This window comes from Macaca mulatta, chromosome 7, assembly GCF_049350105.2.
Source record: "Macaca mulatta isolate MMU2019108-1 chromosome 7, T2T-MMU8v2.0, whole genome shotgun sequence".
In the NCBI taxonomy this organism is placed as follows: Eukaryota; Metazoa; Chordata; class Mammalia; order Primates; family Cercopithecidae; genus Macaca; species Macaca mulatta.
In genome coordinates, this window is record NC_133412.1 from 30,677,464 (window position 1) to 30,799,359 (window position 121,896).

Below are 121,896 nucleotides of genomic sequence, written 5' to 3' on the forward strand. Positions count from 1 at the left end.
AACGACCTGTAAAAGCATTGGAAGCCAGTTAATTTTGAGGCTGCCTGGCCTCCACTGGCGGTGTTCTTTGCTGCTCTCTTTCTTTACCATGTTATCAAGCCTGTGATTTGGAGGCACACAAGGAAATGGTTTTTGAAACATCACAGTCTGCTTAAGAAGACCCATCCCTTCTTCCTCTTGGCCACATCTTCAAGAAGACTTTGCAGAGACCAACTGTAGAGTGTTCAAAAGAAACCCCTGAACAGATCCTGTCCCTGGGGCTGCTGTCTTAGTTTTACAACATCAGCCAGCCAGTTTAGCAGGGCAGCACCAAACCATGAGCACTGAGGCAGGAGATTCCGTGGGAGAAGTTGGTTTCTTCACCTTCCCTTCTCTCCTTCCTCTCTCTGTCCCTTCTTTCATCTCTTCCACCTCCCTCTCCCCTTCCTCCCTTACTTCGTTACCTTCTTTTTTCACCCATCTCTTATTTTATTCAAAAAACATTTATTTAGGATTCAATGTTGCCAAGTATACCATTAGGCTCTGGGAATACAAAAGCGAAAGCCCTCAGGGAGCCTCCGGTTTAGTGACAACAGGTCTTCATGTACTAAACAGTCACAGCAATGGGATTTTCTGTAAGGGGCACTTTGCTGGCTCCGAGGTGGAGGTGATCACATCTGCTTACGTGGGTCAGGGAAGGAGTGACTTTGGAGTGGCTTGTTAAGGAGCATTTATGGGCTTCCCAGGCTGATGTGGAGGAGAGGATATTAAAGACAGGAGGTGATAGGACCAGGGCGTGGCAGCCTGGCAGCCTAGCAACCTGCAGGTGGCGCTGTGCACTTGGGCCACTCTAAGTGGGTGGTATAGGGGGAACCTGCGCATGCAGACAGGAGAAGTTAAAGCTGGATAGGTAAGCCAGAGAGAATGCTGCGTGGAGCCACATCAGGGAAAAGTACCCAAACAGATTGGACAGATGGGTTAGAGGCCTTACTATGGGCCATACTCTTCTTGGTGCTCAGGATACAGTCCATACTCTCATGACGCTCATGTTATTTGGTGAAAAGACAGACAATAAAGAAGTAAACAAATATTCTAATCTGTCAGGTACTGAAACATGGTAATAAGGAAACAAAACAAAGAAATAACATTGAATAAAATAGAGGGCACTGGGGACTCTCCTTCAGATGGAACAAGCAGGGTAGATCTCTCTAAGGAAGTGACATGCAAAAGAATATGTGCTTTTCAGATTTAGTGCTTTTGAGGTGAGACCTAGACATACATGCTTTTAAAAAGCTTCCCGAGATTCTGATGAGCAGCTGGGTGAAGCGGGCTTACCTGAGGCAGTGGGGTAAGAATGTTCACAGGAACGTTCAGCATGGGGCAGGGTGACCTGGCTGGGTGTATGTCCTGGAGAGTTAGTACATAAAGAGGCATGCAGGAAGCTGGAGGCAACTTGGAGGCTTTAGACTGGAGACAGAGAGGCTGTTAGAAGACTACTACATAGTGGTGGAGCACTGGCAGGTGGAATCATATTTGTGAGCTTCTGCCTGCAGAGTTAAAAAGACTTGGAATGAACTGGCATCAAAGGAACTCATAAATTAGGAAGAAAAGATGTGAAGATAAGGATGACAACCAGCTGTGGCCACAAACTCCAAGGCCAACCAGCCGCCACCTTGGATAAGTTTCACAGAATTCCCTTACACAGGAGGTAGAATCCATTTTGGCTCTGCATAAAGCTACAATGAATACAAGTTCCACGAACATCTTCCGTAAAAGGCCAGAGATAAAATATTTTAGATTTTGCAGTTACACAGTCTCTGTCACAACTGCCCAACACCACCATTGTAGCTCAAGAGCAACCAGAGACAGTATAGCAGCAAGTGGGCATGACTGTGCTCCAAGGAGATTTTATTTACAAAAACAGGCAGCTGGCTGGTTTGGCTTATGGACAGTAGTTTGTCAACCCTCTTTAATGTGTCAAGAGGTTCTTTAGATGGTGACCCTAGGCTCTAATGGAAGGAAGCCAAGGAGTATCTACCTAGGTATGGATACATATTATACAAAATTTTACTTTCTTATTTTTCCTAAGCAGCAAGTTTAGACTATTTGTTCCAGCTCTGTGGGTCCTGGTTTTGTGCTTTGTTGGCTGGCACGATTGTGGTAGGTTATACTCACATAGGACAACAGAGCAATATGAGAGTCCCCCTGTGGGGATCAGAAGGTCTGCCTTTAAAGCTCATCCCCCTTCCTATGTGGCTTTACCTCTCAGAGCCTCAGTTTCCTCTTTAATAAATAAAAAGTGTTGGACTAGATGAGTTTCAAGGCCCTGCCTGCTACTAATATTCCAGTTCTCTGTGCTTTGTACGTTTGCTAGAAGGGTGGTGATATTTGATGAATGCAGGCCCAAAGAGAAAAAGGGAAGAGGCAGAAGTCAACCAGATGAGAAGTAATCTGGGTCTAGATGAGGGGTTTGGCAGTGTGGTTGGAGACGACAGCACACAGATGATAGGTGTTCATCATATGATGTTAAGCACAGTGTTAAAATTAAATGAATTAGCAAGACTGTCTATGTAAACGGCAATCAGATAGATATGGCTACCGTGGGATAAGAAACAGTGGAAGATGATATTGAAATCTCAAGTCTGAAAGACAGAGGCCATTGCCATGTTCAGTTTGGATGAAGGGAGGGGAGTAGATAAATGCAGACCCCCCAAGTGGTAGCGTGGAAGTAAATTGTAAATTCGGGGATGAAGGAGTCTGGCTGGAGATCTTTTAAATATGGCCACATTTACTACCTCAGGTTGACGTCCACCACCCCCACCCAATTCCATCTGATGTATGGCTTTCAGATAAATATTCTCCAACACATAGCTTTCACCCTGTGTTCGACAGCCCAGGAAACTCTGCCTCCATCACTTAACTCCTTGCAGCAGCATTCTAGATCAGTGATTATTTGGCCCACCTGAAATTTTAGGTCCTGTGCTTGCCTTAAATCTCTGCAAAGAAGACTCTTGACATTGCTGAGTGCTGGTCACTTTGCAATCTAAGGCTAGATATGTCTTCTTGGACACAGGGAGGGCTTCTAACATCCTGCAAGGCTACCACTTCACCCTTCTTCCCACCGTATTCCATCTCATCCCTTGGTCTTAACCTTGGAGGTATTGGAAGCTTTCTTGATCCTTCTTACCATTCCTCAGATAGCGTCAGACCAAACCAAAGTTAGGTCACATGTCCTGATTTCAGATAACAGAGGTGTCAGGATGGCAAACGCTACTATTTGTGAGACAATTCAGTGTGTTAAGGGAGAAGCAGGCTGGGTATGTGAAATGGGGACCTGATAGCCACAGGTTGGAAGCAGCCAGTGCACTGCCTTGTCTAGGCTTTCAGTGCGAAACTCTGCCCTTGTTCTCCTAAGCCTGGTAAGTCAGGCTTTTCTAGACAGGCAACCACAGACCCTCAGTAAGGCATTGCACCAAACTCACCCCTTGTCCCAGACCATGAGAGACATTAACTTCCGTTAGTCGAGAAGAAAATGTCATAAAATATGTGCTTTGAAAACATTAAACGTGCTAAAATGTATACTAATAAAAACCTCCTTGACCACCTATTTAGTTCTTGGCAATGCAAAGAGAATATGAAAGAGTCCAAGCAATATAAGAAAAATTTGGTTAAATGTTCTCATTACTTAGCACACAAAGATTTTAATTGAAAAGTTTAGCAGCATTAAATGTTAACAACAACAAAAACACATATCAGTTTGCATGTTTAGAATTTTCCGCAGCATTAGCAGTTTTGTTTTGGGTTTTTTGTTTTGTTTTTGTTTTTGTTTTTGCATTGATGTATGCTGAGGTTTTATTGTGAGGTTTTTATAGGATTGATGCAGGCTGAGTTTTTTATTTTTTACTTATTGTACATAACATAACATTTGCTATTTTCATCATTTTTAAGTGTGTAGTTCAGTGTGCATTAGACAGATATTTTTATCTCTTTTATGTTTTGTGCATTATCTTGCCTGTGTTATCCTTGGTAATGTTTATTGATTTGAATAGGTATTCAAAGATATTCAAACATTCAGACGGCTGTGTAATCATACTGACCAAATGACAATTGTGACTCTTCTAGCTACTAGTTAGCCTCTTGGACCTCAATTTTCTAGTCTGTACAATGGGGGTAAGGGTAGTATATACCTGTTTAGATGAACTTAACTTCTTGGTACACTGCTATATTCTAAATAGTGACTAGTCATTTATTCAGCAAATATTTATTGAGTTTGTCCTGTATACCAGGCATAAGGCTGACTTGGCATAGATGATTAAAGTACAGTCTCAGTCCTTTGTACTTTCAAAAGGGTAGACATAGATGAAAAACAAATTCTAGTAAGGAGGCTATTATAATGGTGTCTATGAAGTGTCACAGAAGAACAAAGGAGAGGAGAGGGAGTAGGTGGGGACAGGGGGCAGAGAAGGCTTCAAAGTCTTGCTCTTGGCTAATGGCTACTGCACTTCCATGCTGGGAAAAACAAACTGTGCTGAATATTGTGTCCAATGCCTTTTAGTCTCCTTAACTAAATTGTAAACAAACAGAACTTTCCTCCAGAAAAAGAGAGTGAACAAAGCCTTCTGAAGACCAGAAAATGAGGTTACACAGAATCCCCCTGCCCTTGGTGGTGTTCCTGTGCTGCAGGGAACTCACGATTCTCTGTGGGGCCTAGACAGCGGTAGGGTATGAACTTCATCTGACATTCTGAGCTAGTTTCCTAAGTCAATATTCCCATTGAATGGAAGCCATTGATCAACCAAGGGAAGCTGCTAAAAATGGATTCCAGCCTGGGAAAAATTCCCTGGGGAGGCTGTAGATGTCCTGGCCTGGCCTGGCAGGGCTGAGTCCTTTGTGACTCAACTGGGTGAGAGCTGAGGGCTGTTCTACTGTCAAAACCCCAGCCACAATAACCTGGCTCTTGGGTCTCAGATACCCAGCACCTACTGGAGGCAGAGGAAAGAGCTGAAGGAAGAAGCAGGCCCCCCGAGGGTGGACTGGGCTGAGATCGGGTCATCTGCTGGACTCAGCGGCCACACACACCCTAGATAATTCCAGCCTCTCAAGAAGCGTGACTGTAATGAGGGGCTGATGGTGGTCTTGCCGCGTCTCTGCCCTCCTTTCTTGCTTAGTGGCTCATCACACTTTGATGGAGATGAACAATGAGGGGAGGGGCTCGGGGGCCAGTGGGTTAGACAAAGAAGGAAACTGTGCCTTGGCCAGATCCACGCCAATTATGTCTGAATAAATGAATCCACAGTGTGAGCTAAAGAGCCTTCCTTCCCTCACCCCACTCCGTTTTATTTATTTTTATCTTGGTCTGGAAAGTTGGACATATTCCCTGTACCGTCCTGGTACCCAGATGGCCTGTTTGAGTAAGCAGTGGGGAAGAAGGTCAATAATACATCAGCATGCAGAGTCTCCGCTAAGGTCAGTCCTGCATAAAATATGCCATGACAACCTGAGGGCAAGTTTAAAATGGTGCTCCACAGTGGGAGTGGGGGGTGGGAGTGCTGGGGGGATGTACAGATGCTGCCTTTGAGCAATTGCTGCGAAAATGACTTCTGCCCCCCAACCTCGCCCCCCCAAAAGTGCACTTTACTGGGTTTGTATAGTGGGGATATTGGAAAAGTTTTCTTCAAGACAGAAGAGCTCAGGATCCAAGGGAAGACGTTTTTAAGAGAGTCCATCTTTACATATAAATGCCTGCTGTGTTAGGGACTTTTTCAAAAAGAATCAAATCCAGTTGTCCCAAACAGGAACACAATGGCTGGCTACTGGGGTATCTCATATTCCAATCGTTGAATTTCTTTTTGTCTCCAGATAAATAGGATTTGAGTGCTGAACTAGGCAGTACCTATGAATTGTTAGCTGTTTTACCATTCATATTCTTAACAGGCCTTTCTGGATTATATTTGGCTTATGCCCATTTAACTAATAAGGATTAACACAGATAAACGTGCATAGTGTCACTGGAAATTTTATAAAGGTTCTGCTTTTCTCATCCTTTTTTAAGATTGAGGGAAAACTCAACAGCACCCTTTTAATGTAAAAATAGAAGAAAAGTCCATTTCAATTTGGGAATTTGTGAATAGTGACACGAATATTCTTGAAGATTGATCCAGTTTGAAGCATGTTGTGCATGGGTTTACTGTTCAACTTGCAAGTAATTTGTAAAGCCAGAGTCAGTCTTGACTATGAAACATTGTATCACTGTGATTGGAATCAATAGTTCTTGCACTGTCATTTGTCACATATTTACAAGCTTGAAAAATAGTTCATTTTGTCCTCATCCCATAACTCAAAAGATTGAATCAGAGCCCTGGAGGGATCTGCCAACAGGACACATTCATTACTGATCACCCGCCTTGGTGAGGCTATAATCACAACCACAGCAAAAATAGAATATAAATAAAAATTAAAGCACTAGTTATTTGGTACGCCCTTAAATATTTTCAGTTTCAAGTATTTAAAAGTCTGCTGGGAGACTTCAATCACCTTCAAGACCTACCTCAGTGACCACAAAGAGAAAATTCACTGAAGCTGATTTTCCCATCATACTATTAAAACATTCAAAGGTATCATTTTTTTTAAATGAAGAAAAATAAAAATCTAGAGTTAATGGTCCAAAAACTTCATAAAATATACTTCGTCCAGTCCCCTCACATATAGTGCATAAATGACCTTCTGAAATTCCCATGAAAGATTTGTAGAACACATTTAAAATAAATGCTTTCAATTTTAAGATAAAAGATTGATGAATGATAGAACTTGTGTCTATGAAATCGCTAATACCAACTCTCTAATATTTCACATGAAAAGCTCCATAAAACGAAAAGACTGCCCATAAAGTTGGACTACATCTGCTGTCAGAGACAATCAGTAACGAAATTGCAAAGCGAATATTGAAAAGGATGTGAGACGTGCCTTTTGGGTTACAGTAACATGTCTTAAGTCCTCTCTATTCCACTTCTATATTGATAAAGTATTAATGGTTCACGTGCTAGAGGCTAATTCAGTGTCTTTATATAAATCTCCGGATATTAACAGATGACCACGTTGTTCATCAAATGTAGTTGCTAAAATAACCCCAAATCCTAGCTTGGTAGCTAGACTTTTTCAAGCATTTTCTTTACGGAATTCAACCTATGAGCGATCAATTCATTTATCAAGTCTCAAGCTGAGCCAAACTAAAAACTCCAAATTGTTCTCCAAATGCTCAGTTGAGTGACTCTGTGTAGATTATGGCCTGAAATTCCTTTTGCCAGAACAAGGCTGAAACTAATGTCATGTAACAGTCATTGCCTCTCAAACAATCTCTTTAATTTGTACCTTTACATTTAGGTTCCATGACTACCATTTATTATATGAAGTGACCCCATTTCCTCTATCAACATCCTCACTGAGAATGGCTGAAATTTAATTAGAAGTCAGACTGAGGTCGAGGACCTAATCTCTCTTTGTGCTTTGGAAAAAAGATGGGAAGGCAAACCTCATGAAGATAGAGACCTGAAATTGAATATATGAGCATTCAACAAAGTTCTTGATATCTGCTCATCAGCATATCTCCTTTTAGAAAGAGTAGGTGGTGAACTAGGAGATCTGCATCCCTCCCCCTGCAGTGCATTGGACTGTGGGTACCGCTAACCTAGAGATGCCCATCCATAAACTAGTCAGCGACCTAGGACTGTGTGTCCATGCATGAAAAGATGAGCTGGGTAAATCAGATTTTCTTCCATAAATAGAATGAAAAGTTGCCAGTTGTGGGGGTGGGAGGTTGCTAGAAGTAAAAGCTTTTATAGGAATCTGGCTGGGGCAACAATTACTGGCTATGTGTAAGATGAGGCAGCTTATCATCAGAAAAAGAAGAAAGTGTAGCAACCAGGGAGGAGATGTTATGAGAGAAAGAGAGAGAAGCGGGTCTTGGGAGCAGCCCCAGCTCTGTGCTTTCCAGAAGCACAGTTGTACAGCTTTACTGAGTCCCATGAAACCGCTCTGAAAATGCATAAATCTCCCTCTTTGTTTGGAAGTGGTTTCAGTGAACTTTTGCTTTTTGAAACCTCAAAAAACAGAATGAGATGTATTTAATGTTGTGTCCAAATCAGAGCTAACCTCTCAAGTTTAGGGGACACTGTGCCATTCATTCCATGCATTACTGACATGGTTCTTTGAGGTTCAGTGGGTGCTGGAGGTTAGTTACGGTGCATATCTTTATAACTCTTAGCCCTAATAGAGAAAACAGGATATTCAAGCACAAACAGTAGAAAAATACCTGCAAAATGAATCAGTAGATGTGCTGAGATAGGCTAAGAGTTATACTAATAACCTAAAAAACTAACTGGAAGCCTCAAAGATTGTACTGATAGAAATACCTTACTTATATTTTCGGGACAGGAGTGTGGGAAGATGGCCAAAAGGAACATGCATTTTGGGCAGATTCTAGGAAGAGAAAACTTTGTCCTTTTGGGAAAAAAAGTATAAGGTAGAGTCAATAAAATATGGGTTTGAATTTTGACTCTGCCATGTACTGGCTGTGTGACCTTGAACAAGTTATTTGATGTCTCTGAGTCTTAATTGTATTTGTAAAATTATAATAATTATAACTTTTCTTACAGACTAGTAAGGATTAAATAAGATAATTTGTACAACGAGGGCATGGAACAATGGAATCCTTTTGTCCTTTATTGAGACTTAAGGAAAGGGTTTAGTGTCTTCATAACTGATGCTTATTTTCCTGTCAAAAAATCTATCAAGAAGCTGACCACATATGCTACTTAAATAGAATTTTCATAATACAAGGAAACTCAAAGAATTTTGTAAGAATCCTCTCTGGCTAATTTCTGAGAGCTGATTTGGTGACAAATGTTAATACATCCATTTTCCTGATGAGGAAGCAGTTTCTCGAGATAAATAAAACTCAAAACCCAAATAACAGTGTCACATTGGAAAATGAGACTATAGAGAATTTGAGGCAAAATGCCAGACTTGTTTAAGTTTATTGGAAGGACCTGTGATTGTTGCAATGACAACTGATAGATTATTTAATAGTGTGACTGTGAGATCTGATAAAGTATTTGTTCTTTTTGTTTTAGCAGTAAGCTCAAATGTTCAAGCAACAAACTTCCTGTGAGGATATCCATAAATGGCCTTTATTATGCCAATTTCAAAAGTGTATTTGTGTTTATCTACTTAAAAATGGCATTAGGCAGTGATAATTAATAACACTTTAAGCTTATTATGTCCATTTCTGATATTAATCTATGTATGTGCTAATTCCTCATCTGCCACTCTTAGCAATTGAATCCCTTGTTAAGTCCTCACCCACTTCATTTGTGAAGACAGGTGGAAGATAATTGCTGAATATGTATTTCTTTGTCCTCTGTATCCTAAATTTCATTGTCATGCTTCAAGATCCCAATTGCCCTTGACATTCATCTCTGTGCACAAGAAAACATTTTTATTAATAGTGAAATAATATATATGAGGGGAGACTCATTATTTATTGTGCCTGCTGCCTTTCTAATTTACTTCATTCTGTTTCTATAATCTGACTAATTTTTCCTGGTACCAGAAGTCATGGGGCATTAACAAGAACAAATTCAAAGAAATACAAACTAAAGAGGGAAATAAAGGAGGGCACTCAGCAATAACATATTTGTCATTGCCAGATGTGTTCTGATTTGTGGCAGTTATGTGGAAAAACTTAAGAATACTTCCCCAAAGTATGAAGGCAATGTGTCGTTGTGAGACATCAACATATAATAAATGGGATCAGCTATGCATGGAGATAAGCAACCCTACAAAATAATTGGGAAAAAAAACTGCGTGATAAAGAATTAAGTTTAGTCCAAGGAAATACGTTCATCTCAAGAAGGCCTAGCCAGGATGTAATTGGACAAAGAAAGGTAGAAAGAGATCAGCTGAATGTTACTGGGTCTGGAGAAAAGAATGTGTGGTTTGAAGGAAGTAGATCACCTTTCTGTAGGTAAGAGAGGAGAACCCCGGAATGAAAGTCTTGTAGAATGGCCAAAGAGTGCTCTGAGTGAATTCTCCTTCTTAAATTCATTTGCCAAAAGAGATTGAGCATTTCTCTGGATCATATAGTATGCTAGGCCCGCAGCGAGTATGGGAGAAGATGGATGAGCTCCCTGACCAGTCCCTTTCCTTGATTTGTATAAGCGAAGCCTTATTCTCCTGGGCATCTGATATTATCTAACATACCATTTGGCTTATTTTTTACTTTCCTTATTCTGTGTCTTCCCCTGCAACATAATGCAAGTGTCATGAAGATAGGGATTGTTATCCAGTGTTGTCCGTTTACCGTTGTGTCAAGGGTCTAGAACAGTATCTGGTATGCAATAGGTACTCAGTAAATTTGGTGAATGAATGAGTCAGAAATAAACAAACAAGGAACCAAACCTGCACGATAAAGAAAGCTACAAAGAAGAGAAAGAAAACATTCATAGACCCTCTCCCTCTGCCCACACGAGCCACTTATGACCATGCTCATTGTGGTGGATATCCTTTCAGTCACAAAAATTTGCAAGTCTGTTATCCGATGCCTTCTGTTTCACAAACAGCTTTTTTCTTTTTTTACTTAACAATACATTGCATATCCATTCTATAATATAGCTTCGTATTTATGGTTACATAGCATACTATTGTTTGGCTCATACCATAAATTATTTAAGCAATTCTTATTGATAAACGGTTAAGTTGTTTGCATTGTTTTGTACTATAGACAGTGTTATGTTGAGCCCTTGTATACAAGTGTCTTTACATATGTATCTCATTTTATCTTGGGTATTATTTTTTGAAGATAAACTCACTAGGTTAGACAACATGCACATTTATATTTTGATAAATATTTTCAAATCACCTCCAGGAGCAAACAATTTGTACTAACACCAGAGAAAGAAAAATATGCACTTCCTCCTATACCTACCGACTCTTAGTATTATCATTCTTTCTTATGTTTGCCAATATGATAAGGAAAAATTTGCATTTCATCATTGTCTTGATACACATTTCTTTGATTTCTATTAAGGTTAGACATCATTGTAGGTACACATTAGTGATTTGTATTTTGTGTGTGTGTATGTGCACTGCTTGTTCTTGTCTTTTGCTCATTTTTCTACTGTGGTGGAATAATATTTTTAAACATTTATTATGAAATCTACAGTTTCCCACATTGGCGCATATTGAAAAATTCAATGTAGAAGGCATACAATTGTAGAGTATTTATTTCCCAGAAATGAAAAGTACACATTTACACAGTAAAACAGCATTATATTAGTCATTTGATAGTAGCAGTATATTTTCCAAGAATTATTGCGTTCTGACTTCACAAATCCACTTCAATTCAGCCTTTTATGTTTAGCACAATCTCCACGATTCTCAGACTTGACGGCAAGGTCATAGCAGTACTGAAACAGCAGGGAGATGACACCAGCGCTATTTGGAGTGAGATTAAATAGTTCATGTAAATGGGAGCAGCTGGGATGCCATTTCTTCAAGAATGCTGTACTCAAGACACTGAGCCCTCACACTCCTGCATTCTGGATGTGCTTGGGAGTTTGCGTGTTGCCAGATATGCCTATTGACTGCCAGGGAAGAAAAGGCTCAATCTCTCTCGAACTGTGGCTTTTTGCCAATTTGGGAGCAGTGGCAGGGAAACTCATTTACGCTAGTCCCATGTGGCTCTGTGTCTGGTATAGATTGTTCAAATCTCTCGATCCCACCAGAAAACTTATAAGCCTGATGCTAAGTTGTCTCCTGTGTGTCATTTTGGCTCATATGACTTTGCTCAGCCTGTCTTCCTTCCTTTTCTGTCCTTAGAGGAACATATGAAAAGGCCCTCTCGAAGGACAAACACAATCCCTAAATATCCCAGCAACATCAAAACTCTGCCATAAAAAACATCATCCTTTATCCATATACCTCCTCTCCAACTAGAGTGAAAAGATGGGCAATAAACTATGCCTGGAAGCTCACAAGTTTCTAGTTTATCAAAAACATAAGGGAAGAAAACTTGGAGCTGAAATTATCCTCCTCTTTTCTCCTGTTACTGTATGTCTCCCCTTCCATGTGTGTCTCATCCATCCTAGGTCCAAAGTCCTGTTTCTAAATGGGCACTTGCCCCTCATCTGTACAGCTAACATTCCCTGGGATATGGCAGTAGAGGTGACTCTCACCTTCTGGAAATGACGGGCATCCTTTCCTCTAAATGCACATTTCCATACATGACTAAATTTGTTTGTAGATTTTCCAAATAGAAACTGACTTAAACACACTGAAAATCTTAAAATACTGACAACAGATGACTAACAGGATTTTTTTGGTGTCCTTAAGCAACTGGATCTGGTTAAAAATATGGGCCAAGGAGCTACATGTCACACAATTTTGTCCCAGAATTTAAAAAGCAAAATAATGTTTGGTTGCACATTTTATCATATGTGTATTAAAAGTACAGACATATTTAGGATATTATAAATATGATTTTTTTTCAAAATGAGTTATAAATTACAAAATTAGATATAAATTACACACAAAATATATGTTAGAGATACATAACGGGATAAAAAGTACACATATATTTATTTAATGTTCAATTTTTTTAACAAACTAACAAAGCCAATACAAAAGTAGGCATTCAAGTTCTCGTTCTATGTGTCTAAGGTTCATCTTCCCCAGTTTTGACTCTACCTTCCCTGAGATACTAAAGCTTTTTTGGGTTTCACTTGTCATCATTTCAAGACCACAGAGGCATCTATTCCAAAGCTATTATTAAAATTGCTGAAGACGTCCTTTAGCATCCTCTTGCAGATTCAAAGAATCATTTCCCTTTCCGTAGACTCGTGTTCCTTATTTGGAAGCACTCAATAATAAACAAAGCAGGAAGTGGCCAACGCAGGGCCCCTCTGAAATGGCTGAGCAGTATTCAATCTGGTGGCAAAAAAAAAAATAAATAAATAAATAAAATTATGCTGGTGATGAGACATCACTTACATCTATACTCAGGAAGCAGAGAAAGGCCATCCACTCTGGGACCTTATAACAAGGCACATATTAATGTCTCTTTCTGTCTAAAAGGAAGGGTTAGCTCTACTTAGTAAGCAGCCATGCAACACGGAGGTGTGGGCTGAAGAACGCCACTCGCAGCTCCTACATGAAGGTTGGATGCCTTTATGGTGGCTAGGGAAGGGGATGAGGCCCAAAACATTCTTCCTGAGACTCACAGCCAGTGTCTATGCCTTCCATGTGTGTCTCTTTCATCTTAGGCCCAAAGTTCTGTCACTAAATGGGCACTTGCCCCGCATCTGTACAGCTAACGTTCCCTGGGATATGGCGGTAGAGGTGACTCTCACCTGGAAATGACAGGCATCCTTTCCTCTAAATGCACATTTCTGTACTTGACTAAATTTGTTTGTAGATTTTCCATATAGAAACTGACTTAAACACACTGAAAATGTTAAAATACTGCTGGCAGCAGAAGACTAATGGGATTTTTTTTTTAATGCTCTCTCTTCATCTCTGCCATTGGATGTGAGCTCACGCTCTCTCTCCTCTTCCCAAAATGTCCTCTTGCTGCTTCCCTGACACTTCTGGTCCAGTTTAAGTCTCCTTTCTTCATAAAACCCTCCATGGAGGCAGCATGCTATTGAAAGAGGGTGGGATTTAGAGCCAGAGGGAACTGCCATTTCTTCTGCCATGTCGTAGCTCTGTGGCCTTAGGCAAGTAACCTAAAGTCCTCAAACCTGTCTAGCAGTGGTAAGAATGACATCTACTTCTCAGGGTTATTGTACAGTTTATAAGGCAAGATTGAATGGTCATTGTTTCAAATGATTCATGACGACCTGGGTTCCTTGTACTAGTCTTTCTGTTTTGGTGTGTGCTTGGGTATTTCCACAATAAAAATCTTTTCATAAAATATATGGTCTATAAAGCACCTAGCACATAGTAGAGAACACCCTTCTCCCCCTGCTTTCCTTCTGTACCAATCTTCACTCTCTTCTTCCTCCTCAGAGTGTGTCTGGTATTCACTCCTGCCCTTCAGTTAAGTGTGTCACAGACAGGGAGTATTTGAAGGCTCACTAGGAGCCCAGGATGCCTGCCTCCACCCTCAGCTGCTTCTTGTTGAGGCTCCCAGGGGAGATCCAGCAAGGTGAATGCCATCAGGCAAAGGAGGCCTTGTTTTCTGAGCCTCAAAGTCCAGACCACAGGGTAGGCACCCTGTGAGCCCAGCCACACTATAGGATCTGCAGGACTCCTTTGTCCAAGGTGAGAGACCCTGATTCTTTCTTTGGACTCATCCTAATTTTGCATTTGTAGATACTTCGATTCTTGTAATGAGAAAAAGTAAATGGAAGGGAAAGAGAAAATGTTTCCTCAGAGCCTAAGGCAGAGCTAGTCACAACTACTCACTACAGGATGCCACAGAGATGTCCCCTCCCCCTCAATAGGGGAAGGTGCCTGGCTCTTATTAGGGACCAGGGCTCTTAAGGAAGAAGCCAGAAAATGGCAGACCGTGAGCCCCAAAGAGGAAAAGAGAGAACTCTTCAAGAGGTTTAGTCCCTCCTTTCCTCACTCCTCTTTGTTATGGTCCAAGAAATTCTTGATACTCTCTTCCTAGGAAGAAGCAGAACACAAGCCATGGGAATGGGGTGGGGGGATAGAAGAGAGAAGAAGGAATTGGGAGTATTGGATAGAGGCATGAATTCATCCCAGAAAAAATTAATCTTAGGGTAAAACCATAGATTTGCTTTCTGTCCGGAGTCAGGGAGGGAAGATACTAGGTAGATTAAAAGGAGCGGTGATATAGAAACTGTGTTATTGTATAAGGAGGGTGCCTCCATTTCTTGATGATTGACAGATAACCCTGTTTAAACCTCACCCCTCTCTCTGCCCCTTCTGCTCCAGCCCTGGTATATTAGTCCATTCTCATGCTGCTAATAAAGACATACCCAAGACTGGGTAATTTATAAAGGAAAGAGGTTTAATTAACTCACAGTTCAGTTTGGCTGGGGAGGCCTCAGGAAACCTACAATCATGGCAGAAGAGGAAGCAAACACATCCTTCTTCACATGGCGACAGCAAGAAGAATGAGAACCAAGTGAAGAGGGATGCCTCTTATAAAACCATCAGATCTCAGGAGAACTTACTCACTATCATGAGAACAGCTAGAGGGTAACCGCTCCCATGATTAAATTATCTCCCACCCACGAGATGTGGGATTATGGAAACTACAATTCAAGATGAGATTTAGGTGGGGACACAGCCAAACCGTATACCTGGGAAGCTGATGAGAAAACCAGGGTGCTCCCTCCTTTGGCAACAGTGTAAGATTAAAATGATATACGCCCCTGCCCTCATGCAGAAGCTCTCAGTCTGCCCCACATCCTAACCCTCCTCACAGCCCCAGGTCAGTCTCCTTTCCCGGCTCTTTCAAGACATCCTCAGGCCAGTTTGGGAGGCCTTTCCTGCTCTTCCCAGAAAAACCTTAACCATGTCATAAAAAACGTTTTATACTCTGTTGGCATGTGTGTAACATGATAAGTCTTAACGCATGAACTAAATTTGGGGTGAGGGTCCTCTTTCTAAAGAGTGACTTCCATAGGAATAAAATGAGGAATGGGTAATATTAGCATTTATGATTTCTGAGCAATGTGATTATGAGAGAATGATTTTTTTCTTTTACTTATCAGTTTACTCTAATGCAAATGTCTGCAAACTTTTTCTGGAGAGGACCATATAGGGCTATGCAGTTACAACGACTCAACACTCGACTCTTAGTGTGAAAACAGCCAGAGAAAACACACAAACAAATGGACATATTCCAATAAAATTATACTTAAAAAATTAGGCAGAGGGTTAGATTTGGCCTGCAGGTAACAGTTTGCCAACTCCTGATCTAATGTTTCTGTATCACAGCCTGTTATTTGCATGATTAAGAAATATAAACATTTATAATAGTTAAAAAATTGGGACACATTGTAATCTTAATTAAGATTAAGACCTAATGGTTGACTAACACACACCTAATGTTTGGCTCTTTGGGAGATGATAAAAGGAGATGATGAGAGCTGTCTTTCTTGCTAGCTATGGTTTCCTAGCTACGGCCTACTTACTTACAGAGGGAAAGTCTTTGAGTCCTAGATTATCCTGCCCATCCACCATGAGATGCTGTGACATTGGCCCTCTGACCTTGCCAAAATTAATAACTGCTACAGTATCACAATTTATAATCTAGAATAAGAATGCACATCCTAAAAAAAAAATCAATTGATCCCAGCCCTCTAGGAGTCAGAGAATAAATCTGAATATCTTAGAGAAAGCTTCTGATAAATTCAATAGGGTATCATTGAATGACCATGACTTGGTTTTCCTTTTCCTTAGATTTAGGTTTTCCTGATTTGTTTCTGCTCACAGGGCTGGGACCTTGTAGGAGAGTGAGATGGGCTGAGCAGCTCCAGAGGAGTCTACCTTTTGCCCAGTCACTCTGGGGGAATTGCCACCGCAGTTTGTATTTCATCAAGGGAAAATGCCGACCACACTTCCAAAATGCTGCTTTGGTCCTGGCCTCATTCACAGGCTCCCGGTCATCTCTTTTAAAGTGTGTTTCTCTAATCAGCTGGCTTGCTATGAAGGAAACACCAAGTGTGGCAGAAATTGTCTTCCTGTTGGGAGAACAGTGGTAGAGCAGGTGCTTGAATGTGGGAATGTCAGAGCTCAGAGTGAAGGCAATTATTCTTCCCTATGTAGCTCAGCAGGGAAGAGAAATTAGCAAGGAAAAGGCAGGCAGCTGCTCTTCCCCGGGTGTCACAGCAGCTGCGATGAGAGGGCACCACACACACCTGGGCACACGCAGCCCGTGCTGGCCCCTGTAGGGCTCGGGGTCCAGTACCCAGAATTCTGGCATGTGCTGCAGAGGCCTGTGCCACAAAGGATCTGGAAGGAGGCTGATTACTTCTTTACTCCGTGCAAGGGCTGCAGGTGAAACCAGTAGGATGATGCTTACGCATCTTCCCAAGTGGGGACATTTTTCAAAATCAAAATTAGCGCAGAGGAATAATATTCTCTCCCCGCCACCTCTAGATGCTCATCCATTCAGGCTCAGTTTTTATCCAAATCAAGTGACAAATCTAATGGTGGCTATTCTACTTCCTATTAGATAATCCAAATGTCAGGGAACCAAACCCACTAATTTGGTGAGAATGGGATGACTTGCACCCAGCTTTCTCTCAGTGAGGGGCAGTCCCTTCAGATTTCTCAGGAGCATGCACTATCAACTTCAGCCGGACCCTGGTGATCAGGAAGGCTCCAGCTGTTCTTGGAGATTTCCTGTGTGAGGATTCCTGGTTCTTCTCTGCCCTTTGAACTGTGTAGCATGGAAGGGGTTAAAGATTTTCACAGAGGCCTGAGAGAAGGAGCACTATATTGGCCTAGAAGAAATAGAATTTTCTAATGTAAGCACCTGTCGTTTCTGTGTGGCTAGGCAGTCTTATGCTGCATTTTAAATTTCCAGAATTCTTTTGTTCATAGGTAAAAATAAGAACTATGTTGGGCCTACAATTGTTCAATTCCTAACGGTGTTAGTGACTATATTGGCTCAGCGCTATAACAAACAAACCTCCAAGTCACAGTGGCTTATCACAATATATATACACTTTTCTCATGCATGTGGAAGTCCAGTGCAGATGTTTCTGACTGGCAGGTGGCTTTCCTCCACATGGTCATTCAGGGACCCAGGCCTCTTCTACTTTGTGGCTCTTGCCTCTTTTGGAGCCACAGAGTCCTCTCCTGTCACTGAAAGACAGGGAACAAAGTAAGGAGAAGGCACATCTGCTTTTTATTCACTCAGACCCAGAGGGGACACAGATCACTTCTGGCTATGTTTCATTCATGAAAATTACTTTGCATGGTCACACCTAGATGACAGGTGACTGTGACATGTAGTCCCTGGCTGGGCAGCCACTTCCCAGCAACAAACTGATACTATGAGGAGGGAACATGGATCTGGGGTGATCAGCTGGCTGTCAGCACGCTCATAGCCCTTTCACACGCACCCCCCAGAGCGGCCCGCTGATGCTGCCGCTCACATCCAGGATGACGGTGCCCGAGATACTGCTGCATTTTGCCGTGTCCTTCATTCTCACAGGTCGTCAGGTAGCACTTTTGCTCATGCTTCATTCTGAGGTAAAGGCAGATGAGGATCTGGAGTGGGAGGAGTTCTCAGCAGGAAGGCCAGCTTGACTGTTTTAACAGAAGTCAATAATGCCTGCTGTAGGACTGGGCTTCCTTAGGGTCTGAGGGCATGAGAGGGCAGAGTTAATGGTCACCTGTGTGATAGGTGCAGCTGCAAACCTGAGGCATGAGACTGTCCTGGGAGGCAGAGCAAGATGGTCTGTGAGTAGAACTCTTCTGAGACCACTGGAGTTTCAGTTCCTTCACACCAAGCATGAGTAATAAAATAAACATTTAAACAAACAAATCCATGGCCAGGCATGGTGGCTCACACCTGTAATCCCAGCACTTCGGCAGGTTGAGGCCAGCAGATCGCTTTGAGCTCAGGAGTTCCAGACCATCCTGGGCAACATGGCAAAACCCCATCTCTATAAAATATACAAAAATTAGCCAGGCGTTGGTGGCACATGCCTATAGTCTCAGCTACACAGGAGGCTGAGGCTGGAGGATTGCTTGAGCCCGGGAGGTGGAGCTTGCAGTGAGCTGAGATCGTGCCACTGCACCCCAGCCTGGGTGACAGCGTGAGACCATGTTTCCCAAAAAAGCAAAAAGAAACAAACCCCTGTAACAATGTCATTCCAGATTTGAAGTTGACTATATATGTTTTACAAAGCCCAGGCCAGCTGTGGAATTTCCAGTTCCTTTGGATCCATTTTAACACAATTCCTATCAGTTTATCTTTCATGCTTTTCTTTTCCAAAGTCTGACCCAGGACATTTACATTTCTAGGACATAAAAAACAACAGCAACACAAAACTGTTCCAAGTCTTTTTGGATCTATTCTCTCCTTGTTCCTCAGAAAATTCCTGTGGGCTACAAAGTTCACAGAGCGTGAATGACACAGGATATCTGATGTCACATGGCTGACTCAGAACAGCAGTAGAACCCAGACGCCTCATGTCCCAAATGTTCCCAGTTGCCCTAAATGTCCTGACTTTCAGGATCTAAATTTAACTGGACCACGCTACTTTTCTCATCTCTTTCCCGATCCATCTCACCCAAGAAATTCCTGTTCAAAGGACCTTGTAAACACCGAGCAATGAACCATTTGATATAATAAGAAATATATATTCAATCTTCGTCTCCAGTTCCTGAAAGAGAACTTCTAAAACCCTTGGAATTTCTTGAGTGGTAGGAGGGATAGAAGCATCTTTTAGTATTTGTAGCAATGAGCTTTAGGCTAATGACGTGATTCTTGGTGGGCCCTAGATGGCCTCAGGAAGGGGGCTGGTTGCCAGAGGAACCAACCATGTGATTGGAGGGTTGGAACTTTCAGTCCCATCCCCTGACTTACTAGGAGGGGAGAGAGGCTGGAGATGGATTTTGATCAAGTAGAAACTGCTCATAGTAAATAAAAAGCTTTCCTGAGTTCTGTGAGCCATTCTAGTAAATTATTGAACCTGAGAACAAGGTTGAAGGGAATCCCCCCAACTTTATAGCTGGTCCATCAGAAGAACATGTGAACAAGACTTGCTGGTGGCATCTGACATGAGAGTACTCTTAGTCTGACAATGGACCTTGTTGTTCTGCTCCTGTAGACTCAGGAGGATGGGAGGCAGCAGAACTGAATGTGTGAGTGTGGACTCTGAAGCCCATTAACACATGTTCAAAACTTGGTCTTGCACATAATAGCTGTGTGATCTTAGAGAAAGTACCTTACTCTCTGTGCCTCAATTTCCTATCTGTAAAATGCAGATGATAACCTGCTTTGTAGGTTATCAACTGCATTTTAAAATAGGATTAAAAGTATTGGCAATATAAGACACCCTGAACTGTGCCTGCCACATAATTAGTACCGCAGAAGCTTTTGCTACTTTGTAATGCACATAATTTGCCAGGTCTGGCTTATCAATGAATGTTGAGAAATCAGCCAGACTGTCAGGAAAATCCTTCTCAGCCTTGCATGCTTTCTCAAATCCATATCCTTGGTTGGACTCACCTAGCTATAGTTCTCTCCAGGGAAACAGGAATAACAGGGAGTAGAAACTATGCTACCCAGTAACCTGCACCTGGTGAATGGCTGGATTGCTCTACTCCTGATACTTTGGTTCTCCTACAATTTATTGTTCAAATCCAGGCAACATTTGAGAGTCCAGTCGTATTAAACTGAGTGGGACACTCTGTCAACTGTATTCCTAAGCCTAAGTATTAAACTGAATGGGACTGTCTCCCAACAGTGTTACTAAGTGTATGTCCTGGTTTGTCTAGGGCATTCCTAAGCTAGGAATTGTCACCCTAATTATTGCTGATTTGATGTGTGACTATCCCAAGGTAATAATTATAATATTTAATTCAACAACAGCTCACAGTCTATCAGGTGCTTATATATGCTGTTGACTTCTTTCATCATACCTATGAAATAGATTTTATTATTTCCCCATCTTACAGATGAGGCAATGGAGGTATATTGATGTGCTAAAATTATACAAATAGTAAACAGCCGCACTCTATTCTACCATATTATGGTTGCCCCTATTCCCAAAGACCTCCCAGTTCCTGAACACTTTCAACAAATTTGGACAATCATTTGACTGAACTGTCTGCTCCACGTGTTTTCAAGATTCCCTCATCTTGTCTCTGACCAGTGATAGATCCAGATTTTATACTCATTCATTAAACTAATTTTAAAAGTTATTTAAATATCTAAACATTAAATATTTAATGTTTAATATTAATATTTATTTAATTTATGAAATCTAATAAATATTTAAATATTTGAGTATTTAATATTTAAATAAGATGTGTTTGTTATTTATCTTTTTCTAGGCCATAATATAGGGAACATCATTTTGGGGAGGAGAAAGTTTTAATTTGGCTCTACCAACCATTAACTGTGGGATCTGCCTTAAGGCTTTTACATTCCTTACTCTCATGAAAATCTTATTCTCATGCCTGTATATGCTCCTGCAATTGTGAGCATTTCCTTATCTGTAAAATGGGAATAATAACATTTATCTAGTTGTAGGAATTAAATGAGATGTTATAGGGAAAGCACTTAGCAAACAGTAAGTGCTAAAAATAGCAGTGAATAATTATGTTAATTACTACCCATAGACCCAGAAGAACCATCGATGAACTAATGCGTGAACAAATAATCAGAAACCAAGAGGTCCTAAAAGAAAATGCTCCATAATTCTCTGTTTAGAAACGTATTATACGCTTGCATCAATATGCAAAGATATATATGCAGGGATTTTTATCATTACATTATTTGTAAATACAGAAAACACAGTATCTTTGACTTTGGCTAATTGATGATCGTGTTTCTCATACTGAACTAGATGCACAGTCTCCTTACTTTGTGTGAATGGAAGCATTCTATGTTTGGTGACCAGAAGCCTCATTGAATCACCACAATAGAGAGTTACAAACCCACCAAGCCCCAGACCCGAGCCAGAAGAAGACCTAGAGCCCTTGGAATGGAGTGGAGTTCGTGTCCCCTCAAGGAAGGATCTTGCTACACTGTCAAAAATGTACACTGTAAATCCCCCTCCTAGATTCCTCTGTGATGAATGTCAGTGGGAAATAATGGCCACCACATGCAAGACTGTTAATGGCCCAGACACTTCAGAAATAAAGATTTAGGTTACCCCACCACCCAAGGAATGCCTCTAGGCAATATACTTGCAAAGGGTAAAGGAGTATGGAATGGGTAATAGAAGAAGGTAGTTATAAATACCACATATAATTAGGTGACAAGTTGCAGAAACAAAGATTGTAGTAGTTATCAGCATTTCTTCCATATTTTGATCTAAATAATTTACCTAATATCAGTCAGTTCTGTCTTTCCCTTTCTCATTCCACTAATGTGAGATGTGTTAATAGTTGTTACACCTAAAACTCAGTATGCAAATTGCAAGCTATCCAAAATGGAATATGACTTAGAAACAAAAATAACATCAGCCAGTATGTGTAAAATGATGTGTTCTCTTTTGTGGAGAGGGATAGCGTATTTGGATTGGAGGATGGATGCGTTATGTTTGGTGTAAATGAGATTTTATTTTTGTCTTTATTTGGAAGTTCAGTATGGTTAACAGAAGTGCATACGGAAGCCATGTGACCAGGGCTGGGCTGCGATGGCTTTGTATTTTGTCATCTTTGCTAAGCTGGAACTGTGTTTCCCAGAATTCCCTTTCCCATATGACTCTGGACTGGGTTTGGCCACAAAAGATATTAGTATAAGACTTGGGAAATGGGAGTTAAGCACCAGCCTTTTCCTGCTCTGAAGGTGGCTGTAGGCACTTGACAGGTCGTGCACATTGTTGCTGAGCTGCTGGCTCACCTGTGAGGGTGAGGCAGCACCAGCCTTGCCATTCCTCCAGCTCCCGTCAGATCCCCTTCATCTTCCTGGGCCAGTTATAAGTGCAGATCCATGGCAGAAGGTGTCAGCCTTTGCAGGTCACCTACGTCATCATGCTGAGAGTCATTGAGAGACAGTCATAGATTCCAATCTGCTATGGTCTCTCTTACTTCATATCTGGTTTTCTTTTCCAACAGTTTTTGCAGCTGATGTAGAGTGGCTTCAGCCCAACACCAGGTTCAACAGCCTTGCATGGATTTCTTCACCACATCCCACAATGGTGAAAAGTCTATTCCTATTAATGATCCTTTATTCTATATCACTCATAGTGGTCCTGCTTCTCTGAATAAATGCTCCCTAATGCACTATGATTTCTTTTTTTATTTAAAATCATATTCTGGTTCATAGCATGATGGAACAAATTATGCTTTTCACAAGCTTTGGTTCTGGAAAAGACTTGGGACAATACCCAGTTGAATGGGTTTCAAACTTTCCTCCACTGTCTTCTAGGTTTTCCTGAGATTCTTCTGGGCTCAAAGGTAGATGGTGGGTCACAGCAGGTAAGACTCCTCCACTCCGTTAAACCAGCGAAACCTCATGTTTACCTGTTTCATTTTGTGTTTCTGTTTAGCTTTCTTTTGCTTTAAAACAGGAACCTTGTCTAACCCCCTTATTTCCGTTAAGGGACTTCAGGGACAAAGAGCCCCAAAGTTAACAGCTAACTGCTGAGTGAGATCTCAGGACCGCGGGTTTCCATCCAAGGATTCAGCCCATTCACCGACTGCGCTAAGAGAGAATTGTGCTGTTTCTGCCAAGATAACTCAAATTACACTCCAAGGCCAGTGGGATGTGGGTAGATTGGCTTCAGAGCCACCCTAAAGGGGCTTCCTAAGATGCTGCTCATTTTCTCCCAGATATGCAAGGGATGCTTAAAACTCTTATTAGTCCTTCCAGGTCTCTGTAGCAGGACCTGAATGAAAAAGAAATGAGAAACATTCAGGACTTATTTATTTCCCTATTTAACTGAGGTAGTTTATTTTCTTTCTTGAAGAAGAGGCATCTTGTTCCCTTTAAATCCACTTAGACAAAAACTAGATGTTATTGACAGAAGGCCTGTGATATGCATCTCAGGTTTTATATGGGGATTTTCGTTTTGTCACATCCAGTTTAAGCCACCAGCCTAATTTAATTACAATTAATGAATCACCATTTACCCTGAGGCAAAACCAGGTTTTCTTGCTGAGGAGGTGTTCAGTGCGTAGCATTCAAATTCATGACCTAGACCTCAAATTAACGGGCTGTCCATTAAGAATGGATGAGTGGCTTTGAAGACTGCATTTATCGGTTGTCGACAGTGGTCTCCTGCAGTCCCCAGTGGTCCCTTTGGAAGAGACTATCAGGACAGGAAGATGCTGCAAGGGGAATGTCCAGGGCTACCTAGTGCCAAGTGGGGGTTCATTACAGAACAGCTTTGTCCTTGTGGGGATGGATTGTATGAAGTGGTGTTTAGTTTTGCCCGCCCTGGTTATGAGAAGAGGCTCTGTCTCAGCTGCAGGATTTTCTGTACCCAGAAAGAAATCAACCTGCTGAGAAACTGGATCCTTCCCACAGCAGGGGAAACTTCCATCCTGTATCCAACCTCTAGGGTCTTATTGTTGGGAAAAAGCTAATGGGATGTAAGAGACAGAGTGCATTGGATGACAAGGTCACCTTTTGTGATTAATGGAACCCTGGGAAACTGAAACTCTGGGCACAAAGCCTTCCCTGACTTTTAAATTAAAACAAAAGGGTTTTAATGTATTCAGTAAGAATTTGGTGAGCACCTACTTTCTGTCCAAATCTTGAGATATTTAGATAGCAATGCCAAGGAGTAGAGTACTAATTGTAACTATGAGGGGTACAGACACCCTTGGGCTGGGCTGGGAAGAAGGCCCATCTTGTAGAGTTCTTCATCATGCAATGTTTGCCAGAGTTGATTATTCAGCTGGTATCATTGGCTGGCTTCATGGCCCTTTCTTCCTTCCATTGCTCCATTGGTCAAAGAGGGTGCCATTCCATGACAGAAAAGGGACATTCCTAGGTAGAGGTTATGGGAGTTGTGCTTCCCTGCTGGAACTCCAAAGGTGCGGGACTTAGATTTTTAAGACACCTGCTTGGCACATCAGGGAAGTGTCTCAGGTGCTGTAAGCTTGACTTCCAAAGGTGAGAAGGCCCGAGGGCAGGTAGGCGTTCCTGGTACTGACTTCAGGAAGTACCCAGGCTGCAGCAGCAGGGCCCACAGAGAAGCAGGACACTGCTTTGCCTGGAGAGGTAGGATCCTGTTGGCAGTGAGCAGGAAGAATTGCTGGGCAAGCCTTCCCATTTGCAGTGTTTATCGAGTGTATGGGTGGCTGTGGTTGTTTTTAGTAGAGCACTGCTCTTCTACTGTCAGTCCTTAACTTTATTGCCACATGCTTTGCCCTTTCCTCTCTGCTTGTGTGGTGATGACTCCCCACAACTGCGTGCCCTTAAGTCTCCAGTCATAGAGTCCACATTGGCCTTCCCCAGACTGACTCCCTGGGCTCTCATCACTCCTGGATCCCTGGCCCATCCTCACTTCTCCCAAGAAGTTGCAAATTAGGTTGTGATATATTTATATTCTCTTCCAGTATCTACCTCTGTTGCTCTCATGCAGTCGAATCCTGATTTGAACAATTTCCCTCTTCAGGGTGACAAATTACCCTACTGCCTCTCTTTCAAATTATTTGTGGAAGTCCAAACTGGTGAGCTCAACCTCCCTCCAGAAACCCTCTTTTATTGCCTCCAACCAGTCCCTCTTCTAACAGCCCATGGCACACATTATGAGCTAACTCTGAATGTCATATTTTAACATTTGATACATACCCTTTCATTCAACAGGACAGAAAGGAGCTTGCAGGATCATATGGAAGTTAATAACCTGGTTCTTGCCGTCAAAAAGCTTATGATCTTATTTGGGAGACATCGTCATCATCATCAGCATCATCATCAACGCTACCATCACCACCCCCTCACACACACTCAATTATATAGCAAGACGATGATGCAAAAGTTGTACACGACAACATACCATAAATGCCAAATGAGTGCTCTCAGATCTAAGTGTGGGATGAGCAGAGTGGAGTAAGAGTCTGCAGGCTGGGTGGTCAGGACACAATTTACAAGAGTGATTGAAGCTTGTCCTAAGAGAAGAGTGAGAATTAGATAAGATTCAAGTTTGCCACAATGCTACAACATCACATTCTCTACTTATTCAATGTGTGTCGGGGTTATCTCCTCAGCTAGACTTCAACATTTTGAACATGGAAACCCTGTCTCAAGTTCTTTTTGAATCAACGTCTTCTTGGGGTGTATGCCAGAGACATGCACTGGATTGATTCAAATTGAATTAAGTCACACCCTGAGGCATTTGTGCTGGGCTTGTCCACACAGGAGAGAATGTGAGGTCTGAGGTCAGCTCAAGGAAAATGCCATCTTTGGGCAAAGATCTAGCCTTTCACAGGACACCTAGCCTTTCACAGGAAATGCAAACTTTCCTTTTTCTGAGCAACTGCAGCATGGTCAGAAATTGTTCCTTCTAGCCCACACCTATCTAGTAAGACCAAAGGTGTCTGTGCTAATTATTCTTACAATAATTACTGTCTGATTATCACTTTCCCTGAGACAGAATTGCCATGAAGCTTAAGGTGGACGGACTCTCACTTGTCTGGATACCTTCTAAGACCTTGTACCTAATAATTTTAAGTTCCTTTTTTTAAAAGAGGGCCCTCCTATTTGTACTGGCTTCATTTCCCCCACCCCCAAATTTGGATCTTTTCCTAAATGCTTTTTCCATGGAAGCTTCATAATAGTTTTATGAGGTAAATTCTACATAATTTGGACTTTATCAAGAGTCCCAGAGAGGTTAGCTGACTTGCTCAAGGTCGCACAGCAAGTTAATAAAGATACAACTTCTATAAATTAATTTCAAAGCGGAGATGAGATATTCTTATAAATTATCCAAGATTATACTTTGGAGACTTTTCATTTCCTCTCCAGACAGTGAATATGAGAACACAGCATTGAGTAATATCATGTCCTTTCAAAGCTACCTTCTGCTTGTAATGTGAGAAGCCTGGGGTTGCTATCCTAAGTTAGCAGGACTGGAGGCAGAGCAGACACCAAATGGAATCATGTGGCTATTTTGCTAGTGCTTAAAGTCTACCGCATTCTCCAAACCAAACTGCAGCATCAAAGTGTTGGAGAAATTGACTTAATTCAAAAACATGTCTAGGGCATCTCAACTTATTTTCTCTGAGTTTCAGTTTTTTTTTTGTCTTTTTTGTTCCTGGGAAGTCAATTATGTCTTATGGATTGGGACTTTGAAAAGGAAAGTGGTGTGTTAGCATGCAGTCATTTGTGAATACTTACTCACCCACTCATCAAACACTTAGTGAGCGTCTCCTTTGGGATATGCCCTGTAGATTCTGCATCCTGTCCCCCATGGGGACTATGCTAGGGGCTGCCACACAGAGTCTCTTTAGGCAACTATATCTCTTTCTGCAAACCCTTAAGCCATCAAAAGGCCAGGAACAGGGGTGGAGGGACTCCCTGAGAAGGCCATGTGGCCAAGGCCTTTAAATGTAGATTTTTAACTTTATCTTAAAATAAGATTTTAGAGATAATAATGAGATTGAGGAAAAGCATTTACGATCTATCTTGAAACATGTGTCCCATTACCAGACCATGCAACCTATAGTGCAGTATGCATTAATCAACTTTTAAAAATAAATCTTTCTATTATTTTGTAAATAGCACATTTGCATATCATTGTAATCTTAGGGTGACAAAAGAGTTAATTTGTTAAAGGTAAATATTGCAGTTTATCATGACTTATAACCCTATTCTGACATGTCATCATTGTTAAATGTCCAAAGAGCACAGGCCTCTATAGATCTCAAAGAAGTCCTCCCTTAGAGTCTATTCATCAGAAACCCCTGCTTATCCCTCCAGTTTCCTTCCATATCACACTGTCTTTTGCTCACCCCATCCTCACTCTGGTCTCTGCAAAGTTCCTCTAATACAACACATTCCTTCTGGTCCCTGAGCTATTGCTGCTACTCCTGCTGCCTGGGAGGCTTCTGTGGGGCTGGCCCTGTCTTAGCATTCACATCGTGACTCACGTGTCACCTCCTTAGGGGCTTTTCCTTCACTTCTTGCCATGTCAGCTCTCTATTTTCCTACTTTGATCACTGTGATATTTAAAGAATTAATTGCCTGAAACTCATTTATGGGGTTAGAATCCATCTTGGTTCAGGAAGACCTGGCTAAACTTGGGCTAACCCCTAATTGCACTCTTTCTCTTCTTGTGCCCTCTGCCTGTCTGTTCCCAGGCTGGAGTGTGCAGTCAAGATTCTGCATTCTGTTCCCCAGTATCTCATAACCTAGATGTAAAGATGTAAGCTGCTTCTTCTCTGGTTTCCATCAAAAGAAAATTCGCTTGCCCTCAGATAGTTCCTATGTCTAGAACCTCATTAAAGATCTGAGCATCTCACGGAAGGCAGCAGATGTCTAATGGCTCCCTGGTGCAACCCTATCATCTCTCTTCCTCCCTTCCTGCCACTCGAGTTTACAGTTAATGTCTTCCCTTTTGTGGGGGCAGACGAGATGGCAAATGGTCCTGCCAACATTCAGGTTCATTTAGTTTATACAATATACCTCTGGCAGGCAGGCATGCTATTAACTTCCTCTTGAAAAAACACAGCACTGTCTCTAAAGGGTTTGTGATATGCAATCATCTCCACCTATTTCATGGTTAGCTAATGCCTGTCTCCCCTACTTGCAGGTAAGCTCCTGAAGAGTAGGCAGTGTGACTGTCTTGTTCATTGCTAAACCTCTAGTTCTTGTCAGACATAAAGCATAAGCACTCATTAAAATATTTGTCGAATCAGTGAATGGATAAAGTGTAATCCCTAAGGGTGAAAGACATACAACATGAATGACCATGCAACCAGCTGTTATGTTAGATGCTTTACACCTATCACTTTATTTCTTAGCAAATCTATGGCTTGGATGAATAACTCTATTGTTATCTCCATTGTACAGAAGAGAATATAGAGGCCTAGTGATTTTTTTCTATAAATATTACATTATTTGTCTGTGCTAGAGTCAGCCGGCATTCAGACCCATGACTGTTTGACCTCATAGCTTGAGCCTTAACCACTTTGCTCTTTTGCTTCACTGTATGCCGGCATAGAAAACAACAACAGCAGTAGTGATAATAATGACTATTCTTACTGAATACTATGCTCTTATTACCGTGCTAACCACTTATAAAAATTATCTTGCTTCTTTCTACCGAAAACCTGTGAAATAAGTACTACTGTTGTCTCTCTCTTACATATGGAGAAACTGAGGCTTAGAGGGACTCAACTAACCACTCATGAGCTGTTTGGATAATGTTAAGTGTAAACCAAAAGGCAGTCACACAAAATCCATATAACGTAATTTTCCTTTGCCATTTTTAAATTATAATGAACACGGACCTTTCTAATAATATTCAGGGAAGCAATTTCACACCAGAAATTCCCTCAGAGGCTGGTGTCTCACAAATGAGAGCCCTTCTGTTTCGGGAGGCCTTCATGTTTTCAACAATTATTTTTCATTTCCCTCTGCTGAGCAAGCCAATAATTGGTGACTTCTCATCTGGTCACTTCCCTGGATGACAAATCACATTACTCTGAATTCCCCCATTGCTTTCTAACTCTCTCCAAGGCTGGTGGTCGAAAGCAACAAATGAAACTTTGATCACCTGTGTTCACAACAGGGAAACTGGGCTTCCAAAGGCCCCGGTTGCTTGGTGACAAGGCCCCATGGCCTCTGAAGGCCTGCGCTCCCCGGAGCTGCTGCAGTGACTCAGATCAGGCAGGGACCGACCTTGAAGGTTTGGGGCTGTGTTAGTTTTCTGTGGCTATCAAAACAGATTACCACAGACTTAGTAGCTTAAAGCAATAGAAGTTTATTCTTTATACCTGGGGCATGGTCATTCATGTTGTGTGTTATTCACCTCTGGAGATTAAGTTTCATTCATTCATTCAACAAATATTTGAATGAATGCTTATGTTTTGTGTGGGTTCTGGAGGCTAGAAGTCCAAAATCAAGGTGTTAGCAGGGCTATGTTCCCTCTGGAGGCTCTAGGGGAGAACCTTCCTTGCCTCTTTTGACCTCCAGCAGCTCCACGTCTTCCTTGGTTTGTGACTGCGTAACTCCATTCTCTGCCTCTGTCTTCACATGGCCTTCTCTTCTTCCGCCTTTTACAAGGACATTGGTTATTGGATTTAGAGCCCACCCGGTTGATCCAGGATGATCTCATCTTGAGATTCTTAATTATATTTGCAAAGACTCTTTTTCTTTTCTGTGTGGGTTGTTTTGTTTTGCTTTGTTTGGAGTCTTGCTCTGTTGCCCAGTCTGGAGTGCAGTGGCACTATCTCGGCTCACTGCAACCTCCACCTCTTGGGTTCAAGCAATTCTCCTGCCTCAGCCTCCCGAGTACCTGGGATTACAGGCACCTGCCACTACACCCAGCTAATTTTTGTATTTTTAGTAGACATGGGGTTTCACCATCTTGGCCAGGCTGATCTTGAACTCCTGACCTTCTGATCCACCTGCCTTGGCCTCCCAAAGTGCTGGGATTACAGATGTGAGCCACCACACCTGGCCTTCTTTTTTCTTTTCTTTTCTTTTCTTTCTTTCTTTTTCTTTTATTTTTTATTTTTTGAGACAGAGTCTCACTCTTGTGGCCTAGGCTAGAGTGCAATGGTGCAATCTTGGCTCACTACAACCTCTGCCCTCCCAGGTTCAAGCGATTCTGCTGCCTCAGCCTCCCGAGTAGCTGGGATTACAGGCACCTGCCACCATGCTCAGCTAATTTTCTGTATTTTTAGAGGAGACGGGGTTTCACCATTTTGGGCAGGCTGGTCTCGAACTCCTGATCTCAGGTGATCTGCCTGCCTTGGCCTCCCAAAATGCTGGGATTACAGGCATGAGCCACCGCGCCCAGCCAAAGACTCTTTTTCTAAACAAAAATACATTCATGGGGACTGGAGTCAGGACTTGGACATATCTTTTTGGGGACCACCATTTGACCCACCACAGTGTGCACTCAAAGTTCTCTCTGCCAGCTCCAGCTTTTAGCATAGGGATGGCAGGAGGTTAAGGGATATTATTAAAAGTGCACAAATGCTGCTACATTCTAAATGCTTGTGTTCCCCCAAAATCTGTATGTTAAAACCTCATGCTGAAGGTGATGGTATTTGGATGTGGGGAGTTTGGGAGGTGATTAGACATGAGGGCAGATCATTCATGATTGGGATTAGAACCTTTATAAAAGAGATCCCAGGAAACTATTATAGCTCTCCCTTTCTACCATGTGAAGACACAGTGAGAAGGTGCCCTCTATGAAACAGGAAGTGGGACCTCACCAGACACTGAATCTGCAGGTGCCTTGATCTTGAACTTCCAAGTCTCCAGAACTGAGAGAAATAAATTTCTGTCACTTATCAGTTGCCTACTTTATGGCATTTTGTTATAGCAGCCCAAATAGACTAAGACAGATACCCAGCTTTTAAATAACTTGACTGATACCCTGACTTTTATCTTATAAACAATTACTGAGCACTGGGATTTCAGAGCTAACCAAAGCTCCAACCCTAATCTCCACATTCTCAGAATCTAATCACACAGACTGACAAGGGCACAAATACTAATGATCCAGTGTGGCATGTTCTCTAAGAGAAGTATGTACAAAGAGATTGTGTAATGTGTACAGTGAACACGTGAAGACAGCAGGGCAGGCAGTCCATATTCTCTTTCACTAGCAAGGAATCAGAGGCCTAGTGAGGTCGAATGGTCTAAGACCTCACCTCACAGCTTGAACTTTACAGAACTAAGACTTACACTCAGAGCTTCTGACAATCATTTAGATGCCATATGCTTCTATCAGATGAAAACAAAGAAAACAAATAGCTTGTCCTCTCAGAGGGCAGATCCTCATGTTCTTGGTGACTTTCCTGTGAATTCTGGACACTTTTATTACATCTGTAGGGCAACTGGTAGGTAAAATTTACAGACTGGGAGTAATCTACATTTTTGCTTTGTATATCATTGATCTTTTCTTCTTTTTTTCTTTACCTCTTCCTTTTCCTTTTTTTTTTTTTTTTTTGAGTTAGGAAATGCTAGAGATGAAACCCCAAACCATCTCTTGACAAGATGTTTTCAAACAGCAATGCAATAGGGGAGCAAGATTCTAGGCCAAGAAATATGATAAAATTTAAATTCACTGTAAGCCTGCTGCAAACTGACTTCCTTCTCAGCCCTTCTCACTGAGAAAACCTCCATGAAGCCTTTGAGGTGAACCTTGCTTCAGGCTGCCCCTGTTCCCACCCTCACCTGTTTAAGTCCGTCTATCGGGTGCGGAGGCCCATCTAAGTCTACTATTAGTTTATCATAGTCCTTCTCTTGCTTCGTGATTTAGGTCACATTTTCCTTCAATGTTGTGTTTTTTATGCTCACTTTTTTTTTGCTGGGTTTGACTCTGACACCTCTGTGAAAATCTCTAATAGGTGTCCTCTGATCTGGAAATCAGCTTTGTTGCAAAACTGGGGAATCTTCTCAGTTTGGTTTAGGAAAGTAGTGGGGGTACTTTCCTATTTGCATGAATCAAGGCTTTCCCTTGATACAGTTGTAAAGTATTGGTAAAGTTTTTATTCATTCATATATTTATTCATCTCTTTCTCCTTTAATTCACTCCACAAAACTGTTGCAGGTCCCAAGCACAGGCTAGGTACTAAAACTGCTCAACGTGAATCATATATAGACATTAGCCTCATGGAGGATTTTGTCTAGAACACTGTTTCTTCAAATGTGTTCCTCACAACCTAATCTCATAGGGGTTTCTTTAAAAAAAAATGCATTGGAAAGTGAAGTACTATGTATTAATTGTCCCTCTTAAAGATTCTCATTGTACATTAGTTGTAAAGGTTCCAAAAAGTCTGATAGAAATATCTCTTTGTTTAACCCAGGCTTTGCCAAATGTACTTAGCCAAGAGAGACCCTGTCCCACCCCCTTTTGTAGTAATTCATATTAAAATCCTTCAGACTCAAGTTCTGGGGAAAAATTAAGAACACGGATATAATGAATGATTTTCCTTTGAGACCCTTCCTGGGAGACGGCCCCCAGGGATTCTGCATCTCTGGGCACTTTCTCCCTATTCAATTGTGGATCCCAGCACTGGCCAGATGGAGCTTCATTTACCATCCCTATTCAAATAATATAACTGAATCATTAAAAAATGCAGTGGTGACCACAGGATTAGGCCTTTTCTTGTAGTGGGCAGTGTGGCAACTGCCTTACATACAACATCTCCTTTGACTTTCAATGAGTCTTCTGAGATAGATTTTAGTATTTCCATTTTACAGATGAGAAACCTAGAGATTATAGTAGTTAAGTAAATTTTCAAGCACACTCAATTAATAAATTGTAAAGACAAATATTGAACTCAGTCCTGTCTCATTCCAAAGCCCAAGCCTATTGTCATTAAGCCACGGTTTCCCAAAGTGATTTACTTAAGCTGACTTTAATAGAATAATGAACATTTTAAACATATGTTCATTAGAGTGAATATTAGAAACATGTACGCTTAACTTATATTAAGACAATTTCTTTTGAAATACAATTTATTTCAGTAATAAAAATATGTAGACTTAAACAATAACAATAACAATAAAGGTCTGTTGATACATGTATTCATCCATTCTCATGATGATAATAAGACATCCTCAAGACTGGATGATTTATAAAAGAATGAGGTTTAATTGACTCACAGTTCAGCACGGCTGGGGAGACCTCAGGAAACTTATAATCACGGCAGAAGGGAAAGCAAACAAGTCCTTCTTCACATGGTGGCAGGAGAGGGAAGAATGAGACCCAAGCAAAGGGAGAAATTCCTTATAAAACCATCAGATCTCGGGAGAACTTACTCACTGTAATAGTCTGTTCTCATGCTGTTAATAAGACATCCCCAAGACTGAGTAATTTATAAAGGAAAGAGGTTTGATCAACTCACAGTTCCACATGGCTGGGGAGGCCTCTCAATCATGGCAGAAGGTGAAGGAAAACCAAAGGCACATCTTACATGGCAGCAGGCAAGAAGAATGATAGCCAAGGGGAAACCCCTTATAAAAAACATCAGATCTCATGAGACTTATTCACTACCATGAGAACGGTATGGGGGAACCACCCCCATGATTCAATTATCTTCCACTGGGTCCCTCCCACAATAGAGGAAATTATGGGAGCTACGATTCAAGATGAAATTTGGGTGGGGACACAGCCAAACCATATCAATACAACAAAAACTGTGAAGGTGATGCTACAAAGTAAAGAGGTAGAAAGAGGTGTTACTTGACTGAACGCATTTGGAAAAGACTTCGTTAAACAAAGATAAATATTTTTATAGGCCAGACTTTTAAGTTGGGAACACATTTGAAGAAACAGTGTTCTAGACCACATTCTCCATGAAGTCAAAGTCCATGATATATGTGATTCACTTCAGCAGTTTCAGAACCTAACACAGCAATTGGCAGAAATTTGGGAAGCACTAACCTAAGTCTAATTTCTTCCTAATAGTCCTGTTCTTGCTATTCCTGATATAACCCTAGGAGTCTACAGACCCAGGTCCTCTGCTGACTTCACTTCTCGGTAGTTCTCCTGGAACTGGGGATGAAGCTCCCTTAGAGTCCATATTCATGGTTCCTCTCACACTGGGAAGGCCCAGTGTGAGTTAAGGGTCCTTGGGAATCCACAGATGAGGTCCCTCAGGGTCAGGCAGTTCTCCTCACACTGTGGGGTGAGGGCCCCCAGGAGTCATAATCACAAGCCCAGGGATTCCATAACATTTTCTTACTTTTGTATATTCATTTTCAATACAATACTTAAAAGTATTTTTGTGTATTATAAATTATTTCATTTATATTACAAATAAAAATCTGTCTTTTGCATTGGCAATTAGCATTCAAAAGATTTTTTAATTGCTTTCATTTCTTTAGTTTCTCTTTAAGTGGTATTTCCCTTTATTAAACTTTAAAAGTGGAGACAATGTATAATGTACTACGTAGATATATTATTGAGTTATTATTCATTAAATTACAAAGATAGTAAGATATTTTTTCTCCAAGGATAAAGATAAAGGAAAGAATAACTATAATATAAGTTCCCTTTAGGGGAGAACTTGAAGAGGTACAAAATGGTAAGAAAGTATAGGAGAGAGAGAAAACTCAAATAAGAGCCATTTGAAAAGATCTGTTGAGTAGACACATTTCAACTTCTCTATGATCCCTAAAGTGCAGTATGAGAGAATTCCCTAGTGTAACCAATTTCAGTAGCGAGTAAAGAGGAACCTTGAGATTGAAGTCAGCTGAGACTCCCACGAGGTAAATTAGTTTACTTGAACCACGGGGAGCTCATTGAGAGGGCCCAATCTGAGACATCCTGTGTTGTAGAGAGTCAGAGCCCACAGGGGTTAAGATCGTGGTGGAGGTTTTGAGAGGATACACACCCAGGAATGAGGGGATAACTCGACACTGAGTTTCAGACTTAACTATCTAACTGTCAAATTGACTCCTCTGTTGGGTATTAATAGACATCCTTGTAGGAACCACAGCAGAAGGGCAGAAACCACCCACGTGAGGGAGCACAGTGAGTGCATTTGTCTAATTCCAGCTGCAATATAGGGGAAAGAGTTGATCATTTGCGTGACACACTACAGTGGAAGCCAGAAACAGATCTGGATGAAATGAGAGTCAGAGACTAAATTAAAATGCTTACTGCTGAACTCCATAGCAGGAGGGAAACTCAAAGTCCAGGGTAGGCAGGAAAGCAGTTAAATAGCATAGCCTCTTTTTTATTAGCTTTGATTGTTCTAGCCTTTTTGTCTCTGGTCAAGGGGCTATGACACCCTTAGTGCCTGTTGAAGAACAACAGAAACAGATGCACAGCTGAAGCATGAGCCAGCCCCTCTTTTTACATCACTTAGTAGCTGAAGAGCAAAACTATAATTTAATAAAAGGACACTGGACTCCAGCTCAAGCTCTGACATGGTTTTATACCGGGATTCAGTTAGAGGTGTATTTGTGAGCTTCTGACACCTTCCAGAAGGTCAAATCACAAAATTAAAATATTCTATTGCAAATGATGCATGGGTTACAAAACTATTAATATATTTGCAAGACAAAACAAGGCTTCAAGTAATTGCTTCTGCACTCTTTAATTTGTTGAATCCTACCTCCTCCTAAAAGCATTTACAGAAGCTTCCTTCTCTGAAGCTTGGCCCTCAGTCCCCTTCATCTTCTCCACTTTTCTCCACAGGTGCTGCCTTTACTCATTGCTCTAACTACCACCTATATGTCAATGACACCCCCATTTGTATCTCTAGCCAGACGTTTCTACTATGCTCTAGACTTGTATGTTTGACAGCCTAGTTGATTTCTCCACTTGGATAACCAGCAAACATTTCAACGTTTAAAATATGGTCGAACAGAGTTCTTAACTTTCCCTCCCAACCCTGGTTTGTTGTTCTGCCTTGAATCTTCTCATTTTCATAAATGGCACTACCATACACCCACCTCCTCAAGCTGAATACCTAAATTCACCTTTTTCCTTTATTTATACATCAAATTTATCAGCAAATCCTGTCCATCTGCAAAATATATCTCAAGTCTGTCCAATTTCTTTATTTTCACTGCCACCATGCTTGTCCTAGACTGCACCATCTGGCAACTCTGGGTAACTACAGTGGCCCTCAACAATGACCTGCTTCCTGCTTTTGCTCTCCTTTAGTACTTTCTCCATACAGCAGACAGAGGGATCTTTTAAAACTGTAAGTCCGCATCACGTTTAAAATCTTCCAGTGCCTCCCCATCTCATACAAGCCAGTAAGAAAAAGCTACATTCTACATGATCCCATATGATTCCAACTTTATGACAGGGGTCCTCAAGCCCTGAGCCAGGGACCGGTACCAGTCTGTGACCTGTTAGGAACTGGGGGAGGTGAGTGGTGGGTGAGCCAGCATTACCACCCGAGCTCCACCTCCTGTCAGATCAGTGGCAGCATTCGATTCTGTTGGAGCATGAACCCTATTGTGAACAGTGCATTTGAGGGATCTGGGTTGCATGTTCCTTATGAGAATATAATGCCTGATGATCTGAGGTGGAACAGTTTCATCCTCCACTACCCCCATCCATGAAAAAATTGTTTTCCACAAAACTGGCACCTGGTGCCAAAAAGGTAGGCAAACCTGTGGAGACAATAAAGAGATAAGTAGTTTCCAGGCATCAGGGAGAAGGGAAGGAGGGATGAATAGGCGGGACACAGAGGACTTTTTGGGCAGTGACTCTGTGTGATACCATAATGGTGGATATACGTCATCATACTGCTGTCAACATCCACAGAGTGTACAACACATAGAGTGAACCCTCGTGTAAACAAACAACTTTCATTTAATAGTAATGTAGGAATATTGGTTCATCAGTTGCAATGAATGTATCACTGTGATGCAAGATGTTCATCATGGGGAGACTGCCTGTGGGAAGAGAGGGGGTATATGAGAGCACTGTACTTTCTGTTCAATTTTTCTGTAAACTTAAAACTGCTCTAAAAGTAGTGTGTTAAATAGAAATCTGCCTTCCTAACCATGTCCCGAGAAACTCGAAATGCTCTGGCCTCTGGCTTCCTCTTTGACTTCCGCTCTCACCCTGCTCTTGCTTGCTCATACTGACCGTTGGTATCTCACAGGCTCCATGCTCATTTCCAGCTTAGGGCCTCAGCACTTACTGTGCCCTCTGCCTGGAACGTTCTGCCCCCAGATGCTTAGCGAGTGCCTCTCTCTTCTTGTTGCTCAGGTCTCTGTTTTGTGTCACCTCTACCCCGATGACCCTTCACACCAGCGTCCCTTGCTGCCTGCCCTGCCACTGATGTTGCTTCATCCTGTCTTGCTGCCTTCTCAGCACTCATTAATGTTCAAAAGTATCTTGTTTATTTATCGTTGCTTCATCTCTGGCACAGATTCTGGCATATCGTAGCTCCTTCATATTGAGGTGTTGAACTCGGGGCATTGGAAATAAAATAAAATTTTAGATATGATTTCTTGTAGGTAATCATTGTAGGTAATCATGAAAATGGCACAGGTGCATGTACTATTTATGTCTGTATCTCTGTCACATCAAATGACTCTGATCCACGTCACTGTGAGGGTAGAGACCAAACTGGTATCATCCATTCAAAATAAATCTGGGGTGTCCATCCAGCATTATGCTTGGTGCATTATAGGTGTTCAGTAATTATCTGATGAAGGAATACATGAAAAATAAATGAATGAAAGGCATACAAAACAATACTATCTCTTCTCACCCATGATTTCACTAAAGTCAGTTTTTAAATGTCAAATTTCAAAAAAGGTGAAGGCAACTTAGTTGTATTTTTAAACATTTATTTGATTCAGTAGAAGCACACTCAAGAAATTTTGTAATTAATAGTATAGACACATTTTCTCCATTGTACCCCCATCCAGTCTGTCACCCAGTCTGGTAGATCTTGCCCCCTTAATGTGTCTGTGCACAACCCTCTACTTAATCTCTTCAATCTCTGCATTAGCTCAAATACTTAGGACTTCTGTTGGGATGATTGGTAGACACAAAGGTGCACTGGTGTGAAAACGGCAGACTACTCCCTTGTATAACTATGATACACATGTTTCCTTATATAGAGAAGTCCATTTCCAATATCTAGGACTAAGTGTGAGTGGCCTGGCACATATCCAAATGCCTCCTCATCCTGAATAGTCTGACAGCATTCTGGGGATGGCAGCTATAGTGTATCTTATCTGTTTTGACTTAAACAGTTCAATACCTATCTCTGTCCCTACCAGGTGCTTCTGCAGTAGGACAAGGCTTGGACCTGGGCATTTAGCAAAATTTCTTCCACTAACTTGGATTGATATGCTTCCTTGATGTGCTTCATTCCTGTAAGAGAATGAAAGACCATTCTCTCTCTTGACTACCACGCCACCGAAAGAGTATGAAAATGTCCATGAATTTAACTAATTTAGCCCTAGTTAGCCAATCATTGAATCCTTTTGAGTGTGTATTTGCTCTCTTACTTGAATCTCTGTGCTTCAGCCTCTTGTTGTGGCCATAATCCCTCTAGGCCAGTTAGTGATTCAAAGGGCCAATCATCTTCGATGGTTCCGCAGTAAAGACTTTAAGTTTGTCTACAAGACTGGACTGAAAGAGCTCTTTTCCAGCTGACTTGGTTTTATCAGCCACAATAACAGCCAGTCAATGAGCTATCTATGAACACGCATGCATGGTTGATCCAATTCAGTTGTTAAGATGCCTGCAATAACATCAATCCCATTGATTGCTTTGACATTAATGGCAATCAGCCCTTATGATGACAGGCCAGAAAAACCTATTTGATTGGGAAATTATCAATAGAATCATAATCATGCTTTATAGATATGTCCTAGGTGGGTATTAGGGGACTTTTCCTTTCCTTAACTCCAAAAACTGATTGTTCTTAATTCAAATTATAATCAGAAAATGGCATATGTGTGAAAGGGAAAGGGGCAGAGCACGTTGTGACTATAGGATCAACAATTCTTTTCTTAGTGAGCACACATGAGGCTCCTTCTTTGATCATAACCAAAAGGGCTATCCCTAGTTTTAATCCTTGTAATTGCTGTGAACTCTATAGTCATTTCATTTTTCACACAGACCTGTTCTCCCAAATTTAGAGATGGTGGCAATGGCATTTGGGCTATTTCATAATTTTAACAACTACATTAAATTAGACACATATAAGCTGATTAATGCAAGCTAATTGTTCGCAATTTGTTTATTCTTCATTTTGCTTCAAGTAGCAATTTTGTAGTTATCTGTCTAACCATCCATCCATCCATCCATCCATCCATCCATCCATCCATCCATCCATCTATCCATCTGTTCCTCCATCCACACACACACGCGCGCACACACACACACACACACAGACATATACACATAATGTATTCAAAATATGTGTGTGTGTGTTGTATTCTTTGTATTTATCTGGTTGCATTAATTAATTTCTTGTTTGAATAGAAATGAGCAAATATGGTCCACTACCCAATCAGAGAGGGGGAAAGTATTTTATACCAGAAGTTCCAAAATATACTTCATATTATTTTTGGAAACAGGTAGGAACTAAATTATACATTTTTAAGAACAAAGGAGTTTCAAAATCTGAAATTACATTGCCACATCAAATTCATAGAAAAATATAGGAGAAAGCCATACAAAAAAAGCCATTTGTATGAAAAAGAAAATTTTTATAGAATGAGAGTTGCAGACTAAGTACAGAAAGCATGAAAATGAAAACATACGAAGTAAAAACACTTAACAGCATTGAAGTGTGAATACATAAATGATTTCCTTACTTGCAACACAGAAACTAAATTATTACATCAGTAATAAACATATTTTCAGATAATATATTTTTCCAATTTGGGTTTCGCGGTTATAGAGAATTTTAATCAGATTATATAGAGTGAAGAAAGCAAAGGAGCCCATGTATATTGTACTTAGTCTTTTTCGTTAGAGGTTGTGTCATTGATAAATCTAGGTTCAGAGCACAGCTTTTCCCATCCCTGGTGGGCTCTGCACATTTCTCTTGACCCTCTGCAAGGAAGATTATTTCTATATGAGGGATTTGATTTCTGCTTAACTAGCAGAGGTGCAGGACTTCATTTCATTGACAGCTGTCCAAGTGTGCTTCATCTTTGGCCAGGACTGAGAAAGTTTTTCTGTTTTGTTTTTTTTCAATTCTGCCGTGTGGTATTTTCTAAGACTAGATTATGTAGTATCAAGTAAACTCAATAATACTGAAGAGCAACTGTGATGCCATGAACATGATATGATCAAACTTAATGACTGAAATTACATGACAACTACTTAATGAACCAACTGAGTTAAAGTTGGCCACGGGATGAAATTCAGATGCTTGATGAAATGCTGAACATCTTATGTCATTGTGGAGGTGACAAACGCTGGTGCTGTCATCAGATAACATTTATATGGGGAAAAAGTAACTCTTTTGTTTGACTAGACCCCTTTTTCTTTCGAAAAGTCAAATTACATTTAAGTGGCAACTGATATTTATAGTCTTCAGAATATAAAATGGTGGTTAAGTAAAAGAAGGGCTCCATTTTGCTCTGTAATTGTGAATAGCAACAGGCTCTGGAACACTTAACACTGTTGAAGGAATGCTTGGGCTGCCAAGTAACTGGTTCTTACACAGAACAAGCAGTGGATCAAAGAGGCAAAAATTAAGATGGCTATGCCATTGTTGCAATAGCTTTGTTTTGCTCCAGCTAAAACCAACATCCAGACTCCTCTATTCTTTTATCTTTCCATTCAGTCTTAAATTTTTACTTACTAACTCCATGATCCTGGACTTGACAATTTACTTTCTCTGGAACTCAGTTTTCCCATCTGGATAATGAGAATTTGAGACTTGCTCAGTGAATGATCTCTAATTTAAATAAAATTTTAAAGTAAACATTACCCAACTTTGGTATCAATTTTAATTAACAACTTACTTCGTACATTCCTTATACCTGTTTAGAAGACACTAGTGTTTTGTGTCTATAATAAGAAAATGCAGTGTCTCAGCAATGATAATTAATAAATTGCTGTTACAAGTAATGGATCTCACAAACATAGTACTTCAAAAGAAAAAGAATCAGATACAAAAGAATAAATATGGCATGATTCCATTCATATAAAGTTGAAAAACAGGCAAAATTGATACACCATGAAAGAAATTCGATTCGTAGCTCCATTTATTGGGGGGATTATGACTGGGAGGGAGGCAAGAAGGGTTTCTGGTGTTCTGGTACAGTTCTGTTTCTTTATCTGGGTGGAGACCGTGTGATTTTGTACACTTTGGGAAAATTTATCATACTATACACTTATGATCTGAATACTTTGCTGTATGGTTGTGTTTACTTAAAATGGACACATAAATAAAAGGTATGCTGGGCTCAATGCCTTCACAGGGAAAGGCAGCACAGAATAACAACGTTATCTGTTGAGTGTTTACCATGTACCAGGCTCGGATAGAAGGTTTGTGGATACATTATCTCATTTAATTCTCACAACACTATTAGAATACTATTATTATCCCCAGTTCACTGATGAAAAAACTGCAATACAGTAGCGAAATTAACTTGTCCAAGGTCCACGCAGGTAGTAAGTAATAGAGACAGGTCACAAAACACAGACTTTTGAATGCACAGCACGTGCTCTGAACCACGGAGCTACAGAAAATAGTGGGCTCTGTCTGGACTAGTGTGTCTGAGTGTGAGTTCTTCATTGTCCTGGAGCCTCAGTTTCCTCTCTGCTTCCTTCAGCTCTCACATTATAGTTCAATCTGAATTGATTAACAGGTTCATGCATCTCTTTATTTCTCTTTTTCTCCCTGTGGCCTTCCCCTTAAAAAAACAAAACAAAACAAAACAAAAAAAACTCTTGTTATAGCCGAGTGAGATGTTAGCATACAAAGAGAACTTTAGTCTGAAGTCCAATTGCAGAACCATTTTTTGTTCTTCCTTTGCAGGTAGGTGGAGTGCTACCTGTGCAAGGGCTGTCTGAATCTGTTCTAGGGTTATGTTGCAGTTGCTATTGTTTAATACAATCCCATCAACTTCGAAGTCATCGTTGGTGCAGGCCCCACCCATACAGGGGCTAGTTTCTCTAAACAAGGCATTCCTGTGCTGCGGCCCTGCTCATTTGAATAAGATTTTACCTGGATAATGCAAAAGGCATTTTGAGGAATGCATCCCAGCATTTGAGGCAACTCCCAGCAGAACAACCTGCCATTTGTGATGCCTTCTTCAGGTTAAACATTTTAGATTAATCAATAAGTAAATGGCAAATAAATGGCATGAGCCCCATGTTCAATATAAATGAGATCAACTGAAGAGGCAGAAAAGGGCACTTTTGGCACCATCCAACACGCCTTAGGAAGTGCTGCCTTCTCTGCCTACTTTGGCTGAATATCCAGAGATGCTTTAGAACATCAGAGTGTCTGGCGCCTTTTGTTTTAACACATGGACTTCATTTTGGGGTGCAAAGGTTTTATTGTCCTGAACCTCTGTCACCCAGAAGAAAAGTCATGACTCTGGCAAAACGTTCTCCTTCCTCCAATATAAATCTAAGCAACCAGCCCCAGAATAATACAGTGGCACGAAAATGCCAAGACCAGAGCAGGAGCATCGCTGCCTTGGAGAATTTGCCAAACGCTACTCCAAATATGCTTTTCCTAAGGAATCCCATTTATTTCTCCCAATACTTTCTGCTAATTTACTTCAGTTACACTTTTCAGATATGTAATATCTCATTTTTGAGAAAAATATGTTGCAGCCAAAAGAGCTGACCTTGGTGCATTTTCAGACTCTCTGCTGTGTACCTGACAAATGAGGCACCAAGGCCCTTCCATATTCTGTTTGGGGGGCTATTGGCTGAGGAATCCTTGGTCATCCCACCTGCCTGGCGTCTAGGATCATGATGAATTGTCTCCAACTCTAGCCTCAGATTGTTTTTTAACATTTAATTTAGTTTCTTCCTGTGCTTGGATGAACATGGCCATGTTATGGATTTCTGCTCTAATGTACACCAGCAGGCTGGAAGAACAAGCCTCAGCAAGCTGTGGAAATTAGAGAGACTGGATCAATAGGCAAGGTCATGACCCCCCGGCTCCGATTCTGTACACTGTCCTGAAATTCTCTCCCCTGGAAATCCTCCTGCTGCTTCGAATGTGAATCCATGTGCATTCCCAGAGAGGAATTCATGTAAACAAGCCTGCCTCAGCCCCTCACATCTCAGAGAGCGACACCCATAATCACAAACACTAAAAAAATTTGTATAAACAACCACCTAGGAATATAAACATCTAGGCATTTGCTTTAGGTGCAGTTTGTGAACTCCATTGGTTAAAAGGCCCTTTCAGAGGGAGGAAAAATAGATGAGGACAAAGAGACAGACGACCTGCCAATTCCAAAGCACACCTCTAAGAGATAATCCTGTGTCATGCACACACCTCTAACAAAAGGATAGACTCTTCTGTCCCTATGTCTTGCAATTTTTATGAGACACAAAATTGGTAAAATCAACCTGATTTAAACTCTAAGAAATACCTCTGGGCTCAATAAGACAGATTTCAGAGAACATGTTTGGAAATATTTTAAAAGACAGCAGGTGACTTTTAGATCTTGTCAATATGAAGAACCTCCATTTCCAAACACAGAACAATATCCTTAACAAACCAGTTTTCTATCTGGAGATGTACAAGTTGCTGTTGTTCAGAGTTATAATTTTCCTGGGTGGCAATAACTAATGCATCAAAACTTCAAACCCACTAAAGCAAACCTGCTACTGGTAATTTATCATATTCACTAATCACTGGTTCCAAAATGACCTGACATCAAAATGATCAATTTAGGGGGGGAAAAAGCACCTTAAAGATCTGTCTTTGGGAAGAAGGTTAAGGGTGTGCAAAAAGTGGGAGAAAATGAAAGGAGATTTGGGTCGAGGGGAGGAGGAGAAGACCCCAAGAGCCCCTTTTCATCTGGAATCTGAGTGCCACCTTCATGTGCAAATCTGAAGCCACATGGCCCAGGAAAGTGGGATTTCTTTTATTTGAAAAGTAAGTTCAGTATATGATAATCCACATCTTTATCTAAACCCCTTATTCAGGAACAACAGCGAAAGAACTTTCTAGAGTCCAGTATTTCTATGATGTTTGGTAGTTTTGCTTCACAATTTAGATCACTGGGCTATATTTGAGGTTGTAGGGGGTGATTCTCTGTTGTATTTTTGACAAACCACTTAGCCAGTCCCTTGTCTTCGTATTACTGCATAACAGAGATTTGAAGTGAAACAACATCACACTTGAAATCTCCAGATGGAAAATTAGTTTGTTGAGAATATTGCTTTGTGCTTGGAAGAAGGTTGCTGCTGGCAAAGGATATTATTTGCAAGAATTCTGGGCCAGGCGTGATGGCTCATGCCTGCAATCCCAGCACTTTGGGAGGTTGAGGCGGGTGGATCACGAGGTCAGGAGCTCAAGACCAGCCCGGCCAACATGATAAAATCCCATTTCTGTAAAGATACCAAAAAAAAAAAAAAAAAAAAAATAGCCGGGTGTGGTGGCGTGCACCTGTAATTCCCAGCTACTCAGGAGGCTGAGGCAGGAGAATCACTTGAGCCTGTGAGGCGGAGGTTGCAGTGAGCCAAGATTGTGCCATTGCACTCCAGCCTGGGTGACTGGGCAAGACTCTGTCTCAAAAAAAAACAAAAAACAAAAAACAAAAACAAAAACAAAACCAAAACCAAACACACACACACACACACACACACACACACACACACAAAGGAATTCTGGAAAGTTAGGGTGCTTTTGGCAACCCAGAAACTAATTGCAAAGAAGAAGTATAAATCTTGCTCTTTGACAGTACTTTATTTTGACAGGAAAATACACACACAACCCCCTATTTTGTTTGTAGGTACTGCAAGAACCACATTTGCTCTGATCCTACAGAAATAGCCTCAGGGAAAGATCTAGATATGAACAGGGATTGGTGAGGATTGGTAAGGGAGTGATTTAGAAGATACAAAAATGTAAGTGATAAGGACTTTTCTCCTGCTGAGTGAAGGTTTTCAGTTTGGAAATACACCCCACTTTTGATCATAATGGCAAGTCACAATGAGTATCTGGATGCATAAATGGCTGTTCAGAATCATAAAGTCTAGAGCAGGAGCTAACCTATTATCCAGTGTTTTCCTCTAGATGAATAAGGTTATGATCTCAGTTTTTCAGTGTCTAAGATCCTGAGACATTTACACATCCTGTCCAAGGCCTACCTACCAGGAATACACAATTGACTGCAATTCTACATTGCTGTCTCTTGATACAGGGTTTTACCTTCATATAAGGCTACGTCCTCGTTACAGGATTCTCCTGTAATAACGACCTCCAACCCCTGATGCAGGACTCTATCCCTCATACAGAGTTTTAGCACAACGAAGGGTTCTGCTCCAATACAGGGCTTTACTCTAATACAATAGGTCTCTGTTCCTACTGTGGGGCTCTGATCTCCCATGCAGGAATTTATTTCTGTTCTTGTGATTTAATGTCGCATAACAAGTTGCCCCGAAATTTAGTGACTCAAAACACTAACAGCATGTATTTGCTCATAAATGACAGTTTGGACTAAGCTTGAGGTAGATAGCTTATCTCTGCACCATGTGGCATCAGCAGGGGCATCCTGAATCATCTGGAGGCTCCTTTATTCACAGGTCTGGTGGCTGGTGCAAGACATTGGCTGAGGCCTCGGTTCTTCTCCATGGGGGCCTCCCATGTATTCTCTCCACCTGGTGATTCAACTTCCTCACAACATGATGGTAGGCTTTCTTGGAGTAGAGCAAGCATCCCAAAAACGTCTAGCCTTGGGAGTCACATAGCATCTCTTTTGCCTTAATCTATCAGTTGATTCACAAGCCGCTGCCCAGATTCAAGGGGAGAGAACATAGACCTCACCTCTCAGTAGGAGGAGCCTCTATTTCACATTGTAGGATGGAAAGGAGATATGGTTGCATTCAAGAAAATACAATCTGCTATAATTTGCCTTCTGGCTACAGCAATTCAAATCCCTCCCATGTGCTAAATATATACATGCCTTCGCTTCAGTGCCCCAAGTCTCATCCCAATGAGCCATCAGCTTAAAGTCCAGGATCTCATCATCTAAATCAGGTCCTGATGACATGGAGGACCCTTGGCTTCAGATCCTGGAACACTGGTCTTTTTCATATGAAGCCCTGTGAACTACAGAGACGAGGATCCACACGGATAGCTCATGTCTGCTCCACTTGTTGTCAGATAGGGCAGCTCCCAGCCTGGGGGCTGGAAGCATCTGAAGTATCCCTCACTTGCACGTCTATAACTGGTGCTGGATCTTGGCTAGGAGTCCCAGTTTTTCTCTAGGTGAACCCTTCCATATGTTCTCTTTGTGTAGTTTATTTGGGCTTCCTTACAGCACAATGGCTGGCTTCCCTAGAACAAACATTCTAAAGAGTGAGCCAGCTGGAAGCTGTAGTCTTTTTGTGAGCTGGCTTCAGAAGATACACAGCATCACTCTGCTGCACTCCATTGGTTGAAGCCTTCCTAAGCTCTGTCAAGATACAAGTGGAGAAGCCCTAAGCTCTACTCTCAATGAGAAAGCCTCAAAGTCACATTGTATAAGAAGAGCAAGTGGGATGGAAAACATTGTAGTCATTTAGGAAAATGCAATCTGCTAGAATGGACTGCCTTGCAAAACAGTGAACTCCTTTCTACTGCGGTCATTCACAGTGAGGATGAATGACTAGCAGTCAGGAGGGTTGCAGAGGGGATTCCTAATATGAACAGAAATTTCGACTAAATGACCTTCAAGGTCTCTTGCATCTCTCAGATTCTATGAGGCTATAGAAACAACAGTGGAACCCAGGTACTCTGAAGATTGTAGGGAGCTGAATTGTATAGGCCTGTGGCATATAAGAAAAAGTCCAGGCTAAAAAAGGACATACGGATAAATTGAAGGTGCTAAGGATGCAGCCCTAGGATAGCCTGTGTCTGAATACTGTGACCTTGTCTGCTAACAAGAGCAGACGGCCATGACCCTGGACATTTCAGGCTGGCAAGAAAGGTGGCAGCTCATATAGAAGTTTATATTGACTTTAAACCAGGGTGAACCTGCAGCCTAAGAAGAAAAGAGGCTGTTCTTTTCTTCTACACTCTGCTGACCCAGAATGTAGACAGATACAAAAATCCATGAACCTTTGGACCAATAAGAGGGAGATGGGACTGTGTGCATGTGTGAGGGCTTTATAAGCCACAAAGTGATGTGTCAATGTTGTTCATTGTGTCAGGACTCACATTCATGCAGCAAGACTTCTGTAAACAAAACTGAACCCTCTCTTGTGCTCTGTCCCATACATGGATTGCTTACCTTTGGTCAAACCATCTTTCCATGAAGGGGCTTGTCTGTGTCCATTTCCTGTGAGACTCTTGCTTAACATTCTGAGTCAATCAATCAATTTGGTTACAATATTGGCCTTGGACCAGTGACAGGGGCTGTGTTAGTGGACACAACCTCACAGTGTGCCTCTTTAAACCTGCTGGCCATCTCTTATCATGTCTTCTTGTCATCAGTTTTTCAAAACCAGGCATTTTTTCTGCTGCCCTCCACTGGGCTGGCTTCCAACAGTACCTTGCTCTGGGGCAGAAATGTACTGGCAAATGCATAATTCAGTGGTTTGTACTTTGCATCTATTAACCATGGCACCAAATGCAGGAATGACACAATGGTGAGGCTTTTGCTTAGACAGTGTTTTTCCTGAGTGAAGCTTAACATTCAAACCAATTTATAATTCCTTTGCATAGTAGATAAGTATCATAATAGTCTTTTAATAGATGACTCGACGGAAACACATACATTATAAGGTCAATGTCACTGCAAATTATTACAAGAGGTACAATTCAAGGGTCCTAACTCTTCGTATCTAACATTTACTTCTAGATTATGCATAGTACATAGTAGGTTTTTAAAAATATCCATTGAGCTTTATTATATTATCAATAGTCAATTAAATAAAATGCAGCTTCAAGACTTTTTTAAAACCAAAGACTGACTTAAGATAGACACATTCAACTGGTTTGAAAATCTCCAGCTGAAAAATAACCATTATGTTTCTGCTAGATAAATGATAGCAGCCAGATTAAGTCTCAACTAACTAAATATCATATCTACTTGCCTTTATGCAAGTTGTGAAAGCAGAAATAGAACTGTAGCAGTACATTTTTATTTATTTTCCCTATCTTATACTTACATATCTTTTACAAAGTGCAAATATTCATAATTCTATTCATTCACAGAATAAGCCTAGGAGAATATGTTAGTATAGATAGTTATTCCTGTTTCAAAGACAGAGGTCAAAAGGTTAGAAGTGATTTATTTATTTTTGCTATTCTTTTTTTTTTTTTTAATTTTAAGTTCCAGAATACATGTGTAGAACCTGTAGGTTTGTTACATAGGTATATATGAACCACGGTGGTTTGCTGCACCTATCTACCCATAAGCTAGGCTTTAAGCCCCACATGCATTAGGTATTTGTCCTGATGCTCTCTCTTCCCTTGCCCCCCAGCCCACAATGGGTCCCCATATGTGTTGCTGCCCTCCCTGTGTCCATGGGTTCTCATTGCTCAATTCCTGCTTGTGAGTGAGAACATGCAGTGTTTGATTTTCTGTTCCTGTGTTAGTTTGCTGAGGATGATGGTTTCCAGACTCATCTGTGTCCCTGCACAGGACATGATCTCATCCCTTTTTGCAGCTGCATAATATTCCATGGTATATATGTACTACATTTTCTTTATCCAGTCTATCATTGATGGGCATTTGGGTCGGTTCCATGTCTTTGCTATTGTGAATAGTGCTGCAGTGAACATACTTGTGCATGTATCTTTATAGTAGAATGACTTATATTTGGGTATATACCCAGTAATGTGATTGCTGGATCAAATGGTATTTCTGGTTCTAGATCCTTGAGGAATAGCCACAGTGTCTTCCACAATAGTTGAACTAATTTATAGTCCCACCAACAGTGTAAAAGCGTTCCTGTTTCTCCACATCCTCACCAGCATCTGTTGTTTCTTGACATTTTAATAATTGCCATTCTGACTGGCATGAGATGGTATCTCATTGTGGTTTTGATTTGCATTTCTCTAATGATCAGTGATGTTGAGCTATTTTTCATATATTTGTTGGCCACATAAATGTCTTCTTTTGAAAAGTGTCTGTTCATATCCTTTACCCACTTTTTGATGGAGTTTTTTTTTTCTCGTAAATTTGTTTAAGTTCCTTGTAAATTCTGGATATTAGACCTTTGTCAGATGGGTAGACTGCAAAATTTTCTCCCATTCTGTAGGTTGCCTGTTAGTTCTGATGATAGTTTCTTTTGCTATGCAGAAGCTCTTTAGTTTAATTAGATCCCATTTGTCAATTTTAGCTTTTGTTGCAGTTGCTTTTGGCGATTTCGTCAAAAAATCTTTGCCCATATCTGTGTCCTGAATGGTATTGCCTAGGTTTTCCTCTAGGGTTTTTATGATTTGGGGAGTGATTTATTTTAAATAGAGCATACGTTCACTCATTCTCTGGTTCAATTTTCTTTCTATTGCATTGCGATGTTAGCTAATAAATGATTCTTATTATAATAAATAATTAGCCAGTAAAATTATTATTATTATTTATTGAACAACAATTGTATTCTATGCCCTGTGCTAAGTACTTTACCTACATTATTTCATTTAATCCTCACAACCACTTTTGAAGGAGACAGTACTATTAGTGTCATTTGATAGATGAATAACCTTAGGCTTAGAGAGCTTGGGTAACTTGTGTCAATGTGACAAAACTAAATAGTTAAGAAAAAAAAGATGGATTCTGAAACCATGCAAAAGTGCTTAACCACAATGCAGTACTGCTTTTTATGAGAGATACTATGGAGAAAGCGGGAGATGATGGGAAAGAGAATGGGTGAAAGAAATAGGTATGTGTGGACATTATTTTTTTTTCCAAAGTAACAATTTACATTTCTAAATTTATGATTTCACCATTGTATGAATGCAACTCTTGCTCCTGTAAAATTAAAGCTTTCCCCTCCTCCCCACTGCATTGTTACAGACCGGTTGGTGTTCAATTAGGAAGTAACGTGTTCTGGAGTGGATTTATATTTTATAAGATGGAATAGGCCTTTTTCATGCCCCATTCACTCAGTACTGTTCTCTGTCTGTATCCTGGTAACACCTAAGTGTTTGTCCATTCAAGGATATCATCCAACTTGGACAGGCTAGCCCGTGTAAACCACACTTTCCAGTTGCCTGGTTATCATTACTAATGTATCAAAATCTTTTCTGGGAACTTCCGTGCATCTTTCCATCCAGTGAGCCACGATTTTCTTATCCAAGGTCTCATCTGCCTGGAAATCAGGCTTCTCAGTTAATATGACTGTTCTCTCTGCCTTGTGCTAGCCATACAGGCTTCATATCCGCCCTGCTCACTGATGCCAAAGACAGTGACGGGGCTTTTGATTCAGAAAGTGTCCTTAATATCTCCTTCATGCTCATCTTCTTTAACGAGCAAAAATTGGGGGAAACATCAAATGAAATCAGGAACTTAACGCATTCTCACCCGGAGATATCAGATTATAGGTAAAATTTCTTGATCCAAGTGTCAAATTGAGCAGAGCAAAACCAGGTTTCTGAGTCTCACCATTATGACACTTGTCCTCCTGAACCTCCTAGCACAGCACTAAGGATGCTATCATGAGTTACTTCCTAAAAGGCTAAATATTATACTGGAATCAGCATTGCTGCTCGTTTGCACAACAAACCGAAGGCCAAAATATCCTTCTACATTTCCTCTCTCAACTTAAAACCAAAACCTAGGTCTAGATGCTTCCATTTGTTTTCTTCTTTCTTACATTTAAAATTTATCTCCTCTGCAAGCCATTAGGCTTTTTGACTAATGGGAAGACAGGTCGAAAATTCTTCTTGTAGCTCACCTAGACTGGAAGGTCCATGGCTTCCAACAACTTGCCATATCATACGAACAGCTTTAAGAGTGTGGACTATGGGAAACTAATACCACCATCTTCAAGAAAACTAAAGTTTTGTATTGCCTATGATGCTTAATTATATGCCATAGCAATTTTCTTCAAGGTTTCTAATGACCTCCTTCTGGCTGAATCCAGTCATTTAGCCTTTAGTCTCTGTCTCCTCTCTTTGTAGCTCTTAACCCTGAAGACCATTCATTTGAATCTTTTGATGAAACTTTCCCCAATAAATAATTGATTCCCCCATGCTTCTCTCTCCTGTTCTCCTCGATTTCCTCGATTCTTTTTCTTCTTCTAGGTCCTCAGTCCTTGACTATCAGCTCTTATTTCTCCAAAATCTCACTATACGGGTATTTAGCCTGTCATGGGTTTCAATACTATAATTATAAGGATGACTTTCGAATCTACCTCACCAGCTCAGTCCTGTATCCTTTATTCTGCCTTTTTAAAAGGTCAGCATATACTAAATCTAATCCATCATTTTCTCCAAAATACATTTTTCTGGTTTTGTTTGTTTGTTTGTTTGTTTTTTTAAGGTGTAAAGTGTAGATGGATGTGGACTAATGTGGTAGCAGGCGAAACAACGAGAAAGTAATGTACTTGCAAGAACTTCTCAAGGAATAAATATGGGATTTAATGGCTGGCAAGAGGTAAGGGATGATTCAAAGATACACTGCCATTAGCCTAAGCAGGCTCCAGATAACTTCTGACTCCATTCTTTGTTCCTGCCTTATCCTTTCCCCAACTAGCCAAAGTGTTTTAACTGCTCTTATTTTTGTTCTCAAGGCCACCGTAGCTATAGACTACATAAAGATTTGTTAAAAGAATCAATAAATGAGACGAATGAATCCCATTTTTACTTTTTTTTTTTTTTTCTTTTGAGACGGAGTCTCGCTCTGTCGCCCAGGCTGGAGTGCGGTGGCGCGATCTCGGCTCACTGCAAGCTCCGCCTCCTGGGTTCATGCCATTCTCCTGCCTCAGCCTCCCGAGTAGCTGGGACTACAGGCGCCCACAACCGCGCCCAGCTAATTTTTTGTATTTTTAGTAGAGACGGGGTTTCACCGTGGTCTCGATCTCCTGACCTTGTGATCCACCCGCCTCGGCCTCCCAAAGTGCTGGGATTACGGGCGTGAGCCACCGCGCCCGGCCCATTTTTACTCTTTTCTAAGGAGACTGATGTGACCTCCCAGTGGCTACTAGCAGCTTGAATCTTCATTGTCTCAGTTCCCTCCTGATAACTTCTGAAGGCCATTGTTGTTAACTGATTGGTAGTGAGAATCTAAAATCTACATGACGCTTTCATCCAATCTGCATCAGAACTCTGCTGGAAGCACAATTATTCCAGGATGTGGTCAATTCTGCTGCCACTTCCAGCTCTACTCTCTCCTCTACTAGGACATTTTGTGGCCCCTGTGGTAGGCAGACTAATGACCCCCAAAAGATATTCATATCCTCATCCCATAGCCTGTGAATGTGCTAGGTTACATGGCAAAAGAACTTCACAGATGTAAGTTAAAGGTGTTGAGATGGGAGAATGTCCCAGATTAACCAGGTGGGGCCAATGTAGTAAGCACAGGTGTCTTTATAAAGGAAAGTGGGAGGCAAGAAGGTCAGAGAAGGAGGTGTGATGATGGAAGCGGAATTTGGAGGGATCCATTGCCAGAAGGGGGCTACAAATCCCAAAATGAGGGCAGCCTGTAGAATCTGGAAAAGGCATGAAGCTGACTGTCCCCTAGAGCTTCCAGGAGGAAGATGTAGTCCTCTCGGCACATTGATGTTAGCCTCCTAAGTCCAGGTTTTGGACTTCTAACCTCTAGAACTGTAAGATAATAAATTTGTGTTGTTTTAAGCCTGTAAGTTTGTGGTGATTTGTTACAGCAGCTATATGAATCAGAAAATCCCCTAAATCAACCATTTCTCACCCCTTATTACCTAAAATTCACTTTCTGTTCATCAGTCTCCCCCTAGACTCTCACTGCTGGGCTGCTCTGTGCTCCCTCTGTTGCCCTAAACTCCTACTGATCCTCTTCTCTCCAAAACTTCCCACTGAGTGTTCTAGGCTTTCTCTTAAGTTGCACACAAACTCCCCTGTGTTCTCAAACTCTCCACCAAATGCTTCTCCTAAGTGCTGGCTTTAGCTGTAATATGCTCGTTCCTGAGAACACCTTGAATATCCTTGAAAGTCCCTCAAGAAGATGCCTTTATTTTTCTTACATCCCAAGTATCTGCCTCACAAAAATGTACTGCTTCCAAAACATCACACTTCTCCCCTTGTGGCTCCTTATAGACCACTCATGATATTTGGCCATATCACTCTTGATTTCTTGTCACTCTCATAGCCTCATGGTAACTCCCCTCTTATTTATTGAGGATTTTAAACCTGGATCACTTAACTGGATCACTGTGCCAAGCTCTGCTGTCATTTTGGGAGATTTGAGAATTCTTAAGAATGTTTTGTCCTAGTCATTGCATTTCTTGATCTCTTACACTGCAGTAGCCTTTGCCTCCTCTCCACTCCAGCCATTAATTCCCAAGGGCACACTCAGGGCTATTTTATCACTTAGAATTTCTCTACCTCTGAAAAATCCTACATTCAAATATTCTAGAAATGATTGGGTTAAAACATTAAAGACAAAAAAGTTAAAGACAAAAATAACCAGATTGCATTCTCTAACTTCACCACATCCCATCCCAAAGGAAACACCTGTTCTTCCTCTCCTGATGCCTAGCTCAGTAAATGACAGTACCATCCAAAAATGTGCCCAAGGCAGAGACCTGGACACTGTCTTTAACCCTTACCTCTGCCTCTCAATTTATCACCCAAACAATTGCTATGTGTTCTTGAGTTTACCTTCTAACTATCTGTAAAATCTGTCCATTTCTCTCCAGTCCCACCATTCCCAGATTAAATGATCTTTCCTCTGGATTACTGATGATCTCTAATTGTTCTTTCTCTAGTGAGTCCTCTCATACCCACCAAACCCAATTCTTATCAGGTTTAGGTTGATCATTGGAAAGACATGGTGATTGTGTTGCTTCTCTGCTTAAAATCCTTCAAGAGTTTGTAACTAAGTTCCTATCGACATATCCTTAATGACTGGCTGCTGCTTCCCCAGTAAGCTTCACCTGGCATACCTGCCATATGCTATCCCTTTTCCTTCACCACTCAAAACACAGAGCAGCCAAGGGAGTAGGAGTTTCAAGAGCACCACCTTCTACTGATTATTGAAGGCATTATATATTCATCCTCAAGTGGAAGCTGAAGCTGAATAGATGTGCATGATACTCTGAATGATTTTGAGATGTGGTCGCCCATGCAAATCACATACTCACTGAACCAAATTCAGGACATTGCAGCAATCCTGAAAAATCCATTTGACCCCCCAAATTACAGTTTAGTTGCAAATCTTTCTGTCCTGAAGACATAGCCACGCTCTGCAATTTCTCAGATGCTGACCCTTAAGAAGTGCAATTCACACAAGGAGGCTGATTCTATAACAGCGAAGAGCAGCACTGTTACTCTAAGGATGGGTGTTCTCAGTGTGGCGTGGGGAATTTCCTGAACAAAAACCCACATCTTCCTTGATATTCCAACATGCACTAATCCACTGTGTTTGCCAGAATAAATTGCAAAGGGATTCAGTCACGTTCCAGGTTCAGCCTAGGCACACTCAGTATCCAACATAGGCTGGAGATGAAATAAGGAAACTCTTTTGGGTGTAGCTGTAAGGTCAACAAATTGGAAAAAGCCACAATTCACCCTTGGGAAGGATTAGATACGCTGACATCCTCCAAATTGATTTACCTAGATCAGACCACATGTTAATGAGGCAGGCAAGTTACTCTAATTCATCGTTACTATTCTAAATGCAGGGACCTTTTCACATTGAAGAGGCGGGGCAATGGATTCAAATGAGCATCAGTCACTTACGGCTTGTCACTCACCCTTGCTAGGCCAAAGCCATTTATAATTGCTGTCATCTAAACTGCACTGAAAAGAACTGGACATTCAAAGAGCACAGCTCCCAAGAAACAAAGTGAGTTTTCTTCCCCTATTACCTGCACTGCATCATAAATGCTCTGAGCTGGCAAAATGTGAGCACTTAGATTTCTTCTGGGCACAGACATTTTTCTAAGTGCTTTAAAAATTTCTATTATTTGAAGGGTCTCCTTGAAAATGCCTCACTTTTCAAGACTGACTCTTCAGTGACATTGAAACATTATTTGTACCACAGATATAAAAGCTACATTTCAACTTCATCCAAATTGTGAGTTGGAAAGGCAAGATATTTTTTGATGACGTTACACCTACCAATAAACTTTATTCATGTCAGAAGGTAAAGTTCATGCCTATATAGAAAGTGAAATGTATTGGTGTGTTTATGTGATGACTCATCCACACAAAGTGATGTGGCATAATCATCTAATAAGCTATTTCTGTAGGTAAAGGAGAAGGTAAGTTAATGACCAGATAGTAAATACTTTAGGCTTTGTGGGTCATATGGCCTGTTGCAGCTACTCAAATCTGCCATTGTTGTATCAAAGCAGCCATAGGCAATATGTAAATGAATGTGTGCAACCGTATTCCAATCAATTTTTGCTATGGACTGCACTGCAATTTGATTTTCATATAATTTTTACATGTCACAAAACAGTATTATTCTTTTGATTTTTTTCTCTGTGATTTAAAAATGTAAAAAACATTTTTCACTGGCAGGGTCATAGTGAAACAGGTGGCAGCTGGATTTGGCCCATTGCCCACAGTTTACTGACTCCTGTTTTAACCTGTACTTTTGAAAATAAGACATATAACCTCTTTGCTTACATTTCGTTTTCGAGTACTTTATCAACAAGAACTCATGAAGATCAGTGGAAGCATGAAAATACAAAAAACAACTGCTGCAGTGTGTAAATACTAGTAATTTCAGATTTTACTTTGGTAGAGTTAGAAGGAGAATATTCAAGAAGAAAAAAAAAGCAAGAAGCATCCAGACTATTTTCCTTAGATTGCTGTGTTTTTTCTTGTAATTTCAGTACTCATTGAGTTAAATTTTTCCCAGGGGAATGTACTTCCAAATTTCTAATGGATTGTAACTTTTCTTTTCTAACAAACGAATATTCATTATTCATATTCATAAATAATCCTAATAAAATTACTTTTTCTGATTACAAAAGTTGCATTTGTTTATTTTAGACTACATGAAAAATGTATAAGATCGCAGATTACTTTTAGCTCAGGGAAAATTACTATTTAAAAGCAAGAAATCGTTTTATCTTCTCTCATGCATCCGTAACTGCAACTGCAGTCATGATATAAAAATATTTCCACTGGTGAATCAGATGTTGAATAAAACACTCGGCTATTTGGCTAGAAAACTGGGTTTAACCTTGCGTGTGGATTCAGGGTGAAGCAAAGGTCTCTAATTCTAAATATTTGTTGGTAAACGTTGCTTCATCAGCTATTTGGAAATCAGTTTCCATCAGATTGGGTAAAGCCTGCTAACCAAACAAAGCAGCAATTAGGCCTCAGAAGACAGCCTCTGTTTTTATTCTTCTTGTACTCATACAAAGTCTGTTTGTCCCTTGCCTCAATCCTCCTACCTCCTTCTTTGGTATGAAATGTCTTTGGCTTGCAAAGCAACATCTGTGAGGTTATCAATGCATTCTGTGGCAGGCTCACTATGTACTGAAGGCCTGCACAGGTGTTCATTCTTTGAGAAGGCTCAGTCCATGTGACTGTGGCTTTTTTTTAGTGCTCTTGTTGTTGGCAGGTAAGCCAAAGCAGCAGCCTATAGCTTCCCTTTAATGGGAATATGAACACTGAGAGTGAAGCTGCGGACTTACAGAGCTTTCTTAAAGCAAATTCAACTCTTTAAAGAAAAATAACAACAATTCTTTGCCTTCAAACCTCTCTCCTCTGCCCCCAACCCACACCCCCAAATCAGACAGGCCAGATGTTTGTGAAAACTGCCGTTTCCACAATTCAAAAGTACAGCATTTACCATAGCTTTTATCAAAGATTTCAATTCCCCTCATCTTAAGGAAAATGACCCTTTTATTTTGTTGTGGACATAAAATTATGGCCCTGGGAAAATTGGAAGCATTTCTGTTGAGGGAAATCAATTTTCTCACTGCCATATATGATCAACATGTCACAGCCATCACCCAGATAATAATAGTAAAGTACAAGTAAAATGGCTGGTAATACTGGCTTTAAAGGTAGAAAAAGATAGAAGGAAGATAACACCCCCTCATCCCCACCCCCCCTTTAAAGCATGTTTGCAAAAAGAAGAAAAGAAAAGAAAGATCTCTAAGGGTTATTTTCGCTCTTTAATTTTCCTCCTTCCACCTCACTTTCTTCCCTTTGCTCGTGCTTTCTAGAGTGTAAGTATTTTATTTTCTTGTGGGGACTAATCGGCCAAAGCATTAATGAAACTGTAGAGATATGCATTCTTCCTGGAAAAGAGTAAGCACTTTATGTGTAAACCACTCTGGCTCCTTTTCAATCACCCTGTTAATGGGTGGCTAATTGTCAAAAGATGTGACCAGACTGAGATGACCCTAGAGTGTGTTTAGGTGGGAGGCAACAGGGAAAGTACAGAAGCAGCTTCTTAATTTGGATCCTGCAAACAAAAGGAAACATCAGATCTGACCTCGCTGCTGGAGTGTTAATGGCTTTCTCCCCGTCTCCCCCCTGCCACTTAGCATCTTTTGTGCCCCACCCTGGGAAGCTTCCCGGCAGAAGTGTGCATTAGCAGAACTCTACAGTTACAAAATGCTGCTTACTACAGACAAGGGAAAAAAAACCTTCACAGTGATTAAATGTTTTTTGGACAAACACATCCATAGCCATAAAAGTGCCATTTTTATTTCAGGCAGGCCTCTCAGTCATGTCCCTGCTGGGGCCAACAGCACAGTGGTGTACCTACAGTGTCATTGGAGCCCTTCAAAGAAGATCTAAGTACTGTCTTTCTCTTTGTAGGAAAGTTGGCCCCCACATGTAAATGTGGGAAACCAAAATGGCATTCATTTAGGCCAAGGTCATTACTGAGGAAACAGCAGACAGAATCTTGGCAAAATATCAAATATTTTCAATAATTCAACCATTTGCAAAAGAATGCTGCTTGTTTCGGAATACAAATGAGAACGAGCAGTAGAAAAAAGAAATTCAAGCTAGGGACCAAAGAAACCTAAGCTAAGGACTCTCACAGATATGATAAATGTGGCATGCACAAAGATGTTCATAGAAGTATTATTAAGAATTGGAAAGAACCTACTCTCTAGCAATAATTAATTTAAAAAGATAAACTGTGGCATATACATATTATGAAGCTACTAAAGACAATCGTTTTAGAAAAGAGAAATAACACCAAAGATATAGACAAACACTTTGTGGATTTAAGTAAAATAATAATAATAAAGTTATAGCTATGGAAAAATGCATCCTCAGCAAAATACACCAAAAACAAACACACCAGAATGTTATGGTTGTGTTAGGACAGCAGTATTACGAGTGAAGTATGTTTTTTTTCTTTTATTCTAATTGGTAGAGAATTGGATGCTGTATTGATTTAGAAACGAACAAACAAAAGAAACAAACAAAAAGTAGGCAGAAATAAGCCCTAAGAAGCCCTTTTTGGTGTGTGAGAACATCATTCAAAAAGAAGTTGTACAACTTTTTCCCAGAGTTTTATTAGAACTTAACATCACAGTTCTCCAATATTTACATGGTAAATTGAGACTAAAAAGGCCCAGTGGGCTCTTTCTAGCCCAAAGGAGGTACTCTGCTCCCAACAGCGATGTCCCAGCACCTTTTCCCACTCACCTTCAAAACATCGTGTGCCTGTGTGCTGCAATTTCCACAGAGAACGTGACATAAAATTTGGAGACTCTAGACAATGCCTGATGCTCAATGACATCAAAAACATCTGGACTCAAAGAGAAAAAAAGAGTTGATTTTTCGCCCTTTATTTTATAACCTTTCTTTCCCACCTCAAAAACCTACTTTCTCTTGTACACTGGATATATGCATAGTTCATCTGAAGGTTTACTCCTAGTTAGTTTTCTCTTTTTTTGAAGACCAATAGTTGTCCAAGGTATCCATATCCCAGCTCATAGTCCCAAACTGAAAGGTTATATCAGGTCAGGATGTAAGTCCCACATCAGGAAAAGGCCACATCTGAATTGAGGAGACCTGGGTGGCTGTTGGCCCACTTAGCACTGTGGCTGGAGAGGCTCTCAACCCTCTAGACAGCGGCATGGACCATGTGTTGGAAATGATCAAACTCAGTGGCTTATTGGAGTGGAATGGTAGGAAGAGAGGTGTTCAAAGAACACTTCCTATCAGTTAGTAAAAGCACATCAATAAAAATAAATCAATGCCCACTTGTTTTCTAGGAATCTGCTTCATATTCAGCAAAGACTCCCATTATGCTGCATTTCTGATAGACTAGCACAGAAAAGATGTGGTTTCAGCTAGAATAAAGTATCTTGAATAAAAGCATTACTCTGTCATCAGAATCTTCCACTGTGGACTAAAATGTGAAGCAAAGATAATCTCAGATACAAAATTTTAAAATGAGTAACGAGTAAGAGATGACACACAATAGATATTTGTAAAACAAATGAGTGATACACAGGAATGTAAAAAATTTTGGACTAAAAGAAATAATTAGAAGCAAAAAGTTTAGTTAGAATGTGGCTTTTGAAAGAAGGGGAAAATATTCCTTAATAAATGCCATAGATAAAAATGTGCTGTGGTTTATTGAGAAGTGGATTGTGAACAAATTACAGTGGGTTGGAGAACTTGAGTTTGATTCTTCACTTATTAATTGATCTGTGTTGCTCTGAGTAACTTTTCCCCTCCTAGAGCCTTGGCTTTAACAACAGGAAAATCAAATAATTGAACCAGATCAGACACACGTCCCACCTCTCATTTCTGCCGCTCTTGTAACAGACATTGCTAATCAATGGTGGCCCTTACCTGCGGAGCCTGGCTGAGGGCTCAGAATCCTTCATTTGACAGTGTTCCTGGCAGCCATTATTAAATGATAAGTTTAGATGTAACGGATAAAACTTTTCCATTACAGTCCAAAATGAATTCCTAGGTTTGTGACCCTAGAAGCTCTTTTCCAACCCTCCATAGAACAAAATTAATATGTTTTCCATTAGCTTTGTGAACACCCAGCTCCAATGACACTCCATAGGCTCCAGATCAACTTTCCTCAAAATGTACATCCAAGAAGTTCCGTGTTTCAAGAGTTACTGTGCTGAAAGTACCAGCTTATTCCAAATGCTGCTTCCTTTTTTAGTAGTCAATTTGTACAGATGGCAGATAGCAAATGTTTCTTTGGCTGGCATGAGACACCTGGCAATCTCCACCACAACCATCTATAAATCACAGTAAGAGGGCATGCATTATCAATTCTTTATTAATTTAATTAATTCATAATTTATAATTTTAGTATTTGTCATACAATTATATATGTAATTTTATTTTCCTCCCAAATCCATAATAAAATAGAACAATACTGACCTCTTCCATAGATCCAACTGGCCTATGTTCCAGAATCCAGTTGAACCGCTGCATTCTATGATCAAACTATGAAAACACATGCCACACCCCTTCTCCAAAACCTGCAGTAGCTCCACTGTCTCATTGGCCCCAGACTCATTGCCTTGTGCTTTATGATCCATTATTAGTTGGATTTGTCACATGTTCTCATGTCTCTTTATTTATATGAACATTGTTACTCCAGTGGAGAGACCTGTTTGCTGTCTTTTCGTCCCAGGTCCAGGATGAGGTTAAGGCAAGTGAGAACACAAGGGTGCAAGTCAAAAGAGGCATACTCCAGAGCCCTTCATTGTGTGTCTCCTTAAATGCTATACCATATGTGGCTCACTTGCCCTGTTCTAGCTTTGGCCTTTATACCATAAACAAAACGCAAAAAAAAATTATTTGTATGTATGATCTAATTGTATCCTCTCAGCCCTTAGAAAGGCCAATGTTATTATTCTTCCCATTTTACAGAATGAGAAATTCTAAAAATCTTGAGAAAAATTAAAAAGTTAGGGAGCATCAGAGTTAGAACTGAATATCAATTCTTCTAAACCTGAGCAGAATTTCCAATCCATGAGTCTATGACCCTATTTTATGTGCTCTGTGGCAAGGCATGCCTTTTTCTTCCTCCAAAATCCACATTTTAACTAAACTTTTCAGTCCTAATTATTTGATTTATTCCATTTTCCCCATATCCATGTATTACTCCTCATTTGTTTTATAAATGTTTATTACGCGTTATCTCTTACTTTTTCTTTTTTTGGGGGGGTTCCATTTCTTAACAGATGGGATACACCTTGAGGTGAGATACACAATAAAAGAAATTTTATGTTGTTGTAAAGCCTGAACTTGTCAGTGAACTTTATGAAGGATCAGGAGGTTTGCATTGTAACCAACTTTTATAGATGAGGAAATGTAATGACAAGGAATAATGATGACAGCTGCATTTACTAGGGACCTCAATGTTATCAGAACCATGCTCAGCAGGTAGCATGCAACATCTCCATAAATTTCATAACAACCCAATGAGGAAGTCATTATTATTCACACATTAAATATGAGAAAACTGAAGTTTTAGGAAATACAGAAAATTGCATAAGGTAATTGCAGCACTTGTAAATGTCAGGGCCAGAAATCAAATTAAGGTCTGACCCCAAAACCCATGCCTTTGAGTGATTAGCCCAGAGGTGTAGAACTGGTGGGGGGGTCAAGTTGGAACGTGGGCCTGATAATTCTAATTTCAATCTAGTTCCCTTTTTTCTGTCCTGGTATACTCCCACTTTCACAAAATAGTGAGCCATTTAATAAGTGGTTTTAAGTGAAGTGAAATTATGCTAAGAATAATTGTAGTCCATGTCTGCTTTAGCCATTTAGATGTCTCCTTACTTGGAATTAGAGCCTAAGTAGAAATATTACCAACGTCCAAACCTGCTGCTTGCTAATAGAATAGATATGGTGTCTTTAGAGCATGCAAATATAAAGAAGGCTTAGTAGAATGTGGTATTCATGTGTGTGCCTTGCATATTGAGAAGCATAACAAGGCTTGTGATAATTAAGTACTGATGCATCCCCAGGGGTCAAAGGGCAGTGGGTTTTGGGAGCAGTCTAGCACAGGGATGGCGAACAAGCAGCATGGCTAATTTATCCCAGGCTTCTTTCCCATGGAGCTCTGCAGTGGCTCCTGATCTATTTCAGCACAGAACTCCAGGCAGCCGCTGCCCACTGATGAGTGTTGACTCTAGAGAAGAAAGCTATTCAGGATCCTCAGTAGAGTGAGAAGTGCATAGGTTATGGAGTCGAAGAGACTTTAGTTCCCAATCCTGCTGGTTCCACTTATTAGCTGAGCAGCCCTAGGCAAGTTACTTAACCTTACAGATCTTCTGTTCAGTTGTATTATTATCATCCAGAAAATAATAACGTAGAAGATGCCAGTATCCCCCACCTTTTTTTTTTTTTTGAGTCCTGAATTTAATCAGAATAATCCTGACATTTCACAGATTTTTTTTCTCTTTTAAAATATGTCACGCCATGAGTTCATGGGATTTGGAGTCAGCCATACAGACCTAGGTTTGAGCTGCAATTCTGTCACTTAACTTTGTAACCAAGAGTAAATTGCTTAACTGCTTGGTTCAGTCTCCTTATCTATGAAAAGAGAATAACATTACCTCTACCACAGAGTTATTGTAAGATTGAAAAAAAAAGCACATGACAAAGTACATAAGCTGTCATTTACTTGATAAATATTGTAATCATTCCTGCAAGGCAGGTCTCTAAGAGGCACCTATGTCCATTCCATTGAAAGCAGACATTTGGCCATGACACTGCACTTTGAGCTTGTCCTGTTTAGCACAACCATTGTGCTAGCCGCTGTTTACTTAACTGATGAAGTCACCTGGTTTTTGTCCTTGACTACTTGCTAGCCCTTGTGCAATGGTTCCTGATCGGAGGCTGGATTCCTGCAGATCATGTAACCTGGTCACAGCAGAAGTGGTTTGTTCTCTCTGTCTCCCTTTTATGCCCAGTGTTACAAACTGTCAAGTAGAAAGAAACTGAAGGGACTCGGGGGTCAGAGTTGGGGACTATCAGGACTCCTGTACTACCTGATCTTTTGCATCTTATTCAATAATTATTGATTACCTACCATAGGCCAGCTTCCTAGGGCATAAACATGACATGACTCCTGCCTCAGGGAGCTCAGAGCCTGGTGCTGCCATGAGAACAAGTTTTCACTTATAAGAACAATGACTCAAAACCTAAGTTGGATATGCTAGAGATTCCTTGAAGAAATATATGTAGGTGTGTACATGCCAAGTTCAAGGAAAATACAAAGTATTTTCTCAAAAGATGCCTTTGAACTTGAAAGAAAGAGAATGCATCTTTTTAAAAAGTAAAGTAAGACTAAACAAGAATATATGCAGACTTGTGAAATGTGTGTGCACAACTTTTATTAAATGTATACGAAAATTGAAAGTGAAAATGTTTTCAAATATATATGTATATATAAATAAATAAAATAGAGTTTAAGGAATTTTCACAAACCAGACACATGTAATCAGTACATGGATTAAGAAACAAAACATGCCGGGCGCGGTGGCTCAAGCCTGTAATCCCAGCACTTTTGGAGGCCAAGGTGGGCGGATCACGAGGTCAGGAGATCGAGACCATCCTGGCTAACACGGTGAAACCCCGTCTCTACTAAAAAAATACAAAAAACTAGTCGGGCGAGGTGGCGGGCACCTGTAGTCCCAGCTACTCGGGAGGCTGAGGCAGGAGAATGGTGTAAACCCGGGAGGCGGAGCTTGCAGTGAGCCGAGATCCGGCCACTGCATTCCAGCCTGGGCGACAGAGCAAGACTCCGTCCCAAAAAGAAAAAAAAAAAAAAAGAAACAAAACATTATGTGTACCTTCCAAATCCCTCCATCACACCCCTTCTAGTCACTGCCCCTTAGGGTAACCAACATCTTGTATTTTATTAGCATAAAATAAATTTATGTTTTGTGTAAACAGCATCATATAGTATGCAGATTTAAAACTATTTTCCTATCAAATTTCAGAGTATTTTTTGATGCTTTGTTCATTAAACTTAAACCAGTGAAGTTTGCTCCACTGTGAAGCATATGCTTGAAGTGAAGGATTCTCAAGCTTGCGTAAAAATCGCTGACTCTTTCTGCACAGGACGATGCCTTTGTACCTGGATGTCCTGATCTTGGAGGTTACATTTCAGAATGTGAACTCATTCATTAGAAAATGCTTTATTTGATTGAAGGCCAGGTACTTGCTTCCCAGCAACACAGCTTAAGTAAATGCCCAACGCAGACAGTCAACATTACTGTCTCAAAAATCTTTCATTCTGACATATTATCACACATTTGTCATTAGGGAACTGCATACTCACATATGTCCATAAATATTTGGTCTTGGTAGACCCAGGTTGACCTGCTTGAGAAACAGCAGGAAAAAAAATCTCTTATCTCTGTCCTTGAACAACGTACAATTAAATGAAGGGAAAGTTTGAATGTGGCCTCTGAGGGACTTTGTTTCCCTGAAAACAAAATCATTTTGCTCTAGTCAATCAATAACTTTACATGGTAAATGTGAGTCTTAGGCTCGGAAAGAGGTTATCGGCCATAACATTTCTTAACACTTTCATAATGTTATCAGGAATTAAAAAGTAACATTTATCAAATATTTACAAGTTGCGTGGGACACAGCACTGTGTAAACGTATGAATCTGATAATATCCAAGCTGCGTTTTAAAACAGATGCAGAAACATCTCAAAAATGTTTGCTTTTCAATGATGCATTCTCCATCATGTAAAAATTTAACTATTGAGATGCTCTAGTGACACGTGGAATGGGTCACACAAGGAGGAATGTATCTCATGTGAAAGGTCAATATCAACACAGATGAAAGAGATTGCATTAGGCAGGTTATGCCACTCAAGGAAGGACACACATTTTCTAAATGAACATTGAAAAAAAAACTATTATATAATGGAAAATGTGAGACAAATATTATTTACTTCAGTTGATTACATATGAAAGCTGTGTACTAAAGCACACACCAAAGCAATATTCCCTTCTTCTTGCTGTCAACTCCGTTCTTCTTTTGTTGTCAGTGGTGGCACTTCTCCAGATTCTAAAGGGGCAGAAATTCATTTATCTTTCTCCCTCCACAGTCCCCTGGGCACTTTACCTCTGTATAGGGCTTACCCAGTCAACAGCCCCCAGAGCTACCTTCATTATAGCAGATCCTGTATTCTATTAATTAGAGGTCAAAAAAAAGAAAGATGAGGAGGAAGAGGCGGAGAGGGGAAACAAAGTGATAAGTGACAATCTTAAAGAAGAAAAAAGAAGGGTATTAGCTGAAAAAGGGAGCCACTAAGCCCTAACACCCCAATCTCCACATTTTCCCTTTATCTGGTGAATTTAATGACCCTAACCCTGCAATTTCCACATTTTCCCTTTATCTGGTGAATTAAATGGTCCAAGAGACTGCTGCTCAGTCCTAACCTGGCCTCTGCATGCTCCTGTCTTCCCTGTCCTTCCCTTCTGGGCCACATGTGAGGGCCGGGTCTTAGTCAAAACTGGAAAGTGGCTAGAGTGGTCTGAGAGGCTTAGAACAATGGAATAGCACTTTCCAATCAAGAAAATGTTTTAAAGTAGATTCTGTTGGTAGGGCATTTGTTTATTTGTTTCAAGAGTTGAAAATGTGTATATACATATATACGTATGTACACAGGCTTGACAAAATTTTTACTTTCAATTTTCATATACACTTAATAAAGGTTATTGCTAATTTCTTAGCCCTTAAGTCTGAGAACTGTATTTAATTCTACATTGATATAGATGGCTGCTGCCAATTCAAGGCTGCAAGGGTAATTGGTAATAAGGTCCAGATACTCTTACAGAAAGAGAACAGAAAATATTTCCTCTTAAAAGATAATATATAAATATTTTTTATTAACTATGAGAAGAGAAATTGAGGGGTAAAGAGACCCAAACCTTAAATATCATAAGACATACAGGTGTATGTACTTTTATTTTTTAATTTCCGCATTCTGCTGTGTGTTAAATATTGCAAGTTATAAAATGTGTTTGTTTATTTTTATTATGACAAATTAATAAAGACTATCATAAGCTTTTAAAATAAGGCTATACAATATAAGTCAGTTATCACTTTATTAAATTGGAGTATTAATGGATATTCACTCTGTATAAATATGGGTGTGAAAAAGGAGAGTCCTATAACTAATTGGCTCCCTGCCCCAGGCACCCAAACATCTTTCTGCAACTCTGGATTTGTCCCTCCAGGATACTACTGCCAAAATGATCAACACAAGGTCCCAAAATAACAATTTATTCTGCCCAAAGGACATTGTGCCCTCAGTCTCCTGGCCAGATGAATTGGCACAATTACATCCTTCTCTCTTGCTTTCCCCCTCAGGATATCCTAGGTGTCAGAGCTTTACATGTTGTGATGATTCAGAGAAAAAAATCTGCTAAGAAAGAAGGCAGTGCTACAAGCGTCTTCTCAGATTCTCAGGTCCAAACTGATGGAGTGAAACGCAAATCCTCCGTTGGTTTGTTTCCTTCAAAACTTCACTGCCCCTCAGGCACTTCCACAGATCAAGTAAAGGGCTAAATCCTTTCCTGACTCTTGACATAAATATATCGGTGTTAACCAACAATGACCTCAAATTAGCCAATTTCAAGTCTTCACTTCCACCTGCCCCCTGTTCCCCCAGCAAGAATTAGTGACTTAAAGACCATGGTGCAAATGCCAGTTTAATCTACCGAACTGTATTTCTTTCTCTGAAGCAATCTGCTACAGAGGAAAATAGACATTCATTTCTCCTTCAGGAAATTAAACTGTTCAACATGGTTTCTTGATGATGACTTCTTATTTGTTTTGCCTCTTTTGCCTTAAAACTCTCTTCTCCCAGTACTTTCCTTTTCACAGAGCTGTTTTTCAGAAAAGCTCTTTTTATTCATTCTTCTTTCTGACTCAGAGGCACTGAGCTCTGTATGAACAAACATGAACAAACCCTTTCATCAAGAAACCCCACAGCTCACCCTGGGGATGTGCAGGAGCAGGTGTATATCTGCTTCAAAAGCTGTTCTCGATGTAAATAAGCTCAAGGTGGGGCTCTTAGCAAAAGGCTGAGGAGGTGAAAGAGGAGGGTGGCTATTCATGTAGACAGAACTCTGCATCCTGTCCCCTCTAAGGGACAGTGCCCGTGGATGGGTTAGGATGAGAGACTGTAGCTCACACACCAGGCACTTAACCGGGGCTTCTGACCATCAAAAGCTTCGTTCCAGGGAGTTACTCACCACTAGCATTGAACTGCCTTTAAAAAAGATAATGTGGGATAAGGAGTGGAGAGGAAAAAAAGACAGGGAAGATCTTTCCCAATGAAAAGGAAAAGAAGAAGCACTTACACAAGAACTCCTCAGTAGTTCTTTAAGACTAAAATCTTGATCACACATTTTGCAACAAAACATATGTTAAAGAAAATTTAAGGAAGGCCATTCCTTGAACTGAGCTCCTGTAGTAGGCCCCAACAGAACAACCCAAAATGGAGTCACATGTGTCAAAGTTCCACATCACCAAACTGAAAATTTAATTGTTCATTTATAAGATCTGACCTTCCCAGAAATCAGGAGATGATAGCCAAATCCCCAAATAGGCCAGTTTTCCAAAAACGAAAACCAAAAACAACATAGTAGATTCATAGCGCCCAATCAAAAGGAGCCCAGTCAACCTGAGCTGGCATGACAAAGAAGCCCCCTCTGCTTTCACCCATACAAGGAAAGTAACCTGAAGCAACCTGAGATCAACTAACCCGCTTTCTGTACTGTGCTGCTTCCTTGCTCCTGACCAAGCTGCCTCACAAAAGCCAACTGTTTTGCCACACCCGATGGAACTCCTGTCTATTGCATACGCCGAGTGATGCCTGGTTCATAAATTGCTAACAAAAGCCAATGTAATCTTTAACAGTCAGTGTGTTGAAATTTCATTCTTAGAAACACAGAAATAGGCCGTATCTACTCACTGTCCATTTCATCTGTGAGACACCTGCCATGAGGGACATAGCTTTGCACTGAACTTTAAATATAAATGAGGACTAATTAGTTTGAAGAATCACCTTCATGTTTCCATTTGCTGATTTGTTCAGTCATATTAATTATTGAGGGCCAACTATACACCAGGTGTGGCAGTAGGTACTGGGAACACAATGGTGAGCCAAACAAGGCATCTCTATCTCTCCTGGGACATAAGGAAAGACACATTTATCAACTAATCACACAAATAAACATAAAATTACTAAACCCTCCAACAAGAAAGGCATGGGACTAGGCAAATAAAAGTGTTATTTGGCCTAGCCAGGAAGATCAGAGATCAAGAACACTTACCTGAGGAAGTGTTGCTTGAACTTGGATGTAAAGAAGAAACAGTACTTAAAACCAGGTGAAGGAAGAACATTCGAGCAGCAGGAATACAGTGGACAATGGCTCTGCAGGCAGGCATGGTGCATCCAAGGAACCGAAGGTATGGCTGGATTGGAGAGAGCTAGGATGACTGGGAGGTAAGACAAAGCAGAAACAGACCATTAGGGACTGGGTCACGGAAGCCATCGTTTAGACATGAGAAGCTGTGGGCTTTGTCCTAAGAGCAATGGAAAACCATTGAAGAGTTTTACACATGAGAATGATGTGATGTGATATGATATGATATGATATGATATGAAATGATACGATACGATATGATATGATGTGATTTGATCAGGTGGGATTTCTCTGGCTGCAGCATGTTGGTTATGGCAAGAACAGAAGAGTAGGCAAGCTATCAAGAGGCTGTAAGAGACCAGAGGTAGAGGTTATTCCATACGTTAATTAAATAAGCTTGATACATATGAGATCCTGGTTTTTGTCTGACACATCACATACTTTTTCTTAGTGGGGCCTATTTACCTTTTCCCACTCGCTTCCTAATAGCCCTTTCCCTCCATTTATTTAATAGAGAATTTGATTCTGTCACTTATAAGCCAAAATCACTTAGCCGACCTGTCTGAGAATCTTTATGTGTAAAAGGACTAATTATAATCTCCCAGCTCTCCTCATGGGGTTAGTTATCATGAATATAATCTGAAGTAATAGGTGTGAATGTGCCTTGTACACTAGAATATATGAGATCGATGTAGGTTGGCATGGCTGCAGTGTTTCTAATTATGCACCATGTTCACCTTCTCTGGAAGTTAACAGAGTATTGACATGAATATTTTGGTAGAAAAAATTTCAGATGCCTTAATTAGGATACTCATCAAATCCTTAGCCAAGGCAATAATTAGTGCAGAAATAGAAGAACAAAACAGGCAGAGATAAGAGGGAATTGGTTGACTGTGCAGCCACAGCCTCAGGTCTCCGATACTACGAGAGTGCACTCCAATCCCCTCACCATGGTAAAAAGCCATGTGCATCAGCAGCAGCTAGGACTTGTGCTCTCAGGATGTATCCATTTATGATTGCGAGGAACTATAAAGACTCTAGGAACTCAGAGATGGTGCCATTGTTCCCCTTCACCTTGGGGAACACTGTCAGGGGAAAAGTTTCTAGTCTCTCCGGAAAACCAAACACAGCCACACTTACCCTCCAACTCATTTGTGAAAGTATAATCAGGATTTGATCAAACAAACCTATTTTTATAGGGAAGAGACTGCCTCAGGGATGGAGGGTAGATAGCATCTTCTGACTGGAGAGAGAAGAACATGGAAATACATAAAACTCAAAAAGGACTTTCCATCCAAATTCTGTAGGAGACCAAGTTGCTTCAGGGATCAGAGGCTCTCAGGCACATTTTCTGCCCTGTTACCCCTTCCTTACCAAATCTTGACATAATATCTAATGACTTTGTGGGTGGAAAAGCCCTGCTTATTTTCTAGAGGGGGGATAGGCAGTCAAGAGTTCATTTACACAGGGGTGTGGGGAGAAAAGAAGGAAGTTTTCAAGAGCATTCTCTTCATCTGTAAGCATTGCTTCCACCACATCGAGAATCAGTCCTGACCTTACATCACTCTAGCAGGTCATCTGGTCATCTCAAATGGTATTGGAAAAGTTCCCTCCAAACTGAAGCAGAGTGAATTCTAATGTGTGATAATTCTGTCTAGATATCGCTATTCCCTCTCAGTCAGGTACTACTCCTTGGAGAAATTGTGAGGAGGTACTCAATGAATCCAAACCACCCCTATAAGATGTTTCAATTTTGGTATGCAGAGGACTGTAAGAGTCTGAGATGGGAAAACCATGAGAATCCTACTTCCTATCTCTCAAGGAAACTTTGGGATTGTGTGTCTTAGTTCTCTCTCTCTCTCTCTCTCTGTGTGTGTGTGTGTGCGTGTGTGTGCATGTGTATGGTGCACAGTCACCTTTGTTAAGAGATGGCATTTATGAAGGGGAGCTAAGGAATCTTCTAGAAGTACAAGAAATAGCTGGAGCCAAAAAAAAAAAAAAAAAAAAAAAAAAGAAAATGCAAGACTTGCAACAACAACAACAATAAAAATCCAGCCAGTTGTATGACTGGTACCTACATTCCTGAGCTGGTTGTAGAGGAAAAAGAAGACGGGAAAGGTTGAGCATAGTCAAATTATAGAGGGGTTGGAAAGCCAGTCAGAAATGGTGGGAGGAGGCTTTATTCAACCATTGCAGTAACAGAGAGTGTGACTATGTGCTGGATATAGTTTTAGGTGCTTCGGATATATCCAAAATAGATCAACATTTCTCTTATAAAATTTGTGGTCTAGGGATGACAACCCACTATTATCTGCCATTGGTGCTTAATGTTCATGCACTAATTTAATATTTAAAACAACCCCATGAGATAAGCACTATTTTTAGCCTGCTTTGACAAAATAGGAAATTTGAGGCATAGGGAGGGGAAACATATTGCCCAAGGTCACACATCTGGTAAATATCTAGAGTTGCTTTTAATCACTGCATTCCATTAGTTGCAAGAGCTGAAGGATGAAAATTTCAAGGAGTGTGTTTTGGTCAAGGGGAGTTAGTGAGGGGCAATTGTAAGACTGCAGAGAACAGTCATCATAGTCAACTCAGGCTGCCATGACACAATACCGTAGACTGGATGGCTTAAACAGCAAACATTTATTTCTCACAGTTCAAAGTCAGGATGCCAGCATGGTTCAGTCTTGGTGAGGCTGTCTTCCTGGTTTGCAGCCAGCTGCCTTCTTGCTGTGTACTCACATGGCCTTTTTCAGGCACTTCTTATAAGGCCACTAATCCTATTGGGTTAGGACCCTACCCGATGACCTCATTTAACCTTAGTTACCTTCCAATAGCTCTATCTCCAAATACAGTCACATTAGGGGTTAGTTCCAACATATGAATTTTGGAGAGACACAGTTTAGTCCATAGTATCAGGCAATATTAAGATTTTAAAAATTAGTGATTATCCATGCTTGCTACCTTCATGTATTTTTAAATGTAATCCTATCCACAGCCTTAGGAGGTAGACAATAATCTATTTTACAGACTGTAGAACATGAAGTTGCAAGGATTTAAAGAAGGCTTTATAGTACTCCTACATATGTTTATGACCCCTGAATTAAAACCTCAGATCCATCTACTCGGTCCTGCACCACACTGACCCACCGCTGTTGTTGCCTCAGCCTTCATACCTGACTGAGTCCTGAAGCCTTAATGACGTTGGAGAAGGGGCCTTTCAGCCTGCAGAGGAATTGGCAGAATTTCTTGGGTGCTAGGAAACAACCCCTACCTGGGGAATATAGTTGTGAGAAGAGATGTGGAGAAGGAAGGTTTTGATGGCGAATATATCCAAGTCGGTTTAAGAAAGATGATTTTTTAAAATTTTCTCTTTAAAGACTTTTTCAAAGGAACCTTCAGAGGGAAAAATGGCAGAGAATTTCCTGGGGTAGACTCACTTAGCCATTTGGGGAAATTAAAATGTGTTGTCAACATGGGGAAATCTGAACCTCCTTTCTTCAGAGCTACCATTCATAGGCTCACTTTCTTAAAATGCCTTCATTCTCTCATTCATTTATTCATGGTCTGCTGTGAGCATGGCTCTGTATAGACACAGTGAGTGCTGAGGTGCTGAGGAAAATGTATTTGAAATTGCTGTGACAAGCTTCTGGAAAGTGTCATGAAAAAGGAGTCTGTGGTTAAAATTATGAGAATGCATCAGTTGAATGGTTCATTAATTTAAGTACACTTTCGTTTTTCCACCCCACTGAATTGGTCTTTTAGATAGAGCCACACACAGTTTGAATGTCTAGAAACTTGCCCCTCAGGTGACAAGAGGAAGTGAGCATTAGGGGCGTTCTATCACTCAGATCTTGTGTACAGCAGCTTGGTGGGAAAGGTAAATCAAAGCCAGAACTACATTCAACAGCTTATATTTGAACAAGTTAATGTGTTTTCTCTTAAACTCATAATAAGTAACATAGAAACACGGGTTTGATAACAGACATTGAGATATCTATGATTAGCGAGCTAATATTTGTCTGCTGAAACTCTAATGGCTCATCTTTGTGTTCCGACACTCTCAAATCCTACACTTAATTGAGTTGTTCCTCTGCACGTGGAGAATCACATACATGATATAATTTAATCTTCATAATGACATACTAAAGTGTGGCTATTTCCATGTTACAAATGAGGAAACTGGTGCTCAGAGAAATGAATGATGAATGGGTTCAGACTCCTGTAAATGTATGGAGGACTATGCCTACATATGTTCATCATCTTCCCAGGACTCAGTGAAGTACCCATTACACTACAGATGCTCAGTATTGTCTGCGAATTTACCAAAAGGTAACAGAGCCAGGTCTCAAACTCAGGTTTTTGGCTCTTTTGGCAGCACTTTCCTTAGCATATCAGGATGACTTATCATTGAGTCATAACAGAGAGTTATTTTCCCCTACTGGACACTAATACTGAAGCATTATATACACCTTTCAAAATATCCATTTGGATTTTTCTTTTTAATAACAGAAGATATATATGTTTACTGCATAAAAATATGGTGTAAAACAGAACAAGAACAAATACAACAAATGTATTTAAATCATTTGAAATCAGGCCAACCAGAAATTCCTGCCTCTGTTCTGCAACATCCTTTGCTATAATAAAGTTTATATTCTGTTTCCCCAAAAAAGAGGATTCAATTCACCTTTCAATTCACCTTCCTGAGGCTCAATAAATACTCCTTCTTAGAGTCAAAAATAAGACAAGATCTCTCTTTATGATTATCCAACAGGATCCAATAAGGCCATTCTTTGGACTATGAACCATAAATACAGTGCTGGAGAAGGCAAGTCTCCCAATTCAAACATTTTAATCCAAGTGTTATTAGGTAAAAACAAGCATCAAGTTCAGTCTGTAAACAGAAACAAATGTGTCCGTCAACCATGTGTTGTTTAGTGGAAAGAACAAGTTTGTGTGATTTGATTCTAACCAGCAGTGTCCCCTTTTAGTGCCTCAGTTAACTCACTGTAAAAGTGGAGGTGCTCACACAGATGGTGACTAGGGTTCATTCTAGTCTGAGAATGCTATGTCTCAGTCTAAGAAGTTAAAACAGGTAACATGTATAAAAGAGAGAAAGTCACTTGCCAGCTTCCTCCATGACTAGTGAGAATTGGAGGGGCGTGGGCTGGGTGTAGCTAGGTATGTAAACAACCTCCAATCTCATTGCTAGTTGCTTTATAAACACTATACCAGTTGCTTTCCAGATGCCAATCATTGCTGGATAACTAACATTGTCTCACTCCAAAGAAGTCTCCACCAAAATACAAAATCCCTAAGTGCTTCTCTCCTTAAAATCACAACAAGCCCTGCCTTTCTTTGACTGATGGAAAGGGGAGTGTTCTGTTTTCTACTAAAGAACCTCAAGGAAACCAGAGGGTGAATTTCTGGTCATTGAAGATGAGACCCAGAGCTATAATGGTCATTCTATCCCCCCAGGTCCTTGCTGGTGACCTACCTGCAAGAACAGGCCATTTGGTTTTCCAAGGTCTCTTTTCTCCTACAAGATAGGACTTAGACATATTGCATTATAGTTACTTGACCAAAATATATTCTTGTTCTCTGACTTCATTTGACAGAGTGATAGGTAAGAGACATTGGAAAAGAAGCTGCCTACTCCGGTAAAATCCATTGAGCACAGTAAAATAGTGGTCTACCACTTCCTTTGTTTTTCCATCAACTCTTGTCTCTCCATGGCTTTCTAAAGTCCCTGTGACATTGTACTTAGCCTAAATGCATCCCATGCCCCTCTTTCCTAATAGCAATGGATGGATTGTTCTTGAGGGTGGAGGGAGTTCTTTGCCAAAGTTATTAACATCACCTTTACTCCACAAGAGCCTTCATTTATTAGTTATTCCTTTATAATTATTTTAAAGAGCTCCGGCTTGATTTTTGTGAGAAAGGTGGGTGAAGACTGGCAAATATTGAGGAGAGAGAAAGAGTAACACGATATTATCTTCTGTAGAGAAATGTGTTTTGGGGGTCAGGAACTGACAGGGGAAAAACACACAGACATTCATGGCAAGAGACTTGATGGAAGCTTAGGGGACTAATCCTGATGCTTACTTTATTTTCTTTTTAATGGGGATGTCAGTTCTGAAGAATAAACAGTCTTTCCTGAATCCAGAGTTATAAGCACTTATTTGTCTAGATAAAGTACAGAAAAGAAATATTGTGTGCTGCGGCCCATAAGTCATCTTCACGGCCTTTCAGGTAAACTACCAAGGATTTTTACTGTTCAACTCAGTGGAACACAAATTGGTAAACTGAGAGCTAACTGATCATGGCCATTGAAGCAGTCCAAAACTGACACCCAAAATTTCATCTTAATCTGAAATGCCAACATCAATTACCTACAAAAGTGCCACAGCAGGGGATACCCACAGAAAGGGCAACATGCATCAGAGGCTTCAAGGAAGGCAACATTCCAGGGACTTATTCTCAATCACTCAAAGGGTTTTCCTTTTTAAAAATTGTACCTGCTATTAAAATTGAAAGCAGCAATTAAGGTAGCTTTACGTTCCAGTGTCCAGAAAAGCTGAAGAATGATATGCAGAACCAAATGTATATATGGACATGAGTGTATATTTTTGAGCTGTTTCATCACCATCATCTGGAAAGCAGAAACACACTTTGGCTAGACTCTTAGATGTTTCTGGACTCTGTTCCCATTAATTTCTTAATGAATGTTTTTTTCTTTTTTAGTGACCATTATGTACCAAGCATTGCGTCCAAAGGCTGAGGCCATAGAGGTGATGCAGACCATCTCTCCCCGCATGGAGTTCATCGTCTAGTGGAAAGATAACATAAATTTAACTATGACACAGTAGACTAAGGGCCATGTTGTCAATTGGATTATAATCTCCATGTAACTGAATTCTTGAGTGTGTCATCAACCCTGCTTGCAGAAATGGGAAAAGGTTCTTGAACTCTGTGTCATCACCCAAATTCACTACTTTCTCAAGCTTTTCCTCAGCCCCACAAACCCCTGACAACAGTAGAAATAGAGGCCCGTGTTCCATAGTCTAAGTCTTTAAAAATTAAAAATCAAGCTAACAGACTGAGAAATAAATTATATCTCACCTCCATACATTGACAAATAGAACTTAATCTCCACCTGGAAGGCCAAGTTTGAAACTTTTAGGAGTTCATGTGATGTCATGGGGTGAGCAGGCCCCAGCTCCTGGCTCCTTCCTTACAGCCAATCCATCTTCCAGCCACACTCTGGCTCCATCCTGCATTATGAAGGGTCTCTGTGTTCACAGAACACTGAAAACTGTTCGGTCCTTCAGAGGATGGATGGGAGAAGAGCACATATGGGCACAGGGATCTGGCTCAGAGATGTTTCAGCAGGAAATTCTGGAGCCCTGGTACCTGTAGTGTGCTCTAGAAGGGGTGCGCTGTCTTCAAGTGAGTGCAAATCCATGATCCCACTTACCCATCACTTCATGTGCTGGGGTGTAGGCAGTGAAACACAAGAGCAGAGTCCTCTGCTGTGTGACCCAGGACAGGAGCTTTGCTTGTGCAGGCATGAGAGAGGTACCCACCCTTTCCTTCCTGATCTTGCTTCCTTGAGGAAACTGCTCCCTGCAGCCCTCTCAGGAGGCGCTTGTTTTCTATCTTGCACTTCTTGAGGATGGGCTGAGTGTCTTCCTTGCTCCTCATTGCCACTTCCAGAAAGTCCCCTCCCTTGGCCATCTTCAAAGCTTAAGCCCGGGGTCTGTAATCCCTGCTGGTTCTCTTTGTGACTTCCATCTACAAGCCCATAGTCTACTTACCTTCATTTCTTAAGGACTTTTTAGCATCTGCATCACTGCCACTCCCTTCAACACACAATCTATATGAAATTTTTGGTGATGTCAATTTTCACCTCAGTGTTCCCTCTAAGTTTGTTAACCTCTTGTCTTTCAATAATCTTGTTTTCCACCTTACTTCAGTCACTCATTCTCACGATTACATCCTAGATTTGTTATTTCCAGCAACTACACTCCCTTCATAATGTCAATTTCAAGCAGTTCCCTTACTTTTTCCAAGTAATTCTCTCTAAACTCTCATTCCTGCAGACCTTCAACTACCTCACGACTTCCAATCCATTGATCCCGTCAACCCTACTTTTACCCTGTCCTGCACCGATCTCATCTTGTTACTTCCCTCCTTACCCAACTTAAATTCCATGATCAGTCCTTAATGATGTCTCTTACCGTCACCCCATTTTCCCTTGTTCAACTCTCCCTTTTTCATGCTCCCTTAGAAACCCTAGCTCGGGTTAACTCCAATCTTCTTTTTACTTTGTGGCTGAATGCATAAAATTGAAAGTTTTGTGAAACATTCACACAGCCTGATTTCACTTTCAATTCACAGCTTCTAACTTTATGTAGATGCTTGGTGCTGTCCACCAATTCTTCTACACTTTCCTTATACATTCTTTCTCTCCTACACGACGGCTTCATACCTTTTCTTCTTTCTCAAAACTTCCAATCTTTCTGCTCTGCACACTCTTAAGATAACCTGGCTTCCCGTTTTAACTAAGGAGGCAGAAAAAACCAGAATAGAGCTTTCACACATTACCCCTCCACATCTATCCATATGCTTGCGTTTGAATCCATATTCTTCATATTCTTGCCTGTTACTCTGTTTAAACTGTCTTTGTTTCTTGTTAAGGCAAAATTCCTCCACTCATGCATGGCATCTTTTCCTCTCTTGCCTATACAAAGACCTCAATCCAACAATTATCCCAAATTCTTCTATTTCATCCAACCTATTGAATAATTCCCATCACCAAATAAACATACCATTTTTCTCGGCTTAAAAACTAAAAAAAATTACACTTTCTTGGTTTCTTGCCACAAACTCTCTCCACTGTTACATAGTTTCCCCACTGCCGTTTACTTGAGGCTTTTTTTTTTTTTTTTTTTTTTTTTTTTTTTTTTTGAGACGGAGTCTCGCTCTGTCGCCCAGGCTGGAGTGCGGTGGCGCGATCTCGGCTCACTGCAAGCTCCGCCTCCCGGGTTTACGCCATTCTCCTGCCTCAGCCTCCCGAGTAGCTGGGACTACCGGCGCCCGCCACCTCGCCTGGCTAATTTTTTGTATTTTTAGTAGAGACGGGGTTTTACCGTGTTAGCCAGGATGATGTCGATCTCCTGACCTCGTAATCCATCTGCCTCAGCCTCCCAAAGTGCTGGGATTACAGGCGTGAGCCACCGTGCCCGGTCAACTTGATGCCTTTTATTCCTGTCCTCCCATTATTTCTTGCACATGCTCCATTCAAGCTCTGACATAACTGCTTGACTGATACAGAACCACTTATGACCTCTATGTGGCCAAATCCAATGGTTAATTCTCTACCATATTATTGACCTATCAGGGGCTTTCATAGATTTTCTGCAAAGAAGGCCACCAATAATCCTTCTAACCCATAATACTTATGCCACTGTTTCCTTCAAAAGGCAAAGCGTATTTCCTTGGTGGAGCTTGCGACATGCTTTGATCAATTAAATACATTGGAAGGGATGCTGTGCCAATTGCAAAACTAGGAATGTATTATCTCAGTCTCTCCCTCTCTTCCTCTCTCTCTTGCTCTCTCACTCTTTCTGTTTTCCCTCTCAACAGATAGATAGATAATTTTTGAAATGCCTGGTCCCTTGCACTTAATACATTGCAGGCTAAGCTCAATAAATAACTACTAATAAATCACAGATGGTAGAAATTTGAGGGGGCCTTGAAGAATGAATTAGAAATCAGGAGGAAAGAAGATGAGAGGAAAGCAAAGGCAGAGAGGCATTAAAATTCATGAAATGTTTGGGATGCCAAGTGGCTCTTTGTATCTCAAATATTAGGATGGGAAGAAAGCAATGATGAAGGTTGGGGCAGATTGTGAACAGTCATGCATTTTGTGTTATCTGTTCAAGTTTAGATGTTATCCTCTGTTGACTACAGAGCTTATGTGAGTATAGCTTCCAGATGGAACTTTTAAGTGCAGATCTTATGTTGTTTCATTGCTCCAGGACCGTCAATGGCTCCTCCCTATTGTCTACCCCTTTTAGTCCTTATCTTTCCTTTCTGACTTTCTTTTTCACATTTTATTTCCAATTCCCAATTTGTCACCTAGCCAGGAGATAGTGTTCACTGGAGCATGTGTTCTTCCCATGCACTCATTATTAGTGCTGTTCTCCCACTTGTAATACCCTTATTGCTCTCATCCCTTTATAAATTCTATGTACTTTTAAGATCTTGCATTGCCCCTTGAGGGTTCAAGAATCATTTTCCAATCATTTTAGCCCACAGAATTTTCTCCATTTTTCAAATCCCTCTTTAATTATGGTTAATACGAAAACATGGTGTGACACTTGATTGTTCTCCATAAATGTTATATGTGTTTAGTCCTAAAATCCAAGTATGGGATAAACTTCCTGAGGGAAAGATTTACATCTTATGATACATTTCCGCATTCTTTGCAGTTTTAATGTAGCTGGGAGGACAGTGGTTGTGAGCTAGTTAGGTAGGGCAAACCCAGGGCATCTACTGTCAAAGGTTGGGCTTGGGATGGGCGGCAGAGGAGGATTCTGCTAGTGTCAGTGGTGCCAATGACTTATATACAGGAAAGTAGCTATTTTATTCTAAGATCTGTTCTTAATGTCCCCTACTAAAGGGGCAGAGTATTGTATTCCCTTACCTGCAGCATTCCATAGAGTAGCAAATATACAGAAATAGAGCTCACAAAATGCAAAGGAGGAAACTAAAATTCGAACACTGGAACAACAGATAAATAAGGTTCCTAGAGTGCGTATTTTTAAAAGCCCATGTTTCTGTTCTGGTATCATGGATTGTGGAAGTAGAAACACCAGCAGTCAGAGCTGTGGAATAGCCAAAAATCAATTTAAAATCTGAGCCTAGCACAATTGCTGAAGGAAAAGCTGTGAATTCTCTACAATTGGTATGAAAAGTCAATGATAAGAGGAAAACCGTGAGCACAGTTCAGCGTGGCATGAAACAAAGTCAGAGGACACAGAGCAGGCACACAATGTGAAACCTTAATGACAAAGGAAATTCAAACTAGATGCCCCAGTCTTTTACTGATAAGAGTTGAAAAGTTAATACCAGAATTATGCTGCCCATTAGAATATTATAATAAATATAATTACAATGGAGATTCTTTTCTTGAGCAACACACATATTGCTCAAGTTTGAATATTGCTGGTATACTGGAAAACATTTGAACCCAAGGTCAGGAAACTTGACCTTGGACCTACTCATGCCTATTGCTATCTGTTCATTTATTTTTTTCATGTATTCATTCAATCATTCCAACAAAACGTTTAAAAACCTATTTAGGCTTCAGGCTTAAAGTGAGCTTAAGCAAATGTCTCAGACTTCTGGAATTCAGATTACTCATCTGCAAAATAAGGATAATAATCCTTATATTGACAACCTTATAAGGTCTACAAAGAATCTGATGAGATAATGTGAAAAGCAATTAAACTATAAATACAACTGACATAAGTTTGTTTAACTTATTTAAATCTGGCCCCAGAAATGTAGTAATTATCTTGGCACTACATCTGCAGAAATCATCTTTTGATCTTCTAAGCCACTATTGAAACTATGAGCAGTGCTCAATCATCTATTCTATGTGCTTTCAGCACACTCCATATGTGGTTCAATGTTACTTGAAAACTGTCAAATACCAATTGGGATTCATCTGATTCCATTGATCTTTTTACTCATCTAAATAGAAATATCAGATTGAAAATTTATCACATGGAAAAAAATGAAGAAAAAGAGAAGGCTTCTGTTGCTCATAAACATATCCAGATGGTGGTAGAGAAGGCTGTGGTGGACTGCTTTTTTGTGCAGATACTACCTCTGTCTTCCCGAAAGCCCTGTCTTCTCTATTTGTGTCCAGGTGGATTCAAAGTACACCTTTCCCAGGTGCCAACATTCAACATGCTTTATAAGGATGCCTACCAGTTCCTTCCTTTCCTGTAAAAGGGCCTGTTTTTAAGAAAACATTGCTTGGCAGTTGTAAACTCAATTGTTAGAATAGCCAGCATATAAGCACATGCATATTTCTGGCCCAAAGATGGAAGAAGGTACGTTCTCTTACTTCTTCACTCTTTGGTGGTTTCTTGAAGAATGGGAGAATTTAGATGTTTAACCATCTTTCCTTCTTTGTTTGGCTTAGTTTTTCATCAGTGACCAATCTCCTTCCTGCATGTAAATGGGCTATTTTGGAGGCAGAAAAAAGTCCCATAACTATGTGGAATAATTTTTAACCCCATTATAGTAAGTCTTCTACATCTTACCATCAGTAGGTTCTTGGAAACTGCAACTTTTAAGTGAAACAATGCATAACAAAACCAACTTTTTTTCTCACCAATGTTATAACAAATGGATGTTATTTGAGGATTTGTTGTAGGTCATTTTGCTTAAAGTCAGTTTCTAAGAGTCTGTCAATATCAAGTGACGACTTACTGTACTATGTTTTCAGTGTATACATAAAGTCAAATAAACATACATCTCTTAGGACCTGGACAAGGTAATGGCCGGAAATATCACCAGATAAATAAAGGACTTCTCTCCTGATCCAATGCTCTCCCCTCACATGTGACATGCTTGTCCGTACTGAGCTTTAGAGTTTACAGGACATTGTCTCTGGAACGCTCCCATTTCATAATCACAATAACTACATGAGGTCTATTATCCCCAGTTTACACAGGATAATTCCAAAGGATGAATTGATTCTCAGGGGCTCAGCCGGTTGTATTGGAATTCAAGTGTTTTGACTCCCAGGACTTTGCTGGTGACTTTCCGAACCACCTTGTTCAGCCAGGAAGGTGAACCTAGCACTGGGTGATAGACATATTGTCACCTTGGTGCTCTATGTGAGTCATCTTATCATCAATTTCATTTATGGAAATTCATGAAAAAATTCCAAAACTTCACAACTTATTTATTACTGTCCTTATCATGTAGGCACTTGGTGGACCTTGACAGGGTACACTACATATCTTGATATATTGTCAAATTTCTAAGTTCTCTTGGCCCATCATATGAAAAACTGTACCTTCCCAATCCCTGGGCTTGTAACAATGTGATGGGGCTGTTCTACAAGGAGTGCACTCTGAGTTTCCATTGATAGAAATACAGTGTTTGGAATGTAGAAGCGGGCAGTGCTAGTGTATGCTGATTAGATCACACCTCAAACACAACTTTTACTTCAGGACATTGATAAAATAAAATAGTGTCTGTGTTCAGAGGGTTGTGTCTCCACCACTAGGAACTAGGGATTTGGGCTTAGGGAGAACATGATTGCTGCCTTCGCGTTGGGAAAGGCTGTCAGAGAGAAGACAGATTAGGCTCACTGTGTTCTGCCCTCCAGAGCCAAACTAGGGTCAGTGGGTGGAAGCTAGAGGGAGGCGGGCTGGGGCTCCGTGGAATGTGGAGCTTTCCACATTATGCGATCAGTTCATGCTGGAGTGAGTTGCCCCGGGAGGCAGGAAACTCCCAGGTACCAGAAATGTGCAAGCAAAGACTGAGCCATGTTTGGGCAGAGTTGTCACTGCAAGTATTCAGGCACCAGAAGGAGACAGAAGGAAATAATGTCTCAGATCCCTTTTATTCCAGATGTTCTCAAAATGTTCTCCAGAAATTCATGGCAGAACAACTTGCTCAGAGGCATCTCTTATTTTTAGATCCTTTAAACCAGCTTTCTTAAACACCTCCACCAACAAGCAACCAGGAATTTGTTGTTTTGGGATATTTATTTGGGTTAATTCCCAATTTTTTTTTTAATTTCCTCCCATTTAAGAGGAAAAAATGTATTCCACAGTGGAAATGTAGACATCCTCAAATTGCTTGTAAACTCTTTAAATTGAAGAGAAACTTTCAGTTTTTCTTTTTATAGAAAACAGTGTCACCCTGGTGGGAGATAGTGGGAAACATTATGAATGTGAATGTGTGGGGGTAGAAAGTATATGAGAAGTCTCTGTACCTTCCTCTCAATTGTACTGCGAACCTAAAACTGCCCTTAAAAAAAAAAGAAAAAGTCTATCAAACAAACAAGCAAACATAGTTTGTGCAAAAGGACCCTGACCCTGCCACGTTTCTAGGAAGGGGATTGCGTTACTCTTTCATGAGTTTTTCCAGTATTTTTTATCAGCAGGCAAGAAATGGTACGTCAAACTTCATAACTGAACCGAGTGTAATACAGGAAATGCTTTCAAAGATATGAACAGGGTTTAGGAAAATAAATTGTGCAGAACGTAGGGTCTCATAGTAGTGGATGCAATTACCATTCTCTTCCTGAAGAAGTAAAGGAAGGAGCAGTTTTCAAAATCCGCTGAGGGTCCTCGTATGGAAAGGAGGACTGTCTGAAGCGGGGTCGTTGGTAGAGGAACCCAGCCAGTCCACTATGATCTTGCAGGGAAGGAGCTGAGGAAAACATTCCTTCAGTTTCCTCCCGGCCTCTGTCACTTACTAGCACCTCCTATGGGCAGAGTCAACCGGAAGCTGGCAGGCAAGAGCACCTATTGGTGCTGTCCTCATGCCCTGAAACATACAGAGCATGGGATAGGGTGGAGAGTAAATATGGAGAGGCAAGTGGAAAGTATCCAGCACGTCGTTTCCCATAGCACAAATTCAGGTACCCATTTATTATCTGTTATACTTATAGCCTGGTATGGACCTCTCTGCAGAGTCTCTGTAATTGACTAAGTCTTGTAATTGATTCTAAAACAGGATTAAAAGCAACCATTGTTTTCAAAGAAGTTTTATCTCCTGATTATAGAAACTAAAAAAAAAAAAATATATCAACAATAAATATTTTCATGGCAATCATATTTGGGTCCATTTAAGAAAGGGTTTTACAAAGGAAGATTTTCTGATACTCCTATTTCCCAAATAGCTTTACCAGAATTGAACGACTCCTTCTCTCAAGGAAGCCACAAGCTTCTTATTGTCTCTTTCTCCCACAGCCATGTTGTACTGTCTTTCATGTGAAATCTGTGCTGTACTTTCTAATTTTATTCTAAATGCTCATATTCGATAAAACATTGCATTGCTTTTACAATAAAAACATTTCATTTTATCAGATAGGATTACATGTAAGGAAGACAGTTTCAGTATTGGTGGCAGAGCCCATAACAAGTTGCCAATAGAAAAAGCATACTCTGTTTATGGGATGTGAAATACCGCAGTGTTGGGGCAATCAATGTGGCTATGCCTGCATATAGGGGGATGGGCTCAATGGACATCCCAGATTCTGTGTACATATTTCCTCCTCCTCACCCAGAGGAATTATCAGAAAACTAGTGAGTCTGGTATTTAAACATAAATTCTTCTGTAATTTGGTGCTCTTCAATGGAGGTTTTCAGAGCTCAATTTCAGTTTCATCTCAAAGTGGAATTTCAGAGTTACTTGACAATAACAGGTTTGCTCTTGAAAAATGAAAATGGAGAGTGAAGTCTGGATTCCCCCAGCCCCACCCCCATCCCACTTACCCTGCTGAGGACTTTCAGCCTCTTCCAGAGTAAAGAACATGCTCAGTGTTGATGGAAACGCAGTGAGCTACCTTGTGGAAACGCTTTAGTGCATTTAAATGTTTACTGTAGCAGAAATGCCCAAATCACCCAGAGAAATTCATAGCACTAAAAACATTAAAGCTTGCATACTCTTGTGGATTCATATATTCAAGCTCCTGAAAGATCTAAGATGCATTTGAACTCAAATGCAATATATACAAATAGGCCATGAGGTAGCCTCATATTTTGATCCTGGATGTTCTAGCATTGCATATAGGAGGGTTTTCTTTGTCATTCATCTGGCTAGAGGATCTGGATAAGATAATCAGAAACAGACAATGCGCAGTGGCTCATGCCTGCAATCCCAGCATTTTGGGAGGCCGAAGCAGGCGGGTTACCTGAGGTCAAGAGTTTGAGTCCAGCCTGGCCAAAATGGAGAAACCCTGTCTCTACTAAAAATACAAAAATTAACCAGGCATGGTGGCGAGTGCCTGTAATCCCAGCTACTTGGGAGGCTGAGGCAGGAGAATCACTTGAACCCGGGAGGTGGAGGTTGCAGTGAGTTGAAATTACGCCTCTGTACTCCAGCCTGGGTGACAGAGCGAGACTCCGTCACCACCTCCCCCGCCTCCCCTCGCCCAAAAGAAGATAATCAGAAACAAAAGTGTATTGTGATATTCCCAAAAAAAAAAAAAAAAACTATCTAGATAATCTCCTAAAAAGAAATTTCCCTCAAACAACAACTGTAAGTCCTTGACTTTGGGGACTAAGTTGGAAGACATTGGTAGAGCTGAGACTATTCAGATTCTGATGTGGAAAGTAGAGATATTAGGGATTTCTACAGTATAAAAGCTGTTTGTAGCTAATAAAAATCTAACTAAAAATCAAATCTTCGTTTAATACTTTGGAATTCCATGTCATTTAAGTTTAATAGAAAAAGTAACTATTAGTAGAATTCTTTTAAAAAATGAAGATAAAAGGTGAAACCAATAAAAATATAATTCATTGCCAGGAATTAGATAGGCAGGTAGTAGAATATTTATTATTTTATGGTATTTGTTTAAACAAGTGGTTTTTCAGATAGCACTTCTCAATTACTGTATGCTAGTTATATTTTAAGGCTAGAAAGAGACTCAGTTTAGATCATAATATATGAACCTCTTGTGATTTACTTTTTGATAAATATTGCCCAGTGAAATTTTTTTTTCAGATTCAATATATTGCTTTTCCCAGAAAATACTCGAAGCAGATGCCTTTCCTAAGTAAAGCTGAAATGTGTACAAATTTATCAAAAGGACATTTTCAGTTCAAATAATGAAAAGCTACCCATTGGTCAAATAATTGAAGGTTGGGCAGAGGGAGAATCCAGAATATATTGCGTGTTACACCAGTCCTTGTACAAATATATCTTGGGAGACAGCCTGCTCGGTTCTTTTGCAATAGAGTTGGTCTGGAAAGTGACATAAAATCTTCACTATATCATGTGCATTTTGTACACTTTACAGGGTTTTGGTAATAAAAATATGGAAAGGGTTTGTCAGAGTGTGAAAATGACAAATGATTACATATAAATATTTTCTTATGTTTCAGATGGGAATAGAAGGCAGAGGAATGGTGTGCAATGGTCACACTTAAATTCTTGTCACCGTTTAACCAATAAGATCAGTAATTACCCTGTTTGCTCTTTTTTATCCAAAGCTGTCCCTCAGTGAAAGAAAAAATAAGAGCCATAATATAGGTAGCAATTTGCAAGGAACATGAGGCAGTTTCTGTGTTTAGGCCAATGGTAAAATGCAGCTCCTTTCAGAATCTTATAGAAGGACACAGGGCAGGGACTGGACAATCACTGGACATTCTTAGTTCTCAAGGTCATATTGCTCACATGGATGGCCCTGGACAAAACGCAAAAACCTTATTATATGTCAAAACGTTCACTGCTTTAAAATTCTTCAGTAGTGCTCCATCGTTTGAATATGACACTCTTATCATTCTGAGTGGCATGCAAGACACTTCACAGCCGGGCCCTTGCTCTGTCTCTCCAATCTCATATCCTGACACCCACACGTCCGCCAATCACCATAGGTGTATCACCATCAATTACTGTAGGTCCTAAGTGAACTATGTCCCCAAGTCTTCCTTTCTTTAACTCATTCTTTACATATTTCCTGGGTTCCTACTACGTGCCAGATAAGACCAAATGATGAGGAGTCAACACGATCCAAAGGCTTGTGCAATTTATGGCCTGGTGGGGCTAACAAAGAAAAATAACAATCCCTACCTTTGCCAAAACAAAAAATAAACATGAGTAAAATAAAAACATTGTGACAGCTGCTGGGAAGGAAAAAACTTGAGTGTTGACATAGAGACAATCAGGGAGGAGAGGAAGGTGGTGACATTTAGAGTGTACCTGGTGAAAATCTATGGCAAAGACTTCCAGACAGAGGAAACAGCATGTGCAAGTCCTAATGTGAAAAAGGCTTTTTCAGGCTCACAGAATTGAACAAAGGCCAGTGCAGCTGGAGTGTGGTAGGTGTAGGGGACACAGCACAAGGTGAGGATGAAGTCGGAGCCAGGCATCAGATCATGCAGGGCCTTGTAGCTCACAGCAAGTGCAATTAGAAGTCATGGGTTGGATTTGAGCAAAGAAGCAATATGATTTAATTTACATTTTTAAACAATTGCTGTGGCAGCTGTATGATAAATGAATCAAGAGAAAATAGGTGGAGCCTTTATTTAGAAGGCTATTCTGGAAGACAAGAAGAGGGATGATAGTGAATGGACTCAAGAGACTATGGAAGTGGAATTAACAATGCATTTGAAGTTTTGTCTTTGAGTAATTCCTACTTCCTTGAAGGCTCAGACCAAGCATCACCTCCCCTGCAAAGCTATTTCTAAGGCCCTTCAATCCTCAAAGGATTGGAGGCTGTCTCCTGTTTTCTAAGTAGCCTGTATCAGGCCTCCACAATGTGACATAGCATAATATTGACTTGCTTGTCTGCCTTCTATAAGACTGTGAACTTTGTTAGGACAGAGGCTATATCTTGTCCTTGTCTGCATCTCCAGCCTGAGCACAGAGCCGGTGCATAAGAGGAGCTCAATAGCTGGTAGGCACATGGGTGAATTGTGCCCTCTGGCCTGCTGGAGAGCTCTTCACAAGACACGAACCCCTGAGTGGGAGCCAGACCCAGGGCTTTGGGATTGATTCTGATATTGAAAGGCCTGTGGAAGAGCGACTGCATACCAAGGACACCTACGTCCGTGAGAAGTGACCAAGAAATCTCAGATAGGAAGGCAAATTGATTTTTCCAAAGCCATTTCAGAGGAAGGAGTTCTTGACTGAGGTGGACTCTCTTGCAAGTACTTTGAGTTCCATTTCTAAACCCTGCTGCAACAATTACAGTTCAGAAACACTTGCTTGGAACATATAGCTCAGCAGACATGCTGTCATTTTTGACAAGGGTTTGCATTTATCAGTTGTGTTTCTGAGAGCTGTTGGACAGAAATCATAACCAAGCTGTCAGCACAGCCTCCCATTACCTTCAAGCAGATTCCTTTTAATTCACCTCCATGTAGATTTAAGTGTCTAACAAGCACCAGGTGCCTGGCTGTTGCGGTGGGGCTGAATGTCAGGGTATTTATAAAGGGTCTCTGTTCCTGAGAATCCACAGGTCTCTAAACAACTAAATAAACACTTGTAATTGAGGATAGATATATGTATATGTATTTATCCATGTACAGTCATGCACCAGTCAACAAAGGACCACATATATGATGGTGGCCCCATAAGATTATAACGGAGCTGAAAAATCCCCATTACCTAGTGATGTTGTAGCTGTCATAACATCCTAGTGCAACATATTACCTTTTACATATTTAGGTACACAGAAACTTACCACTGTGTTACAATGGCCTACAGTATTCAGTATAGTGACATGGTTTGTAGCCTGGAGCAATAGTATGCCATTATAGTGTGTTTTTGGGGCTATACTGCCTAGGTTTGTTGATGTTTGCACAATGACAAAATTGTCTAACACTACATTTCTCAGAATGCATCCTTGTCGTTAAGCAATGTGTGACTGTATATGTGTGTGTGTATATATATGTGTGTGTGTGTGTATACATACAGTATGTATATATATATGTGTGTGTGTGTGTATAACACTGTATGTATACACACACACACCCCTGGTGAGAGAAAAAAATAATGGGATAATTTATTCATTCCTCTAGGAGAAAGAAAAAAGTGTGTATTTATTCAGGGAGAAGCTTAACTTGACTTGGGTCGGTAAGAGTTTGTTATCAGTCTCTCTCTGTCAACTTCCCAGAGGCAGGAAAGCCCAAGGTTTAAGATCTTTAGCACCAGAGCTAGATAGTCTGGGTTCAAATCTGCCAGTTATTTAACTACTCTTCACCTCAATTTACTCAACTGTAAAATAGGATAATAATAAAACATATTACAGAGTGTTGCTGTGAGAATTAAATAAGTTAGTACCTATGTGCCTGGAAAGGTCATTCCACTGGGAATAGTATGCACAGAGGTGATAGATGTCCCTGGAATGTCAAAGAAGAGCAAAACCTCTGGTGTGAACAAAATATAGGGTGTGTTTCAATAGGAAGATTGGAGGGGCAATTGGAAACACAGTTTGTGGCCCAGATCCTGAAGGGTTTTATACGTCACACTAAGAAATTGGATTCTAACTGTAGGCAAAGAGACCTATCAGTGATTTCAAACAGGGGAATGGTATGATCAAGTTTATGTTTTAGAACAATCCTTCCTGAATAAATAGAAAGTTTTGGACCAGAGGAAGAAACAAATGCGAGGCAGTTTCACCAGATGGTTACAGCAATAATCCATGTCAAATGATTTAAAATCTGGAATAGGATGGTAGCAGTAGGGAAGGCTAACCTGATAAATTTAAGGTTTCCCGAACATTGTGATTATGGGACTTTTCCTTCCTTACATAATTTCCAAAAATTCTTCAGGTCTCAGTTTGGGAAGTGCTGGCTCAGAATTTATTCATTTTGTGGATGTTTTGTTTCCTTACATCCTTCTGCATCTTAGATTATTCCTGTAACCCAGCAGGAATCGTGATCACAAATGGAGGAACTCATAAATTATCTGATGATGGACGGTTTGACAGATCAATAAGTGAGCCAGTCTTCCATAGAAACCGAGCTTTATTCTGAAATCTCTGGATTTTCACATCAGCCAGCCTTCCGCCATAATGCTCTCTTTTCTTGGCTGCTCAAGAAACTTTGTGGGGAGAGTAGTGTGACAAAAGTTGTATTTGAAGAATATTAATCTGTTGTCACTCATTTTAGATTGGAGGGAGAAAAACATAGTGCTCTGGAGGCTCAGCATTTCTTTTCATTGCAGTTTATGCAGTTCTTTCTGAAGAGAAAAATAATAATAAATCCTTAAACTGTGCCAGGCAGAAATCTAAGTGCTACACACACAGAGGCACACACACAGACACACACACACACAATCTTTGCAATAACCTTATAAAGCAGACACTGTTATTGGCCCTATTTTGTAGATGAGTAAACTGAGCTATAGAAAAAGCCAAAGTCACATAGCTAACAAAGAGTAAAACCAGGAGTAAATAACAGTAGCTGGGTTTAATAAATGTGGAATGAATGTGTGGGTGAAAGCGTTGAGGAGTTAACAGAATGAATTCTGATGAGAGACTGTGATAAGAGTTAGAAAAGTGAGAAGAAATTACACATTTAGGTTAAGGACAACATCAGGAGTCAAAATGGGAAAGGAGTCCTCTTGTTAACCTGGACAGTGTTCCAAAGAAATTACTCTTCAAATGAGAGAGTTTGAAGTAGAGGTAGTAAAGCAAGTGAAATTTACTCAAAATTACAGAAAATATGGCACGTTGGGAAAGTTAACACATCTCTGCTGCTAAGATCAAGCCCCTGTATTATTATCTGCTCTTATAAATGGTGTTTGAAACAGATGCCATTTCAACCGCAAGGCATTTACTGAGTGAGGCCCAAGAAATGTTTTCAATTTGCTGGTTGTGACTTTGAGAATAGGAATGGCATCTGTATATCTAGAAAGGGTGCAGAGTGTGTGCTGCCTTAGTGACACAGTTCTAAACAAGACATCGACCCCTAGCTGAGTCTGTCAGTACGCTCTTACTTAGCTTCTATATACCTAGCCCTCTGTGTTAGGTGTTAATGCCTAAATACCATTAATCAAAAACAGTCCTAAAGCATATATATACTAGTGTTAAGTATATACTAGTGTTAAGTATTAAGTATATCCATTTCGGAACCCAAAATGGATAAAATATAATCTCTAATCTTCTAATCAAGTTGGAGGAAGCTAATACAAACTTAACTTATACCCAGTATGGGACGATGATAATATGTGAATTGTGTGATAAAAACCAACATAAATTTGTTTTACAAATGTGCAACATAAGACTGAGTAAGAATGACTCAATAGGGATTTAGGACTGGAGGAGGAATTTTAGGTGGCTCTAGATAGGTAAACAGTAGATGTTGAGGAGAAGAGCATTTCAAAAAGGAGGGGAAGCAACAGTACCAAATGCTGATAAAAAATCTGGGACACCATGAAAAGAAAACAAAAAAAAGCCTTTGAGTTTCTCCACTTAAAAAAGATTGTACTGACCTGGATTTATGAAACTAATTACCCTCAGCATATAATGATAATTACAAATGTATTTCTTCTGAAAGCAGAGTCTACTCTTCGATCTTCATGATTTAACTCCCCTAGTTTTGCTACTTTGGGATTCTTGGGTCTTCTGAGTTTTAGAAACCTCTTAGGCTTCCAGTTCTTTTATTCCCAAGGTTGGCATCAAGAGGCATTCTCAGTCATTTGCTCAGACAACATAGAGACTCAGCCTCCTTACTAGCTTAGAATTCCGGCCCTCTCTGACCTGTCCTTGACCTCAAATAAGGTGCCAGTATCTATCCAATTAGGCTCATCCCTATGCTAAAGAGGTAGGCCCGGGCCAGCATCGTCTTTGCACTGTACTTTTATCTGAGTGCATAGCTCATGTATCGCAGCAGGCGAGCTGGTGCTGACATATAGCACACCCTGATTGCCATCAATCTGCTCCCAGAACCATCTACCCAACCATCACAAGATATCACTTTGGGGCTGACATCTTTGGGGCCAAGTCCCAGCCAGGAGATGTGTGTCACCCAGGGATGACAGTCTGATCAAAATGCATGATGGATAGGGTAAAACCATCACCCCATCACTCATGAGCAAGGAGGCAAAAATTGTCAAGGTAGGAGTGTCAAGTGTGGGGAAGGTAATTTCTGACAGGTGATTAATGCCAAGGAGCCAGCAATCATCCAGGTACTGCCAAGAGAAATGGGCAGTTATATATATATTTTTTCTATGACAGTGCCTCCCTTCCCCCTACTCTTGACTTCTGGTTTTACAGTATGTTACATAAAATCTTTACAGACGACATTTTCTTCACCAAATTCTACATATTTTTTCTCCTCAAATTCTAGAGCCTATATTACATACACTGTGTACACACACATTCACACAAAATGTAATTCTAACAAGACCCCATAGTCTCATCACCTTTTGCAAACCAGCCGAAATGATCTCCAGTTAAGGTTACACTGATGGTCCTTAAGGAAGCAATAGGTCAGTCTGTCTGGGGCCAAATCTGGGCTATAACGATGACCCTGAGCAGCTGATTGTATGTCTGTGTTTAAGCTTCCTCCTCTATGAAATGAGATTGTTTTGAGGATTAAAGGAGGATCTCACCTTTGTGGTTTACAGTCAATGCTTAAGTGTTAGGTAATATTATTATTGTACTTCTGCTATGCTTGTTACATATTAGAGAAAATTTTCAAACCTGCAAAGATTTTGTGGAACAAAGGACATCTGGAGGAGGCAGATATAATGAGCTAGAACAAAGGATAATTGGACACTTGAATGGGCCTGAGTCCTTTGCGTTGGAACACAGAGCAAAATAATAGCAGGAAGCAGGGAGCCAAAGCCACCCTTAAAACTGCTGGAAGCTGGTCCTCCTTTTTACCCAGGCCTATGTAGAGGCCCCATTAGCTTATTCAGTTCATGGAGGACTTAGCAGAGGTAACAGAAACCCTGAAGGATGATCGCAGGACTCATTTATGTGGCCCACAGTCATGTGCAGACTTCCAGTGAAAACATGTGTGGATATTCTGAGCATGGAGCACCCAGCAGGCAGCAGTATGTCTCAGAATTCTGGCCTTCTCTGACCTGTCTTGGCTTTAGGCAAGAGACAGAAGCCACATTGGTTATTTCAACAGAGAGAAATCCAAGGTACTACAGAGGTAGCAACTACCAGAAGCAACTTCAAGTCCATGTGGACTTGGGAACAAGGGGAAGCAGAGGTTACAATTATTCATACTTAGGCCTCTAGGGAGGGGCATCCCTCAGCTGGTGCTGAGATCTTTGACTAGGTGTGATGTGGCTGCTTTTCAAATGTTGGAAAAATTGGCGTCAAATGGGATTCAACTGCTGCTTCTAGAACACGAGAACACTTACTGGGGTGAAGAAATGAAGCAGGGGTGCTACTGACAAGGGACAGTAAGGAGCAAGTCCCTTTTCCCTCCCGGAGCCTTGCAGGCTCTCTCTGGTGCATCTTATTGGATGCATTTCACAAGGGCCTCTGGCCAAGCAGTAACGAAGTTTACATGGTCTCAGCTCCTGGGTCACACAAAGCAGGGTATAGAAGCCTGGGTGTGGAACTGAGAGGAAGCAGCTGATTCAAATCTACTCCTTCAACTACCCAATAAACGCTGACTACCTACTGTGTGTCAAACATTGAAGGCTAAGAAGCATTACCTTGTCCTCCAGGGACTCAGGGAAGGAGAAGGTGAGTAGAGGAAACAGAAAGTGTGACTTGGACTGTGACCGAGAAATGCAGAACGTAAAGTAGAGCACCTCATCCAGCCCTGGGAGGAAGGACGGATGGGGAGAGAACAGCCCAGAGCTGAATGTTAAAAATGAGTAGGACCAGGCACGGTGGCTCGCGCCCGTAATCCCACCACTTTGGGAGGCTGAGGCGGGAGGATCACTTGAGGTCAGGAGTTTGAGACTAGCCTGGGCAACATGGTGAAACCTCGTCTCTACAAATTCAAAAGTTAGCCAGGCATGGTGGTGCGTGTCTGTAGTCCCAACTACTTGGGAGACTCAGGCAGGAGAATCACTTGAACCCAGGAGGCAGAAGTTGCAGTGAACCGAGATCACGCCACTGCACTCTAGACTGGGCGACAGACCCAGACTTCGTCTCGAAAAAAAAAAGAGTAGGGATCCGCTATCAGGGGTATCCAAGGGAAAGAACATAGTCATGGGTTCTTAGTTTCTGTTTCTGGTTGGGCCGGTAAAGCCCCTTCCTCATCCCCCTTTTCTGCTTATCACTAGAGACAGAAACTAAAACCCATGGCTTTAGGCTGCTAAAAGCCTAAAACAAAACAAAACAAAACAGAACAATAACAAAACAACAAGATAAGGCAGATTATCTTGACACGGACAGGTTTGCACTAGATGAAGGAGAAGAGGAAAAGTCCGCAGATCCTGACACACAGAACAAGTCGGGAGGGGCCTTGTATGCCAAATATGGAATTGGGATTTTTCTCCTGAAGGCAACGAGAAAATACCAAGAATTTTAACCTGACATAATCAGATTCGTGTTTTGTTAAAAACATTTTGAACATGGTTAGAATGGCATCTGAATGACCATTGGGAAAACACTGCTACAGGCTAGAATTGTTAAATTTAGTTTGCACAATTAATACGTGTACAAAAGAAAGATAATAATAAAAAGTAGACAGTGAGAAATCTCACTCTCCTGCCTCCTATCAATCACCATTTTTATTGTCTTCATGTTTTCCTTGTTGCTTTATTTCAACACAAGTAAATATGAGCATTTATTTTTATTTTCCACCCCTTTTTGCACAGTCTTTTCTTATTTGAAACAATGCTAGAGGAAAGAGGCTCCAAAGTGGGATTTCCGGGTCAATGGATAAATGCTTCAGTAATCTTGGTAGATGTTTCCAGATTTGGTGGCTATATTTTCTTTTTAGATGTTGTACCATTTTGTACTCACACCAGCATTACGGGTCAGTGCCGCTACCCAGAGCCTGGCCAACAAAACATGCTGTAAAAACTTTGGGATAGTTTCTGCCATTCGATGGTTGAGAAAATGGAATGTCAATGTAGTCTTTAATTATGAGTGAAATTGTGCTTTTGTTTCAGATGTTTAAGAGCCATTTACATTTCATTTTCTTTGGTCTATTAATGTTTTTAAAGCATTTTTCTATTCGGTTGTTCCTCATTCATTTTCTGATTCCCAAGAGTCGCAAATATTTTTTCCCAGTTAGTTGTATGTTTTTGAAGGATTTGGTTTTTGTTTTGTTTGCCATATGAGTCATCGTTTTATACTGTCAGGTTATTAAACAGTTCATGCATGTTTTCTGTAAATACATTTATAATTTCATTTCTACATTTAAAACTTGGATGCATTTGGAGTTTGTACTGGTATAAATATAATGTTTTCCTTTCCAAATGGCTATCCAGTGATCCTAACACCCTTTATTAAAATTTCTCTCTTTACCTCACTGGTTTAATGTTTCACTATTATCATATTATATATCATATTATAAATTATAATATTATAAATTTTATATTATCATATTATAAATTTCCCTATGTATTTGGGTTTCCTTTAGGAAATGTGTTTATTCTATTAATCTGTTTATCTATTCCTGAGTCAATAAGTTTTACTTATCCATGCTTTATATAATATTTTAATATCAAATGTTGATTGTCCTACTAATTACTGTTCTTAAGCACTTCAGGTATGACTTGTTCTCAGTGAACCAATTTGGAGCTAAGGTTTAGCTTCGTAAATGTCAAAATGTCTCTTTTACTTATTTTTCTGAAATGGTTTACATATTACCCTAGTTTTTGAATAGAAATTACTATATAATATATATTTTTCATAATGACTCAGGGTCTTTGTTATGAACATTAACTAACTCACAATTTATGAAACAAAATAAGACTTTTAGACATAAAGGTCTATTTGCCCCTGTGTTAAGTGGCCCCAGATTGCAGATTTGCAGAAGCTATGTACAACTCTATCTCCTCCCTTGCTCCCGGTTGCTCCTGGGAGACCCGCCCGGAGCCTCTCTGCCCTCTTCTAACTGTGATCTAAGTGGACGGCTAAAGAATTCTCTGATGAAGAAAGTTGACGAGCTCCTGAGTGCTCATTCATACACACCCTGCTTGGGTTCTAGCTCTGTAGCAACTCAACAAACCCTGACCTGACCTTATCTTCTCTTTAGGTAGATTTAATCAGGATAATTGCTGTATCTGTCCAGATTTGGGTACGTTTATGCTATATTGATAATGTGTCTCTTTCCTGAATTTTCTTCTTTTCAGGTTCCAGTTTGTGAATTCAGGCTCCATTCAGCCTGTACTTATTAACTTGTTGCCACCACCACCACCACTGTATCCCGTCACACTGTATCCCTGACTCTAATCTCCCTAAATACTGAGACCTGTATCTTGTCATAGCAGAGGCTCAATATTTGCTGCATTTGAACAGTTTTATGAAATATAAATATGAAAACTAACTACAATTAAACCTGCTGAGTCTGACTACCAATTGTTGCAGATGCACAAAAGTGGGTAAGAAGTCTCAAGACAGGGATATTTAGAAGTGTCTCAGTCCTACTGTCTCAGTTAGTTGGAATGATCCTTCCTCTTCTATGTGCATTGTAACTGCATTAGGAATTTCCTCTACATTTACCCAATATCCTGTATTATTACTAGGGTTCAGGGCCCTGGCTACAAAAGGCCTTCAAAATAGGTCACTTTAACTTTTGCCAACACTCTTCACTCTGGCTAGGTTCCTTGTCTCTTCTGCAATTTTCTTTGCTGCAGTTTCATAAAACACAATCCACTGATGCTGTCTCCTCTCTGTGCATTTACTCCTTTCCAGCTTAGACACCACCATGTTCCCTTTTGCTCCCAGCTGTTTCTTTGGGGCTGCTGGCCCTCCCAAGACCAGACACTTGGCTCCCAGTCCTCTCACAGTCTCTTCACCTACTATCTGCCCCGTGGGATACTGATTGTATTGTTACATCTTTCTCTTTCTCACTCTCTATATCATAAAAGAGTTATTTACTTGAATAGGAGGCCCATTGCCCCAGGAGACAGACCAGAAATTCTTTGTATGGTACTTCAAGTTTTCTCATTTTTCGTTTAGTAAAGCAGCAGGATCCTGAGGCTGGTTTTTAAGCATGTTACTCTCCAGATGAGTTTCTTTGGCCTTAGTGGCCTCTGTTTGGACTGCTTTTCTTTATTTTCTTCTATTATCTCTTCAATGACAGAGTTGCAAGTATCACTAAATTGTACTTTCCCACAGCAATGCCCTGGTTTCTATGTCTAATGCCTTAATAATAATGGGCTTCAATACTTGATCACCAACAGTACCACGGGTTTTCCTGGATCCCATATTCTGTTCACAAATTCTAGGCTTCACATTTGCTCCAGACTTCACTTTAGAGACATAGTTTGCTTTTTGATTCTTAGCTAACCTAATAGCAATTAAATTGGTTTAGCTGATGCAAAACTGATTTTGATTGACAGATGATGGATGGGTGGATAGATGACAGATAGATAGGTAGAGAGATAGCCAGACAGATAGATAAGTTTCTCTAAATTACGGTTTCTCAACATTAGAACTATTGATATTTTGGATGGGATAACTATTTGTTTTGAGAGGTTGTTCTGTTTATGGCAGGATGTTTAACAGCATCCCTGGCCCTTCTTTACCTACTAGAGAATAGCGTTCACCCTATCAAGTTAGACAACCAAAAATGTCTTCAGGTATTGCCATATGTTACTGGGCGGCAAAATCCCCCCACTTAATAATCACTGCCCTAAATCCATTATACTCCCAGTTATTAGTAAATAATCATGACAAAATCATTAATATTTTAAAGCTAGTGTAATTAAGTGAATACTATAGGCCAGGCCCTTTGGAAAGTACTTTTATACATAAACTTGTTCCAAGCTTAAAACAACTCTATGAATTAAGTATGAGGAAAAAAAGATTTTAAAGTCACAAAGCTAGCAAATGGTGGAGCTCTTTTGTTTAAACCATTAGTCAATTCCAAAGCTCATGCTGTTTACAATTATCATATACATTTTACACCTTCTCTTCTATGACATAGCTATTTCTATCGATATAGACATTTGGCTTAGAAGATGAAGGGTTTTTTTTTTTTTTTAAGATCATTTTTTCAAGTTCTTGAGTACTGAGAGTGAGCATGGTGCTTTGTCCATAGCAGACATTGAGGAACGTTTGTTGAACTGAGTACCTTTTAATTTTTTCTGAGAATGAAACATTCCTTTCTCTGTGCTTTGCACATAGTAGGTTCTTAATAACTATTTTCCAAATGAATATACTATAATCCAGAAAAAACAGATGGTTCACCCTCTATTTGTTTTCTATATTTTTCTGAACTTTTATAATGGGGGATAGGGGAGTGATGGGAGGCATCTTTAGATAGCATTTGTGTTCCTTTTTATCTGTTGACTTTGATTTTTATGAATCCTTTTCTTGTATTTATTATTTTCTTTCCAATTCAGTCTTGATTAACAATCTTAACCAGAGTAATGTTGCATTACTCCGCACCATTTTCTGTGGAAGTAGAGCCATATTACGAATACTATTTAATTTATTCTCTAATTCTTTAGTGAGGAGAGTAGGGGATATTATTTTTTTCCTTTTAGTAGACAGGGTTAATTGGAGACATCAAATAACTGACACACCCAAAGATTATTAAATCAAATCCTTGACTCCTAATCCATAGCATTGCCATTACTAAAGTAAACTTCTCTGTTAAGAAATAATAGAACTCCACTCTCAAACCCCTCCCACCACCCAATTTAATCAATGAACACAGACTGTTTCCTATAGACATACCCTGTGGAAGTGGAGGAAAACACATTTATTTTGTGCCTATGCAATCCTGACTACTCTGCTAGTCACTTTAAATTTAAATTTGTAAGCCTACTTTGAAGTAGGTATTAAATGTATCTCCTTTTTTAAATATGAGGCTTAAAAATTTTAAGAAATCTGCCCCAAATCTACAGCTAGAAAGTAGCAATACCAGGTATTAAAAATGGTTGTGGTTTCAAAGGAAATTCTACTGTTGTTATTTTTAATGTAACTCACGCAAACTGATATGGTTTGGGTGTGTCCCCACCCAAATCTCATCTTGAATTGTAGCTCCCACAATTTCCATGTGTCATGGGAGGGAACTGGTGGGAGATAATTGAATCATGGGAGCAGGTCTTTCCTATGCTGTTCTTGTGATAAAGACTAAGTCTCACAAGATCTGACGTTTTTATAAAGGTGAGTTTCCCTGTACACACTCTCTTGCCCGCTGCCATATAAGACGTGACTTTGCTCTCCACCATGATTGTGAGGTCTCCCCAGCCATGTGGAACTATGAGTCTATTAAACCTCTTTCTTTGATAAATTACCCAGTCTCGGGTATGTCTTTATTAGCAACATGAGAACAGACTAATACACAAACCCTTCTCTAAATAAAAAGCAGTCAAAATAAATCAGTGCTTAAATAGAATTTCTCAATTCCCCACTGTTGTTCAAGAACCAGCCCTCCCACTGAAGCAGAAAGAGAGGTAGAAGAGTTCAGCTTTTGGGTCCACATGTTGAACATAGGAAAGGAGAGCATAAACTAGGCAGGCTCTGGAGGGCTATAAGATGGACACATACTTCCTCTTGCCTTCTCCCCAAGAATACCGAAAATTGTGGACTGTTACAGGTATGGAAGGGTTGCCACCTTGTACTCCAGAGGCTGTTATACTTTTTAGTAGATGAAGTGATCCCAGGATGCTGCACATGGTGCTTTGGGATTCTTACAGATGAAAAGTGCTATATACATGTCAGACATTATTACACAGCACTTATAAAAAATGTTTCCACTTATTGGTGTGGACTCACTGTTGAACAGTTTAGGGTTCATAGTTATTGCTAGTAATAGCAGTCAGAATAGCAGTATAAATGGCCCTTTTTTGCTGTACTTTGCTCCATATTTTACTGTTTTTTTTTCCCCCTCTATAATCCAGGGTGGCCTAGAACAAGAGGGAAAAAATATTTGCTGACAAAGCTTAAAAATAGAAAAATAACTATTTTTTTTATTGTGGTCAAGGTCAACAGCAAGGGATGAATTTACATGAGTATGTATCATAAACAAATTTAGGCCACAGGAAGTTTTTTAAAAATTATAAGAATGTGATATTTTTATTTTTAAAATTCCTATTATAATGTAAATGCTACCGTCTTTTGACAGTGTGACCTTTGTAATTGGAAACATGCACCTTTTTTAGCAGATAATGCAATCATAGGAGGCTGGTATATTTTTAATCTAACTTTAAAATCTTTAAAGACAATTGTCTGGTCACTGAATTATTTGGTCTGGTCAATTGTGCTAACCACCAATGCCCATCGGCCTCTTATTTATTCTTCTGGCTTCTGTAGGAAGCCACTTGAGAGACATGCCCATCACCTTATCTTCATGTCATTGAATTCTTCACAATCAACTCCTGCTCAGCCAAGCAAATAGTGCTACCTCGAGCAGCAAAATATCCCTATTCTTCTCACTTTGCTTTGGCTATATCCTGGATTTTTCGCTCTAATGTTATGAAAACCTCAATATAGCAGAGAAATGAGATTTTCCTGTCTTCTCTGTGCCTTGACAAAAGCTATTCTTCCTGCTCATATGTACTGGCCACCACTTTTCAATTACACACCACTGTCATCTACATAAGCTCATATAACTCTCAAAATTTCTTGAATTAAACATGATTTCTACCTTTCAGAGAAGGAAACTGAATTCAGAGAGGTTAAATACAAAGCCCCAAGTATACACAACCATTATATCAAGTCAGAACTTGATTTCAAATTCAGGCCTCTTGATTTCAAATTCTAGCAGCTTTCCTTTATGTGAGGAGGTAGAACACTTTCACACTTTCTGTAAAGAACTAAATATATTCAGCTTTGCAGCCCATAGGGCTGTTGTAACTACTGTACTCTGCCCTTTAGAGAGAAAGCAGTCATCAACAATATGTAAACAAATGTCTGTGTTCTGATAAAACTTTATTTAAAAACCAGGCAGCTGCTGGGTTACAGTTTGCCAGCCTCTACTGTATATGGCGCTTTCTTTGTAACTCTGTTCCATTTGGGATTTAGTTATGGACTCCCTCTTCTGGCCAAATTTTTACATAGTTTATTTACAAAGATTAGAAAGGAAGACAAAATAATTCTACGCAGCCCCGTAACCTAAGCTACTAGCTGACATCATTTTCCAGTATAATAGTCAATTTATGGAGCAGAAATAATACTGGACTTAGAACAAAAATCTTGGATTTGAAATTGGGATCTATACATTAATAACTTCAGAGCTGTGTGAGTTTGAGGACACCATTAACTTCTCTGAGACCCAGGCTAATACAGAAATGATTCAAAAAGTTATTTCATGGGTGCTTATAAGGATCAAATGTGGTGCATGTGGCAGTGATGAAATCAGTACCTGCTACAGAATAGGCTCTTAGTTTAGCCAGTTCAGGCTCCTATAAAAAATATCATAAACAGGCTGTTTTATAAACATCAGAAATTTATTTCCTACAGTTCTGGAGGCTAGAAAGTCCAAGATCAAGGCATCAGCAGATTCAGTGTCTGGTGAGGTCCTGCTTCCTGGCTCCTGGTTCATAGATGGCAAAAGAGCTCTGTGGGGTTTCTTTTATAAAGGGACTCATCTCATTAACGGCGTATCTGTCCTCATAATATAATAATCTTTCAAAGGCCCAACCTCCAAATACACTCACGTTGGGGGTCAGGTTTCAACATATGAGTTTTGGGGGACACAAACATTTAGTCTCTAATAGTCTTCAATAAGACTATTGAATCTCTGTTTTAACATAATGGGAGCTTTCTGTTTTAAGATTCCGGGGTTTAGATCAAGGAATATGAAGATGATATTGGTTAGGTCATTTCATGTATGTTTGTGAAATCATTAGTTTATTAAATCCAAATAGAATTTGGGGCAAACAAAAGATTGCTGTTTATAGAGTTTGGGGGTTATAGATATTACCATATTACCATATTACCACTACAAATGGTGTTTCAGCTATTGATTTTAATCAGAGGTGTGGTAGCCTTTGTGGTTGTGTTTTCCAGCTTTCATTCTACTCTGAAATGATTAATCTAAGAGAATCCTGTAATCCTATTTGTCTTGCCAGTGATTGGTTTAAGGATAAGCAGAACTCCAGTTCTGGTCATTAAGATAAAAGAAGAATTCTACTCTTGCGGGCTTCTGGAAAAAGTTTTCTCTCTCTTAAGAAAAAGGCGTGTAAAGATACTGCTCCTTTCTTCCTCCATACATCCTTCTTGCTGGAGGTTTATTTCTGGGATAGAAGCAGCCATCTTGCAACCAGGAAGGGGCCAGCTGAGGGCAAAGCTGACACAGAGAGGATGGCAGAGCAGGATGGAAAGAACTGGAACTTTTGATGACTCTGTTGAGATTCTGAAGCAACCAACGTGGGAATCTTGTTATGTTAGGTATCAAGATCATCCAAGGTATTGTTTAAGCCCATTTGATTGGATATTTGATTTTTTCCCATCCTAACAGATATTCTTTATATATTTAGTGACTTTATTTAAAGGCTATAGCTGAGAACAAGAAATGTTGGATTGTTGTCTTGATTCTGCCACTCTGATTAACTGAATGATTTCCAGAGAATCATCTAACTTTGCTAATTTTTAGTGTTTCCATTTGTATAATGAAGGAGCCAGATAGAAAAATTAAACCTTAAATATATTTTCTTCTTTTAATAATCTGTAGATTTACAATAATGCATAGAAATGTCTTTTTAATTATTTTTCACAACACATTTTAGTCTAGATCTGTGCTGTGTAATATGTTAGCTATTAGCCACATGTAGCTAGTCCAGGTTGAGTTGTTCTGTAAGTGGAAAATATGCACAGGGTTTTGAAGACTTAGCATGAACAAAGGTAATATGAAATATCTCATTAATCATTTTTATATTGCTCATATATTGAAATGATAAAGTTTTGGTTACATAGGGTAAAGCAAAATATATTATTAAATTGATTTCACCTATTTTAAAAAAACTTTTTAATGTGACTATTAGAAGATTTATAATTGCATTTATGTTCACATTACTATATTTCAGATGGGTAGTACTGGTCTAGATTGTACTGTGTGTACTACAGCTCAGCAAAAGCACTCTCACAGAGGTCAAACTAGATTAAACCCTAACAAATAATTTATTAATAAAAAACCTACAGAATTTGCTCCTACACCTTACTTCAAGGACAAGAGATAACTATTCTTTCTTTTATTGCAATTGATTTTCTCATTCTAACAAAAGAAGTTTCTGAAATCTCAGCCTAGAAGCAGGTTGAATATGGCATTTGGCATAAGTAGAATAGAAACCTGAAAGAAAATTCTCTTAAATGTTGAAATACTGAGAAAGTGCAGGTAGATACAAGTTTGTCTTATCTTCTCATCAGTGGAAGACATTCAGATTCTGATGATTAGGATGTTCTCTCAATACAAAGAAACAAATGGTGGAGGAGCAGTTTCCAGGGAATGTACACCTACAGCAAGCTCTGTTCAGGTCAAGCACTCTCAACTTTGTGTCCTGGTGCCCACCATGCTCAGACTACTGATGTGGCTTCAGTATCTACCTTCCCCTTTTTGGCCTATACCATGTAGTAGATGACCACCTACTCAGCCTTAGACACAAGGTCTATGAATATAAGCAGCTGCAGGCTGCTGACTTTCTACTTAGCTACTGAATTTTCACATTTTACACTTTTACTCTAGATCAGGACTTAGGAAACTGTAGCCTGCAGGCCAAATCTGGTGCATCAGTTGGGCCTGGAAGCCTCATATATTTACTATCTCGACTTTTGTAGAGAAAGCTTGCTGACCTGTGTTCTAGATATCTTTAAATGAAAATGACAGGGGGAGAGAGAGAGAGAAGAGAGAAGAGAGAAGAGAGAAGAGAGAAAGAGAGAAAGAGAGAGAGAGAGGAGAGAAGAGAGAAAGAGAGAGAGAAAGAAAAAGAAAGAAAAGAAGGAAAAGAAAGAAAAGAAGGAAGGAAGGAAAGAAGGAAGGAAGGAAGGAAGGAAGGAAGAGAAAGAAAGAGAGAGAATCAGCAGAGATTTTATGAGCAGGGAAGATCCAACCAGGTTGCTAGAGATTACTAGATAGTTAGCTGCTACTGTATTTAAGTTAGTGCTTAAAACAATGTGCTATAGAACTTGTCACCTCACCCTGGACCAGACCAGTGCCAGAATAGGGTTACAGTTGGTATCTCTGACATCATTCAAGACTTAAATAGCAACGTACTTATCTCAGTAACTCTGTATCTTTTATTGGTTGATTTAAGTTTTACAATTTTTATTTACTTCTTTTTTCTTTTTTTTAAAGATATCTTTGTTTTTTTAACTGCTTGAGTTGAAGGACTACATTATTTACTTTATTTTAAAAATTACTTTGTGCTATTAACACTCAGTACAATTTTGACTGCATTTTGCAAGTTTTTATATATAGTATTTTGCTATTACTTTCTAAATATGCTATGCTGCAGCTCTAAATTTTTCTTCGACCCAGAAGTTATTTATGAGAGTGTTTTAATATTGCTGAATAGATTAGATAATTTACAAACTTATCAATCGCTTATAAACATAGTATATGCTTTTAAAAATCTGCATTTTTAATCATATAATCTTTCTCCATTAAGTTACTAATGTGATTACTATATTTCAATGGGAAATAATCCTTACATTCCTGTTAGATTTAATTTACATTTACTTATTTATTAATTAATTTACACTTAAGTTCCTATATTGGACTTAATGTATTCCAGACACTGTTTTTTTTTTTTTTTGCTTGAGAATATTTGCATAGTTGTAAACATTTGATAAATATAAACTCAATTAATATTTCATTTAGAATTTTTGCCTCAATATAAATAATTGAGTTTGCTTTGAAGTGGTGAGTATATGTTACATGTGCATGTGCTATTGTTATTAGGCTCAATAACAACACTATTGAAGATGCAGAGAATTAATTAGAAAGCTTTTTGTTTTTGTATTTAAATTGTACACAACTTAGCTGCTTCTGGAAGTTTTGGTAGAATTCTGGAAGGGTTGGTAAAATTCTAGATGGTTTGGTAGACTTGGTGTTTTATGAAGAGGAACTATTTTTCCGGTAACTTTTAAGAACTGTTCTTGCCTGGGCAACATAGTGCAACCCCATCTCTAAAACAAACAAACAAAACACACACAAATCAGCTGGGCATGGGGGCAGATGCCTGTAGTCCCAGCCACTCAGGAGACAGGGAGAATGATCACTTGAGCCTGGGAGGTTGAGACTGTAGTGAGCCATGATCATGCCACTGCACTCTAGCCTAGGTGACAAAGTGAGACTCCATCTCCAAAAAAAAAATGAAAAAAGAAAGAAAGAAAATATTGTTCTATGATTATTTGCTTATTCAAGTTTTTATTTCTTCTTCAGTTAACTTTAAATACTTACTTTAAAGTATATCAAATTATAAGTAGATTTACACACACACCCAAACACATACACATAGACACAAAGATTCTGATAGAAATTCACTAACTGGAAACTTGTTAAGGATAATTAATATCTTTATAATTTTGATTTGTCCCATCCAGCAATGTGGCATGCATTTCTCATCATTTTTTCATTCATCTTTTATGTTATTTAATAACATTTTATAGGTTTCTGTCAAATAGCTTATAAACATGTTGTATTAAGTTGTATTTATCCTAGTTTCATTATAAGCATTGGTAATGTGAATTAGGTCTTTTCTTCTTTTGGTTTTCTGATTAGTTATTCTCAATGTACAGGGAAAGCTGTTGTTTTGTATGTCTACCTTACATTTGGCTGTCTTATCACACTCTGATTTCAGTTGGTTCTCTTGGAATTGACATATAATTTATGGATTTTGTTAATGTGTTCTTCCTTTTCGATATTTGTAGTTCTTTATTATTTTGTTCTTTCGCATTTGCTGGAACACCAAAATCATTTGGAGGAACAGTAGTGACAGCTGACCACAGCCTATTTGTTTCTGGTTTAAACTGGATGCCTTGAGTGTCTGTATTGGTTTGTTCTCATGCTGCTAATAAAAACATACCTGAGACTGGGTAATTTGTAAAGCAAAAGAGGTTTAATGGATTCATAGTTCCACATGGCTGGAGAGGCCTCACAATCATAGTGGAAGGCAAAGAAGGGGCAAAACCACATCTTACATGGCGGCAGGCAACAGAGTGTGTGCAGGGGAACTGCCCTTTATAAAACCATCAGATCTTGTGAGATTTATTCACTATCATGAGAACAGCATGGGAAACACCCAGCCCCATGATTCAATTACATCCCACTGGGTCCATCCCATGACAAGTGGGGATTACAGGAGCTACAATTCAAGATGAGATTTGAGTGGGGACACAGCCAAAAAACATCACTGTTGTTAGGATAAAATTTGCTATATATTTCTAAGTTTTATTTATTATATTGAGAAATTATTGTTCTTTTTAGTTAATTAAAAGGTTTAGTTTTTTATTGTTGTTATATTTGCTGTTATAGTTTTAAAATTTTGTATCAGGAATGGCTATTGGATTTTATTAAGTGCCTTTCTGTCATCTATAATAAGAGCAGTCACTTGGTTTCTGTTTTATAAATTATTAGTGAGGTAAATAATTTCCCTGTCTTATTAATGTCATGGAATTCTCACTATGTGCTGCTTGGTTAAGAAATAATCTAGCCCCTTCTAATATTGCAGTCTTGAGAATTCCTTCTTCTTTGGGAAGCCTCCATCTTTGCTCTTAGGGCATTCAAATGATTAGATAAAGTTCACTCGCATTATGGATGGTAATCAACGTTCCCCAAAGTCTATTGATTTACATATTAGTCACATTTTCTTGTTATTAATCAATAGTTTTTAGGGAACAGGTGGTGTTTTGTTACATGGATAAGTTCTTTAGTGGTGATTTCTGAGATTTTGGTGCACTCATCACCCAAGCAGTGTATACTGCACCTAATGAGAAGCCTTTTATCCCTCATTCCCCTCCCAGCCTTTCCCCAAGTCCCCAGAGTCCATTATGTCATTCTTATGCTTTTGTATCCTCATAGCTCAGCTCCCATTTATAAGTGAGAACACATGATGTTTAGTTTTCCATTCCTGAGTTACTTCACTTAGAATAATGGTCTCCAACTCTATCCAGGTTGCTGCAAATGCCATAATTTCATTTCATTCCTTTTTACGGCTAAGTAGTAATCCATGGATATATATATATATATATATATATATATATATATATATATATATATATGTGTGTATATATATGTGTGTATGTATATATATGTATATGTGTGTATGTATATATATGTATATGTGTGTGTGTGTGTGTGTGTGTATATATATATATATCACCTTTTCTTAACCACTCGTTGGTTGATGGGCATTTAGGCTGGTTCCATAGCTTCACAATTCAATTGTACTGCTACAAATAAGTGTGTGCAAGTGTCTTTTTAGTATAATGACTTCTTTTCCTCTGGGTAGATATCCAGTAGTGGGATTGCTGGATCAAATAGTAGTTCTACTTTTAGTTCTTTAAGGAATCTCCACACTGTTTCCATAGTGGTTGTACTAGTTTGTATTCCCACCAGCAGTGTAAAAGTGTTCCCTTTTTCACCACATCCATGCTAACATTTTCTGCTATCTAATCACCAAAGTCTCCTTTGGGTAAGAGAGCATTAGATAAGCAAATCAGAGAAGCTGGTATCTAAGGTTCCTTCTGGCTTGTCTGACCACTGACCAGTCTTACTTGTAGAACTCAAGCTATGGTATAAAGTATGTTGTGTTATAACAATATGTGAAACTGGGAACAGAAAAAGTCAGGAATTTCAAAACCAAGGAGATTTTAAAACACAGATTCCCAGGCTGGAAAGTCTGATTCAACATGTCTAAGGAGAGCCCGGATATGTGCATTTTATGAAAGCTCTTCAGGTGATTCTCATGTACAACCAGGCTTGAGAATCATGAAATAATTCATGCTTTTACTTAGTTGACCTTACTTTGTCAATTAATTTTTTTTCTTTTCTTTTTTTGAGACAGAGTTTCACTCTTGTTGCCCAGGCTGGAGTGCAATGGCGTGATCTCAGCTCACTGCAACCTCCACCTCCCAGGTTCAAGCAATTCTCCTGCCTCAGCCTCCCAAGTAGCTGGGATTACAGGCCTGCACCATCATGCCCGGCTAATTTTGTATTTTTAGTGGAGAACAGGTTTCTCAATGTTGGTCAGGCTGGTCTCGAACTCCTGACCTCACTGATCCGCCTACCTCAGCCTTCCAAAGTACTGAGATTACAGGCATGAGCCCCCACTCCCGGCCCTTTGTCAAATAATTTCTATAATTTTTCTGTAGTTTTTCACTTGAATCCCAATCATTGTGCTCAAATCTAATTATATTATAAATTAATATAATTTTCTTCAAAAGTAATAAAAATAAAGAGATACCACAAAAACAAATTTTTTTAATTATGCCCATTCTTGCAGGAGTAAGGTGGTATTGAACTGTGATTTTGATTTGTATTTCCCTGATCGTTAGTGATGTTGAGCATTTTTTCATATGTTTGTTGGCCATTTGTATATCTTTTTTTGGGTATTGGCTATTCATGTCCTTAGTCCAATTTTTGATGAGTATTGTTTTTTTCTTGCTGATTTGCTTGAGTTCCTTGTAGATTCAGGATATTAGTTCTTTGTCAGATGCATAGTTTGTGAAGATTTTTCACCTATTTTGTGGATTGTCTGTTTATTCTGCTGATTATTTCTTTTGCTGTGCAGAAGCTTCTAAGTTTCATTAAGTCCCATCTATTTATCTTCTTTTTTGTTGCATTTGCTTTTGGATTCTTGCTCATGAAGCCTTTGCCTAAGTCAATGTCTGGAAGGGTTTTTCCAATGTTGTCTTCTAGGATCTTTATGATTTCAGGTCTTAGATTTAAGTCTTTGATCCATCTTGAGTTGATTTTTGTATAAGGTGAGAGATGAGGATCCAGTTTCATTCTTTTACATGTGGCTAGCCAATTATCCCAGCACCATTTGTTAAATAAGGTGTCCTTTTCCACTTTATGTTTTTGTTTGCTTTGTCAAAGATCAGCCGGCTGTAAGTATTTGGCTTTATTTCTGGGTTCTCTATTCTGTTCCATTGGTATACATGCCTGTTTTTACACCAGTACCATGCTGTTTTTCAGTGACTATAGCCTTGTTAGTACAGTTTGAAGTTGGATAAAGTGATGCCTCCAGATTTGTTCTTTTTGTTTAGTCTTGCTTTGGCTATGTGGGCTCTCTTTTGGTTTCCCATGAATTTTAGGATTGTTTTTCCTAGTTATTTGAAGAATGATGATGGTATTTTGATGGGAATTGCGTTGAATTTATAGATTGTTTTGGTAGTATGATCATTTTCACGATATTGATTCTACCTGTGCATGGGCGTGGAATGTGTTTCCATTTGTTTGTGTCGTCTGTGATTTCTTTCAGCAGTGTTTTGTAGTTTTCCTTGTAGAGATTTTTCACCTCTTTGGTTAGGTATATTCCTAAAGTTTTTTTTTTTTTTTTTTTTTTTTTTTTGCAGCTGTTTTAAAAGGGGTTGAGTTATTGATTTGATTCTCAGTTTGGTCACTTTTGATGTATAACAGTGCTACTGATTTGTGCACATAGATTTTGTATCTTGAAACTTTACTGAATTCATTTATCAGATCTAGGAGCTTTTTGGATGAGTCTTTAGGGTTTTCTAGGTATACAGCCATATCATTGGCAGACAGCAACTGTCTTACTTCCTCTTTACAAATTTGGATGTTCTTTATTTCTTTCTCTTGTCTGATTACTCTGGCTAGAACTTCAACTACTATGTTGAATAGATGTGGTAAAAGTGGGCATCCTTGTCTTGTTCCAGTTCTCAGGGGAAATACTTTCAACTCTTCCCTGTTCAGTATAATGTTGGCTGTGGGTTTGTCATAAACGACTTTTATTACCTTAAGGTATGTCCCTTTTCTCCATTAATCACATTTTAAAAATACCTTCTCAGCAACCTCTAGACTGGTGTTTGACCAAACAACTGGCCACCATAGCCTAGCCATGTTGACATGTAAAATTTACCATTGCAACTCACATACACATTTTTTTCTACTCTGTACTATATTTGCATTCAGTAGATGAAAACATTTAATGTTGTTATGCTTATCAAATATTTGACTTGTATTACTCTCTCTAGTTTCTTATATCTTTGCTTTCACCCATTATTGTCAGCAGCATTTAGTTTCTCTGGGGAGATAGAATAAGACACACAAACAAAGGAATCACCTTTGGGTTTCAATTAGAATTTTTCATTTTAAAATCTATAATACTAGGATATACTGTTTATGTCACAAACAACAAATCTTAGAAAAAAGGCAAAGCAGGCTACCTTGTTATAGAAGAGGTAAATATTACATAGGGAAAGCAAAGAGAAGAAGAAAAATAACTTTGTCTTTAGGAATCCATGCAGGTGGATTCCTGAAAAGCAATTCTGTATCTCACCCAAAGTCTATTTCCTAGTTAGGTGTGGGGTGTGGAATAGAAACCAGAGATAGAGTTCAGAATCCAAGGGCAGTGGTGAGCTCTATTTGGGTTTTGAGGCGGAGGTCAAGACAGTTGCAAGCCCCATGGAATGTTTCTGCATCTACCATGACACAAAAGTGGTTCAGCAACCCAAATGCCCATCAATGATAGACCGGATAAAGAAAATGTGGTACATACACACCACAGAATACCATGCAGCCATAAAAAGAATGAGTTCATGTCCTTTGCAGGGACATGGATGAAGCTGGAAGCCATCTTCCTCAGCAAACTAACACAGGAACAGAAAACCAAACACTGCATGTTCTCACTCAAAAGTGGGAGTTGAACAATGAGAACACATGGATGCAGGGAGGGGAACATCACACACTGGGGCCCGTTGTGGGGTGGGGGACATGGGGAGGGAGAGCATTAGGATCAATACCTAATGTATGCGGGGCTTAAAACCTAGATGACAGGTTGATAGGTGCAGCAAACCACCATGGCACATGTATATCTATGTAACAAACTTGCACATTCAGCACATGCATCCCAGAACTTAAAGCTAAATAAATAAATTAATTAATTAAAATAAATAACAAATTGGTTCAGTAGAAATGCCTGAGACAGCCGTGTTCCATCTCTGTGAAGGGTCGGAGATTCCATTTTTTTCTGCCCATCTCAGTGGAGCTTGGAGAGACTGGGGAGCAAGCTAGATCAGAGATGAAAGTGAGGGAGGAAGCAGCTGAGACATATGACCAAAGATGACCACAGAGGAGCAAAGACCCAGATAGGAATGAGGCAGAACATTTCCCCGTCTGGACTCTAATGTACCTGTATATAGTACTGTCTGTCCATCTAGCACAAACAGACTGATGACTGAATATCCTCAAAGACCCACACCCTTATGTTACTGGACTAACATATATCACTGTTTTCCCAGGAAAGCCCTGATTTATGCCAGTTGCCTCAAGCCTAATAGTTAAGCAGCAGTGCTTCTCACTCTAGAAAGTGTCATGGTTTGCACTAAAAACTCTATTGTGACTTAACTAAGGTCTCAGAACTTAGATGCAATACAGGAGGAAAGCATTGAATCAGCTGAGGTTAAGATTTTTCTACCTGGAAAAATAAGAAGTTAAATCTAAAACGGAAATTAAATTCATTAGTAGAGAAAATAAGGCTGTTTTTGGCACTCTTGATAGTGTGTGCTGACATTTCAAATCTTTCCTAATTTAAAAAGCACTCAAACCTCAGAAGTTTACATACTCAAGTCCATCTCACTAAGATTACTTGAAAATAACAGGATATATAAAGTTTTAATATTTTATGTACTTAATTTGTCCCTCAACTTTGTAGAGTGCCTTTATTCTATCAGCGAACACAGCCTTCACTAATTTATTATTATAATACGGTGGAGAGCAAGGGATGCTTTACAAAAGGCTTCACAAGCCCTGCTAAGGGAATTTGGATGGTGTTCAAGGAAGTCAAATAATAGGTTTGTGTTGCAGAGTTGGCTTGAGCAGCAGTGTGGAGGATGGACTGGAGGCAGTCAGGAGGCCGCTGCTGCAGTGTAGATGGAAAATGAGTCTGAATTGAGGGAGTAACCAAGGGGAGGCCAAGAGGACAGACTCAAGAGACATTTAGGAAATCAAATAAAAAATATTTGGAAACAAATTTTATGCCGGGAGTAAGGAAAGAAGAGATTTGTTGAGTCAGAGAATGAGTTCAGTGTGGAACACAGGGTTGAGGTTCCTGGGGGATGGTCAGGAGAAGATGGTGGTCATGCAGGTGAATATGTGAGCTTGGAGCTTGACGTGAAGCTGTGCATGAGGGATTTGTGCTTTGGAAGCATCTGATTTTACGAAAATAGAAGGCATTGAAAAAAGAGGAAAAAATATAGTGATTACTGTACTTTCTTTTGATCTTACAGTAACTGTAAAAATTGCCAAAATAAGCTTCATATTGAAGTCAGGCTAGAGGGTAGTATTCTGAAATAAATAAAATTCAGTATAACACTTTATGAAGTTCTGCATTAGAATTTATGTTGGAATTTACCTTAGACCAGCGTTTTTCAACTGGGTGCAATTTTGTCCCTCCAGGAGACATTTGGCAGTGTCTGGAGACATTTTTCTGCTTGTCTTAATGGTAGGGGGTAGGCAGTTACTGGCATGTAGTGGTGGAGGCCAAGGATGCTGCTAAATATCCTGCAACTTACAGGACAGCCCCCACCAAACAAAGGACTCCCTGGCCCAAGATGTCAACAGTGCCGAGGTTGAGAAACCCCTGCCTCAGACGATCGAGCTTAGAAAATTTTAGAAAAAGAGTTCAAATCATCCTTAAATTGTTTTTCTGATCAAGAAACACCAGAGAAAGACTTTCGCTGTAATGCATGAAAGAACCTTGATATTCTGGCTGGGAAGTCCATTCCATTAGCCTTTCAACTCAAAAGGATGTTTCCCTGGTTAAAAGCCCTTATGTGCACAGGAGTACTCTGCGAGCACACGACATTGAGGGCTCCAAGAATGTATGGCATATTCACTCAGTGAACCCCGCAATGTAGGCTAGCAATCAATGCAAAGATAACAGTTCAATACCATGGGAATAGATGGGAATGTACATACCACCAAGGACATCTAAAACATGAAGCTGGAAAATGACCATTAAATCTGACTATCGCATTGTTAAATGTGAGGACGGAAAGATGCAAGTGGTCAGCAATATAGCATAATGGTGAAGGGCACAGGTTGCTGAATCTGACATTGCAAGACTCCTGGTCCTATGACTCATTAATTGGGTGATCTTCAGAAAATTATGTATCCTTCCCTGTGAAGCACATTTTTCATCTGTCAAATGGGGATAAAATATATCCTGCCTCCAAGATTTGTGTTTGGTAGTAAGTGAAATATCACACACAGAGATAGCAGAGTAATTGGCACATTGTATACACTCAATAAATGTCATCTCCATGGGTTTTGGTGTCTAGCTGGTGGAGAGTGTTATCAATGGAGCAAAAGAACACCTAGATCCAGCCCACTGTTTCCAAAGTGACCCTCCACTAAGGGCTTCCAGGTAATTGATACAAATATATTGATAGTATTAATGCCAGGAATAAAACATCTACAGATTTTTTAATCAAATCAATAATATGTTGATCAATATTTGTTAAAAGTGATGACGTTGATTCTATTGGTTTCTGTCATAATGAATGAGAGTAGATGAAACAGATTCATGATTTTTCAAATGCAGTCCTAATACCCCTTATGAAAAACTGGGAACCATAGATAAAAGAGGCAGTTATAAAAGACTGAAGGATTACAAAGAGTCTGAAAGCAAAGGCTGCATGCTTAGAAACGATGCCATAATGTTTACTTCCTTTTCCCACTATTTACTAGCTGTGTGATCTTCAGCAAATTACTCAACCTGACTGTGTTTCTGTTTCCCTTTATATATAATAAGGATAAAATCTATCTTATAAAATAGCTGTGAAGATTAAGAAACTGTATGTAAAGTACTAGGCATAGCACAGCCATAAAATGTTCAGTAAATGTTAGCTATTAGAATAGTAGGTATTTAACAAACACAAATGTGTATGAACACAAAATTTAAATGAATTTTAGAAGATAAACTACAAGATGACAAAAGAATTTCACATCTCCAGTGTTCTACTTTAGAGCTACTTTTGTATACTATTATGCTTTTCTTCTGACAACACTTTGGAATAACTTTTTGAGAGGCAAAGAAGTAGGCGGCCTTCTAGGTCCCTGGACAGCTATGCAGGCATAGAATATTTTTCACCAATATTTTTAGCTGATATCCAAAAGTGACCTTCTGAACAGCCAGATACTCAATATTATATTCAGCTGTTTAATGTTTCATCATCCCACTCATTAATCACACGTAACACTCATTAATCAAGTTACAAAGGAGGATCATTACCAATCAGGGTCATAGTGCAGGAAAATTCCTGCCTACAAGCTACATCAGTAGGCTTTGCATTACTCCAAAGACTGGGGTAGAACAGCATTAACTGGGTGACATTTCTGTGGAGTTTGGAGGAACTGTAAGACCTGGGTAGTTTCTTAAGTTATGCCCCTAAACAATCAGAAAAATGCAACAACAGAGCCATACACAAACAAGGCTAATAGAGACGAAATACTAAAGATTCTAGATAACTCATTTTTGTAAATAAATTCAATATGCCAACATTTGCTATAAGAAAATTTGTAAGTGGGAATTTACCCACTATTTCAGATTAATTAAAGTTCTTAATTTTAGTGATTTTTGAACTATCCCTTACCATATTTTATTATATTTATAGCATGATCAAGGCTCACTGCAGCCTCTGCCTTCCAGATTGAAGAAATTCTCCTGCCTCAGCCTCCCGACTAGCTGGGGTTACAGGCGCCTGCCACCACGCCCAGCTAATTTTTTGTATTTTTAATAGAGACAGAGTTTTGCCACGTTGGCCAGGTTGTTCTCAAATTTCTGGCCTCAGGTGATCCACCTACTTCGGCCTCCCAAAGTGCTGGAATTATAGGCATGAGCCACCGTGCCCGGCTCATGTTATTGATTTATAGAGAATAAGGATTTAGCTTTCCTTTCCCACATCCATTTCCTTCACACTATTCCCTCATCCTCCTGAGAGTTTCATTATATTTTTTGTTAGAGTAATAATTATTTGGTAATAATTATTATTAGAATTAATAAATTTGGGTCATGTAATACACCATGATTACATTTCTTCCATTTCTCCTTCTTTTTTATTTGTTTAGTTTTCTGTCACATATAATAACTTCACTACTTCATGACCCAAACCCATTGACAGAACTCTAACAGTACTCTCAGTAGAGTCAGACTTACCGAGTAATCTGTCAGTTTCATTGTTGTCCTGGAGACATCCCTATGGGAATCTTCTACTTTCTGCTACAATCTAGACCAGCTGCTTTCTAGGCTTAAGCACAGCAGTAGACATGCCATCCGCCTTCCCTGTCCTCTGTGGATGTTTCTTCATCCCCATGTTTCATATGCTAAACTTTCCTGGTTTACTCCATTTTGTAGGTGGATCATATCCTCCAGTAATTTCATGAGAAAGGGTACATGGAAGAAATAGATTGCCTAAGTATAGAATTCTAGCATGGTGATGGTTTTCATCAGGTTCTTTAAGTCATTGCCACATTTTCTTCTGGCATCCAGAATTGCAATTAAGAGCTCTAATGCCATTCTGATTCTTATTTGTATTGAGCAAAAGTTATCTTCCCTTTTCTAAAGTTAAGAACATTTCTTTTGCTCTGGTATTCTGAAGTTTCACTAAAATGTGCCTTGATATGGGTCATTTATGAATTTTGCTGAATTTTTTTTATGAATAGGTTCTTTCAATCTGAAATTTGGTTTCATCAGTTCTGGAAAGTTTGCTTGATTTTATTTTACATAGTTTTCTTCCCCCGATTTCTCTGTTTATTCTTTGTAGAGCTCTCATTAATATTATTTTTCACACAAGACAGCCTCTAATTGAATTAGTCTTAAAATTTCCTACTGCCTCTAGTTTTTCTACTTTCTGAGACATTTCTTCAATTGTATTCTCTTTTTTTTTTTTTTTGGAACGGAGTCTTGCTCATTGCCCAGGCTGGAGTGCAATGGTGTGATCTCTGCCTCCCGGGTTCAAGCGATTCTCCTGCCTCACCCTCCTGAGTAGCTGGGATTACAGGTATGTGCCACCACGCTTGGCTAATTTTATATTTTTAGTAGAGATAGGAGTTTCACCACGTTGGCCAGGCTGGTCTCGAACTCCTGACCTCAGGTGATCCATCTGCCTCGGCCTCCCAAAGTGTTGGGATTTCAGGCGTGAGACACTGCACCTGGCCCTCAATTGTATTTTTTAAACTTTTTTTTTTTTTGAAAAAAAATGCTAGCCTTGGAATGTGTGTGTGTGTTTTGTTTACTGCGGTATTCTCAATAGCTAGAACAGTGCCTAGTACATTAGAAAAAAAATGTTGGACTGACAAAGTAAATGCTGTCACATAAGTTTAACTTTTGGAATGTCTTCCTTCATGCTGTAAAGTCAAAACTACCCATTAAACAATGACTCTCCATTCTTCCCTCCCTCCTGTCCTGGCAACCACCATTCTACTTTCTGTCTCTATGATTTGACTGCTCTATGTTTCTCATAGAAGTAGCATTATACAGTATGTGTGTTTTTTGGAACTGGCTTATTCCACTTAGCATAATATTCTCAATGTTCATCCATATGGTAGCATGTGTCCAAATTTCCTTCCTGTTTAATGATGAATACTATTTCATTGTATGAATATAGCACATTTTGTTTGTCTATTCATCCATCAATAGACACTTGGGTTGCCTCCACGTTTTGGCTATTATAAATAGTGCTGCTATGAACAACGACATATAAATATCTTTTTGAGATCCTACTTTCAGTTATTTTGGATATATACCTAGGAATGGAGTTGATGGATCACACATTTTACATTCCCACGGACTAGTATACAACAGTTACATTTTTTCCACCTCCTCATCAACCTTTACTCTTTTCTTTTCTTTTTTTTTTAATAGTGGCCCATCCTAGTGGGTTTAATTTGCATTTCCCTGGTGATTAGTCATATTGAGCATCTTTTCATGTGTGTATTGGCCTCAGAATGGTTGTTTTATCATAAAAGAATCATCTGTCTTTTCTCCAGGGCTAATAAGAGCAGTTACCAGCATTTTTGGAACAAAGCAGAAGGAAGCTGGGGTAAGTGTGTAGCCATCAGATTTTCACCCATCCCTCCTCTTTCAGGATGATGCTCCTGCTCTTGGCTGGCCTAGTGTCCCTAAGTCCAGAATCCCTCTTGTTCAATCTGTTCAGAGAGGGAACATCCAGGTGTCCACTGGGGAAGGGGAAGAGTAACTGCTTGCCTGCCAAATGGGAGTGGGATTCAAGGAAGTTAACTGTCTCTTTGAAACAATTTTCCTGTTTCAGCCACACTTGTATCCCCACTTTCAGAGGTCACTGACCTAGTTTCTAAACCTTTAAGGAGCTCTGCAGTACCAGCAGGCTCATTTCTTGGCATTGTCCCCTATGGCACTTCTCTGCTTTCAGCTTTTACATCTTTGCTGTTATTATTTCTTTTCTTCTTCTCTATTTTTCTTCTGGGTTTATGGTTTTTGTTCCATCATCTCAATAAGGCTTCAGGAGAGCATGGAGATGAATGTCTTTCATTTACCATTTTAGTTGAAAATCCCCATAGTTATTTTATTATTATTATGATTCCTAACAGCATTTTTATTTCTACTTAAAGATAGGAGGAAAGAAGAGGACAGAAGCAGAGACAGAGTTCTGATGAGATATTTCACCAATATTTATGAAAGTAAAAATAGGGATGATCTTCCCTTTCCAGGTACATTCTGTTGGTATTTGACATCCCAATGACACAGTCAGATCTCCATTTTAACTTTTCCTTGACTCATATTTTCTGCTCTGTTCATCCATTTTCAGATTCTTGTCTGGTGAGAAAATGTGAATACAAACCATTCTCAGTGCAAAGCTAGAATCTGACATACATATCTGCTTTACACAGAACCTTTCAGGAATTCATTGACTTTCTAAGTTTTAGGACACCTCTTTAGAAGTACTTAGGTGTTTTGGATCTTTCTTTCTTTCTTTCTTTCTTTCTTTCTTTCTTTCTTTCTTTCTTTCTTTCTTTCTTTCTTTCTTTCTTTTTCTTTCTTTTCTCTTCTTCTTTCTTTTCCCTCCCTCCCTCCCCCCTTCCTTCCTTCCTTCCTTCCCTCCCTCCCTTCCTTCCTTCCTTCACTCCCTCCCTCCCCCCTTCCTTCCTTCTTTCTTTCCTTCCTTCCCTCCCTCCCTCCCTTCCCTCCCTCCCTCCCTTCCCTCCCTCCCTCCCTCCCCCCTTCCTTCCTTCCTTCCTTCCTTCCTTCCTTCCTTCCCTCCCTCCCTCCCTCCCTCCCTCCCTCCCTCCCTCCCTCCCTCCCTCCCTTCCTTCCTTCCTTCCTTCCTTCCTTCCTTCCTTCCTTCCTTCCTTCCTTCCATCTTTCTTTCTTTTTCTTTATTTTGACAGAGTCTCACTTTGTCACCCAGGCTGGAGTGCAATGGCATGATCTCATTGCAATCTCCGCCTCCTGGGTTCAAGCAATTCTTGTGCCTCAGCCTCTGGAGTAGCTGGGATTACAGGTATGTACCACTGCACCCAGATAAGATTTGTATTTTTAGTAGAGACAGGGTTTTGCCATGTTGACCAGGCTGGTCTCAAACTCCTGGCCTCAAGTGATCCACCCTCCTCAACCTCCCAGAGTACTGGGATTACATGCATGAGCCATCACGCCTGGCCATGGTTTGGTCTCTTTCATCACACTCATCTAAGGCTACAGAAATATCCTTTGTAGTGTCATTTGATTGTATGCATACTGGCAGAAGTTGAGAGGGGAGCTGCATGTTGTTTTGTACAACCCTGATGGACTATGGCCTATCCTACTCTCACATACAACATTGCCAGAAGATTATCTTCTGGGACCCAGAAAAATAACGACTTCCTATTTATTATTACCCACTGTGCAGAGGAAAGCCCTGACCACTAAAGAAGTTATCAAAAACTGTGGAAGCAGTCCTTGATTTTGAGGAAACTCAAAATTCAAGTTAGCATGAAACATTTTAAAAGAGGAAACTTTTATTCAAATAACCAATTTAGCTTGTTTATGCTGAACTGCTTTATCCAATCTGAGTAGAAAGCCTGCTTAAGCACTGGAATGCCATATGGTTGGCCATAATTAAGATTCTAACCAGGCATTTTTGGTATGTATAGTAATTTCATTATTTGTAATAGTATATTAAATAACGATAATACATGTGTAGGGTGCTTGCAAAACTGGAATTATTAGTCTCAACGTATACATGAGGAAATTGAGGTTCAGAATATTATACGAAACTTCTTTCTAATCTCAAACAGCAAGTAAGAAAGTGAAGAAGCTGGGACACAGTATCAGTTCTCTGACTCCATATTCAATGCATGGGTCTGTTTGTCAAAAGATTTGCTCTGAACTGCATAGATGCAGGAAGAAAGATTAAGGATGTAGAAGGACACAAGAAATGAGGGGGAATATAAACTAAGATTGAAAGATAGTAGATGCAAAAACCTCTCTTCACCTTCTCCAAACCACTCAATGGCCTCTTCCTAGCCTGGAAATGTAACCGCTATATGTTTCACCTGGGCCTGGAATTGTGTGTGTTTGCTTGGCGTTTTGGACATGTTGACTGATCCTACGTAACAAGAGCACTCTGAAGATGTTTTCAGAAAGGCTGCCTGAATTTGCTATAACATATACTAGTTCTAGCAAAACACCAGGAATTGAGGAAAAGCCTATTGCCCATCAGTTTCCAATATTAAGGAAGAACAAACTTATTTCTATAAGGGGGTTGGGGGACATCCTGGTTTCATTTCAACCCAGGCACAGGAGTAAACAGCTTTCTCAAGACAGTGACCCTCAACCGCACAATGGCAACACTCTCAGCTTTAACCCACATGCCTTGTGTCCAGGTCTTCTGCCTTCACTCTCAGGTGCACTGAGCCTCTTTGCTCAGACAGAGCCCTCATTTGATTTGCACACACAACCGAGTTGAATGCAGTCACTTCCAGTTAGGACAATCAGAGAATATGGCTGCATTTTGAAGATGAAGAGAAAACTCTCCACATATACTCAATCCTCTGGATTCTTAGATGTTTACAAAGAAAAAAGGGGACAGACTTGTATTATTTTCCCAAAAAAACATAGGTGATAGGACTCTAAATGAGATTTTTTCCTTTTTCTTAAGAGAACAGCTTTAGTCTGAGAAAGGGTAAAGAAGTAACATCCCAGTAAATAAAAAAACAGCAACCTACTACTACCAACATGTATGAGAGCAGACTATGACTTCTGTATTAAGGGGAATGATGAATGTTTTCACATTATGGGAACCGTGTTAAGCACAACCTTAAAATAGTGCTTTAGAGATAGGTGAAGACATAGAGAAATTTGTCTCTACACTTTAAACCTTTTCTCTCCCACAAGGATTTTTTAGTAAGAATCTGTTTTTACTGGAGCTAAGAGAATGTGAAAGAAAATTTCTAGCCTTGAGTGTTGCTGCCACCTACATGGCGGGAAGACTACAAACAAAACCTAACACCTTTCAGACAGGCATCAGCTGCGGTATGCTTTCTATGAAAATGTACTTTAGAAATCTCCAAATTTGTTTATTTACTGCACTATCCTGAAGGCGAGTTAGTATTTGTTAGTTTCACCTCATTTTCTATCTCAAATTCTTGCAGACATTGGAGTAAATGGTTTTGCTTAGATTGGTGGGAATACACTGATTATTTGAAATAGAAGCTGATTCAAAGAATTCTTCCTCATTATAAAAAAATCCCAAGTGCAACTTGATCCCCATAGCTATGTCCTAGGGAAAGGACGAAGGTTCTTAATCTCACTGTACTACAGGTCCTCCCTATTTCCCACCCTAGCCGATTCTAAAATACACACACACCTCCCCACTTCAAAAAAAAAAAAAAAAAAAAAAAAAACGGAAAATGAAATGAAACACTGTTTCCTCAATTGATTATACAGTAACTATAAATTGATGCTAACGGGGATAACATAGACGTCACAATTCTTTTGATATTGATCAGAGGGGTTATTTCTGATAAGAAATGTACTTGACACTACAGAATTAACCAGAAACCTCTTTAAAAGTCTAAAGCAAACCTGTGATATGTCAAGAACATCATGGGCTGTCTTTTTATCTTGGAAGGCATCATCCAAGGCCACGATGCTGTTACTGAGGCTGTGTGAAAACACCTTCTCCCTAGAAAATATACATGCAAGATCGAAAACCTGATTGATGACTTTACAGATAATTGCAATTAAAATGATTGCTAAGTGAATAAATGATGAGTTTTGGAAGCATGTGCCAACTAATTATTGCTATTACACAATGTTACGAATATTGGCGTTTCCCTGGCATTTGGCACTTTGCAGATTTAGGCATAGTGTACTATGGCCTAAATATGGACTAATTATCTTTAGTGTTAAAAGCTTTGTATTCTTGAATAAAAATCATTGCTATTTTTCCAATAGCAGGATGCTGAAGACAGAAAATGACCCTAAGATTGATGTTAGGAAAATATGCTCCGTGCAATGAAAAATAGGCATTTGGAGGAACAATGTCAAAGGAACAATAAAATATGCTCCGCTTCACGCCCACCCTGGAACTCCTCCTGGTTTTGTCCCTGCCAAGAGGGGAACCATTCATGTGGTCGCTTGAATGGCCTCCCCACACCCTTTGTGGGGCTGGAGGTGGGGGCTGTGTGAGAAGCCCTGCATATAATAGGTGCCTAATTTCCCCCAGTATACCTCTAGAAGTAAGCCATTTCAGACATCTTCATTGGTTTACGGCTTTAATTTTCACATAGTATTAAAATAACTATTTCTTACCATTTGCATCGTTATAATCATGCTTGTAATGATGCAATTGTCACAGTCCATTTACCTGCAGTGTGCTTTCTGGGGTATAGGTGAATTTATCTTAGACTTCACAGGCAGGATCCAAGAGTAGGTGGTGGCAAAGCAAAACAAAACAAACAAAAAACAGTAATCAAGAGAAATATATTTTAATACAATATTTATAAAAATTAA

At 39.9% G+C, this 121,896-nt stretch overlaps 1 long non-coding RNA gene across 1 annotated transcript; it reads right to left on the minus strand.

Annotated features, from left to right (window-relative positions):
* Positions 1–59,029: 59,029 nt before the first annotated feature.
* LOC114679408 (uncharacterized) lies at positions 59,030–121,689 on the minus strand. Its single transcript, XR_013395330.1, has 5 exons — positions 120,967–121,689; positions 115,084–117,720; positions 78,084–83,517; positions 68,830–68,995; positions 59,030–60,743 (listed from the first exon to the last, which is right to left on the minus strand). It is a non-coding gene; the product is annotated as an uncharacterized LOC114679408 (long non-coding RNA).
* Positions 121,690–121,896: the final 207 nt, after the last annotated feature.